The 144,179-nt window shown below is 40.6% G+C and overlaps 6 protein-coding genes and 2 pseudogenes across 10 annotated transcripts in view; 3 read left to right on the top strand and 5 right to left on the bottom strand.

The window, feature by feature from the left end:
* Positions 1-4,269: 4,269 nt before the first annotated feature.
* On the bottom strand, positions 4,270-37,538 carry TMED8 (transmembrane p24 trafficking protein family member 8). 2 transcript variants are annotated; one of them, XM_063092123.1, is made up of 6 exons: positions 37,421-37,538; positions 14,024-14,105; positions 8,209-8,338; positions 6,331-6,457; positions 5,809-6,114; positions 4,270-4,487 (listed from the first exon to the last, which is right to left on the bottom strand). In XM_063092123.1, the coding sequence occupies exons 1-6, from the start codon at positions 37,536-37,538 to the stop codon at positions 4,270-4,272; spliced, it is 981 nt and encodes a 326-aa protein (XP_062948193.1). The 2 variants fall into 2 exon arrangements, with proteins under 2 accessions (XP_062948193.1, XP_062948192.1); XM_063092122.1 differs by having other exon boundaries at positions 6,331-6,469; positions 8,200-8,338.
* LOC134371588 (broad substrate specificity ATP-binding cassette transporter ABCG2-like) lies at positions 19,031-20,872 on the top strand (annotated as a pseudogene).
* Positions 37,539-37,902: 364 nt separating the features above from the next.
* SAMD15 (sterile alpha motif domain containing 15) lies at positions 37,903-48,779 on the top strand. Its single transcript, XM_063088593.1, has 3 exons — positions 37,903-39,807; positions 40,539-40,637; positions 48,543-48,779. The coding sequence occupies exons 1-3, from the start codon at positions 37,903-37,905 to the stop codon at positions 48,777-48,779; spliced, it is 2,241 nt and encodes a 746-aa protein (XP_062944663.1).
* LOC134374138 (small nucleolar RNA U3) lies at positions 43,352-43,506 on the bottom strand (annotated as a pseudogene).
* A 2,169-nt stretch (positions 48,780-50,948) lies between the features above and the next one.
* On the bottom strand, positions 50,949-80,615 carry NOXRED1 (NADP dependent oxidoreductase domain containing 1). The gene is made up of 6 exons (XM_063088470.1): positions 80,461-80,615; positions 71,940-72,136; positions 67,666-67,846; positions 66,923-67,074; positions 66,119-66,341; positions 50,949-51,123 (listed from the first exon to the last, which is right to left on the bottom strand). The coding sequence occupies exons 1-6, from the start codon at positions 80,613-80,615 to the stop codon at positions 50,949-50,951; spliced, it is 1,083 nt and encodes a 360-aa protein (XP_062944540.1).
* Positions 80,616-90,505: 9,890 nt separating this feature from the next.
* Positions 90,506-117,031, bottom strand: VIPAS39 (VPS33B interacting protein, apical-basolateral polarity regulator, spe-39 homolog). 4 transcript variants are annotated; one of them, XM_063089180.1, is made up of 21 exons: positions 116,956-117,030; positions 116,558-116,780; positions 113,888-113,980; positions 113,099-113,204; positions 111,317-111,463; positions 110,163-110,201; positions 109,741-109,805; positions 108,927-108,983; positions 106,527-106,619; positions 106,022-106,055; positions 105,438-105,540; positions 103,916-103,943; positions 101,457-101,530; positions 99,316-99,391; positions 98,732-98,866; positions 98,064-98,105; positions 97,639-97,728; positions 93,490-93,576; positions 92,746-92,835; positions 92,238-92,342; positions 90,506-91,470 (listed from the first exon to the last, which is right to left on the bottom strand). In XM_063089180.1, exons 3-21 carry the CDS (start codon positions 113,978-113,980, stop codon positions 91,450-91,452), a joined length of 1,485 nt encoding a protein of 494 aa, XP_062945250.1. In that variant the 5' UTR covers positions 116,558-116,780; positions 116,956-117,030; the 3' UTR covers positions 90,506-91,449. The 4 variants fall into 4 exon arrangements, with proteins under 4 accessions (XP_062945250.1, XP_062945253.1, XP_062945249.1 ...); XM_063089183.1 differs by lacking the exon at positions 116,558-116,780 and having other exon boundaries at positions 116,956-117,031; XM_063089179.1 differs by having other exon boundaries at positions 116,558-117,028.
* Positions 117,032-117,514: 483 nt separating this feature from the next.
* Positions 117,515-125,772, top strand: AHSA1 (activator of HSP90 ATPase activity 1). The gene is made up of 9 exons (XM_063090488.1): positions 117,515-117,747; positions 119,108-119,298; positions 121,122-121,204; positions 121,606-121,723; positions 122,832-122,920; positions 124,225-124,353; positions 124,833-124,934; positions 125,214-125,265; positions 125,380-125,772. Exons 1-9 carry the CDS (start codon positions 117,668-117,670, stop codon positions 125,550-125,552), a joined length of 1,017 nt encoding a protein of 338 aa, XP_062946558.1. The 5' UTR covers positions 117,515-117,667; the 3' UTR covers positions 125,553-125,772.
* A 4,337-nt stretch (positions 125,773-130,109) lies between these two features.
* Positions 130,110-144,179, bottom strand: part of ISM2 (isthmin 2) — a 16,170-nt gene continuing 2,100 nt past the window's right edge. Inside the window, exons 3-7 of the mRNA XM_063090153.1 lie at positions 135,523-135,765; positions 133,910-134,279; positions 132,254-132,394; positions 131,901-131,984; positions 130,110-130,627 (exon numbers count right to left, since the gene is read on the bottom strand). Of these exons, the coding sequence (XP_062946223.1) occupies positions 130,110-130,627; positions 131,901-131,984; positions 132,254-132,394; positions 133,910-134,279; positions 135,523-135,765 (1,356 nt within the window). The remainder of the gene's footprint in view (positions 130,628-131,900; positions 131,985-132,253; positions 132,395-133,909; positions 134,280-135,522; positions 135,766-144,179) is intronic.

Here is a 144,179-nt window from a genome sequence, read left to right on the forward strand (position 1 = left end):
TGGCTACAGTATGTACCATAACTGGAACTAACTCCTCCCAGCCTCTTTCTAATCCCACTATATTTTTCATGGCACTAGACTCTTTAATCCCAAAGAACACAGAGATGAAATCAACCCTCAAGTCAGGATTACACTTAGCAGAGGAGACCTACTCAAAACTATTTCTAAATTTGATCCTGTTGGAAAAGACAGCAAAGTGGGTCTGGGATTTCTCCAGCAAGCACAGTGAGAATCAGTAAGGCTTCCGGCTTAAAGGACAATTCCAAGTAATAAAATGCAAACTAAAGCATTAAATGAAATTGGAATATGAGCAAAATTCCAGGATATACAGTATTTGATAGCTTTGCTATCCCCCCACCCCATTTTATTCTGTTTTCACTCCTTGCTATCAATTTTAAAAGGCAGTTCTCATGCAGTACAAAACTGTTTAACTCACACCCCTCCCTCATCCTCTACTAAAACAATAGTCTTTTATATAAATATTAGGGTGGTTCAACTCCATACCTTAGAACCACAGACTTTGGGGTTAAAGGCAACCTTTTGCAGAGAAAAAGTCTTAAAAAATAAATATAAAAACACAGACTTTAGGATATAAGTTTCACCTAATTCCCTCAAAGAAGGACTGTGTAGGGCTTATCAAAAACAAACTCAGATATTTTCTATAGATCATAAGTTTTACAATAATATCTAATTCCACTGATTAATATAAGACAATGAGCTTTCAGACTTAACTCTATCATACACATATTATGATGGGATAAGATACACATTTTTAGAAGTCTGAGTTTTCTTTCCTAAATAACAGATTAAAATATTTTTTAAAGTGCATGAATCAATTCATTAAGGAAAAAATAACTAAGAATGATCTAATTTCAAGTTGCTACCTAGTTCCATTATAAAGCTACATGTTATCTGAGGATTGAGTTTTAATTTCAGAGTCCTGAGGATGTGTCATAATGAAACAGAGATAGAAGACAGTCGTTCCAGAGCAGCTTCACAATTGCTCTCACACTGACATGCCAGTTAGAGAGGAAATAGCAGCGATCGCAGCCTGAGGGAGAGGGGAAATACAGCATGAGTTTTGAAAGATGAAGACCAAGAGACATTTTTATGAAGACTACCTCCTGGGGATCCCATGTTGAATGAAACAGGTCTGCTAAAAATCAGGGGCTCTCTGATACAGGAGAGCTGATGTTGTCTGTGCAGGGAGCATTCTCTAACTGGATAGTTGTCAAAAGGAAGAGAATGATAGAATCATCTTTGTTTAAAAATGAGCAGTTTATAATTTTAAAATCTATGTGGGGTGTGTGTGTATGAGTGTTTATACTTCTTTGAAATTTTCTGTTTGCTGAAAATTTTTCATAATAAAATGTTCGGAAAAATTAACACTTTAAACATGTCTTCCTTTCCAAAAGCCCCATCTCTTAACAAAGCAAAACTAAACAAACTGAAGAAATTTAAGAATTCAGCCCCTCTGTAGAGAATTCCAATCTCTCCCCTACTCTGAAGCACTTTCAGTTGTCTGTTAGTATTTACCTGTGCTCTAGAGAACAGGGTGAGAGTGACACCAAATGATTTTCATTTTGTTGTTTAATTCTATAAAGGGACAGGGAGAGATTGAGGAATTAACCATCTCTTAGAATTTGCTGGGTTCTCAGTAATTACCTGTGCCTCAGTACATAATATTTTGTCCCTAAAGTTTAATTATTTCAGAAATTTAATATGAGAATAGTGAATGAATCAGACAGTGAAAATACCTTCTTTTAGCTATTTTGTGTTAATGGAACAAAGAAACCCTGACTGTTAGTGAAAAACCAGTGTGGAATGAAATGTGACAATGCCTGGGACTTCAAAAGTGACCAGACAGTAACAGGCACAGAGAGGCGATGGGAACAAGTCCCTCTGGCTTCTGATGCAACAGAACTAGGATTCCAAAGAAAATAAGCAGAGAGAATCTCACGGCAAAAATAAAAAATAAATAATAAGTGTAATCCCTGGGAACTTACTATGTATGGCCTGACAGCTCCATTTTGAAAGTCAGAAGTTAATAATAAACAGGAAAAATAAGCAAGGCTTTAGCTGGCTGGACAACAGCTCAGTAGAAAAGGATTTTACAAAGATTATATTCAATTAGCTAAGGCATGATTCAACTTCAAAAATGAAAGAGTGGTCACTCAGCTATCTGATGGGGTGACGCACAGCAGGTTTGCTTTTCATTGCCCAAATAGACAGTTACTAAAAAATTTCTTACAAGGTATATAAATTTTGGTCAGTGTAATCCTCTACAAAATGCACTCACAAATATAAAATAATGGAGGTATGATACTGCTCAGCGAACGGGAATGCTATGGCAACCCATGACGTCCTATCCTAGGGCTCTAATCCCAGGGGAACAGAAGGTGCAGGACGTGCTGCCCTTTGTTCCTGACCACGGTGCTAGCGGGGAGTCCTGTCCTTTGAGTTACTGCTCCTGCAGGAAAGAGAGGCTTGGTGTGAGGCATCCACACAACAAGGAATGAGCCAAAGGCACCATTGCGAAGAAGGTGACTCTTCAGAGGAGGTGAAGGACTCTGAAATCCTGGAAGCACAGGATCTCTCTGGTCGCCAGTCAACTCCTCCACACACACTCCCTAGTGAATGGGCAGATTGCCTCACAACCTAGAATTCCTGGTAGGGAGTGCCGGGTGCGCCCTCGACACAGGGGAGGTTGGCATCACGCATCTCTAAGAGGCAAACTCCTCCCAAAGCATCACAGGACAGGCCTACAGGAATGGAGCATTATCACTTCCCAAATTCTCCTAAAATCGTCATCTTTAACTTCACAGAAGAGGTGGCCTCAGTGGCACAGAACAGATGGGAAGCCTTCTGAGAAACAGACGGAAACTGTTTCAAAGGCAATGAAATGTGCTTAAAAAAATAAAGCAATAAATAAATCTAATTATGCCTCAAAATTCAAAGGCAGTAACAGACTTAACACAAGGGATAAGAAACAAGCAGGTACCGACAACTGCTGAGGTCTCATCTCATCTGCTGCTCTTCCTGAGGCCCTGCCACCTGGGTCTCTGGTGACCACTGGCTTCAGCACCACCTGCACTCTGGCACTCCTGGGCCTCAGGGCTGAGCGAGTGGGAAAGGCTGTCACCAGGGAAATGCAAGCTTTGGCCAGGTAAAGAACGAGTACAATCAGCAGCAACAGCGAAGCTTCATTATCACCTTTCCTAAGGGACTTTGAACACCAAACACTTTAAACCCTAAATGCAAGGAACCTAAATCCAGAAACTTTGGAAACCTGACTGGATTTCACTGCATTTGGTTCAAAAGCAAAACTTCTAAATAATACCCCTACTCTAAAAGACACACACAAAAAAGTGGTGGGAAATCTAGGGTGTTTTTTCTTAACCTTCTCTCTCAGATGATACCCTTCGTTCTTTGATTATACAAAAAAAATTTTAATAACACTTGACTTTCAACGATGTGGATTCTGAGATCAATTCAGTACCTATTTTCTACCCTTTCTGTTTCAACCGCCAATGTCCTTAGTAAGGAAAACTAACTCTTGGAACAGGAAGTGATGGAGGCAGTTTTTCTTCCCAGAAGATCTTAGGTTACATTGATTATCACTTTAGATTGCATGAAGGTTCTTGCTGTAATGGCAAAAACACAGACTTAGGAAAGGGAAAACAGGGGAAATCTAACCATTAGGAATAATAATATCCCTCCAAAGGCAGTGAGGTCTCTAGAGACCGAGAATAATTAGCAGGCAGGAACATGGCAGTGGTGAGAAGCTGGACAGAGCTATCTCCATCCAAGAGCCTGGGCTCCTACGTGGACAATGTGCTTTTCCCTCTTCTGGCACCTCAAAAGGTAAAGAGGGGGTACCACTAAATGCATTGGCAATAAAGGCTCTGGGAGAGGAGAGAGCAGCAACCTGAATGATAAACCTAGTACCAAAACAGATCTATTTTTAAAAGACAACACCCTACCTCCTTTTAGGCTTTTGCCTGATAGGTGCCTTCACAGAGGGATTTTGCTGGAGTCTGAAGCAAGAACAGCATGAGCCAGAGACCACAGAACAGGGGCACTACACCACCACCTGCAGAAGCCAAGAAAGGGAAAAAGCTACGGGGGTCACCAGTCAGGCATGCCAGGCAGGGCGAGAGCCTCAGGAGCCTCGCACTGAACTTTTAGCTCTTGCCAATCCAAACAAGAGGCACCAGCTGGCAGCCCAGGTCAGCCAGCAAATACAGCCTGCCCCATCCCAGCAGTCCTTCAGCTAGTGTAGTAGATGTGGAAGTAGAGGGTCTTGTTGCGTAGCAGGGAATAGGAGTTGTCGAACTTGAGCAAGTAGATGCCCTCACCAGGGTAGTCATGGCTGCCAGCCTGCACATCTCGGTGGCTGTCCCGCCGGTACACAGGCATGACCTCCCCATAGCGACCCCGCAGGGAGCTCCTGGAGCCTCTCTCCACATCTCCAACTGGGACAGGTTCTGCATAAGCAAAATAGCAGAGTGTTTGGATATGAAATCAGACGCTGAATAAATCCTGCATGAAGTTGACAAGATGGGCCAGGTAACCCCAGTGGCTTTCACTCAGGAGGGAAGCTATTACCCTCCTATGGGCATTTGGAAATGTCTGGTGATCTTTTTGGTCATCACAGTGACTACTGGGTGATACTGGCATTTAGTATCTAAGGGTCCAGGGTGTTAAAATCAGAACAGTACCTATGAAACAAAGAAGTGTCCTATCCCAAATGCCAATAACATCTCCACTGAGAAAAAATGATTAAGCCTTAAAGGAGCCTTCCTAGCTCCAGAAGTGTCTGGACATTTCCAAGGGAGAGAAAGAGATAATTTTAGGGAATGTCCTAACATCCCTTCCTTCAACAGGTGAAAGGACTGGCTAACAGAGGTAGGAAATGCAGATAAACACACTGTACACAGGGACCCTAAAACTTCCACTTGGCTTCCTGAAAAGCAGCAAATAAGATATGAAGTTCTCCTCTTCCCTAAATATCTTTTTTTTTTTTTTTTTTTTAAAGATGACCGGTAAGGGGATCTTAACCCTTGACTTGGTGTTGTCAGCACCACGCTCTCCCAAGTGAGCCATGGGCCGGCCCTTAAATATCTATAGATTTCTATGCAGACTTGCTTTTCTATAACAAGTTAAGAGATTGATTCAAGGATTATATAAGAAAATCAAGGAATAAGGCTAATGCTTCAAACCTATTCTTACATTACCTGAAAAAAATACGTCAGGGCCATCCTGAGCAGTAGCTACAAATAACAACTGGAATGGAGCACAGAGGCCACTTTCAAAACTGCTTGGGCATGAGGTAAAGAAGTAACCAGCAGGCAGCCAGCTTTGACAGTTTGGAGTGGGGAGAGATGGAACATTTAGCAAATCGTAATCTCTCAGTTTGATCCCAGGACAGGAATAAATATCCAAACTAACAGAGAAATGTAAAATAATCTCGGGTTTACATGGGATCAGAAAAACCCGGTCTCTGTATACAGCAGCACAGACCTACCCTTCTTCCCTGCCCCCCTGTCCATTCCTACCCCAAGGAAATGTTGGGAAATAACTAGGCACTGACTAAAAGGAAAAAAAGCTTTCAACCAAGGCATCAACACCAACCCCACCAGAATGCTCTCTGAGGCTCTGACTTTGGCCTCTACGACTCAGCTTTCAATGCTGGATTCCTCACCTGCATTCTAAGGAAGAGGAGGCTGGTACAATCCAGGGAGGGGTCACTAGAAATTAGGCTGGGCCAGAAAAGAAAGCTGCAAATTATGTTAAAGTTAAACCTACCTTCAATCTCCTCTTCCTCTTCCTCTTCTTCATCCTCGTCCTCACTGGAATCGCTGACTTGCACAGTTATGTCAGTGCTGGTTACAGGGGTCCAGTCAAAATAAACTCCAAAGCCAATGTCATAGTCATCTGTTGCAAACTCCCAGCAGACACGCTTCCCCTCTGGATGGGTAGGGACCCGGATGGTCACCACCTCTCCCCGCTTCACCACCAGACGGCTGTTCTTCTCTTTGCCCAGCTTGCTTTTGAATTCCTTCACCTTGGCAAAGGTCCAGATGCATGGAGGAGCCATCAGAGGTGGGGAGACTGAAAGGACAGGCAGCTTACTACTGAGAAGCCATGAGGACATGCTACCACACCTGGCATTTTGCTTGGCGGGGAGTAACACAAAGACATTCTTTCTACTGACTTCTTTGACTTCCTTTCACAAGTCATTTTCTTTCCTTCCATCTGTGTGCCTGCCTTTCTTTAAGTATCTAATGGAAACAAAAAACCCACCTTCTATACTCCCAAAGGTCTCACCTTTCCTTTGGTCCCCCAGGAGATCTGCAGATTCCAAATCAGCTGAAAGAACATCTATAGCTCCTGTGTGCTCAGACTGGATCATGACCATGTCCCCCGACCTTTGTGGAACTTGGTACTTGGCCATCTGCAAACAGAACTCTGGTTAAAGGACCTGCTAGAGTGCAAGATGCCAATTAACCTCTTTCCAAATGAAGGCTGCCCCACCCCGGCCCTACTACCTCCACTACCGCAACACAAAGCTTCATGTGCTAGTCGACATTTCTTCTCTTCCTTCCAAGTTGCTCATCAATTCCACTCATTTTTCATGCCACCAAAATGCTCCCTAGTTTAGAGATTCTTTCTTGTTCTTTCCTACCTTTTGCAACATTCCTGCTCTAGACCCTTTATAAAATCCTTGCCCACAAACATGCTCATGGCTTTCTACACACTTCTGCAAAAATGGTGTTTCTGGGCCATGCCTTCTGGGCCTTGCCTCAGCCTGCACGGTCCCTCCCTGTGGCTCCTGTCATGACAGCTCCTGCACCTGGGTTTAGCTTGACTCCCACTCTGCCACACATGCTCCTGCTACAATTCCCACTCAAGGGTCCCTTCTGCATCACTGTCAGTCAGTTCATCAAAGCACTGCAGAGACAGAATCTGGTTTCTAGTCTCTCTCTGTGTCTCCACCATGGCACACTGCAGGCTACAGGCTCTCCCACCCTCTATGTCACTAACAGTACTCTATAAATAATTACAATTTCCCCTTAGACCAGCCCCAGGATTTGCATTTGAATGTGTATTTGCTGCCAGCTATCTGATCTGCACAGAAGAGCACAAATGGCATTTGATACTTCAAGCCTTCACTAACCCCCACAGGAGCCTGCAATCTCTCCCTGGTAGGTTTCCCTTTAAGTCACTCAGATCAGTGTTCCCTGTTTCATGCTATTATGCCTTAATTTCCTGCCCCTTCTCCAAACAGTTGGCAGGCAACTTAATAGGAAATCTATATGTACTGCCCACAGGGGAGAGCACACCAGTGAGTCAGTAACCCAGTTAAGAGGATGGAACTGAACTTGCAATAAATAAATAAATCTTAAATTTGTAATCCTCCCATGCTGTATTCTCACAGTATCTGTTTCTGGAAAGCAAACCCTCCAGTTCTTCTCATCTCCATTGCTAAATGAAGTGAATCAGATTTTGTCTAGTGTGCTGAAACGAATCCTTTCTTTTCCAAAAGGCTAGACAGAAGATTTAGCTGTCAACTTATCAGCTGCATAGCCTTAGTAAAGTCACTGACAGCTCTTTGCCTCTGTTTCCTCATTTGTTAAATGGGGACACCATGGTACCTATCTCACAAAGTCATTCTCAGAAGTAATGAAGAGTTGTGGATAAAAATGCTTGTAAATCATAAAGCATTATACAAATGTGATTATAAGGTTTGGTGTTGTCTTTATTGACACAAATGCCAATAGTTATTATAATACATATGCTAATAAGGATACAAACAACCCCTACCTCCCATACTTCATGGCAGGGAGACCACTACTATTAACACCACTTCTATAGAATCTTTACCATAAACAGTAAGTAGATCTACCACATGAAAAAGTGAGACTAAGATGCAGTGCAACGACATAAGACTCCTTAGAGAACACATAAACATTCATTCTAATACTTTATTTTTTGGACAGGTGCTAGTACAACAATGGGCCCTTGGGAGATACAAATACTATTCTCCAAATAATCAAAAAATGAGATGCCCTAAGTGGGGTAAAGATAGAATTCTGGGAGACACTTTCACAGTCGTTTCTAATTCCAATCCATCCATCACATATTTAAATTCTGGTGCCACAAACACCTCCTTTTAGTCAGAGACAGCCAGAATACACTCCCTACCTCGTTGAGGACCTGGGCCTGGTCTGCAGGCAGCAAATCCTGTTCTGCCAAGTCCTGAGCCTCCAAGGCAGTGGCTGCTGCCCGCCGATCTTCTGCAGCATCCTCCCTCACTGTGGGTACCATCTGTGGCCTCCCAGAGGAAGAGAGCATGTCAATTCAAGGGTTCTTTGAAAAGGCGCAATTGTCCTGGAGAAATTCTGAAATAAAACAACATGCAAAGGACACCCCCACCCCCACCCCTACCTTCCCCTGGCATTTAGGTCTACTGTCACTTTAGCCAACATTGGCCCATAGTAAAGTAGTAACAGCGTGTAAAGGCAACTGACTGACAAAGCCAGGTCCCAGGCTCCGAGGACCATGGTAAACACACAGCTCAGTCGTCTGAGATGGCCTGCATGCAGGTGGTCAGCTTTTCCTTGTTGTTATTGTTGTTGTTTCTTTTATTTATTCATTTCAATTGAAAAATAAAAATTGTATACATTTATAGTGCGCAATGTGATATTTTGATATATGCATACATTGTGAAATGATTAAATCAAGCTAATTAACATATCCATCACCTCACGTACTTATTTTTTTGTGGAAAGAATGTTTAAAATCTACTCTCTGAGCCATTTTCCAGTATACAATACATTGCTATTAGCTACCATCACCATGCTGTACGAAGATCTCCAGAACTTATTACTCCTTCCTTAACTGAAACCTTGTCCCCTTTGACCGACGTCTCCCTCTTCCACCCCCCAAGCCCAGCCCCTAGTAACCACCATTCTACTCTCTGCTTCTATGAATTCAACTTTATTCCTCACTCTGGGACCCAGGCCACTTGCTCCACACAGAATTTCAACAGAAGAAGAGTTAGAATCCCAATACAGCTCTACACACAAAGCCACTGGACAGGAGCAAAGGGTGGAGGTCTGCCTCAGCCAGAGACTGGTCGCCACAACAAAGGAAGTGCAAACTGAACAGCAAGGCCATCCCCCCACAGTGATCCCAGCGGCTTTCAATACTTCCATTTTATGCCCCGTCCCAGATCACTGAAAGAGGTGATGACTTTCTTTCCTTCTTTAAGCACATTAATCAACTATCTCAATGACTTAAAACACAACTATGTGAATAGTTTATTTTAAAGAAGCAAGAGAATGATTTATGCTCTCTCCCATTTCCCCTGGCTTCAGAGAGACTAGAAAATGAGTTAAGTGCCAGGGTTGGCACATACCCCAGACCTTTAGAAATCTGTTGTGAATAAAAGGCAACATGGATTTTTTTAGAGCGGCAGCTATCGAAGTATGGTCTGGGGACCCCTGGGGTCTTTAGGACCCTTTAGGGAAGTCTGTGAAGTTAAAACTTTTTCCTAATAATACTAAAATATTATTTCCCTTCTTCATTCTCATTTTCTCAAGAATATGCAGTGGAATTTTGCAGAGACTATATGACGTGATATCACAACAAGAATGAATCCAGAAGCAGAGATGAAAGTCCAACTGTCTTTTATTAAGCCACACATTAAAGAGATTTATATTGTCTGCTCACTACAATATCTTTGTCTTGGAAATTAGCTTTTTTTCAATTAAAATGTTATTTTTACTAACATGTTATGAGTTCATTATTGTTTTTAAACTCAACTATATTCTAATTGTTTAGTTTTAATTTCTAACATAGCAAATATGAGTATTGATAGATATAACCTACATAAACAAAAATTCTTTGGGGTCCTTAATAATTTTTTAAGAGTGTAAAGGTATAAAGGTTTGAGAATCCCTGCTTTAAGGCATCCTTTCCTCAAAGAAACTGAGTAAATGATTGGGAAATGATACTACAAACCACATGGGGAAAACAGAAGAGGGTTTTACTTTAGCGTTTATTAGTTTTCTTTTTCTTTCTTCCCTTTTTAAACATAAACAAGAAAAACCACTCCTGATTGATAAATTACCTCTTTTTCAGATAAAACAGCCATCTTTTGGAATATCCAAGTCACTTCAATCTACCTCAGAATAAACAAGAGGTGGTGTCCAAGTGTGAGCTAACAGTATAATACCTACCAAACTGAGAAGGTATCCTGAGACCGAAGAACAAAGCAGGCAACTCTATATGGTTTACAAGGAGTTTATTATTATTATTGATGGGTGGTTACCTACAGGGAATGGATTGGGGAAAGCAGCTCTACACAGCTGCTTTCTCTGCAGTGGGGAGTGGGAGAGGAATTGAAGTTTATAAGGGACTTAGAGACAAAAGTGGAGCTACGCCAAAGAGAGAAAGGCTGCAGGAGTGTTAAGATTCCTAAGCACCTCGCAGCCACCTATTGCTTATCCTTGGGGTTGCTAGAGTCACCCTCTTTATCTCACACAAGTATAGCATTCTGTTCCTTTCCTTTCCTTGGTTACTAAGCACCCTATGCAGAGGAAAGATTGTAACTTTGATTGAAGCCAGAGCTTCAAAGGCCATGAGGATGGAGTGAGTTCTGACCAGCATTCCTATAGGCGGTTACTATGAAAATCAGAGCTATGGGATACTGTTGATATTTACAGGTTTGCTTGGGTAATCCAGTGTAAACTGTAAATTGGTCTAAGCTATGAGCCTATTTTAATGCTCCTAAACCCAGAAATTCCAACCATTTTTGTTTCTTGACATTGTTTATTGTCTGTCTTCTCTACTAGAATGTAAGCTTGATGTTAGGAACTGAGTCTTACTCTGTATGCACAGCATCTGGAACCAAGCCTGTTAAATGGAACTCTAAGGCCCTTCGCACTCTGACTTCATCTCCTAGAATCCTAGCTTTGCCCAGGTCACTTCAGCCACAATGGCCTCTGGAATCTTTGATAGTCCTCAAATACCAGCACTCTCCCATTTGAGGGTCTTTGCATGTGCTAAATCCTCTGCCTCAAATACTCTTCCCCTTGTTAACTTACAGCTTCCTTCCTTCAAGTTTCTGCTCAACTATCACTTTCTGAGGGGTTTCCCAGATATCTGTACATAAAATGGCTCGTCCCTCCCTGGCCCTATCACTCCTTACACCCTCACCCTGCTTCATTTTTCTTTACTGCACTTATTACTGCCTGACTAAAATGCACCATATTTTGTTGATTGCAAGATGTATATTTGTTTTTTAGATTTTAACACAACTGAAACATGGGATGTCATAAAAACCAATGATGTCTTAAAATTTCTGTGGGCCTGGACAGACACTAAGTCCTTCCACAAGAGATTTGCATTTGCTTCTGCCAGTACTTGGGAATGCTACCAACCTGAGAGAACTTGAAGTTAGGTTCTCTGTTGAAGGGTTCTGTTTAGACAACACTGGCAGAGTGAATTTAGACAACAAACCAATGACTACCAACTTGTGGTTCATATTCTCAGGGGAGATTATTTTCCTCCCCTTACAAAGTGCCAAGTTTGAGACATTCAAATTTCCTTGCTGTCTTTTTCTGTATGGAGAGATTTTTTTTTTCTTTGTTCATCTTTTCATTAAAAGGACAGACTATCATTTACAATACTGGGAAAGTGAGATTATAACAGTTAATCTGAATCATTCATTCACTTCACCTTGCTGTATGTGGCATCTAAAATTTATTTTCTTCTTTCTTTGCCTTTGCACATGCTACTTTGGAAAAATATAGATCTGCTTACATAAAAATACTTTAAACAGGACATGCAACAGCCACATAAATTTAATGTTCACATTAGCATTTTGTGCTCTGGAGAATTAGTAAAGGGTATTTTGGGAAAAATAAATTGCAAATCACTTGATGCCAGTGATAAGCCACATAAAGAAAAAGGCTCTACTTTAAAGGCTTCTGGTTTGTGCTGACCTGGAGCAGGAAGGCCATCCCAAAGGGTGGGGAGACACTGGCCAGCCAGCCAGCCAGCCTCACTGGACAAAATAGAAAAGTTGTGTCATTTCCATTCCCAACAAATACAAAACACAAGCACTAAGCTTCAGGCGTCACACTTCCTGGATTTTTTTCTTCACTCACTAGACTTTAGAAACAAAACTTTAAAATTAAATATCTTTTTGTCTGAGAACATTCTGTGTTTCTCACTCAAAAAATGTATTTACTCTTCGGAGGATAAAACAGTTCTGTGCCAAAATCCATCCCCCAAAGATCCTTCAAATCCACATGTGCAGAAAAGGGAGGGTGGCGGGAAGATGGAAAGTTTTCCTCAGGGGATTTGGTGAGAAAGTGAATTGTCTCAAATCATCAAAGCTTTGAGGAGGCTGTGTCTTCTAAAAGGACTGCTACATGAGGGTGCTTCAAAAAGTTCACGGTGCTGGCTGGTTAGCTCACCAGGGAGAGCATGGTACTGGTAATACCAAGGTCAAGGGTTTGGATCCCTGTACGAGCCAGCCACTAAAAAAACAAACAAAAACCACCCCATACCGGCCAGCTGCCAAAATGAACAAACAAACAAACAAAATGTTCAGGGAAAGTTTTGTATTATCTTTTAATTCAATTTTTCCATGAACTTTTTAAAGTATCCTCACATATAATAACTTAGTAGTTCTAAGCATAGAACTCAAAACTCTCTATTGCTAATTATGAGAATAAGCTATAGCTGTGTGAACCTTAGCAAATCATTGAATTCACTGTTTCTTTCATCTGCCTCATCTTAAAAAAAAAACAAAAACGCAGGTACATTTATTAGGATTGTTATGAGGATTAAATGATATAATACATTTTTAACACCTAGTATAGTATTTAGCAAATGGAAATACTTGATAAAATCACTATTTTGTTGTCATTACTACAGAGAAACATTCAATAAAGTGTAGGTAGCTATTATATTAACTATAATTATGTCAATTATATGAATTATTTCACATACAGAAGCAAGAAGAAACAACTTCTAAATAGAATTCAAGAAGTAACAGACTTTTTAAATACCCTGACATCTCTCTCTACCCCCAGCCACCAATTTGTGTGGGGCATGGAGACCACAGGTTCTATGAGGCAATATTGTACTATAAACTGATCAGTTAGGCTGTAATAACCATGAACTCAAGGTTCTCCAAAATACGGCTTTTCATTAGTTATTCCATTAATGTTTCATGATTCCAATTCATTCTAGGGGTCAGTACAATTCTTCCCTTTCTGCTACACACTCTGCTATCAATGATGGTAGGTGAATGAGATGGACAGAGAAGGAAATTAAGAATGACAACCTAAAGGTGATCATAATGGTCTAATCTGCAAATTACATTTTAAAAAACTGCCTCCCACTCTGATGGAAAATACCAGAAAAAAAATAATTAAAACTGCCTTCGTGTGTGTGTGTGTGTGTGTGTGTGTGTGTGTGCGTGCGCGCGCGCATTTTATGGCTAAAAACCAAACACACAATCTCTAGCAAATCCACCTGGGATCCACTTCAAATGTTTTTCTTTTTTTTTTTTCTCAAAGATGACCGGTAAGGGGATCTTAACCCTTGACTTGGTGTTGTCAGCACCATGCTCAGCCAGTATATGGGATCCGAACCCGGGGCCTTGGTGTTATCAGCACCGCACTCTCCCGAGTGAGCCACAGGCCGGCCCCACTTCAAATGTTTTAACACTTGAAGATGGACGTCAAGAGAAGATTAATAAGGACACTACACTATTTGTTACACTTTTATTCTGTGAGAGTAAAAGAAAAACTTATAACCTGAAATAGATCTGACATTGCCCCTAAGTACACTAAAAATTTGATTAATGAAAAAACTGTCTATGCCCTTACTTCAACTTGTCTTCTCTCTTCAAGTTGCTGCCTAATTCTTTCACCAATATCTTATTTCAGAAGATAAAACTTCTAGAAGCATTTTATCCAAAGAAGTTGCTTGTCCCTACCTGTGGGGTGAGGAATGGGGCTCTGGATCAGAGGCAGAAGCCAATGGAGAGGTAACCTTGGTGTTTTCTAGATCTTCATTCTCTAGAAAATCATGGAAAGAAGGAATTTAATATCTGAGAAGAAACACAATCATAATTATCTTGTATCATTAAAAAACATCTAGCAGTTTCAACCAACTTCCTCTTTCCAAAAATGTTCTGGGCATAAACTTTATACTCTGGGATGCCCAGCACATAAAACATTCAAGTCGTCACATCCAAGTATTCTCAGTCATAACCCATTCATTAAAAAAGAAGCTGTTTTCTAAAACAAGTCCCCATAAAATTAATCCTAATTCAAGAATCATATTTCTCAGAAATATTATCATTGCCATTTTGCTGGTAAGGAAACTAAGGCAAAGACATAGGATTCAAACCCAGGCAGTTGTGCTCTTAGCCATCATTGCTACTTGGTTTTGTGGTTTATTCATTAAGCCTTTCCTTGAGCACACAGATACCATATGGTTCAGTGCATTTAGACAGTCCCTCATTTAACCCCCTCTGGTTAAGACAGCAATAAACTGAAGCTCAAAAATACTCTTCCACTTTTCTATACAAAGTATAACTTAATGAAGTAAACCTCAAACACCGAAAGTTTTTTGTCAGAGTTTGGTAGCAAAATGAAAATGAAAATGACAAGCAAATATTTGTGATCCAACTTAACCTAGTCTCATTTTTTGTATGCAAATGAGATCTAGTTTTCTGTCAATTCAGAATTTCATAGGTAAAAAGACCTTGGAGCTCATGCCACCCGACTTTCCTCCCAACAAAAGAAGTAAGTCTAAGACTCTCGTCAGCTGTTCCCCAGTCCCTGTCACACTGTAAGGAGGCCCATTTCACTGAGGGGTAATGTGAATAGAAAGTCCTCCCCTATGTTGACCTATGTGAAATCTGTTTCCTAATAAATTCTACCCTTTCCACACAAAACCCTGTCAAGTATTTACAGTCTGCTGTCACATTTCCTGCAGGCTCCTTGTCCCCAGGCTGGCCATCTCCACATCAGATGGCCTCTGGCCATGCTGGCCTCATTGAGTGTTCCACTTACTTTGTTCCATTTAAAGTCAGGATCTAAAATGAAGAACTTTCTCATAGTACACTGACAATAACTTCTTAATAAGGACACAATATTTCTTGACATAATACACCAACCAAGCACTAGATTTTTTACCTACAAATTTACCCTGTTGGCCTAAATAAGTCAATCAAGATCTCCAGGGCTTATAAAAATAAACTTTTTCCAAGCCCACATTCTCTTATGCTCTATTTTTGACATAGACTTTTGGAAGATAATTGGCTGTTTAACTTACTCTCAGGATTTTACATAAACATATTATTTATTTCAAGTTAATTTTCTGAAATCATACTAATAATGCTTTCTTGTAAAACTAATTAAAAACATTTAATTAGGTAAGAAAACATTTAGCATCTACCCCTCCAGACTATATTTCCTTTTTAAAAAAATTTTAGTATACAAATACATTATTCACTATAGAAAAATCAAGAAATACAGCTAAGGGAAACACCACCAACAACAACCATAACAAACTAACTATAACTCATTAATCAAAGATAACCACTATTAATATTTTGATGTATACTTTCAGAAATATATTCATACATAAACACATATGTATATATTTTTATATATGTATGTATATGTGTGTGTGTGAATGTGTTTCTGAAAAGACATGCACCAAATGCTAATGAGCATTTTTCATGAACATTTTTCAGGGTTAATAGGCTATATTGCAATTTTAAATGGCTGCATATTATCCCACAGGCTGTCCCATAATTTCATTAACCAATCCCCAATCCTCTACTAGTACAGCTAGAGACTGTCTCAAATCTTGCACTATTGCAGACAATCATGCTGTACTAGAGGTATCTACAACCCTTTCTTAAGAACTTCTCCCATCCACTGCCTTGGAAGGGGCAGTTTCTGTGACAAAGTAAATTATGCCGGCCTTAGCTCATTGGTTTTGAGTGAATACCTGCCCAAAAGTCAGTCTAGTTCTCTTCCCCCAAATATGGAGTTGTTCCCAGAGACCAAAACAGACTGTTGGAAGCCTTAGTCGGGTCAGGGGCTGAGCTTGCCATTTGGGAGAAGCCTTCACAGTCCACGTAAAAGCTGATAACTAAGCAGAGAAGACAATTTTCAAAGAGAGGACAATTCTAGTAAAGGGAAAGACAAACAAAGGGATCATGGGGTCTAAGAGGGAAAAAGACACAGAGAGGCTACCTGGCCACATCGTAACTCCATGAGGTCCAGGTGTGTTCTTCAACTGGACTCCATAAGAGGGCTTAGTACTAACAATGAGTCTCTTCTTATTACTTTTTATTGCAAAATATATCATCACATGAAATATTTCATGAAAAAAAGACACAAAGCTAAAATATTAATAACAATACAAACATCGGTGTGCTCACTTCCTAGGGGAATTATTAGTACTTTAGAACCGCCTGACCAAAGCCCCTTTCCAATCATATCTCCCCTATTCTGAATTTTGAGTAAATTATTCCCTTGTTATTCTTCAGATATTTTAATATTAATTACGGCTGTTTATAAACTTTTATATTTTAGAAAATGTTAAAGATATACAAAATTAGAGAGTAGTAGAACAGGACTCATGTACCCATTACCTATCTTCCCAGTAAGATTTTACTGGGCTTGTTTCATCTGTCCCCTATGTCCCTGCTGCACCTGCACCACCATCACCTCTACCATGCATAGTGGATTATTTCAAGCAAAGCCCAGACATCATGTTTCCCCCATTATATCCACTTAGAATAAATCTCTAAAGAAAAAGACTTTCAACAGAGGTACAACAACATTATCAATCCTACAAAACTGTCAATTCCTTAATATTATCTAATACCTAGCCCATGCTCAAATTTCTCCTGTTGTCTCACAGACTTTCTAGAGCTTTGCTGTCTAATACAGCAGCCACTAGCACATGTGCCTAAATTGAATTAAAATTAAATAAAATTTAAAATTCAATCTGCTAGGGCCAGCCCGTGACTTACTTGGGAGAGTGCGGTGCTGATGACACCAAGGCCATGGGTTCAGATCCCTATATAGGGATGGCCAGTTAGCCCACTTGGGAGAGCATGGTGCTGACAACACCAAGTCAAGGGTTAAGATCCCCTTACCAGCCATCTTTTAAAAAATAAATAAATAAAATAAAATAAAATTCAGTCTGCTGGTCTCACTAGCCACATTTCAAATACTCAACAGTCATGAGTTGCTAGTGGCTACTATACTGGACAGCACAGAAACATCATCATCAAGAAAATTCTTTTGGACAGTGTTGATCTAGAAGCTTCATTAGATTCAGGTTGTTTTATTCTCACAAGAATATTCCAGACATGGTACATGTAATTCCTATTGTATCACACCAGGAAGCACACAATGTATGGTAGTCACAAATTTAATGATGTGAAGATTGATCGTATTCGTGTTTTTAGCCTCATCTGCTATCAAGCTCATTAAACTTTCACTTCATGGCTTTAGGAGCCATTCATGAGCATTGCCTAAAATAGGTCAATAATTTCATCAGAAACTGGGAAATGATTTTCCCAATTCTAGCACCTTCTACACTTATTACTTGGAATTATTCTATAAAAAATAACTTTCATCAACTATTTGGCTACTCTGAAACTTAGCCATAAAACAAAGGCAGGATAAATGGTTGATTCTTCGCCAACTGTCAGAATACCAAGTAGAATCACAGCAACCTCCAAAGGTGACCAATGATTTGGTTTTTGAAGTATTGTTAGATACACATGGATTTTAACAAATTTTATGTTTCAAGTTTTCCTAGCTTTGGCCTTTGGGAGCTCCTTAAAGTTGTTCCTGTGTCCTTTTAACATGATCCCAGTAGTCTTACAACACAAGTTCCAAGCTCATCTTATAAATGCCTTGCCCCAGACCTGGAATCAGCCATTTCTCTAAGGAGTCCCGGTTCTTCTTCATGAGAAATGGTATTTAGAGACCACAATCAGGTAAAAATATTATACACACACATACATGCACACACACATTTAAGTATAACCATGACTGTTATATATGACTATCATGATATAATGATATATATACAATGAATTCATCCAAATACTTCCAATTCAGATTACAGGATTTTTACCCGATTTTAATTCTGTATTTGTATTTCTTGGTCTTTTTGTGAAAAATCTTGGATCCTAATAATATTCACATGAATACGTACTTTCTTTATTCTTCAACATAAATATAATAGTTTTTTTAAAAAATAATAACATTAGAATATGGTTAATAAGTTGGAGGTTAAGATTTATTTGCAGTTCTTTTTTCCTTATGATATATCCCAAAGGACATGTTCTGTCAAATTTTACGGCTTTAAAGTCACTTGAAATGATAATTCTGCATGTGGTCTTGTCACCAACTCTGGTTATGCCACAAAGTTCATTTGTTTCCTTCTGTTTTTGACTTTTAGAGATTCCTTTGGATTTATTCATTATTTATTTATGATAATATAAATCATTTTCATTTTCCCAAAGTCAAATGGCTGTTTTGTGTGTATGTGTGGCTTTTTTTTTTTTTTTTTTGGCTCCAAACCATTGAAAAAAAATTTTTTTAATGAACCATTCAGAGAAGTCTAACCTCTCTTCTCCTTACCTTTTTAATTTGATCTTCCATTATATCTTTTTGAAAATATAAGCAAATATATATGCATATACTTGTATCTGCAAGTCACCTCATTTCTTAGTAAAAAAATACATACTCTTCTGCACCTTGTTCTTAGCAATATAGCCTAAAGGAGCTTCCAAGTTGGTGAATGCATCCACTTGCCAGAAGGGTGGTGCATCCCAACTCCATGGGACAGAAACTCCCGTGGTCAGGCCCTTCCAGACCTTGACCTATATACCAATTCATCTGGCTGTTCATCTGTATCTTTTATAATACATCAGTAAACAAAGGCAGAAACTCTCCAGATGTCTTCCAGTAATGTCCAGTTTTTATCCCAATGTCTCAAATAAATACTAATGGCCCACCCAAGACAACCTCCATCGACCTGGAGTCATTTACTGAAGGAGCTGTATTAAATTTGCATAACATAGGGAGAGTGTGGTGTTGATAAATTGGCATAACATCTGCTGTTCAGTAAAAGTGAAGAGTGGCTTTCTACTTGGTCAAAAAACAGTTAAGAAAGATCAATGAATATCAAGGGGATCATGAAACCTGGCCACAATGTCACCCTGAGACACACAGGTGGAGGCAAATCTTCAATGTTAGACGTCTTAGATGCAAAGAAAGATCCACATGGATTATCTGGAGATGTTCTGATAAATGGAGCACTTCAAGCTGCCAATTTCAAACGGTGTTCAGGTAATGTGGTGCAGGATGATGTTCTGATGGGAACCCTGACAGTGTCCATCACTGTTCTCAATAGCTCTTTGTCTTCCAACTATGACAAATCGTGAAAAAAATGGATTAACACAGTACTTGAAGAGTCAGGTATGGATAAAGTGGTGAACTCCAAGGGTAAACTCGATTCATCTATGGTGTGTCTGGAGGATAAAGAAAAATGACTAGTATAGGAATGGAGCTTACTACTCATCTATCCATCTTGCTCCTAGATCAGCCCACAAGTGGCTAAGACTCAAGCCCAGCAAATGCCGTCCTTTTGCTTCTGAAGAGGATGTCTAAACAGGAATGAACAATCATATTCTCCACTCATCAGCCTCATTATTCCATCTTCAAGCTGTTTAATAGCCTCACCTTATTGATCTCAGAAAGACTAATGTTCCCTGCTCAGAAACTCCTGGGGTAATCTGCATCAGCAGGTTACCACTCTGAGCCCTTTGGGTTCACCTTGTGGACTTCTTCCTGGATGTCATTATTAGAGACTCCTCTGCTGTACTATTAAACAGATAAAGAAGACATTGAAGTCAAGGAGACTGAAGAGCCTTCCAAGTGAGATACGCCACTCATAGAAAAATTATCTGAGTTTTATGTCAACTCCATCTTCCTCAGAGAAACAAAAGCTGAATTAGATCAACTCTCAGCGGGTCAGAAAAAGAGTTGCTCAGTCTTCAAGGAAATCACCTATCTGACCTCCTTCTGTCATCAACTCAGATTTCCAGACATTCATTCAAAAACTTGCCAGATAACCCCCAAGCCTCTATAGCTCAGATAATTGGTACAATCATCCAGGAACTGGTTGTCGGTGCCAATTTCTTGGGACTAAAAAAATGATCCTACTGGAACCCAGAATAGAGCCATGGTACTCTTCTTCCTGACGACCAAGTGTTTCAGCAGTGTGGCAGCCATGGAGATCTTTGTGGTCAAGAAGCAGCAATTTGTACATAAATATATCAGTGGATACTACAGAGTGTCATCTTATTTCTTGGGAATACTGTTATCTGACTTACTACCCATGAGGAGGTTACCAAGCATTATATTTACTTTTGTAATATACTTCTTGTTAGGATTAAGATCAGAGGTAGAGACCTTCATCATCATGTTTACTCTTATGATAGTGATTTATTTTACCAGTTCTATGGCACAGGCCACAGTAGGTCAGAGTGTGGCATTCATAGCAATACTTGTCATGACCATCTCTCTCATATTTATGATGATGTATTCAGAGCTAGTGATGTATCTCAGAACCATTGTGCCTTGGCTCTCATGGCTTCAGTATTTCAGCATTCCTTGATATAATAATGTGGCTCTGCAACATAATGAATTTTGGGGACAAAACTTCTACCCAGGATTAAATGCAACAGCAAAAATTATCTGTAAGTATGCAGTAGGTACCGGCGAAGAATATTTGACACACCAGGACATCAATCACGCACTTTGCAGCCTATGGAAGAATCGCTTGGCCTTGGCATGCATGATTGTTATCTTCCTCACAACTGCCTACCTAAAATTGTTATTACTTTAAAATGTTTTCTTAAATTCCCCTTTAATTTACTATAATTTATCCTCACATAGAAAAAATCAAGAAGCACCCTGATCTATTTTAATTAAAAATGTATTTATATATAACATAGAGATCACTTCATAAAAGATTACATAGATCTTCCTCATTACATTAAAAAATTTTTTATTGTGTATATTTAAGGGGTACAACATGATGTTTTGACATACATATAGATAGTAAAATGGTTAAGATAGTCAAGCAAATTAACATATCTATCATCTCAGAGCTAACCATTTTTTGTGTATGGCAAGAGCCCCTAAATTCAGAATACATTTTTAGCAGAAACCCCAAATACAGTACAATATTATTAATTATAAACCTCATGTCATACATTAGATCTCTAGGCTTGTTAATCCTACAAATCTGCTACTTTGTACGTTTTGACCTACTTCTTCCCACTTCCTCCTACACCACCATCCCCGCCCCTGGTAAGTACTGTTTTATTCTCTATCTCGGTGCATTCAACTATTTTTTTTTTTACATTCCACATGTAAGTGAGATCATGCAGTATTTTTCTTTCTGTGTCTGGCTTATTTCACTTAGCCTAATGTCCTCCAGGTTCATCCATGTTGTGACATCCATGTTGTTCTTTCTCTTTTAAGGTTGAATAATATTCCATTGTCTATATACACCACAGTTTCTTCATCCATTCATGTGTTGACAGACCTTAGGTTTTTTCCATGTGCTGGCTATTGTGGATAATGCTGTAACAAACATGAGAATGCAGATATCTGTATGAGGTGGAAATTTCATTTCCTTTGGGTATATACCCAGAGGAGGGATTACGAGGTCATATGGTAGGTTATATTTTTAATTTCTTTAGGAATCTCCATGCTGTTTTCCACAATGGCTGCACCAATCTACATTCCTACCAACAACGTACATTCCTTTTCTCTACACACTCAGCAACACTTGTTATCTCTTATCTTTTTGATAAGTTTTCCTAACAGGTGTAAGGTGGTATCTTATTGTGGTTTTGATTTGCATTTCCCTGAAGTTTAGTGATATTGAGCACCTTTTCATATACACGTTGGCCATTTTTATGTCTTCTTTGGAAAAATGTCTCTTCAGATCCTTTATCCATTTTTTAACCAGGTTATTTAATTTTCTGCTGTTGAGTTGGATGAGTTCTTTATATATTTTTGATATTGAACACTTAGATATATGGCAAATATTTTTTCCCAATCTGTAGGTTACTTTTTAATTTTGATTATTTTGATTGTTTCCTTTGGCGCGTGGAAGCTTTTTAGCTTGAAGTAGTCCCATTTATTTATTTTTGTTTCTGTAGCCTGAGCTTTTGGTGTGATATCCAAAAAATCATTATCAAGAAGCTCCCCCCACTGCTTTGTTCTAGGAGTTTTATAATTTCAGGTCTTATGTTTAGGTCTTTTAGTACCCTTGTCAAAAATTAGTCCTCTTAGTGCCCTTGTCAAAAATTAGTTGATTATATGTGCTTGGGTTTATTTCTGGGCTCTCAGTTCTAATACACTAGTCAATGTGTCTGTTTTTATGACAGCATCATACTATTTTGATTACTATGAGCTTTGTAATATAATTTGAAATCAGGAAGTGTGATGCCTCTAACTTTTTCTTTTTCATATTTTGGATACTACAAATGTTTGAATAACATTAATTCTTCCAATCCATGAGCACTGGCTATCTTTCCATTTATTTGTGTCTTCTTCAATTTCATCATTGTTTTATAGTTTTCAACATATAGATCTTTCACCTCCTTGGTTAAGATTATTCCTAAGTATTTCATTTTATTTTATCTTATTTTTGATGCTATTTTAAATGGGACTGCTTTCTTGGTTTCCTTTTTGGACAAGTCATTATTTATGTACAGAAATAAAACTCGTTTTTTCATATTAATTTTATATGCTGCAACTTTACTGATTTCTTTTATTAGTTCTAAAAGTTTTTTTGTGGCATCTTTGGGATTTTCTACATATAGGAACATGTTATTGACAAATGGAGACAATTTTATTTCTTTCATTCTGATTTGTATGTCTATCATTTCTTTTTCTTGTCTGATTATTCTTCTAGTACTTCTAGTTTTATGTTGAATAAAAGTGGCAAGAGTGGGTATCCTTGCCTTGTACCAGTTCTTAGAGAAAAAGCTTTCAGTTTTCCCTGTTGATTATGTTAGCCTTGGGTTTTTCATAAATACTCTTTCTTATGTTGAGGAAATTTCCTTCTATACCTAAAGTTGTTATCACCTTGAAATAGACTATTATAACAAGAAGATGTTCTATGTAAGCCTCATGGTAACCACAAAGCAAAAAACTATAGCAGCTAAACAAATGATGAAAAGAAAGGAATCAAAGTGAAGCACTATGAAAAATCACCAAATTACAAGGGAAAACAATAGGAGAGAAGGAAAGGAACAAAGGATCTATAAAACCACGATAAAACAATTAACAAAATGGCAGAAGAAAGTCCTTACCTATCAATAATAACATTAGATATAAATGGATTAAATTCTCCAATCAAAAGACATAAAGTGGCTAAATGGATTTAAAAAACAAGATCCAATATATGCTGCCCACAAGAAACTCACTTTAGCTTTAAGGACACATACAAGCTGAAAGTGTAAAAATGTAAAAAGATATTCCACGCAAATGGTAACCAAAAGAGAGCAGGGGTCACTATACTTAGATCAGACAAAATAGACTTCAAGTCAAAAGCTGTCACAGGTGACAAAGAAGACCATTATTTAATGATAAAGAGGTCAGTCCATCAAGAGGACATAACAACTGTAAATGCAATGTACCCAACATCAGAGCACTTAAATTTATAAAGCAAATATTAATGGATATGAAGGGAGAAATAGATAGCAATACAATAATAGTAGGGGACTTGAATACCCTAGTTTCAACAATGAATAGATCAACCAAATAAAAAAGTACAGTAATAAGGAAATACTGGACTTGAACAATACTTTAGACTGAATGGACCTAACAGACATTGCTATGGGTCAAATGTGTCCCCCAAAAGTTCATGTGTTAGAAACTTAGTGTGAAGAGGGTGGGAAATCCAATTATGGTATTTGAAAGGTAGGGCCTTTGAGAGGTGATTGGATCTTGACAACTGGGCCCTATGGAGTACTAGGTTGATGACTGAATGGACTGTCATGTGTGTGGACTGGTGGCTTTATAAGGAGAGCACACGGAAAAGCTCTTGCTCTTGCCATCCTTGCCATGTGATTGCTTGCATTGCCAAAAGACCCTGTAGAGAGTTCCTACCCAGAAGAAGGCCCTCACCAGATGTGCCAGGTGGACCATAGACTTTCCAGTGTCCAAAACTGTAAGAAATAAATTTTGTTTTTTAATAAATACCCAGTTTGGGGTATTCTGTTATAAGCAATAGAAAATAGATTAATGCAGATATATACAGAACTTTCCATCCAACAGCAGCAGAATACACATTCTTCTCTAGCATGCAGGGAACATTTTCCAGGATAAACCACATGTTAAGCCACAAAACAAATCTTAACAAATTTAAGATTAAAATCATATCAAGTATTGTTTCTAACCACAATGGTATGAAACTAGAAATCAGTAATAGGAGGAATTTTGAGAAAATTCACAAATACATAGAAATTAGACAATATGCTCCTGAACAACCAGTGGGTCAGAGAAGAAATCAAGAGAATTATGCACTAAACATCAGAGGAACACATAACTAATTTATGGGAGAAAGGTGTCAAAGGAGGTTTCCTGAAAGAGATAGCAATTAAACTCTTAAAGAATGAGTAGGCAGTGTTATAATCACCTACTCATTCTTTACGGGTTAAGATCCCCCTAACCATCAGCTACCAAAAACAAAAAAAGAAAGAAAGAAAGAAAAGAAGGAAAGAATAAGTAGGACTTGGCCAATTCAAGTAGAAAAGGGCATTTCAGGCAGAGGAGACTGAATGAGCAAAAGTAAGGACACAACAAATCACCATGCCAGGTCAGCATGGCTGGAAGCCATAGCAAGAGTGCAGAGAAAGGAGCTAACAGACACAGAGGTCACATTGACTTAACTCAATACTTACTGAATTTCTAACAAGTACCTGGCCACATGCTAGGTACTGGACATAATACACTAAAACAGAGTTCTGGCCCTCATGACTTCAGTCTAGTAAGGAAGACTATGTGAAGACCATTTATCTCACAAGTGATGAAGCATTTAAGCTAGGGAATTACATGGTCAAATTTTTATTTTTTGGTACAATTCTATGGCAACCATAGGTAAGATGGATTTTACCAGATCAGACAGGAGGCCTCTGCAGAGTCCACATGAGAGATAGAGAGGACCTAACTAGTAATGATAGTTGAGACAGACTAGACACAATTAGAAAATAATTAAGTGATCAAATTTGTTTTCTGTATGCCCACACTAGCTACTAGCAACCCTTATTTTCTTTACTCAGTATTCACAAACCATCTATGACATATTCTAGAACTTTGCTGAGAATCTATATCAAGTTTGATGGTCTACAGATTGTAGACTCCACTTTTCTTCTCCTTGAGGACAATTGGTACATATGTCCATTTCTAGTCCATGACATCTCTTGAAGATGGTACACAATTACATTTGCAGGTTCTTTCAGTGCCCCAGATGTAACAGTCATCTGTCAACTTTCTGGCTTTCAAATATTCAACTCTTCCTTGCAGGGAACTGATCTGTAAAATAGTACACAATGGAAGCCAAAATATAAGATCTTACTCTTCCCAGTACCAGATATCAGAAGACAAACACGTGACCTAAAATATTCCCATCTGGAATTTGAAACAGGAGTGGCACAAAGGAGACAGAATTCACCTAGCAGCAGCCAAAGAGCCCTGACCAAATTGTTCTTGCTGCATAACCACTAGAGTCTACTCCTCTAGCCTTCTAACAATTTGGTGAGCCTCCATTATCCTTCTAATAAATCCTCTTTCTGCTTAAGGCAGCCAGAATTACCTTTTATTGCTGTAACAAGAATTCTGACCAAAATTCCTAGATAGAATTTGCCTGGGCCCAGAAATATGAATATAAAGTACCTAAATATCCTGTCTTCATTCTGATCATCTTTATTATAGCTAAGACAGCAGTCACTCACTACATGCCAATTACTTTCTAAGCATTTTGCAGGCATCATCTTACCAAATACTCACAGAATCTCACTGAATTACATAACAACTGAAGTTGGTGCTATTACTCCCTTTTAGTTTAAGAAGTTGAGGCTCAGAGAAATCAAGTAACTTACCCAAGATAACCAGAAAATAGGAATGGAAGTGATACAAACTCAGGCGGTACAAGTCTAAAGCCAGCACACTTAATGACTACGTTATACAGTGACTCCTTTTTAAATCTTTTTAATTATGAAATATAACATATACAGAAAAGTACACAGAAATGTATAGCTCAATAAGTTATCAAAAATACCTATATAACCACCACTCAGGCTAAGAAACAGAAGCACTCCAAAAGCTCTACACGCGACCCTCCCAATCATTACCTGAATCTTTCCCCCTCAGGGCAACCATTATCCTAACTATGAAAATCATTTCTTTGCTTTGCTTTAGAGTTGGGCCACCTAAATATGCATTCCTAAACAGTACTGCTTAATTCTGCTGTTTTCTGAATGCTGTATGGAAATGACACAGAATGTCTTCTTTTCGGTATGGCTTATTTCACTCAACATTATTTTGAGTTTGAAAGATTCATCCATATTGTAGGTAGGTTTGCTCATTTTCATTGCTGTACACTATTTCATGAATACATCATAATTTATCAATCTATTGATGATATTTGGGTTATATCTAGTTTTTGGCCATTATGAATATTCTTATACATGTCTCTTGGCTACAGTGCATGCATTTATGTTGGATATCAACGCAGAAATGGAATGGTTAAGTCATAGAAATTTGAATGTTAAAGTTTGGTATATACTGCCAAACTATTTTCTAAAGGATTGCACCAAATATATACTCCTTCTAGCATTGTAGGATCATTCTCAATACTCTGTATCTTCTCTGACATTTGGTAATGTTAATTTTTTTTTAATTTGGGCCATTCTGGTGGGTATGTGCTCATTTAGTTCATATTTCACTGATGGCTTATGTTTCTTGGCCATTTAGAAATCTTTTGTAAAGTGCCTGTCCAAATCTCTTGCCTGTTTTTCTACTGCATTGTCTGTCTTTTCATGACTTGTAGGAATTCTGAATACAAACCTTTGTTAATTACATGTGTTATAATTACCCGCTTCCACTCTGTGACTTACCTTTTCACTCTTATAGTGATGTGCTTTGATGAACTTCAAAGTTCCTTAATGGAGTCAAAAGTTATCAACTTTTCCAACAGGCTTTGTGTGTCTCATTTAAGATGTCTTTCACTATACTGAGATCCAGAAAATATTCTCCTGAATTGTAGAGGATGCATAAAGCATATGTACTTCACAGGCCTGGTTTTCCAAAGCCTTGCAGTTTCAAATATTCACCTTACAAAAAACAAGAAATTTTCCCCAGGCTATTGAATCTCTGTTGTAAGATAAAGAGTTGTAGGCTGGCCCGTGGCTCACTCGGTAGAGTGCGGTGCTAATAACACCAAGGCCACGGGTTCGGATCCTATATAGGGATGGCCGGTTTGCTCACTGGCTGAGCATGGTGCTGACAACACCAAGCCAAGGGTTGAGATCCCCTTACTGGTCATCTTTAAAAAAAAAAAAAAAAGAGTTGTAACAAAGCAAGGCTGCTGGTTCAAAGACAGACAAGTTACTGATTGATATGTAAAGATATCAGGAAATTGCTATAAGAAGAGAATGTTTGCTAAGATCAAGCTTTTGTTGGTGGATCACTTAATTGCCTAATAGAATGTCATCTGGCTTGTTTCACTGAAAGTTACCAGCCTATACTGTTAAACTATAACCCCACCTATGTCTCTTCCTGTAACTTCCTGGACTGGAGAATAAATACAGGAAGGGAACCCCAATTCGTGGTTAATTTCCCAAATGGAAGGAATGCCTCTCTCTTCAGGGTTCCAGGAGATTAACCACTTTGGGGCTTCTCACTGCTCAGAAGAGATGGGCTTTGAGTAATTCTTTGCAGCTCTGTCACCCAGGGTAAGAGGGGTGAAAAATCCGTGGGGGGCAAAGCAACACTGAATTATCTTTTAGGAGCTCATTGTATTGCCTTTCACATCTTGATCTATAATCCACCTAGAGTCAATTTTTTGTGTACATGGTGTGTGGATCAAGTTTATTTTCTTTTTTATCTTTTCTGTTAGGATATTCAATTGTAGCAGCAACATTTACCATCTCTCCTCCACTACTCTACAGTAAAATCTTTGTTACAAATCAAACAACTGTATAAATGTGGCTGTTTCTAGGCTTTCAATTCTATTTCTAGAGCCTGTCTAACTATTCCACAAAAGCTTTAAAGTCTTAATATCTGATAGAGTAAATCTTTCCATGTTATTGTTCTTACTCAAGAGTGTCTTTGCTATTTACGACCTTTCATTTCTACATATATTTTAAAACCAACTTGTCAAATTTCACCCCAAAAACCTGCTGGGACTATTATTTGGATTGCATTTTATTTACAAATCAAGTCAGGAAGAACTGACATCTTTACAATATTGAGTCTTCCACTTGATAAATATGGTACATCCTTCATTTAGATATACTTTAATTTCTCTCAATAATATATTTTAATCCTCTGCATAAGGTTTTGCATAGGTATTTGAATTTCATTCCAACGTATTTGAATTTTTTGTTACTCTATGGTAAATAACATTTTTATATATTTTTTAACTTTGTTGCTGGTATATATAAATGCAATGGAATGTTTTATATTGGCTCTGTATCCAGCAATCCTGTCAAAATTACTTATTAATTCCAATAACTTATCTATAGATAACTTTTGGATTTTCCATGTAAACAGTCATCATCTACAAACAACAGGTTGAACAGATTCCTTTATTATCCTTTTATCTTTTATTTTTCTTTTCTGATTCTACTAGCTAAAATATCCAGTAAAATGATGAATAAAAAGTGAGAGTGGGCACCCATATCTTAGTCCCAATCATAAGAGGAAAACCTTCAAATTTCACCATTAAGTTTAATGTTTGTTCCAACTTTTTTTGTAGATATGCTTTACCAAGTTAAGGAAGTTTCCTTTTATTCCCAGTTTGCTAAGATTTTTTAATCATAATAGATGTTAAATATTATCAAACACTTTTTTTCTGCATCTATTAAACTAATCATAATTTTCTCCTCTAATGCATTAAAATGGTGATTTATGATGACTTTTTATTTTTTTATTTTTTTAAACGATGACCAGTAAAGAGATCCAAACCCATGGCCTTGATGTTATCAGCATCACACTCTCCCAAGTGAGCCATGGGCCAGCTCTATGATGACTTTTTAAAAATGTTAAAACAACTTTGCACTACTGGAAAAACTCAACTTGGTCACATATATATTGCTGGATTCAGTCTGCTGACATTTTGTTTATGATTTTTTGCACCTATATTAATGAGTGAGATGAAATTGCTATTTTTCTTTCATCTAGGATCATTTTGATTCTGCCTGAAGGATTTAGTTATTTCTTTAGTGCAAGTCTGCTGGTGATAAATCCTGTTTTTAATTACCCGAAAATGTTTTTATTTCACCTTCACTTTTGAAGAGTATTTTCACTGAAAAAAAAATTCTCTATCGGTAGTTATTTTCTTTCAGTATTGCAAAGATAATCTAGCTTTCACTGCTCTGTGCAGAAGTCAGATATCAGTCTAATTGTCAGATGTCCATTTGAAGGGAGACTGTCATTTTTCTCTGCCTACTTTGAATATTTCTCTTTGCTTTGGTTTTACAGCAGTTTTAACTGGTAACTCCAAAATCTGATACCCCTACGGATCCATTTTTACTGTTTCTTGTTTCTTTTGATTTTTGTTCATGTTATCTCTTCTTCTCATGTGTCCAGTCATTTTTGATACATGCCAGAAATTGTTCTTGCAAATTTGTTTGTAGAAATAATTTGAGGCCTAGAATGATCCTTCAGAGAGGATGTGCCTTTGCTTCTACTGGACACCTGGGAACACTAGAATCCTGGAGTCACCTTAATCCATTTCATGAACGTAGATGATTCTGAGACTGAGCTGCAGTCCCTGCAATGGCTTACTTCTAGGTCATGGCCTTTCATGGTCCTAACCCAGAGGAAATGAGGTTCCCCAGGTTTCTCCCTACTTAATGGGAGAAACATTAATCTCTGTTACTTTAGTCCAGAGAGGCACTTTTCATGCCCTTGCCACTCAGCCTCCTATTCAGGAATTCAGCATATGCCCTCAGGGAACAAAGAAACCCCAAAATAGACTCTAGACCTTGAATCTCTGTGTTTATACCTCTCACATGGATCACAGCCTGGTAATTCTTCATTATTGTGCTCTCGCTCCAGTATCTTCAAGCAGATGTTTATATTTCATCCATTTTTTTCTAATTGTCCCCAGTGAGAGAACTGGTCCCAAGTACCTAGTCTGCCATTAGTGAAAACAGAAACCCATATTGCCTCTTTACACTTTTCAATTTGAAGATACTTTAATGAACAGAATGAAAACAAAATAGAAGTTTAAAAATTCTGCCCATCTCCGTAACGGCCAGCCACCAAAAAAAAGTCTATCTTCTCTCTTTCATTGATTAATAGTATCAGTTTATCTAAGTAGTTGTTCTATCCTCGTTTGGCTTATCCTGTCACTCAGATCATAATGAAGACTTCAGTAAGGTTGAATTTTTAGACAGAAATGAAATTAGCACAAAAATAATGGAAAAGAGCAGTAGATTTAAAGAATAACATAAAATTAATCCCCAAGGAGATTTACAAACTTTATTTCATAAAAAATTCTTCTGAGAGAAAAAGGTCCAGAAAAGGTCAGTTCCTGATGAGCAGAAAAGCAATACAGACATAAAGAAAGGCTCAAATTTAGGATATAAACACAGAGAAGAATCTTGTGGCATGCTCGTGTGTGTGTGTGTATGTGTGTGTATTTTTTTTTCTAGATAGGTAATATACACTTTGTTCAAAATTCAAAAAGTGTAAAAGTATACAGTGAAAACTTCCTCCCATGTCAGCCCCTACCTACAGAAGAAATCAATGTCATTAGGTTATGTGTAGTCTTCCAAAGATATTTTACGCATATAAAAAAAAAGCACGTGTAATTGTTATACACACACATATATATTCTTTTTCACTGTTTTTTACTGGACACGCTACCATGCACTTTATTTTTTCCACTTATAACTCAGAGATCTTTTCATAACTGTACATGAAAAGCTTCCTCATTCTTTTCTACAGCTGATTTAACTGTAGAAATCAGTTAAATTTCTAATTTAATAATGTATTTACCATAATTTATTTACCCAGTTCTGTACTGATAGACATTCATGTTCTTTCTAATCTTTTACCATTACAAACAATGCTATAACAGCCTTGTGTCTACGTCATTAAACGAAGTATAAATAAATCTATAGCATAAATTCCTGGAAGAAATGGGTCAATGGGGGCATACACTGTAATTTTGATGGATATTGACAAATTGTTCTCCATAACTTCTGTACCAACTTACAATCCAATCAGCAATGCATGAAAGTATTTGTTTCTGCACACCCTTACCCACATAGCAGCAAACTACTTGCTACGTGGCTATGAGTTGTTATGAGTTTCATTTCCCTTATTATGAGTTAGGTTGAGTATTTTTCATATGTTAAGAGCCACTTCTCATAGCATTTTAACAGCTTAACATGTTTAGGAAAAAAGTGAATAAGGATATTGCTTTGATTTTTAAGTTTAAAGAAGTTCCTTAAATTATATAATTACTTCTGGTAAAACAACTTGTAATTGAATTCAGAGAGGCAGGAAGTAAAAAAGGGAGAAAGAAAAACATAAGTTTATTTCCAGAAGTATAAAATGTGAGAGATGGAGTCCTGTTTTAGAGAGAAAAAACAATTAAGAACACAGCCTTTTAGGTTTCTTAAATTTACTTAGTAAAATTTAAACCACTACAAAGTAGCAGTAGCCGATTTTTCTAAAGTATAGCTTTTAGTGTATCAGCCAAATATAAGCCAATTCTGCAAGTATTCCTACAAACACCAAAGAAACCAGGACAGGTTTTGCAAATTTAGATGGTATGTGGGAAAATGTTTTTTATTCTAATATGCATGTATTTATTTTAAGATGTATTAAAAAAAATTGATACATCAAACTAGAAATACCATGCATATTATTTAGAATGAAACAAAAATTTAAACATCAACTTAAAGAAAAAATAGTAACCAAACAATATTCCCTAATGTGCCAAAATCAGTGCCATAGTTACTGAATGGTCAAAATCTTGGCAACAATGAACAGAAAAGAAAAAAATGGAAGCTCAAGAATAATTCAATTTATAATTGGTGGCCACTAAAGCAAAAGTGGGGGAAAAGGAAAAACTTTTTAAAAATAATTTATTTTATATTTGACAAATTTTTTTTTTTTTTTTTTTTTTTTTAAAGATGACTGGTAAGGGGATCTTAACCCTTGACTTGGTGTTGTGAGCACCACGCTCAGCCAGTGAGCGAACCGACCATCCGTATATGGGATCCGAACCTGTGGCCTTGGTGTTCTCAGCACCGCACTCTCCCGAGTGAGCCACGGGCCGGCCCTATATTTGACAAATTTTAACACATGAGTTTTCCTTCTATATTACCAGAGTATGGTTTCAGACATTTTGATCATGCTACAGATTCGAACTTACTGTGTACTTTGTACTTTCCCTACAAAGAAAATCAAAAAGCAGGTTTTTTCCCAAGGTATTTGAATATCAGGTTAGGGTTCTTTAGAACAAGTCCCATAGGACTTACCCTTCACTAAACAGGCTGCAAAGAGATAATTAGCCTGGCCTTTTAGATTCCAGTGCAGAGGAACCAAAAGCAAGCTATGTGGTTACAGAGTCAAGAGACTTACACGAAAACAAATTTTTCTGAGTTTATGTTCCAATCAAATCCAGTGACCATGCAAACTACTTTCTCCTCAGCCCTATATAAGTATGACATGCGTGATCATTCATGTTACACACCTTGAGTTGTACTGTGTGAACTGAATTAAGATATAACTAATGAATTATGTTAACACTGTAAAAACACAACACTGTAAGAAAAACCAATCAAATAGCCACAGGCAGACTAATTTTTAACGTTTTGACATAAAACCACAATAAAAAACTAAAAAACTTAAGGGCTCTTTGTTATAGCCTTCTCACTCATATAAAACATCCAGTATGGTAGCCATCAAATTTTAAATTTTAATGTTAGTTGAAATAGCCACAGACACAGAACATTTCCATCACTGCATAAAGACTTATTGCGTTGCTCTAAGTCCTTCATTGGAATCATAAACAAGTTTACCTGACCTGTTTCCAGTCCTCAATGTCTATATGCATTGATAGCTCTTAGGGTCGTATACACCAAACTAAGCTCCACTGCTGACTTCAGGGTCATAAGAGACTTTGCCCTTTATTTTCCCCAAAGCTCTCTAAACTTAAAGAAAAAAGAAAAAAAATTACCTGCCCATAAGTGATGCAACATGCATGCCTCAGAGAGTCTCATGATACAAGGAATGCTCTCTCTTGAGAACTGAAGAACCCAGGTGCACCAAATGAAAAACTATTAAAAACTATTACAGTTCATAAAGCAATAAGAACACCATGACCACTGGAGAGCTCAGTTTGTAAGAACATAAGCCCTTTCTTCCTTTTCACCAAAACCTTAGCTAACAAACATGAAGGCCCTCAAAAGATATTCTCTGCAAAGAACACTTTTTTTTTTTTTAAGATGACCGGTAAGGGGATCTTAACCCTTGACTTGGTGTTGTCAGCACCACGCTCACACAGTGAGCTAACCGGCCATCCCATATGGGATCCGAACCCGTGGCCTTGGTGTTATCAGCACCACACTCTCCCGAGTGAGCCACGGACCGGCCCCTAAGAACACTTTTTAAAACAAGTTATAGTTATTCTGGATAATGACAAATTCCTGCTTTGAAGGAATAAGGTACATGGAAAAACCAAAACCCTTAATTCAATAACAACTGAATATCCAACGTCATTTCTTGCTGCTGTTTCCTATCAAAGGGTGACAGAAATCTCTTTTAATTTCATTCTTTCTTAGCTCTCTATGGCTTACTCATTGGAAGATTTTCTAGAAGATTCATAGGCAGAAGGATCCAATCAAACTCCTAATTTAAAGCAGGTTTTTGGGTTTACTCCTAAGCCTATAAAACACTGGCCCAAGCCAAATGCAGCATTTCCACACTGCTTTAGAAACCCAGCTTAACTCTAACCCAGGGTTTCTCACGAGCAGCACTACTGATACTGGGCCAAATAATTCTCTGTTGTGGGAACTGTCCAATGCATTGCAGATGTTTAGCAACATCCCTGGCCTAACCAAAAATGTTTCCAGAGATTGCCAGATGTCCCCTGTGGGTACAAAATCGCTCCTGGTTGAGAACCACTGCTCTAAGCCAGGGAACACTCTTGGTTATCTCAGCCCTGACTCCTCGCAGTCATTTGATGCTCCTCCAAACATCTGCGCTGAGGCTTCCTCTCATCATCCAACTCAGCAAATATTTATAGAACCTCAGACACAACATCAAGAGCTCTAGGAGATAACTGGGCAAGGCAGAGTCTGTTCCTACCTTTAAGCAGGTTTCTTGGGGGAAAAGTACATTAAAAACTGTAATAAAAGACACCCAGTTATATAACGTTTTGAATTATTGATTTTTTTTTCCTGTGGAACTCTCATCTCACCAAACCAAAAACACTTGGACGACAAAGGCTATAACCTATCTTCAGCTACCAATACTTGATTAATGGCCAATAAAAACATAATTGTAGGGCCGAGCCCGTGGCGCACTCGGCAGAGTGCGGCACTGGGAGCGCGGCGACGCTCATGCCGCGATTCGGATCCTATATAGGAATGACCGGTGCACTCACCGGCTGAGTGCCGGTCACGAAAACGACAAAAGAAAAAACATAATTGTAAACTTCGCCATAACAAGGTGACAATTTCTTATAGGCAGTAAACTCTCCAGCCCTAACTTGGACAAGTTAAATTTTCTCAGCTGTAGTTTGTTCTTCTGTAAAATGGGAAGAAAATTATTATTGACAGGATTAAACTGGATAATACAAGTAAATCTTTTTCCACATTCTGGCACAGAGTAAGCACTCAATACATGTAAACTATCATTACTATTATTTTATTAGCAACAAATCCTACCTCAAGAGGAAGAGCTTGCTCTAGTCTGCAATAACAAACTCCTATATGACATAAAAAGAAATTAACTATTACTCTGCTTTCTGAGAGCAAGAGAAGGGAAAGTAATCATAATCATTTCTACCAACATCCTGGAAGGAAGAAATTAATGCAGGAACCAATTAGAAGTGAGGAAAAACAAAAAACAAAACCACACTCAGAGACAAACCCACTATCTTCCAGTAGATCCCCAGAGCACTCTTAAGACCTTTCTATTTAAAATACACGGGTTAGGGCCGGCCCCTGGCTCACTTGGGAGAGTGTGGTGCTGGTAACACTAAGACCACAGGTTCGGATCCCTACATAGGGTTGGCCAGTTAGCTCATTTGGGAGAGCGTGGTGCTGATGACAAGTCAAGGGTTAAGATCCCTTTACCGGTCATCTTTTTAAAAAAATTAAAAAATCAAAAAATAAGATACACGGGTATGCAAAATAAAAAAAATAAGATACCGGCCAGCTGCAAAAAAAAACAAAGCAAAACAAACAAACAAAAAAAAATGTGGGTTTTTTGGAAGTAAAAACATGCTTAATTTATAAATTTTGGCACAGGCAGTACACAGGTCTTATACACCTTTCCAAGTGTTTGCTTAGTCTTTCAGAAATTAGAATTTCTATTGCTATAATGTCAAACACATGCCAACAATTTTGAATTCAATACAAAGCATATAAGAGTTTATAAGAAAAAAAGTTTATAAGGCAAAAATTGTTAGATGTTTTAAAGTAAGAGAACATAAAGTCATGGAAAAGAGCTGGGTGGTTCACAGGTGTGTGTGTTTGAGTGAAGCAGCATTTTGAAATGGGAGTTATTTGGGATAGAAGTAGAAGAGGGAAAAAGCCACCATGTTGGAACAGATACATCCAGGAACACCTCCTCTGGCAGCACAGGGAGTGTAGTTGAGCAAAAAGAGACCTTAATCTCAGAATGGATAACACGAGTATAAGGTGTACTGTGGGCTACACACGAGTACCCTAGAGTGGCTCATGTAATCCTCCCAACAATCCTATGAGGCAGGTACTAGTACCCACACTTTACAGATCAGGAAAATGAGACACAGGGAAGTTAAGTGACTTGCCCAAGTTCACTTAACTAGTAAACAAAGGATTCAGACTCCAACGCAGCCACCCTGGCTCCACAGCACTGCTTCAACCACTGTACTTTACAGTGTCTATTTTAATTTCAGAGCTGGAAAATTAGCTTATATTTGCTACTTAATGAGACTAGATCGCTTCCCTCTACCCTTTTGTATTTCTAAGCAGCATCTTTTAGTTGCATCGTGTGTGGTGATCCTACGGAGGCTGAGAGACAAAAGTGTGATAGACAGACTGGTCTTTGGACACTGAGATAATCCACAGGGAGGAACATGTGTGGGTAAAAATGGAGACACCGTCCTGAACAAGAAGAGGGGGCGGAGGGGAGAGGATGAGAGTCTTGGAGAACCAGGAAGATCACCCAAATTCCGATTTCCTACCTTTGCCTTGGCTACCACGTTCATTCGAAAGGCCCCAGAGCCCACCTATTCCAACGCTGCTTTCCACCTCTCGCAGTCTAAGAGACGCAGAGGACGGCAGCGAGTCGAGGGCGCCCGTGTGCAGGGAGGCTGGGGAGAAGTGGCGCTCTGGACAGAGGAGGGAGAGGCTGCCGAGCCGGATGGGGCAAAGAGGCGCGTGGGGAGGTTGGGGCAGGGGGCAGAGTTGAGGGGGCAGAACCAGGGGGCAGCAGGCCAGGGGGTTCGGGAGGACAGCCTCGGTGTGACTGGGATCCGGACCGTGGCCACAGCTGAAGAGGCGCAAGGACAGCGCAACCCTGTCACTACCACCCGGGCTGATCTGAGAAAGGAAACCGGGCAGGAACCACGGCATTTCGAAACAGGGGTAGAAAATAACCACGAGCGCAGCCCAGGGCCGGGGCGATGGCAGCGGTGGGGGAAGGGGTCGCTCCCCAGGAGGAGCGGGACCCCGCGCGCGAAGGGGCTGCGGAGGTGGGTCCGCTCTGCCGAGAAGCCCGGGGCAGAGCGCGGCGGAGGCTCGCGCCGAGGTGCGGGGCCCTGCGGCCGAGAGGCGCCCACCCGCCAGCTCCCCGGCCTTGCGTACCTGCGGCGGCCGCCTGGCTGCCCTCCACTCCCGGGCCGTCCCCGACGCCGCTCGCAGACCCCGGGCAGGCTGCAAGGCTCCAGGAGCCCGGCCCCTCAGCCGCCTGCGGGTCCGACATCTGCAGCCGGCGCCCGGAGCGTCTCCGCCGCCAGCCGCGAGCGTCTCCGGAAACAGCCGAAGGCCGAGCGAGCGTGGCCGCGGCGCGCCGAGAGGAGCCGAGCGGGGCCCGCCGCGGGCCGGAAGAAGCGGCGCGGTGGCCCCGGGGCGGCCGCAGGGGGCTCCAGCCCGCAGAGGCTGGCGACGCGGGCGCGGGGACGCTGACTGAGTGCTTTTGATCACCAGGTTTTAAAGTCAGGGCTTGAAAGAAGAATCAAAACCTGGGGAAGAGTCAGGAAGACACTGCCGGAAATCGTGGTATCCATAGAGACGCTATCGGAAGTTGGGGTTGCTAGGAGGCCCGGGCGCGTCCCCCAAGCTGCCTAATGGCCGAAGTCCCAGATGATTATGATTCCGGCCCCGATGAAAGTGAGGAGCCCGCGCCTAAGACATCTGAACTGCCTGGACTTCGTAACTTGTCTGAAAATACCGAACCAGACACCATGGCAGAGGCAGGCCCAGAGCAACCCACAGAGGTTGACCAAGAGCCCCAGCCAGAGACTGAGGAGGAGGACTTCAAAGAGGGGGGGTCAGAGAGTGCTGAGAATGTACAGCTTAAACCAACCAGGACTTCCGAGGAAGAAGTTCCCGAGGAGAACGAGACAGACCTGTCTAATGAAACTGAACCTAGGATTCCCCAAGAGGTAAAGTCGGAGACATCCGGAGAGATGGGAGGAGAGCTTTTCAAGGATTTGGAGGTCCCTATGGATGCAAAGCGTGAGGAGCCAGACCTAGAGCCATTGGAGGAGGCTGAAGCAGATGCTACAGAGAATGTACTCATAGAGTCAGATACAGAAATACATATGGAGCTACCAACGGAAACCAGATCCGAAGTCCCAGGAGCCACAGTCAGTGGAACAAAATTAGTGTTACTAGAGGAGACTGAGCCGGAGATTCCAGAGGAATCACTTAGGGAAGAATATGAAGACACAGTTCTAGAGCCTCCAGAGCAGCCCCAACCAGATTTTCCAAGTGAAAAACCAAGAAAATCAACTGAAGGGACAGATCTACAGCCAGAGATGACCAAACCAGCGATTCCAGAGGAGACACAAAGAGAGCCAGCTGAGGAGAAAAGGATAGAGTCACCTGAGCAGGATAAACCAGAGTTTCTGGAGCAGAAACCAAGAAAGTCTACTGAGGAGGCAAGTCTAGAGCTTCCTAAACCAGAAGTTCCAGAGCAGATGCAAAGAAAATCAACTGAGGCGAAAGGGACAGAGCCACCACAGCATACTAAACCAGAGTTTCCACACCAGAGACCAAGAAAGTCAACTGAAGGGGAAGTTCCAGCAGAGATCAAATCAGAGTTTCCTGAGGAAGAGTCAAGGAAACCATCTGAGGAAACAAGCCCAGAGACATCAGAAAAGACCAAACCAGAAGTTCCAGAGGAGACCAGTCTAGTTCTACCACAGGAGATCAAACCAGAGGTTCAAGAGGAGACACAAAGAGAGTCAATTGAGGAGAAAGTTCTAGAGCCACCAGAGAACAGTAAACCAGCAGATCAAAAAGAGAAGCAGAGAAAATCAACTGAGGAGACAGGACTAGCACCACCACAGAAGTCCCAATCAGAGGAGACACTAAGAGAGTCAACTGAGGAGAAAGGTCTAGAGCTACCAGAACAGACTAAACCAGACTTTCCAAAGAAGGAACCAAGAACATCAACTGAGGAAATGGATCAAATGCCACCACAGAAGACCAAACCAGAGGTCCAAGAGAAGACACAAACAGAGCCAACTGAGGAGAAAAATATAGAGTTACCAGATGAAACCAAACCAGGAGAGACATATGTAGAATTTTCCAAGGAAGACAAGTCAGAACCAGTCAAATCTAAGTATTTTGTAGACAGGGATGAGCTCGAGCACCCCAAGGATCAAACAAGAATGTTGTCAGTAAAAAAAACTGATGAAGTTAAAAGAGACTATGCATTAGAATCTCTCAGAGGAAGTGAAGTAGAAACAATTAGTACATATGAGATTTCTCAAGAACTCCAAAATCTGCTTAATGATATCAATAAAAAATACACAAACTCACTTCCCTCAGAGTCTCAGACAGAATTAAGAGAGTCCTTTAGTAAAAAGAAAGATGTAGATTTGTCCCAAAAGTTGAAGAAACTGGTACCCGAAGATAAAGAAACCCAACAAAAACAAAGAATTGATCTTCAATTTGAGTATCTTAAATGGAGCCCAGAGGAAGTTGCAGAGTGGATTAGCCAGCTAGGCTTCCCTCAGTACAAGGTATACATAAACTTTTTTTGAAATCACATGCTCTTATCCTTTTACCTCTTATTCCCTCTACCCTGACCTGCGCTCCTGCCTCTTTTTCATCAGAAGGAGTATAGAAAAGTCCTGGACTCTGGTAGAGATAACTTGGATTTTAATTTTGGCCTTGCCACTGATGTATATTTGTATTTTGGGAGAGGAAGGGAGGATCACATTTGTTTGTTTTTCCTATTCATACCAGTCACTACACTTCTCTACAATCTTTGTATAAAGACCAAAAAGTTTATATAAGCCTCTTTTCATAAAAAGCTGTATTTTTAACTAGATTTGGTCCAAGGTAGCCTTTCAGTATTTTGTCGAGTTGTTTTAGTGGTAGTTCCAAAAAAATAGTTTTGTTAAGAAGATAGTGTAAGCCCCTTATTTCACTGATGCCAGCTGTGTTTTAGGCTACCACCAAACAGCACAAGATCTGAAACCTTTTGTACCTCTGGTACTTAGAAATGTAATTGAGACATGAAGAGACACTGGTTGTAGCATGCCGAAAAAAATTTAAGAAGCAGTGTGGAATTTAATTAAGATGGAAAAATGTGATATTACTAGGACAGAAAATAAATTTAAATTTTTTCTGAGCATATAACTAGAGACAACCATGATTTCTTTTCTCCCTCTCTCCTTCCCTCCCTCCTTTCTCCCTTCCTTCCTTCTATTTGCAGTACATTTTCTGAGTGATGTCCTTGTACTGACAGGAGTGTTTTACCACAAATTTCATCAGTGGCCGAAAACTCATCCATGTAAACTGCTCAAACCTCCCTCAGATTGGGATAACAGATTTTGAGGACATGAAGGTGAGTTGTGTCCAAAGCTTCCCTATAGAGCACTGTAACAATGCCACCATCTGTCTCAAACCAACTCCTTTTTTTCCAGCCTGGCCTCCTGTTTCTGTCAACGATGTTATCAGACTCCCAGTCTCCAGGCTCACAGTGAATGCTTCCTCTCTCCCCTTTGATCCCCACAACAATCCCAAGAACTGTCAGTTCCTCCTTTGGCACTTATGTTGTCTGGATGTCTTCATTCCCACTTTTCAGATCTTTATCACCTTGTTCCTAGGACACTGCAGTAGCCTCTTCTTTTAGATGCAAGGGCCTGCTTTTAGACTCTCACCTTCCAACTACTTATACACTATTCAGAAGCCGTCTTTGGATCCCCTCTGTCTACAAGATAGTCTCAGGTCCTTAGTTTAGGATCAAGGCCCCCACCACTCCTCTGAATGAATCTTCTGCCCCAGCCAGCCAGGTCTAACTCACACCCTCACAAACCTGACTAGTGCATTCCTCCTTCTGCGTCTTTGCTCACTTTCCCTTTACCGTATATTAATCATATGAATCTTAATCGTCCTTCAGGACCAGTTTCTCATTTTCTTCTCCCCAATAAGTCTTTCCTGACCTTCCCAGCCCACAGTAACCTCTCCTCCCAAGCTCTCATAACATTTTATGTCTCTTCTAACACCATATGTATTTTGCCTGCTTTGGTGCCTAACTTTGAAACAAGTTACATTAAGCTCTCTGGGCTCCAGAATTTCCTAAAATCTCTCCAGCACCAACAGTCATGATTATGCTTCTTTGTATAACAGTATACTTCATTTGTATTGTTTTACAATTTATAAAGCATCACATGCATAATCTCATTCATAACCTTTCCTTTAGCATCCCAATCCCATCGTAACAGTGGTTCCACTCAGTCCACCCATGCCCATAAATGCTCTACCTCAGTGGTTCCCAAACTTGGATAATCTTCAGAACCAGATGAGATTTTTTTTAAAAAGATAGATTCCTAGGCTCCATCCTCCAGAGATTTTGATTCATTAGGGATAGGATAGGCCCTGGAATGTGTTCCATAGGTGACTCTTCATCAGGCCTTAGAACCATATAATTCCATAAATCATATGGTTTAGAAAATAAGAAAACTACACTTGTTAATACCCAAGTCTCAGGCTGGCTGGTTAGATCAGTTAGTTAGAGCCTGGTGCTGATAACACTAAGATCCAGGGTTCGATCCTTTTACTAGCCAGCCGCCAAAAACAAAACAAAAATAAAACCCAAGTCCTTTTACAAGGACAACAAGATATAAGGTAATCCTTTAAACTATTAAACACGTAGTCCTAACTGAATATTTAATCTCTTGAATTCTGCCAATAGCTATCCTTTCCTGAATGCTTACCATGTGTTGGGCACCATACATGTATTATTTTACCTAATCCCCATTTTACAGCAGAGAAAGGTGAAGCACATTACACAAGATCATTCCGATAAAAAGTTTAAGAGCCAGGATTCAAATCCATTCTGTGTGACTTCCCAATCCATGTTCTACTTTAAACCACTATACTATATTGTCTCTCTAAATGAACATTTTTGCAATCATGAATTTCCATGTACATAATGTAAAAAGGACCACTTACTATATATTGGTATTTCCAACCATACCCTCACGTAGCTACCAAGTACTGCCAGATAAATATCTTATTCTTTTTATGTTCAGATAATACAGCTGTATTTATGAGCTCTAATTTCTATTTCTATTTATAGTGTACTGAATTTTCTAAATAAAAAATAAGGAACAGAATTAGCAAAATAGTAAATTGTAATCAAATTCCTGAAACCTTTATGTTCCCAGAATTTCAGCTTTTTATCATAAGAAAGCATTTTTAAAGAGTCTACCAATTCATTTTTCTCCCTTTGTATTATAATTCCAGAAGTACAATATCAACGTGCAATAATAAAAATTCTAATTATGCCTTTTTCTGGTCTTGCAAGAAACAAGATGTCTTTAAAAATCTTCTGAAATCCTTAAGTAAATGATGAACCCAGTGGTCTATCCTTATATCCCAAGAAGTTTGAATAAGCAAACTTTGGAATACTTGTTATCAAAGTCAACAGACAAATGTGGCCTCTCCTTGAGGTCACTAGAGTAACATGAAGATCAAGACATGCAAAGGTATGTTAGATAAGCTTTGCTTGGCACTTAAGTCCTCATAAAAAAGCTAATTCTACTCTAAGACACAGGTTACTTCTTAGAGATTTTACATAAACTTTAATATAGTGTAGTTACCTTCCTTACTAATATATGTAGCACTTTTAATCCTGCCGTTGTAATTACAGCACCTAGTACTCCACAATTTGTCCCATAACAACACTTAAAACAGTGTAGTTATTTTGTTCATGCTAACTCTCTCATATCACCATTCATAGACTTTGGGAGCATGGGAAGAGGGGAGAAAGCGCAGATTGCTTGCGAATATAGATTTCTGAACATGCTGCTAAGAATTTGAACCACATTTCAACTGTGCGCCCCCTTTACAAGACTTGCAGTTAATTTATGGCCAGTTCCTATTATCTTCAAAGCTCCCTCTTTCTTCCTTAATTTTGGAATTACTCAGGCCTCACCTGCAGAAATAGCTAACCTTTTTTTTGTCCTTAGTGCAATGTACTAAGATGACCAGAGAAGAGTTAAATGTGTGGGTGAGACTGGTGAGGAGTGCGGGAGAACAGAAGCACTAATTTATCCTTTTCAACTGGCCGAGGAGGTGCTTGAAATCACTATCCTGTCTTTCCCATTTGTAGTGCTGCATTAGCTTGGCAAAAAAGGGGAGAGAAAGCCAATCTTTCTAGGGATAATCTAGTAACGAACTATAGAAATGATCCCTGAAAGTATAGTCTTTCTAGGGATAATCTAGACAAAATAGCATCACACTCGCTTCATCTTTCTCTCTTAGAAAATAATTCTCAGAGTATTTTTAATTATTCACTGCATCAAGTGACCAAAGAGCTCTCTGATAAATATTTCAAGAACACAGATGAATTGTTTATTCCTTTTGTATGCATGATTTTATCTTACAAAGTTTAGCCTTAAAGCTTCACAATATCTCAGCAATTTTACTATACTTGCCTTGTTGCAAACTATTTAAATAGCACAAATTCATAACAATATATCAGTAACTGAGTATCACCAGAGAAAAATATTTTTCTTTTTATTTTAAACTTTTAATTTGCAAATACTTTCAGTTTTACAGAACAGTTGCAAAGATAGCGCAGAGGGTTCCTGTATACTCTTAACCAGCTTCCCCTACTGTTAACATCTTATGCAACTATGATACATTTATCAAAACTAAGAAATTAACATCAGTAGAGTACTATTAAATACAGTCTTTATTCAGATTTCTGCAATTTTTCCACCGATGGGTGATTTTTTCCCCCAGATCTAATCTGGGATACCACATTGCACTTAGCCATCATGTTTCATTGGTCTCCAATATGTGACAGTTTCTTGATCTTTCTTTGTCTTTCGTGACCTTGACACTTTTGAGGAGTAGCAAGCAGGTATTTTGTAGATTTCACTGAATTTTAGTTTGTCTGATGTTTCCCACGATTAGACTGAAATTATGGATTAGGGGGGAGACTATCACAGAGGTGATGAGCTCTTATCTCATCATATCTGGGAGTACATGATATCAACGGGATTTACTACTGATCCCTTGGTTAAGGTGCTGTCTGCCTGCTTCTTCAGTATAAAGTTACCGTGTTTCCCTTTTCATATTCTGCTCATTATAAGTGAGTTACTAAGTCCAGCCCACATTCGAGCAGAGGGGAATTAAGCTCCACTTCCTAGAGGTAGGAGTATCAAAGAGTTGATAGACATACAGTAAAAATACCACAGTGGTAGATATAATGGGGAAGACAGTTTGAAGCTATGCAAACCTTCTGTTTCCCCTTAGAGTTTTGCCCACTAATTTTAGTATTCATTAGTGGGACTTGCCTGCCCAGTTATTACTATGTTGTTCTAATGATGATTTTCTATTTCTCTCATTCCTTCTCTGTTTAATTGGAACTCTTCTGTAAGGAACTCTTCTACATTTAATTGTCCATTCTCCCCCTTTTTAAAAAATCCATTTAGCCACTTCTATCAGTACAGACCTATGGATATTTATTTTATTCTTTGGCTTATATAATCCAGTACTATTGGTATTTATTTTGTTGCTCAAATTGTTCCATCTTTGACCATGGGTAGCTCTTTTAAGTTAGCTCCTGTTTGCTTTGACATGCCCCATTATTCTGTTTAGGCATCTCCTCACTTTCTGGCACTACAAATTGCTTCAGGCTCATCTTGTATTTTCCTTGCTTTAGCCTTAGATCAGCTGTGTCTCCAAGGAGCCCTGGTTACTTTTATCAGAGAATGGTATTTAGAAACCAAGATGTGGGCTAGTTATGCTTTTTGCTACTAGAGCGTCAATGCTTCTAGGTACACTCAGCAGAAAGATCTAGGAAATATATGTATATATGCTAACCCATATGTACACAAATATCTGTCTTATTTCTGTGTATATCTACCTGTATATATATATTAAAATAAGCATGAGTTCATATTGCTTATTTTAATCTGGTCCAGCATCACAGAGGTCATTCTAGCCTTCCTGTCCTTCCTTCCTCCACACCTCCTTGCATATTCATAACTTCTTTTTCTGACATGAGAAACTTGGCTCTCCTTAACTATCTATCCCTATGACAAATCAATTTACCAAATAGAGTGCAGTATTTGTGTATAGTCCTTTTTGTCTTTAGCCTTGCAGTACCTAGAAAAAGCACTGTTTTCCAAAGTTAAAGTTATTGAAGTCAGCTCCTCTCTTCCGCATTCCCTTCAATGAGGTTATGTTTTACTTTGTAATATAGTTAGATTCATTTGTCCACAGCTTCTGTTCCATCCTGGCTTCCCCAACATCCTGGCTTTTTAGAAGTTTGCATGTAGTAAACTCACTGTTTGTTGTGTACAGTTCTATGGGTTTTGACAAATGCATAGGGTCACGTATTCAACACCAGAGAATCATACAGAGCAATTCTATCACCCTAAAATTTCCCTCTGTGTTCCCTTTGTAGTCAGCCCATCCCTCCACCCCAATCCCTGACAATCATTGATCTTATTTTCTATCCCTATAGTTTTGCCTCTTCTAAAATATCACATAAATGGAATCAAATGATATGTAGACTTTGGGTTTGGCTTCTTTCCCTTAGCAAATGCATTTAAGGTTAGTCTGGATTGGGCTGGCCGATTAGCTCAGTTGGTTGAGTACGGGTTGATAACACCGAAGTCAAAAGAAAAAAAAAAAAAAAAAAGATTAATCCATGTTGTTACATAAATCAACAGCCAAATTTTAAGGAGACCATACATCTGGGTTAATAATGGTGGTATAGGTGATTATATTTGAACAAGTTTAGTTAAATTATAGGTTCCAATTATGCAAATATGCATAGTTACATACTATAAAGTAACTAAACAGTATACAATAAATTGGTAATGATGAAGCAAAAGCATCAGTAGTTTACAAATAAAAGCAATAACAGCAACCTTAAAAAACTATGATCAACACAAGATACAATGATGATATAGTAATAACAGTGTCATCTTGAAAACTACAGGCATTACAAATATCTGTTCGAGGCCACATGAAATAGGGCTCTTCAGTGATGCCAAACATTGAGTATGGGCCACTGTCCTGGAGTATGGAACTAAGAATGTTTAGAAAACTCTAATAATCTTCATAAATACCTATTTTTAATAATCCTTACTGTTTTAGTCCATTTCCGTTGCTTATAACAGAATACCCGAAACTGGGTGTTTCATAAAGAAATGAAATTTATTTCTTACTATTTTGGAGGTTGGGAAATCCAAAGTCTAGGGAACACATCTGGTGAGGGCTTTCTTCTTGGTGCAGAGTTCTGTGGAGATGCAGGATATCACATGGCGAGAATGGGCTGAGCAAGAGAGAACTAAACTTCTCACTTGCGCTCCTTACGAAGCAATCAGAACCTTGCCTGTTACTCCATGAATGGATCAATCCATTCACAGGGCACAGTCCTCACAATCTAATCACCTCTTAAAGGCCCTACCTTTTAAAATACCATAATAGGATTTCACCCTCTTAACACTGTTACAGTGGAGATCAAGTTTCCAATACATGAGACTTTGGGGGACACATTTGACCCATAGCACTTATTAACTCAAGTAAGTTCCTGGTTAGCTGCTGTAAGCCTTAGGCAAAAATAAAGACTATTGCTTGTTATTTGTTCATCAGAACTGAAGAAAGCACTTGTATTTTTAGATCAATTTATGGCCCATTAGATGACCCTCAAGGTCCACTGATGAACCTCAGACATACATTAAGAATCACTGAATTAGAGGAGGGATGGGTGGATTATATTTCTTGATTCCAACGTGACTCTTCTACATGTAACCAGTAGCTTTATAGCACTTTTGATTTCTGCATTAGGACATGGTGCTGAACAGTACTAGACTCTCTTGGCCCACAGTGGGCATGCAGCTCTTTCTGTTAATAGTAACTGTGTGTATGACTACAGTGTCCCTCTTGGGGGCACCATCTGTAAACCTCAAGGAATTTGTGAAATAAACTCTTCTAGTCAGGGGCATTCCAAGGAGAATTCACCTAGGGTAAGGTGCTGATCAAACAAGGTGCTCAGTTTAGCAGCACTGATTACAAATGAGGGCCACCTGTACTAATTTGGCTGTCAACTCTTAGAAACCTCGGTTGATAAAGACCTCAATTGCTATTCTCTCTGGGAATGCCAGGCAACTATGTAGACTCTGTCCTTTACCCATAAACTGTTCCTGGAGTATAATAAAACCAGTTCAAGTATAATTTGAGAAGAAGAGTATCTCGCCTATCTAAAATGCATTGCTACTGGGAGCTGTGGCCAAAGAAAAAGAAAAAGGTAGCCAAGCCCACCAGGAGGGAAGGTGTTGAAAGGCATCTCCCTCAGTGTGGAAATTTATATTTTTTCCTTCACCATGTCAAGTGGAAAAAAAAATTTTTTTTTTAAATAGGAAAAATAAAATGTATTGCTAATGGGCAGTTTTGCATCAGGTTTAGAATGGGCTGTGGCATGAATTTTACGTTCTCGTAGCTATGACCAGTAACTTTAAATTTTTTTTAAACATCCATTCTACATATCCCTTTGGCTGTGTTCTAGCAGCAATTTCATGGACTACATTCTTATTCAGATGCAGAATATGAATTCAAATAGCAGTGTTATAACTGACCTATGATTAAAACTAGAATTTGAAATAGCAATCACAGGTTAACCTAGGATATCAAGTAGCATGGTGCTCAATGAATACAAATTATGTTTTACAGATGCTGAAAATGTGGCAAAATATATTTTTAAAAAATATACAAGTATAGGTACTAATAAAACAGCTGGAACTTTAATGTCTGCTTTTTATGAGGTGAGATAAAATAAATTTATCTTTTAGTCAAATAAATTAGGTAACTATTTGAGTAGTAATTATTTTTCCTTAGTTGCAAATTAACTGAAACCCTTATAGGCAAGTTATTTATTAACCATCCCAGGGATGTCATGGCTCCTAAACTGAACATATTATCTGCTCTTATGGTTGGTCAGCTTGCAAAAAAAGAAATGTACCCATCTGTGGCCATCTGATAGAAGGGCCTGGAAATATCTTTAAATGGTACTTTTGAAAAGATAAATTATGTGATATTTCTCTTAAGAACTTGGTTTTGGTGAGGTCAGGCTAGTAAGCCTATAAATGTTATTTCATTATTTTATTTTCCCATAGAAATTACTTAAGGTGTTAACATTCTATAGACCTAAGAAACTAAGTAAAACTTCTTTGATTCAGTTGTGTTTTCAGGTTAGTCCCATTAAAAAATTATCCTTGCATTTCAGGTAATTTCTCGGCATACGCGGGAGCTACTGGGAATTGAAGAGCCATTATTCAGACGCACCATCATCCTTCCCTATAGGGACAATATTGGCTTATTTTTAGAGCAAAAAGGTCACACTGGAGTAAAATCTGATTCCTTGACCTTTCCTGAATTTGTCAAAGCAGCAGGATTACAAGATTATGCTCCACAAATAACTGCCCCTGAAGAGAACGAGGCATTACCTTGCACTAACCCATAGGGGAAAGCTATTTTACTTAGCTTGAAAAATCAAACTAAATTACTTGGGGGAACAGATGTGGTCTTTTTTGGTTTTTCTTTTTCTCCTTTTCATTAAGGATTTGAGTTAGAACTGCTGGCTCCATTCCTAGTTCTGTGCCTGACTCACAACACCTTCTCTTAACTTGTGTTTCAATTTAGCACCTCGTTAAACAAAGATAGAAATACATCTTTCTGGATAATTGCAAGAATTCCTGATAAATTCTAATAATGCAGCTGGTAGTAGGAACCTGTTGGGGAAATATAATTTAAAATAAAATCTGTCAACCCAGATAAGCTCCACAAATGCAGAAAAGAAACTATTTTATTATTGAATAAGCATTAAACTATGATGCATATCACAGGCAAGCTGCTAAAGAGACTGCAAAGACAAAGAAATCTCACCCTTTTAGGTAGCCAGGCAGGTACCATCCATGACATACATGTTAATTATCTGCGTCCAAAGGAAGAATGAAACTTCTCATATCGTGACAACAGACAGGAAGTTACTGCTTGGAGCCAGGTGCCTAGGCTTACCTCACACAGAGACAGGGAGACAGGGCACCATCCTCCCCAGTGCTCACATTTCAAATAGATGGCTCCAAAACCCCCAAAAAAGATTTTCCTGAGGGTGTAAAACTGGCAAGAGGCTTATTCAGCTTTAAAAGATTTATGTACATCTCAAAAACACAGAAAAAGGAATTAAAATTAAATGTTTTCTTTGGGCGTCGGAGAAAATTTTTAAAAAAAAAATTTTTTTTTTAGATTTATGTATATCCTTACAAACAACATGACTTATAGAAGTGCCACTGACCATGAAATAGGGTCTAAGTTTTGCTAACAAGACTCTTGTATGTGGTACCTTCCAGACCTTTATAAAATGAAATTCAGGCTAGAGTCTACCCATGAGTGGACTCATCAAAAGAAATTATAAAATACTTCTTGTTGCTTAAATGAGTCCAGTGCTCCTCTAGTTTTATACATTTAACTGTTATTTCTCCTCCCGATCTCACTTCTTAATCCTAAAACCACTATATGGCTCACATAGTCCAGAAGGGCAATGATGTACTTTGTCCACTTCCCTACACCTGAATGAATAGTAAAAGGAATGGGTTCTTTCCTACTGAGAGAAGGAACCGGTGCCTCAAATTAACATTTATGCCAAGTGTTAATACTTGATGATGAACCTAATTTTTTCTCAAAATGAACTAATAAGATTTTACTGGAAACCATTCTGACACCAAACCATTGAATTTGCCTCGCTCATGGTTATACAAAAAAAAAAAGTAAATGATTAATCTAAAGCCATGGTGATTTACGTGTATAGTGAATGGTTTTGCTCAAAAGCACTTTAGCACTTAGCAAACAGTGGTTCTGTTCAGTGACAGAGCGTAGTAAGTAATATCCTTTCCCAGCTTGAAAGGGTCACCACTGTTGTTTTCAATTATGTTATAATTGACAAAAAGTATTTGCAAAACATAAAGGAAATAAATTTGCACCATAGATATAAAATCTGTATTTTGCAAAATTTTTAGCCATTTATCATAAATGCCAGTAATTTTTAAAAATGGTTTTAAATGGCTTAAAAGGGAACGGCTTTAAGTAGATAGTATAGTCATATAGTATCATATAGCTGAAATAAGCATGAAATGAGTTATAATTTAATTAAGATTATTTTACTGTACATTTACTTCTCTATCCAAAATGCTAGGAAAATCAAGCTGTACCATTTGCCAGCTTCATACCGCTACAGAAAAAGTTGCAGTATGTAAATGTCTAATAATGACATTATAACTCCTTGAATTTAGCTTTTATTTTTTTTCATTTTTATTTTTTGAGTTTAGCTTTTAGAAGAGAAATAATTTGTGCTAACAAGGCTTTTCAGGAGAAGCAGCTTACTTAAGTGTGTTAGGTTGTGTAGTTTCATTTGGTTGCTTCTGAAAGGCAGACACGTCCAAGTATAATGATGTATAGGATCTCTTATTTTATTCTACATGTTAAAGAGCTATCAGTTCAATTTTCTAATTCCTAGTGCTTAACGTGTGGCAAACACAATGCAGTCACATGATATCCACTGTCAATTGTAGTAATCAGGGCACAACCACTGTAGAGCAAATCTGTGAGGGAAAAAAATCCTGATTCCTGAGGTTTCTTACTGGGATGGAGAGCCCATGGAAACCACTGGCTGTTCTTTGGTTAGGGAGATGCCAAATGAATTACAGTACAGATGAGTAAGGTGGTCTTGGAGAACAGTACTGGCTGAGAGATGCTGGCTAAAGGGAGTTTCCTTGACTTGCGTAGCAATCAGATCAAACCAGGGGAGAGGCCTGGGGTGAAAAAATAAATAAATACTGTTACTTTTTTATGTCTATTCAATACATCAGATTTAGCTATTAAACACTTCCTTTAAAGAAAGTTTTTCTCCACTTGGAATACCAGACTAACTGAAATTCATAGTTAAACTAGAAATTCAGCAGGAACTATTCAATATGTAAATTTTATTGTACTTATGGTGATTTTTCCACATGTATGCACATTTCTGTAAGTGTGTTTGGAGAGGAATTCATAATTAGAGAATGATTATAATATTGACATTGACATCCTTTTCAATACATTTTCCTTGAATTTAGAAAGGACATACATAAGACGATCATAGACATGAGGCAAAGAAAAGATAACTGCTTTTAAGATATCTGCTTTAGCTGTATAGGGAAAGTAAAAGTTAATATAATAAAAGTGGGCAATGTTAAGTATTAGTCTATAGTATAACTGAAGTTAAAAAGCATTAAGACATAGGGGTTTTTTGTGGGGGGTATGGGGGTCTGAACCCATGACCTTGGTGTTATAAGGCTGTGATCTAACCAACTGAGGTAACCGGTCAGCCCTAGACGTAGGGTTTTTATAATGTTAAAAAGATCCTAAGGCAAGGATATCTCCTCTTACCATTTTTATTCATCATAGTACTGGAAGTTCTAGTCTGATAAAGCAAGAATAGGAAATAAAAGGCATACAGATTAGAAAGGAAGAAATGGGGGCTTCCAGTCCACATTGCAGAATAGACAGTCCCCAGCATCACTCTCTCCCACAAATCAACCAATTTACAACTATAAAAATGCAACAACAGCCAAGCCGGGGCCACTACAGGTCAGGGGAAGAGGAAGAGAGAGCTACAGAGTGCATGAAGGTGGGAGAAACTACGATGAGAGAAAGAAAAAAACCCTCTGACCATTTCATGCCATGGCCACTTTAAGGCTAGAGCTGCTGAGCGCATGGAGCAGGAGCTGGCAAAAGCTGCAGCTGTGCCCTTCGGATGAAGTTGCTTGGAGGCAGCAGGGGAGAAGAGGGTCTTGGTGGCCCCCAGGCCAGCAAGACCACTAATAGGGCTCCTGTGGACCCACATAGGAGTGAGGAGCCAGAACAACTGGATAAAAGGAGCCACTCAGAGGCTGGTGAGTCATTGCATGGGGCCAGCACATGGCCTGTCCCATGGGAAGTTTTTGCAGCCCGGGCAGTGGGGGAGATGGGCCCACTGGTGGAACACTGGGGCACAGCAAGGACAGCTGACTGGCACCCCAATCAGCAAAGGACCACTCAGAGGAGACTGGTCAAGAATATAGAATTGCATGGGGTGCAGTTTGATGAAAAGACTCAGACCCAGATCAGAGTTTCTACATAATCCAGGTGCACCAGGTCTCTGGAGAGGTGGAAGTACCTATGAGGTCAACCATTAAAACCTAAGCTGCTCGAAAAGCCTTCCCTAGAGAAGCAGAAGCAAAGAAGCAAATTAGCTCAACCACACAGCTCAAGTACTGGTCCCCACAGGAAGTTCCCCTATTTTAGAAGTAAGCAAAGGACAAAAAATTAGTTCCGGCCCAGGCACACTGCCAGTGCCTTGGGCCCACCCAGGGACCCGAGGTATGGAGCCAGGGACTGAACCCCTGTCCCACAACCAGGCACGCCACCAGCACCAAGGAGCATGCCAAAGACATCACCTCCATGTGGGTGGCCCACCACAGCCACCGCAGTAACCATGGCTGCCATAAAAGTGGCTAGATGTCACAACCACCACACAGATGGTCCATCAGCCACTGGAGTGCATAGACACAAGGAGAGTCACCAGCAGAGACAAAGAAAAGAAGAGGATGTCTCTCCACAAAGCCAATTCCAGAGTGACAGAAGAAGCATTTGCTCTACAATAATATTGGGGGACTTGAACACACCTCTCAGCATTGGACGGATCATCTAGGCAAAAAAATCAACAGAGTAACCATTACTCTTTGAAAAGGAGTAAAGAAATCTAGAGTAATTAGAGAGGGGAGGAGGGAGAGGGAAGGGGATGGGAAGAGATTGGACAAGGGGCATAAAGAATAAGTACGATTTGTAACAATATATATGCTAGTAATAGTGATTTGATCAACATATGTCAATGCTGAACCCCCAAAATATGAATAATCAATTATGATTCAATTAAAAAAAAAAGAAAGGAAGAAATGGCATTGTTCCTATTTATAGATGACATGATTATCTATAAAATCCCAAGAAATCTTTAAAAAACCAAAAAATTAGAACTAATGAGTTCAGCAAGGTTGCAAGATATGAAATAAACATGCAAAAATCAATTGTATTTATATATATACTAGCAATGAACACATGGACACTAAAATTTAAAATATAATTTCATTTATAATCATTCCATAAAAACGGAATACTTAGGTGTAAATCTAGCAAAACATGCACAGGACTTGCTGATTAAATAAATCAAAGAAGATCTAAATAAGTGGAGAGACATATTGTATTCATAGATGGGAAGACTCAATAAAGATGTCTATTCTCCTCAAATTGATGTATAGATATAATGGTAAAATAAAAATTAGTGACAACACCTAGTAAGGATGCAGAAAAACTGGATCACATATTGCTAGTGAAAATGTAAAATGTTACAACTGCTCTGGAAAACAGTAAATATGCGCCTATCATATGACTCAGTAATTGCACTCCTGGGCATTTATCCCAGAGCAACAAAAATTTATGTTCACACAAAAACCTTAAAATGAATGTTCACAGCAACTTTATTCATAGTAGCCCCAAACTAGAAACCACACAAACACAGATGGCCTTCAACAAGTGAGTGGTTAAACAAACTGTAATACAACCATGCTATGGAATACTCCTCAGCAATAACCACAAATAAACTATTCATACAACATAGTAACTTGGATGAATCTCCAGAGATTTATGCTGAATTTAAAAAGTCAATCCAAAAGGTTGCATGCTATTTTATTTCATTTATATACCTTTTTTTTTTTTTTAAAGATGACAGGTAAGGGGATCTTAACCTTGGACTTGTTGTTGTCAGCACCACACTCTCCCAAGTGAGCCACGAGCTGTCCCTATATACCATTTTTTAAAGGACAAAATTATAGAAATGGAGAACAGATTACTAGTTGCCAGGTTGGAGTGGGCAACATGAAGAATCCTTTGGTGAAAGAACTGTTCTGTATCTTAATTATATGTCAATATCCTGGTTGTGCTATTGTACTATCAATGTCAATATACTGGTTGTGATACTGTACTATAGTTTTGCAATATCTGTATATAGATGTTGTACTATAGTTTATACCATTGGGGAAAACTGGGCAAATGGGTACATGGGATTTTTTTGTATTATTTCTTAGCAACTGCATGTGAACTTACATTTATTTCAAAATAAAAAAAATTATCTCAACTTCCAGTTTCTGGTCTGGCATGTAAGAAACTGGAAGTTGCCACTTTACCCAAACAATAAGTAAAAAGCTGAACAAACTAAAAAGTCAACAACTCTTCTTAGCTCCATCAGGGAGGTGATGGATCTTGGATGTGAGCAGCGCCACCTTGGACAGGACCAGCGCCATTTTACACACACTGAGCACAAAATGGTCGTCAGCCTTTCCGTTAGAGAAACTTCATGGTTTCTGAGAAATGGAAACTCCTCTACTTCCTCATGGGTGCAACCCTCCACCTGATTGCATCTGCCAGCCTTATCTTCCACTCCAGCACCAAACCCCTCCCTGATTACATCAGCCTTCCTTACAGTCTATATAAGCTCTCCAACCCGAGGCCAGCACTCTCCATTTTGAGTGCAGCCTGGCAGATTCTTTTCCTTTAATAAAGCTTGATCAGTCCCGGGTGTTTCAGCTCACTTTCTTTCAGGAGGTGGGGTCACAGGGCAAACCACTGCCCCCCAAACTGGAGAGACCAAAAGGTGAATGCTCAGAATCACAGATTGCTGGAGCAGAAACTCACAAGCACAGATGTCTAAGAGAACCAGTGCTGAGATTGGGAAACCTGAACTATAACTGACAAATTGCTGGAGGCTCAGTGTGAACAAGTCTAAAAATAAAAACTCCAATGGGCCCCAGTCACTGGGGGACCCCCCCACACTTTTGTGATTTTTCTCCTCTAGGAGCTTGACCAGATTCTCACAGTGAATACAGGAGAAAAATACTCTTGTGCTTATAGCACAGGGAGAGGAAGAAGAACCCTTTTGAAATATGCCACAGCATGCGGTTCTTAACAAGGTCTGCCCACAGGAGAAACTACTTAACTAGAGCCTTATCTGTTGGGGTTATCAGAGCCCAACATCTGGGGGAAGGGAAATTTGCAGCTTCAATTTACCTTCCATATGGAAGAAGGGAATACCCCACTCCATCTCACTTTAGCCATCCTGTTCCACCAAAAGAAGAGAAATAAAACCCTAGGAACACTTGTGAAGTTCAGTCTGGGGCCACTAAAAGATTGAGAACTAATCATAGGACTATAGAAGGCTTCCCCTCCCCCAACACCTCACATTACTAAAGGCTTATTTACAGCTGTTTCCTTTTACCTAGTACATCATGTCCAGCTGTCAAGAAAAAATTAAAAGGCATACTAAAATGCAAAAAAACATAATTTGAAAAAACAGAGCAAGCATCAGAACCAGACACAGGGATGTTGGAATTATCAGATTAGAAATTTAAAATAATTATGACTAATATGCAAAGGGCTCAAAAGGATAAACTAGAGAGAATGCAAGAACAGATGGTCAATATAAACAGAGAGATGGAAATTATAAAAACAAAAATATAATGATGATCAAAAACACTAACAGAAATGAAGAATGCCTTTGATGGGCTTATTAGCATACTGAACATGACTGAGGAAAGAATTTCTGAACTTGAAGATATCTTAATAGAAACCTCCACAAATGAAAAGCAAAGAAAATAAAGACTGAAATCACCAAGTGAAAGGTTTGGGTCCCCTTACCGGCCAGCTGCCAGAAAGAAGAAGAAAAGAAAAGAAAACAGAGACTGAAAAATACAAAACAGAATATCCAAGAGCAGGGGAACAACCACAAAAAATGTAACATATACATAATGGGAATACCAGAAGGAGAAGAAAGAGAGATAGGAACAAAAGAAATACTTGAAACAATAAAAACTGAGAATTTCCCCAAATTAATGTCAGACACCACACCACATATCCAGAAAGCTTGGAGAACACCAAGCAGGATAAGTGCCAAAGAAACAAAAAGTACACCTAGACATATTTTCAAACTACAGAAAAATCAAAGGTAAAGAAAAAGTCCTGAAAAGCCCAGAGGAAAAATCCTTACTACCTATGGAGGAAGAAAGAATTATATCTGACTTTTCAGAAACCAAGCAAACAAGAAGAGAGTAGAGTGAAATATTTAAAGTGTCAAGAGAAAAAAACCACCAAACTATTAACAAACCTCAACCAAAACAAATCTCAAACAAAAATTGAGGGAATTTGTTGCCAGTGGACCTGTTTTGCAAGAAAGGTTCAGAGAGTTTCTTCAGGGAGAAGGAAAATGATATAGGTCAGAAATTTGGATCTATATAAAGAAAGGAAGAGCACTGAAGAAGAAATAAGTGAAGGTAAAATAAAAACCTTAATTTTTCTTAATTGATCTAACATAGAACAGTTCAAAATAATAGCAACAATGTATTCAATTATGTAAGCTAATTTGTGTGTGTGTGTGTGTGTGTGTGTGTGTGTGTGTGTGTGTGTGTGTGTGTGTAATGAATGACAGGAATGATACGGGGACAGGAGGGAGTAATTAGAATTATTTTGTTATTATAAGGTAGTCACACTACCCAGGAAGTGGTATAATGTTATTTGGAAGTGGACTTGCAACGAACAAGTGGAATTTGAAATTTAAAATACATTACCATTTACATTAGCACCCCAAGACATGAAATCTTTAGGTATAAATCTAACAAAATATGTATAAGGTCTATAGAAGGAAAACTACAAAACTCTGAGGAAAGAAATCAAAGAACAAAATAAATGTAGAGAGATTTCCTGTTCATGGACATGAAGACAGTATTGTCAAGTTGTCAGTTCTTCCCAACTTGATCTACAGATTTAATGCAATCAAAATCATGGCAAGTTATTTTGTAAATACTGACAAATTGATTTTGAAGTTTACATGCGGAGGCAAAAGACCTGGAATAGCCAACTTGATACTGAAAAAAGAAAAACAAAGTCAGAGGACGGAGTCTACCCAACTTCAAGATATACTATAAAACTACAGTAATCAAGATAGTGTGGTATTGGTGAAAGAACTGATAGATCACTGAAACAGAATAGAGAGCCCAGAAATAGACCCACATAAACATAATTAAATGCTCCTTGACAAATGAGCAAAAGCAATACAATGGAGAAAAAGATAGCTTTTCAACAAATGGTGCTAGACAACTCCACACACAAAAAAATGAATCTAGACACAGACCTTACACCCTTCACAAAAATTAACTCAAAATATATTACAGATCTTAATGTAAAGTGCAAAAATATAAAACTCCTAGAATATAACATAGGAGAAAATCTAGATGATCTTGGTTTAGGCGATAACTCATGGTTGTAGCACCAAAGGCATGATCCATGAAAGAAAGAATTGATAAGCTGGACTTAATTAAAATTAAAAATTTCTGCTCTGTGAAAGACACTGTGAAGAGAAAGAAAAGACCAGCCACAAACCTGGAGAAAATATTTGCAAAAGACATCAGATAAAGATAAACTGTTATCCAAGACAGTTCTTTGTTATCCAACAAAGAGCTCTTAAAATGAAACAAGAACACAAACAACCCAATTGAAAATGGGTCAGAGACTTTAAGAGATACCTCACCGAAAAAAAAAAAGATGATAAATAAGCATATGAGAAGATGTTCGACAACAGATGTCATCAGAGAAATGCAAATTAAAATGGCCCAAATCCAGAAAACTAACAACACCAAATGCTAGTGAGGGTGTGGATCAACAGGAACTTTGGTTTATTGTTAGTGGGAATGCAAATGGTACAGCCACTTTGAACACAGTTTGGCAATATCTTACAAAATAAGTATACTCTTACCATACAATTCGGCAATTATGGTCCTTAGTATTTACCCAAAGGAGTTGAAAACTTAGGACCACACAAAAGCCTGCACATGGATTTTATTGCAGCTTTATTCATAATTGCCAAAACTTAAAAGCAACCAAGATGTCCTTCAGTAGGGGAATGGATAAATAAACTGTGGTACATCCAGTCAATGGAATATTATTCCACACTAAAAAAGAAATGAGCTATCAAGCTATTAAAAGACATAGAGGAAGCTTAAATGCATATTCTTAAGTTAAAAAAGCCAATCTGAAAAGGCTCTATATACTGTATGATTCCAAGTATAAGACTATGGAGACAGTGAAAAGATCAATGGTTGACAGGTGTTAGGTGGTTGAGAGTAATGACTAGGAGGAGCACAAAGAATGTTTAGGCAGTGAAACCATATGATACCATAGTGAAGGATAAATGTCATTATACATTTGTTCAAGCCCACAGAATATGCAACACCAAGAGCGAATCCTAATGTAAACTATAGGTTCTAGGTGATAATGATGTGTCGGTGCAGGTTCATGAGTTGTAACAAATGTACCACTGCAATAGGGGATGTTGCAGCAGGGGGAGGCTACGTATGTGTGGGGACAGGGAAATCTCTGTACTTTCCTCTCAATTTTGTTGTGAACCTAAAGCTCTAAAAAATAACGCCTATTAAAATTATCTCAGAAAAAGAAAGAAGTATAATCCACGAAGAAGATATAAAAATTGTGAACTTTTATTCATCAGATGATATGGCTTTAAATTTTATAAAGCAAAGATGATTAGAAATTTGAAGAGAATTTGAGAAACTATAATCAAAAGGGAAATATGATATGCCTCTCTTTCTAACAGATCATCTGATGAAAAGGAATGTGGAGCATTCCTTTTCCAACTTTAATGTGCATAAGTATCACCTCAGTTTTTGTAAAAATGCGGATTCTGATTCCATAGGTCTGGGGCACCAGATTCTGCATTTCTAACCAAGCTTGCAGATGATGGCTATGGATGCTGGTAGTTTGAGGAGCAAGGATGTAATGGATTTGACTGACACAGGAACTTTGTGCCTTTTCAAAAATGTAGTCATTATTTCAAAGGCCAATAACACATAGCTGAAGAAGTTAGATGAAAATTTTCTTAGCTCTTATTATTTCATAATAATAATGAGATTGAAATTAAATGAGCCATAAATACTCAAGAAGCTAAGAAAAAGAACCACAATATAAGCCAAAAGAAAGGAAGGAACTAATTAAAGATAAAAATGGAAATGCTTATATTAAAAAAGAATAGCTCAATAGAATTAATAAAACCATGAGTTGTTATTTTAAAAGTTCAATAAAGGGCCAGCCCGTGGCTCACTTGGGAGAGTGTGGTGCTGATAACGCCAAGGCCACGGGTTCAGATCCCTATATAGGGATGGCCGGTTAGCTCACTTGGGAGAGCGTGGTGCCGACAACACCAAGTCAAGGGTTAAGATCCCCTTACCAGTCATCTTTTAAAAATAAAATAAAATAAAATAAAAGGTCAATAAAATAGACAAGCTTCTAGCGAATTTAACAAAGAAGGATTTAAAAAACACATACATGATCTCAGAAACGCAAAGTAAGATGTAATCCAATGAGATTATTTTTAAAAGAAAATATAAAAGTACATCTTAATGCCAACAAACTTGAAATCTAGATTAAAAAATGAAATATTTTTCCTCAGAAGATACGAATTACTAAAATTGACTCAAGAATTAGTAAACCTAAATATATCATAAACTAGAGAAATTTAAAAGGTAATCAAATTTCAACTTCCTCCCTCACCCCCAAGATATTTGGGCCAAATGGATCTACAGTTAAGTTCTGTCAGGGAGCTTCCAGGTTTGTGAACGCATGGAGATGCTGGGAGGGTGGCATACCCAGAGAGGGCATGGAGGCTCCTTGTACCCCTCCCCACCGCCCATACCTTGTCCTGGGCATCTGTTCCATTTGGCTGTTCCTGAGTTACTCAGTCACACCAGGAAAACCTGATGGGCTAACCCTGGTTGCCAGAGTTCAGATAGAGTTTGTAAAATCTTACAAGGATAAAAAAATGAAGACTACATCTGCAACATGCATGAGTTTATAATAGATTTTGAATATGGCAGGATGAATTTTCCCATTTTCATCAAGATCTTGGTAAATCAATAATGGGCAGACCCCATGGAATAGATCTGTTCACGTTGAGAAGTTCACTTGCCATGCTGGGAAAGAATGGAATGGAGGAAAGAAGTTACAAAAGCCTTCATGGTGCCAGATCACAGAGTGGAAACTCAGGGTTACTCAAGACCTCCAGAGAACTGTAATCTGGACCTGGTATTCTCTCCTCATTGTTTTGCATCGTTCTTGGAGTAATCACAATCAGCCCAAGAGATTAATGCCTGACTTTCAAATTAAGAGGGCAGGCCCCAGAGTATTGCCCACCTATTTTGCTGAGCTAGATGCCCATATGCCCTGCAAAGTACACAGTAAACATTCAAGTGTTGTTAATAATCTTCAGGAAATCTATAATTTCTTTGTAACTTAAACTGCTCCAAAACATAGTGATAAAGGATTAACACAACCTTGATACCAAATTTGAAAACTACAGACCAATTTCACTTTTGAATATAGATGTAAATGTCTTAAATAAAATGCAAGAAAAACAGATCTGGAAGTGTATTAAGTAGGTTTTTAAGAATGCAAGGAAAAAGCTAGCCAGTTAACTTAGTTGGTTAGGGCACAGCCTTATAACACCAAGGTCATGGATTCTGATCCCTGTACTGGCCAGCCACCAAAAAAAAATAAATAAATAAAAAATAAAACAAACCAAAAAAAGAATGCAAGGAAATTTTGATAGGAAATCTGTTTATGTAGTTCACAACATTAATTAAATATCACAACAGTAATTAAAGGAGGAAAGAAACATGATAATCTTATGCTTAAAAAGAGAAACATAAATTTTGACATTATTACCGATTTTTTAAAAACTTGGTTAGAGTAAAACTAGGACAAGTAAATTAGGACTGGTAAACTAATGGAGGGAAGCTCTTTTTATTCTGATTATGGAAAATTTTAAACAACCAAAAATAGAAGAGTGTAATGAAACTCCACATGCCTGTCACCCAGATTAAATAGTTTTCAATTTATGGCTAATCTTGTTTCACCCATAGCTCCACCTCCATTCCTTTATCCCCATCTATTGGATCATTGCAAAGCAAATCCCAGACACCATATTATTTGACACATAGCTTTTTGAGTATGAATCTCTAAAAATAAAGACTCTATTTTTATAAAATTCACCATAATTCTAATTCCTTAATATCATCAACTGTGTGGCCTCATTTTTAAAAATACTTGGTTATTTGAATCATGATCCAAACAAAGTCTATTAATGCATTTTGGTTAATATGAACTTTTAAGTCTTTTTTTTTTAATCTGTAAGCTTTCCTCCCCCACCCCCCTTTGCAGTTTATTTGTTGAAGAAATTGGGTTGTTTGTCCTATAAATTTCCCACATTCTGGATTTTGCTGATTACATCTCATGGTGTCATTTTACACTTTCCTGTCACTTGAATTCCCTGTAATAAGGTAATTAGATTTAGAGACTTGATCAAATTAAGGTACAATGTTTTGGAGGGAAGAATACTTCATCTGTGGCTATTTATTTTCATCCAGAAACACATTGTGTTTCCTTTTGCAGTGTTAAGACTGAATAGCAAATTCAGCCTTATATAAAGTTCAGCCTTGTTATAAAGTTCCCCCTTAACTTTTCTCCTACTGTTGCCTAGATCCATTATTTCATTAGAGGTTACAAAATGATATTCTATCTTTCCTTCTTCATTTAAGAAGAAACTTTTAAACTTGATAAATAATACCAGAAGCCAAAAGCAAATATCCTCTTTAATGATTTAACATTAAAAACATAGCCTACTTTCAAATTCATTTGTCACAGAAAATATTAGTAGCAATTATCTTTGAATAATGGAATGACTTTTTTTTTTTTTTTGGCAGCTGGCTGGTATGGGAATCTGAACACTTGACCAAAAATGGAATTTGAGGTAAGGGACACTTTCACTTTTTACTGTATACATTTCCGTTGATATGCTTTTTACCAAAAACACATTACTTTAGCTGTTTTTTTAAAAGTTCACATAAAAGAGTATATGTGTGAGAAGGGTTAAGATTATTTTGAAAAATAATAATGAAGGGAACTTGCCCTATCAGATAGATAACAAAACACATCTATACATTATACACTACAGTTGTTATGGCATGGGAATAGAAAAACAGGTCCACAGTTCAGAATAGGGTGCAGGAATATATCCGTGAATATATCACAGATTAGCAAATAAAAATGATATTTCAAATTGGTAGGAAAAGGATTAGCTACCTTATAAATAGTGTTAGGAAAACTGGCTTTCCAAAATGAATAAAAGATATTTAAAATCTCAAATTGATTATCTAAATACTAAAAAATAAAATGCTAGAAAAAGTATAGAATATCTTAGGGTAAGGGGGTTCTTTATAAGGATGACTTGAAACCCTGAAGCCATAAAGTAATTTGACAAGTTTTACTACAAAAATTAGCATCTTCTGAATAGCAAAAGATACCAAAAAGAAATAATAAATAGGAAAACTATTTCCAATACACATAACAGAGGGTTACTATTCCTACTAAAACTTCCTGCAAAACAATAACTGAAATCAAACAGTCCAAAAGAAAAATAGGCAAAGAAGATAAAGTGAGAATGAGAAGGAAGACAAGGGTAACAAGCTTGGAAGCTGGAAAGAATATGGACTAGTAATAGCACTGATCCTACATGGGAAAGCTGAATCCCAAGTCAGCAGTGAGAAAAGCCAGGACACCATCCATCTACATCAGAGCACCCACAACAGACTCAGGAAGTAGGACCAAGTGCATCTAGAAATGGGGATAAGAAGCAGCTGAAAACAGGATGTTTAGTTGAAAACCTTAAAAATAAGAGAGACACCCGGATACCCTACCCAATGCTGTCCCTCTCCCTCCCCAACAGAAAGTTTTTCTCTGGCGAGGGTTAAAAAGAAAGTCTCTGGACAGGAGGACAATAGGTACTGTTGAGGGCAAGGATATCATACTGAAATGAGGGAAAATAAAGGGAAAAAAACATGTATTGGATAAGACATTCTCCCCCACTCCCAGCCCCTGCAGCTTTCTTTCCCCAACTTGGGTACCAAAAAGCTGTCAGCCAGTTATATTTCTTCTAGGCAGGAAGATATACAGGTGTATGTCTTCTAAGCAGGGTCTTCTGAACCACCAAAGAGAAAAAACTTAAAGATACCAATATCCATGGTTTCCAAGGAGACAGCTGACCAAATCATTCTGTAGTAAAGACCACAGTAGCAAACTCAGTTTCCAAGCAACTTTGTCGTAACCAGGATCTTAAATATGAGCAAACAGTCAAGGTTCAACACATATCTGAAGAACGCCTCTAAAATGGATGATACAGTCCAAAACAAATGACCAGAAAACAACTTGGGAGAAACAAACTACCTAAATAAGAAAAAAACCCCAGTAACTTATGTTCTCAAAGTGATAAGAAATGGTATTACGTAATGAAATGATAGCAGGATGCTTCATAAAAAAAGAATATATAGACACTTTTAAAATGCTTTGCAATTGAAAATATGATAGCAAAACAAAATATTATGCTATCAAAATATGGGAGAAAATCTCTCAGAAATCAGAGCAAAAAGACAAAGCTACTGAAAATAGGAAAGATAAAGAAAATCAGAGGATCAGTCTAGGAGGTCCAACATTTGACTAATAAAATTATCAGAAAGAGGTAAAAGAGAAAACAGGGGAGGGGAGGAAATTATCAAAGACATAATTGGGAATATTGGAGAATTTAGATTGCAAAGACCCACTTGAATGTGCTATTTCTTTTATGAGTGGCGGTTACATGGGTATTTGCTTTGTAATAATCCATTAAACTGTATATTTCTGGATTTATGGAATATGTACTTTTTCTGTGTATGTGTTATATTTCACAATTTTTAAAAAAAGTTAAGGGAAAAAAAGGCCCATCAAGTGTTCAACCATGAATTAAGATAGACTCAAATCACAGCACATAAGATTTCAGGATACTGAGGTCAAAAGATCCTATAAGTTTCCAGAGAGGACAGAAACAGGCAAAGGATCAAGAATTAGAACGGCACTGTAACTCTCAATAGCAACTCTAGAAGATGAAAGACAATGGAGCAATCCCTCAAGATTCTGAGGGAAAATTATTTCCAACCTAACGTTATAGCTGGCTATGTTCTCAATAAAATATTAGGTTAGAATAAAAATATTTTCAGACATAAGGAGTCTTTAAAAATTACTTCCAATGCATACTACAGGACATGTTCCACCAAAATGAAGGAATAAACCATGATGGAGGAAGAGGGATCCAGGAAACAAGTGATCCAACATAACAGAGAAGTGAGAAGAATCCCCAGGATAATGGAGAAGAAAAATCCCCAAAATGAAAATCTATCATAGGCCCAGAGAATAAGGTGTCCACTGGTGATTGGAATACAAAAGGTAAGAGAGAAGGAAGAATCAAAGATTACCCGCAGGGTTCTGGTTCAAGTAATTTGGTAAAGCAGCATGTAATCAGACAAGCAACGCTAGAAGAGCAGTGTATGAGCAAATATGCTTTAGGACATGTGGAATTTGGGCGGAGCTGGCGAGTTTACACTTAGGGGCAGCATTGACATCTAGGCTAGAGTCACGTGCTGCCAGCATAAAGATGGCAACCGAAGTCCCCAAAGTGGAAAAGATCACCCAGGAACAAAGTACAGAATAAAAAAAGAAAACAGAGGGCCTGGGATAGAGCCCTGAAAACTCCCAAATTTAAGGGTAGGGCAGAGGAGGAGCTAGCAAAAGAGGGACCAGAGAAACAGGAAGAAAATAGGAGTATGTAAGGGATTATGAAAGCCAAGAGAAGAGATTGTTTCAGGAAGGATAGCTTGTTCAATAGTCATAGTTGAAAAGGATTAAAGTGTCGAGTGAATCTGGTGACATGGAAATCACTGATAATGAGCAACAATTTTGAGTATTAGATGATCAAAAATTAAAAAGACTGTATAGTTATCAAGCTATAGAGAAATGGCACTCATACACTATTGGTGAAAATGTAAATGAGCACCACATTTTGGACAAGCAATTTGGAAATGCCTGTCAAACATAAAATATATACACCCAGATATTCTTCCACATACTTATCCAACAGAAATACCAGTACAAGTGTGCAATGTAAGTACGAGACTGTTTGAAGCAGCCCTTTATGCAAAATATGGGGCAGGGGGAAAAAACTACATCTCTATCAAGTGGAGATAGAGTGAATAAATTTAATTAAATAAATGCAGCCAATAGATGCCTATGCAGCTGCTCATAAATGAAGTGGATATGATTGCACTAACATAGAATAGTATCTGCAATATAGTAAGTGAAAAAGCAGTGTGTGTATATATATATATATGTGTGTGTGTGTGTGTGTGTGTATATATATATATATATAGTTCCCATGTTTCTAACACTATTTACAGAAATAAGTATGCATACACATTATAAATACTTATGATGAGACTTCAAAAATTTCATGGAAATATTTGTATTATTTTTTAATTCTATTTTTCCATGAACTTTTTGAAGTACCCTCATATAATGACAATATACATATATGTTTGTAAATAGGTAAAAAGACAAAAATATAAAAACTGTTAGAGGTAAAATCTATGAATTGAGATTTGGGAGACAAAGGAAGGCTTTCACTTTTTTACCAAAGTTTTGACAAAAATAACACATTTTTGTTTTTAAAGAGAACATGAAAGGACAAAAGGAAAAGTGTCTGCTGAGACAGGAGTATGAGAAAAATTAGAATGGCCAGCTGTCTGACCGCCTTACCTGTTCTGAGACAGGTTCTTGACATAGGCTTTGCTGACAAAATTTGTTAACTGAAATTTTGGGCAAGATGCTGTGTCTTTCTCACAGTCTTCAAAGTGCACAGAGAGAAATAGTTCATTCAGAAACCGCAGCGCTTGTGAGTGGGCCACATTGCTTGCTGTGCAGATGTTTAGGGCTGCATAAAACACTCCCTCCAACCACTTGATATTGAGGATTATTCCCCCTACACATCAATGAAAAAGTAAATATCAGTTAGGCCTATTAAAAATGAGTTGCAGGGAACCAAGACAGTTTAGTATCATGTACCTTGAGATAAGCAAACACTATTCTTTCTTAGGCCAAGAGCCCTATTTCTGCCCTTTATAACACATCATGTGTTTTCCATACGAAAGAACAGATAAGACTCGTACAGACATTGCTAATGGCAAAAGTGCCTCTAGAACGGCCCATGCCAGTAAGAAAGAACTGGTGAAAACTGCAAGGTTAGAACAGGGAAAAGCCATTTTAGTCCCAGACTTTGCATCCTCCTGTTTAAGTAAGCTATCTCCTCTGGTTGTTTCCAGTTTATCCTTAAAGGGTCCAAATAATCAGGCTTCTAAAGGGTCCAAATAATCAGGCTTCTCAGCTCTCCCTAATAAAGGATGCTTTTTAACACTGAAGACTGTTTCTTTACAAAACCTAACACACACACACACACACACACACACACACACACACACACACACACACGGATTTAATAAGATAGCAACAGACCAAAGGGAAGGTAATTTTCAAAAGAATGCCAGAAATATGGTTAAACATTACCAGCAGGACTGTAGGGGCAGGTCGCTTGAAGAATCACAGGATCTTGGAGAGCAGCTGTGATTTTCTTATTGGCCCCCCAGATGTTAACAAAATTCTGAACACAGTGATATTGAGGCCGCAAGATATTGGTGTGGTTCAGTAGTAGTTTCAACCTGGAAGTAAAGCCATCAAGTCAGGGAATGCAATGCCAAGACTGGAATAAGCACAATTTAATCCATTGAGTTCACATCCATCCCCAGCAAGAGACTCCCTGCACAGCACTGCTCAGAGGCAGACTCAGGTTTGGGTCTGCACTGAGCACACTGACTAGTTGAACTGTTCATCTGACCACCTAACAAACACTTATTGAATGTTATCATGTGCCAGGCACTGGGCTAAACACTACGGGTACTCAAATAATATTTGACACATGCTTTCAGTAACTTTTCATGTTGTTGACTGGTAGTTTCTCTTCTCATTGATGCACAAGGGGAATACTATTCAGCTTCGACGAGTGGGTGGCCGTGTTCTTTTGCAGTTCTAAACATTTGTACAACAAAGAAAATGTCCCGCCCCCAAGTGCTGCTGTGGGAAAGTGGGGAAGACATAGCAATGTTAGCTGGGTCCTCTGCAGATCAGACTGCTTCCTCCTTACTATTGGGAATGACCAACACCAAGAAGTAGGGGCTACGGTGGAGATGGGAGGCAGAAGTCAGAAGAGACAAAGCAGTTCTGCTAGTTCTCTTCTCACCCTAAAAAGATACCTGGGTAGTGGAGTGGTAGCTACAAAGCTGTACACAGTGCAGGTCTTCTTAAGGTTGTTTTGAATTTCTAAGCAGATATTAGGCAGCTGAGATGGCAAGCAGCAGAGGAATATCACGTTGGCCCAACCCACCAGATAAGAGTTATGGTAAAAGCATTGGACCCCCAGTTTCTGGAGCTCATCTAAGAGGGATAAAGGAAGACAGAAAGAGCACAGTACAAAGAAGTTTGATTTGAACTATGGGAAGAAGTTGATCATTATTTTATCTCAGTAAATCGACCCAAGTCTTGTTACCACACAAATCAGAAGATATGCCCACATACCATCTAAAAATCATGCAGCAATTCCCTAAGCTCAGTACTAAAGTAGCTGGTGCCACTGCAATGCTTGAGATTATAAAATAATTCATCTTTATCTTACTTTTAGAACAAATGCTGGAATTTTTCAAACTTTTTTTAGGAAGAAAAAAATCTTAAAGAAGACTTCTGCTCCAATTTACTGAAGGTTTATCATGTACCAAATAATGTACAAATATATTCATGATCGAAGGTAATCCTCACAAGGACTTTATGAGACAGAGACTAGAATTATCTTCATATTATAGATGAGGAAACTGAGCCTTCAAGAAGCTATGTGACTTGCCCAAAGTTACACAGCTCACTGGGTTCAGTTGGTTGGAAAGACTAGGAGCATAGAATAGTACAGAACAGAGTCTGAGAGGAGTTTGGAAAGATTCAACAGTTTCTGTAAAGTATACATAACTTAATGTTAATAAGATAATTATAAATGTAGAAATGTGACAACTCACATGGTTGCATAAGAACACTCACTGGCAGTTAATCATTTCATTGGACTTATTGCAACATGGGTTTTCAAAAGTAAGAATTTAAAATGTTCACTCACATCTGATAATATGTTACTGTGGATTAAATGTGCCCCCAAAACTCATTGAAACTTAATCTCAATTGTAACAGTGTTAAGAGGATGGGAAATCCTATTATGGTAACTGAAGGGCAGGGCCTTTAAAGGTTCAGTCAAGGACTGTATCCTTGTGAATGGATTAATCCAGTGATGGTTTAATGGACGGTCATGGGCGTGGTTATGATGGCTTTATAAGGAGAGCAAATGAGAAACTTAACTCTTGCTCAGCCCATTCGTGTGACACCCTGTGTTGCTGTAGAGCCCATAAGAAGGCCCTAACCAGATGTGTTCCCTGGACTTTGGACTTCCTGGTCTCTAAACTGTAAGAAATAAATTTTATCTCTTTATAAATTACCCACTTTCAGGTCTTCTGTTTTAAACAACAGAAAATGGACTAATACATATGTTTCAAGTGTTACTGGAAAACAGAATATGACAGATTTTGGAGAGGTGAGTTCTCATCTTAACCACCAAGAGTACATGACAGATGTGATGCTAAGGTTATCTGGATTCTCATAAACCTGAAAGATAGGACAAAGAAGAAAACAGGCACGTCCATCATTCTTTCATGTGTTTTCATTCTTTTTGTGTGCATAGAAGCTAATGCTAAGCATTGTGAATTCTTGCTTCCTTACACAACACACAGTGATATTTTAAAACTGTAATTTTACTACTAATAAATATATTGCTTCCCAAAGAATATATGTAATGTATTAGTCCATTTCTGTTGCTAATAACACAAATACCTGAAACTGGGTGATTTATAAAGGAAACAAAATTTATTGCTTACAGTTTCTGAGGCTGGGAAGTCCAAAGCCCAGGAAACGTATCTGGTGAAGTCCTTGGTGGTGGCGACAGTGATTCAGGGATCTCACATAGCAGAAATAGTGGAGCAGAGACAGAATTCCATGTGTTCTCCTTTTAAAGCCCTCAGAACCACACCCCTGACCACCATCATTAATCCATTCATTAGGGCATATACCTACAATCTAATCCCTTCTTCCATGCCCCACCTTTCAATTATCATAATAGGGTTTCCCACCCTCTTAACACTGTCACAGTGGGGGCCAAATTTCCAATACCTGGAACTTTGGGGGACATGATTTAAGCTTGAATAAGTTTGGGAAGGCATTCAATCCATGGCATGTACTGTATTAAATATCATATCTACTAGCCCTATTGCTAGGATTAAGAAATATGCCTCAAGTGGTTAAGATTTCTTTTTAAGTTTCCTTAATATAGAAAGAACATTTACAAATCAGTAAGAAAAATACAGGCAACTGCAACAGAAAAAATGGGCAAAAGCAACTAAAAAAGGCAAAAAACCTATGAAAAACATTTAACTCGTTTAGTGATCAATGAAAGACATATTAAAACAAGAAAAATTTAAAAGTCATATTAAAATGGTGATGTTGAAAATGATTCCCAGTATTGACAAGGGTGTAGTGAAATGGGTGTTTTCACAAAAGGCTGGTAAAATTTATACCTGAACAAACTTTTTTGAGGTCAATTTGAAAAAAACATATTAGAAGTTTCTTTAAAAATTAAACATAGCACATGACTTAACCATTTTACTGGCAGGTATTTCTACCCATGAAAAATGAAATCAGTTGCCCACATGAACACTGTGTACAAATGTTTACAGCAGCTTTAGTTGTAACAGCCAAAAACTGGAAACAACACAAATCAACAGATGAATAGATAAACTGAGGAATATTCATGTAATGAAATACTACTCAGGAATAAAAAGGATACTGATACATGAAACAACTTGGATTTATCTAAAATAATTATGCAGAGTGAAAGAAGTCAGACCAAAAGAAGAACAGTTTAATTCCACTTACATAAAATTCTAGAAAATACAAACTAACCTATGATGACAAATCAGATCATTGGTTTTTTGGGTGGGAAGTGCAGGAAAGTAGAGAGAGATTACGAAGGGCAAGAGGCCACTTCTGGGGGCGATGGATACTATTGATGGTTTCCCAGGGGCACACATGTGTCAAAACCTCAACTTGTACACTAACTATGTGCGATTTATTGTATATAAATAATATCTTAATAAAGTTGTACCTATTCTCTGATCTAGTAATTTTATTTTGAAAATTATGTACAAAGAAGTCCAACTAAATAAGGCACAGTTATATAAATTATGGTATGTCCATACTTTGGAATACTATACAACCTTAAAGTCATTTTTTTACATTAAAATGCATCTCTACTGAGGCTGTCCAGTTAGCTCAGTTGGTTAGAGCATGGTGCTGATAATGCAAAGATCCAGGATTTGTTCCTGGTGCCATAAGAACAAAAAAAAAAAAAGAAAGAAAAATAAATAAATAAATAAATAATCTCTATTGATGTAATTAAATTTTAAGTCTTCAGAAGAAAACAGAGAAAGGGAGAATGGTGCTAGGTATCTGGTGCTCCCAGCCACTGTCCTGGCAAGCCCACCCTGCTGGGGAAATGCAGGGGAGTGCTTTCAAAGGCTGTTGGTGGCACTTCTACCTGTAGGATAGCAGAGAGACTTAAAATTATTTTGAAGGATGTTAAATAACGATATGGGAATATGCTCATGACACGTTAAATGAGAAGAGCAGGATATAAACAACTACGTACAGTATCAGCTACTGATATAATTAGAGGAAAAAATGGAAGGAAATGATATAGGTAGTTTTTATTTTCTTCTTACAGAGTAATTTTCCAAATTTTCTACAATATATATTATATTACTTTACATTATTACTGAAGTATAATTTACGTGAAGTGCAACACACAGATGTGAAGTATACAGCATGATCAGTTTTGACAAATGCATATACCCATTTAACTCACACTTCTCTTAAGATACAGAACATTTCCATCTCCCCAGCTCCCTTGGGTCCTTTCTCAGTCTATCTCCCCAGAAGTAATCATTGTTCTGATTTTCTATCACCATAGATTAGTAAATGAAATCATTACAAAACATTTTTTAAAATTCAGTAAATGTTATTTTTTAAAAAAATATAAGGCCTAATGCAAATGTTTAAAATTGTTTAATACCCACCAGACTTAAACTGATCTAATTAGAAGATTTGAACTCTTACGGAAAGCTTACTTGTATCAAAGACCCAGAAAGATAATTCACAACCAAGGGCACAGGGAGGAGAGATAAATATAAAACATTTAAGTGGAGAAGAAAGTAGTTTTAAGGAACAAATCAAAAAGCCAGCTTTCTAGCTTTTCTTAGGGCTAGCAAGCTGAGAACTCAGCATGCTGCACGCAGGGATTCATCTTTGAAGGGCACCCTTTCAAAGTAGCCTCGTCAACACCTAAACAGCACAACCGAGCCTCTTTCTACCACACACTGCTCCTCACCCAGAGCCTCTGGCCTCCTAGTGGAGATCCTCAGGCTCTCAGCAGGGATTGGGACAAGCTGCAGCAGTGCATCAGCCAGCTGCTTCCCAAGGTGGCCCCCTCCAATGATGCCCATCTTTAACTCCTCGTCAGGAGTATCCAAATCAAGTGATCCAGTTGAGGAACATCTGGAACTTTGATTCTCACGTAATGATTTTCTGGAAAATGAACAGACACATGCATAAATACATGCAAACGCTGTAGCTCTTCTTAACTGTCAACCTCTGATGCTCTTTGCTTAAACTTTCTCATATGGAAGTCTGGTGGCACATTAAGAGGCATTTCAATTGTGTACCATTTATCCAGCCTCACTAAATAGTGAAATGTTCTCTTGAGTGAATTTTCCAGAAATTAAAGTATACCTCTTTTCTTTTCTTCTTCTTTTTTTTTTTGGTGTCTGGCTGGTACAGGGATCTGAACCTGTGACCTTGGTGTTACAAGGCTGTGCTCTAGCCAGCTAAACTAACTAGCCAGCCCCCAAAGCATACCTCTTTTCAAGGGACCAAACTTGTTTAAAACATTTTTAAATGAACACTTTTTGGTTACATTGTTACGTTTCCCTGCCTTCTTAAACACAAGGTCTGAATTTTTCATCATTTCATTGACTCAAGACCATCACTGTGAGCACGCACTGCTATACATCATATACTGTAATGTATAACACATTTGGGGCCAGTTCTTTCACCTTTTGTTTGTTTTCTGGGCAGAGAGCTGTCAATTTTTTTTATTGTGTTAAAAAAAACATAAAGCTTACCATTGTAACCGTTTTTAAGTGTACAGGACAGTAGTGTTAATTATATGCATATCGTTGTGCAACAGATCTCTAGAACTTTTTCATCTTGCAAATCTAAAACTCTGTACTCGTTGAACAACTCCTCTTTCCCCCCTCCCTCAGCTGCTGGCAACTACCATTCTACCTCCTCTCTCTGTTTGGATTCATATAACTAGAATCATGCAGCATTTGTCTTTTTGTGACTGGCTTATTTCGCTTAGCATAATGTCCTCAAGCTTCATTCATATTGTAGCATTTGACAGGATTTCCTCCTTTTTTAAGGCTTAAAAATATTCCATTGTATGTATATACCACAATTTTTTTATCCACTTATCCACCACTGGGCATTTAGGTTGCTTCCACCTCTTGGCTGTTGTGAATGATGCTGCAATGAATATAGGTGTGCAAATATCTCTTTGAGATCCTGTTTTCAATTCTTTTGAATATATACCCAGAAGTGGGATTGCTGGATCATATGGCAATTCTGTGTTTAATATTTTGAGGAAACTCCATACTGTTTTGCACCATCTTATATTCTCACCAACAGTGCACAAGGGTTCCAATTTCTCCATGTTCTCACCAACACTTGTTAATTTTTGTTTGTTTGGTTTTTTTTGATAGTGGCCATTATAACAAGTGTGAGTGATATCTCATTGTGGCTTTGATTTGCATTGCCCTGATAATTAGTGACACTAAGCATTTTATCATATACCCATTGGCCATTTCTATATATTCTTTGAAGAAATGTCTATTCAAGTCTCATTTTAAAAATTGGATTATTTGTTTTTCTCTTGTTGAGTTGTAGAAGTTCTCTATATATTCTGGATATCAACCCCTTATCAGATATATGATTTGCAAATATTTTCTCACACTCCACAGGTTGCCTTTTCATCCTTTGCTAGGCAGAAGTTTTTAAGATTGATGTAGTTCCATTTGTCTATTTTTGCTTCTGTTGCCTTGTTTTTGGCATCTTATCCATTGCTAAATCCAACGTCATGTAGCTTTCCCCCTAAAAAACTTTCTAGGTGGGCTGGCTCATGGCTCACTTGGGAGAGTGTGGTGCTGATAACACCAAGGCCGTGGGTTCGGATCCCATATAGGGATGGCCGGTTCGCTCACTTCAGAGAGTGTGGTGCTGACAACACCAAGTCAGGGGTTAAGATCCCCTTACTGGTCATCTTTAAAAAAAAAAAAACCTAGGATTTTTATATTTTCAGGTCTTAAGCCTTGTTAATTTTGAGTTAATGTTTGTATGTGGTGTAATGTGAACATCCAAACTCATTCTTTTGCATGTGGATATCCAATTTTCCCAACAACATTTGTTGAAGAGACTATCCTTTCCCCATTGCATAGCCTTGGCAGCCTTATTGAAAAATCATTTGGCCATATACATGAGATTTTATTTCTGGGCTCTCAATTCTGTTCCATTGGTCTCTATGTCTGTCTGTATGCCAGTACCATGCTGTTTTGATTATTGTGGCTTTGTAATATGTTTGAAATCAAGAAGTGCAAGGCCTCCAGCTTTGTTTTTCTTTCTCAAGATTATTTTGGCTATTCTGGGTCCTTTTAAATTCCGTGTAAGGTTTTGGATGCTTTTTTCTATTTCTACAAAAAATGTCATTGGGATTTTCATAAGGATTGCATTCAATCTGTAGATCACTTTGGCTAATATGGACATTTTAACACTATTAAGTCTTCCAATCCATGAACATGGAATGTCTTTCCATTTGTGTCTTTCTTAATTTCTTTCAGTAATGTTTTGCAGTTTTCAGTGTACAGGTATTTCACCCCCTTGGTTAAGTTTATTACTGAGTATTTTATTCTATTTGATGCTATTGTAAATGGAATTGTTTTCTTAATTTCTTATTAAGATTGTTCATTGTTAGTGTACAGAAATGTAACTGATTTGTGTGATTCTGTATCCTGCAACTTTGCTAAATTTGTTTACTAGTTCTAACATTTTTTGTGTGTGGAATCTTTACAGTTTTTTACATATTAGATCATGTCATCTGTGGACAGAGATCATTTTACTTCTTCCTTTCCAGTTTAGATGTCTTATATTTCTTTTTCTTGCGTAATATCTCTGGCTAAGAATCCCGGTATTATATTGAACAGAAGTGGTGAGAATGGACATCCTTGCCTTGTTTCTGATTTTAGAGGAAAAACTTTCAGTTTTTTACCATTGAGTATGATGTTAGCTGTGGGTTTTTCATATACAGACTTTATTATTTTTTCTTTTATTCTAAGCCTAACGCGTCTGGTGTTCCCAGGCAGTCTCCCATCCAAGTACTGCTTAGCTTCTGAGATCAGACAATATTGGGCATGTTGAGGGTGGTATGGCCATAGTCACATTTATTACGTTGAGTTAATTTCCCTCTATTTCTTGTTTGTTGAGTGTTTTTATCATAAAAAGGTGTTGAATTTTGTCAAATGCTTTTTCTGCACCAACTGAAATGAAAATGTTGGGTTTTATCCTTCATTCTGTTAATGTAGTGTATTATATTAATTGATTTTGGATGCTGAATCATCCTGTGTTCAGGGGTAAATCCCACTTGGTCATGGTGTATAATCCTTTTAATGTGCTTTGCTGTTGATTTCACTTTGCTAGCATTTTACTGGGAACTATTTTATCAATATTCATCAGGGATATTAGTCTATAGTTTTCTTGTAATACCTTTGTCTAGTTTTAGTATCAGTGTAATGATGGCCTCATAAAATGAGTTTGGAAGTGTTCCCTCCTCTTCAATTTTTTGAAGAGTTTAAAAAGGATCGGTGTTTATTCTTCTTTAAATGTAAGGTAGAATTTTACAGTGAAGCCATCTGGTCCTGGGCTTTTCTTTGCTGGGAAGTTTTGTGGTTACTGATGTAATCTCACTAGTTACAGGTCTGATAAATTTTTCTATTTCCTCATGATCCACTCTTGGTAGGTTGTATGTTTCCAAGAATTTTTCCATTTCTTCCAGGTTATCCAATTTATTGGTATATAATTTTTCATAGTAGTTTATCTTTTTCTTTTTTTTGACCAGTAAGGGGATCGCAACCCTCAGCATGGTGTGGTCTGCACCACGCTCAGCCGGTGAGCACACCTGCCATCCCTATATAGGATCCAAACCCACGGCCTCGGCGCTACTAGTGCCGCACTCTCCTGAGTGAGCCACGGGGCCGGCCCTTCATAGTAGTTTCTTATAATCCTTTTCTGTTTCTGTGGCATTGGTTGTAAAGTCTCCCCTTTCATTTCTGATTTTTGTTATTTGATTCTTTTTTTCTTAGTCTAGGTAAGGGTTTGTCAATTATCATGATCTTTTTAAAAAACTAGATTTTCGTTTCATTGATTTTTCTATCGTTTTTCTAGTCTCTATTTTGTTTATTTCTACTCTAATCTTTATTATTTTCTTCCTTTGGGTTGAATTGTTTTTTGTAGTTCCTTGAGGTATAAAGTTAGGTTGTTGGCTTGAGATCTTTCTTTTTTAATGTAGGCATTTATCCCTATAAACTTCCCTCTTAGTACTGCTTTTGCTGAATCTCATAAGTTTTGGTATATTGTGTTTTCATTTTTATTTTTCTTGGGATATTTTCTAATTTTCTTTGTGATTTCTTCTTTGATCAATAGGTTGGTCAAGAATATGTTGTTTAATTTCCACATCTTTATGAACTTTCCAGTTTTCCTTTTGTTATTTAGTTTCATTCCATTGTGGCCAAAAAAGATCATTGATATGATTTCAATCTTCTTAAATTTAAGACTTGTTTTGTGATCTAACATGTGATCTATCCTGGAGAATATTCCATGTGCACTTGAGAAAAATGTGTATTCTGCTGTGTGGGGTGGACTGTTCTGCATTTCCAGTTGGTCTATTGGTTTGTTCAAGTCATCTGTTTCCTAAATGATCTTCTATTATTGTAATGCTATGTATATTATTGAAAGTGGGATATTAAAATCTCCTGCTATTATTGTGTACCTACAATTCTGTAAATATTTGCTTCATATATTTGAATGTTCTGGTGTTAAGTGCATATATATTTATAATTGTTATATCTTCGTGGTAATTATCTTTTTATATGATGTCATTCTTTTTCTCTCATGAGTTTTTTGACTTAAATTCTATTTTTTCTGATACAAGTATGGTCACTCCAGCTCTGTTTTGGTTATCATTTGCATGGAATATCTTTTTCTATCCTTTTGCTTTCAGCTGATATGTGTACTTATATCTAAAGTGAATCTTTGTAGATGGCATAGAAGTTGGACTTTGGTTTTTTATCCATTCAGCCACTCTGTGTCTTTTGGTTGGGGAGTTCAATCCATTTACATTTAAAGTAATTACTGATAGGGAAGGACTTACTATTGCCATTTCGTTAATTTTTCTGTGTATGTCTTCTGGTTATTTGTTCTCCTCTTTTCCTCTGTTGCTGCCTTTCTTGTGTTTTATTCATTTTTTGTAATGACATGCTTTGATTTCTTTCTCATTTTCTTTTGTGTAACTCCTATAGGTATTTTCTTTGTGGTTATCAAAGGGAATTATATAAAAATCTTATAGTGATAACAGCTCATTTTAAACTAACAGCTTAACTTGAATCACATACAAAAGCTCTACTCCTTTACATCTTCCCTCTACTCCTGCTTTTTGTGTTTGATGTCACAAATTACATCCTTTTACATTGTGTATCCATTAACATACTTTTATAGTCATGTTTATTAAAAAATAATAATGCTTTTATGTTTTAAATTCTATCCCACAATTAAAAATTATTTATGCACCACCCATTAGACTACTGTAGGATTTTGGTATTTACCTATATATTTACCTTTAACTGAGAGCTTTATGTTTTTGTATACTTTCATGTTGCTGTCTAATATCTTTTTGTTTCAACTTGAGGACTCCCTTTAGCATTTCTTATAAGACAGGTACAGTGATGATGAACTCCCTCAGCTTTTGATCATCTGGGAAGATCTGTATTTCTCCTTGATTTCTGAAGGATGGTTTTGCTGGATATAGTATTCTCGTTTGGCAGTTTTGTTTTGTTTTTTTCTTTTGGCACCTTGAATATATCAAACCACTCCATCACTCCCTTCTGGCCTATAATGTTTTTGCTGAGAAATCTGCTGATGATCTTATGGAAAGTAACTCAAATGTGACAAGCTGCTTTTTTATTGCTGCTTTCAATATTCTTTGTCTTTTACTTTTGATAGTTGGATTGTAATGTCTCAGTGTGGGCTCTTTGGGTTCATCCAACTTGGAGTCCTTTGAATTTCTTATATTTGGATGTTCATTTTCTTTCTCAGATTTGGGAAGTTTTTGGCCATTATTTCTTCACCTAGGCTGTCTTCCCCTTTCTCTCTCTACTCCTTCTGAGATGTCTCACAAGTCCACTAGATTTTCTTCACTTTTCTTCATTCTTTTTTCTTTTGTTTTTCTGACTTATTAATTTCAAATGACCTGTATTCAAATTCACTGATTCTTCTGCTTCATCAAATCTGATGTTGAACCTCTCCTCTAGTAAATTCTTTCAACTCAGTTTTTGTGCTATTCAGCTCCAGAATTTGGGGGGGGGGGTATAGTTTCTCTTTGTCAATATTCTCACTTTGTCCATGCATCATTTTCTTGGTTTCACTTAGTTGTTTATCTACATTCTCTTGTAGTTCATTGAGCTTTTTTAACATTATTTTGAATTCTTTGTTAGGTAACTTATAGATCTGTTTCTCTAGGGTTAGTTTCTGGAGATTTACTTTGTTCCTTTACTTGGGCCTTGTTTCCTTGTTTATTCATATTCCTTGTTATCTTTTGCTGGGATTTGGGCATTTGAAAAAAGTCACCACCTCCCCAAATCTTTACAGACTAGCTTTGTACAGGGGAAGACTGTCACCAAACAGCCCAGCTAATCTATGGATCTCTCAAACCTTTTCTGGTTATGTGTCTTCTCGGTTTACTTTGAGAGGTTTGCCTTTTTCTTTTGCAGAAGCTCATGATCTCTTGTTCTCTCTGGCAATTATCTGTGGTGCTGCAACTTCTGAGCTGTACTTTGTTCTAATTCAAAGTATGTTGATTCCCCATCAGTGCTCCAAGTCATACAAGACGGAAACCAATCCCTCAGGCAACCCCTGAAAAGCTGTAATGTTGAACATACAATCCACTTTTCTCTTTCCCTTTAAGGGAGAAGCTGCAAGTTGGGCATATTCTCCTGATCACACTGAGTTGTTCTGGCTTGAGGAAAGGGCTATCTCAGGTTGTGTAATGGCTTTTCTTACCCATTTCAACGCAGCTGTTCTGGGCTTTGTATTTGCCTGGGATACTGCAACTTCTTAACTGGTTTCTGAAGTTTTCATAAAGGCTTTTTGGACCTTATATTATTGTTTAGCCAGTGTCTCTGTGGGGTTATGAAACCTGGAGCTTCCTATTCCTCCATCTTGCTGACATTATTCTCAGATGGCTGTCAATTTTCATTGGTATTAGGATAAGTGCACCCTTCTCCTACCATACAGCTACTCTTCCTAGTTTGCTATTTCAGTTTCGCACAGACCTGGGAAACCAGGTAACTTAGCTTTTAAAGAATGTTATGATTTATGTAAGTAAATGGATTATAAAAGCAAAACAGACCTGAGAAATTGAGGGTGAAGGATTTGAGACCACTCTTTCCAGACGTTCACTTAGTTCTGAAAGTGTTTCCTTGGCCCAAGATTAACAAGTCTGACCTCTGAATACATTAGGTATTACTTGTGTTTTAAGAGAACTTAATTTTTTTTTTTTTTTTGTATTTCTGTAAAAACTAGAGTAAAGCTCTGGAGTTTCCAATAAGCACCATAAGCAACATTTTATTTAAGGCTTCGCTTCTGGCTGAAAGGAGAGCATTATCTCTCAGTGTCTGACCCTTCCAAATATAAAATGTCTCCTGGAAGTTTCATATATTGGTTTCTCACCAGCCATCTTGGGTATAATCAGTAGGTTTATGTATCTTAATTAGTAAGCCAATCAGCAAAATCATTGAGCAGCCTGCCTCTTTGGTTATATGCTATATTTATAAACATGTTCAATTCAGATCTGGCCTCACCATCCAGTAATCTACTTTCAGAGAAAAACAAACTGAGAAGTAGAATGAAGTGGTGACTTATGCTCCAGGAGTCACCTGGAGTTACAGAATCCAGGAACCTAATTTTAATTACCTGGCTCACAACTGCCTCCTATTTGTGTCTGAAGCCACATTACAGAAAGATATCAGAAACCATGACTGGAATGAGAGCTTCTCTGCAAATCAATATTCCTGGTTCAAGCAAGTCCCCTGGTATAGAGACTGCAAAGTCCCAGGTAGCTTTCCTGAGGGGGGGCATTCCACTGTTAGCACCACCCCAAAAGAAAGAATTAATCCCATTTGCAACCAATAAATAAGAAATGGCTAGTGATTAGCAGCTGTGGAGGACAAGTTGTTGGTCCCAATGAGTGAGTGAGTGAGTGAATGGATGGATGGATGATCATTTAGTCAGTTCACCTACTGAAATCACTACTAATTCATGCTTTATTATATAACCACAGCCAGGGGACCCTGGTATGGATTTTCCTGGTCCTTTCAGACCAGGAATGATTTTGACTGTGGGTTGGAAATTAAATAGGAGAACAATCCTCCTGCCAAACTTATCCTCCAATATAAAAAGTTTAAGTCATTTGGTTTCTCAGCAGTGAGATTCTTGTTCATTTTCCTGAACAACTTGGAGACCTAGCTTACCTCAAATTACAATATAGTTTGCAGAAGAAGGTTGCATGGGCACAGGCCGTGATCGTCAGTCCCCGAGAACGGTGCTGCAAATACAGCCAGGTACGATCTTCCTCTGAAATCCCATGTTCAAACTGCAGGGACTCAAGATCCTTTAGCATGTCCATTTCCAAGCCACCATCTCCTGCAGTGACAGATACCAATCAATTTGGCTCCCCATCCTAGAAGAAGAGGGGTCTATGCAGGAAGGTGTGTGTATAATGGTGTGTGTGCCCAGGTCACAAGCAGTCAAGATGGTGGGTTTCAGCACCTCTCTCCTTCCAGATTCTGAACGTAGAATTCACTTCTCTGTTTAAGTGCAGGTACTTGAGGATTCCTAGACTGCCCATGAATACTGGATTTATGAAAAACTGAACAGAAACTCAAAGTAATGTTTCTCCACACAGGTTACAGGCTGTTTTTCAACAGATGAATTTACAGGGTTTCACAGGAGTTCTTGGGCCAGAACCTTCCCCCTTCCATTCCCTCCTAGGTTTCAGAAATAGGACTAAACACATAGGACCATGTATCAGAGAAATTCTTCCCTTTCACTAAACTCTGTGTTCCCCATAGGATAGAAAAGAGCCCAAACTAAGTGATCACTGCTCCCCTGTCTAGGGCAAGGACATCTCAATTTTAGAAAATAAACCCAGAGATACATAAACCCATCCACATATCTCTCTCACCAAGCAAACTGATATATGCTCTTCTCAGTACTTCTGTTTCTGGAAGGTAAGAACTACGTGTCTAAGGAGAATTACACAAGAAAGTTGTCATTATGACTCATTAGCTACCAGATTACTTGTCTTTGAGTCTTAAAGGGGCCAGCCGCACCTAGAGGTTTTCCTGACTTGAACACAAGGACACGAGTTCCTTTCACTACTTCTAGGAGTACTACACCACGGCAGTATAAGGACCTCCTTTTCCCAACAGAAGATTCTGGATTCCTAGTTTTTTTGCAGACTGGAATATCACAAAGATCTCAGCACTACTTATTTTTCCAATCCCTTCTTTGTGTGTTCAATACATCAATGATCTATTTTATAGCACCAGTGACACTGAAATCAGAATTCAAAACTACTCAAAGTCTCTATCCTCTTTTGAACTTTTCAAAAAAAAATTTGAGGTGAAATTCACATAATATAAAATTAGCCATTTTAACGTGAACTCAGTGGTACATTCAGAATGTTCTCCAACCAAGGTTTTCAAGATGGCGGTGGCTGCAGCAGCTGGCGCGGAGTAGCTGAGGTGGAAAAGGCGGTCACTGGGCCTCAGGCAGCCAGGAAACTTGTGGACCTTCCTCTTGCCATCTCTTAAGGGAGAACTGCTGCTGCTGGCTGGTCGTGGGGGCTGAATGCCACTTTCCCCCAGCAGGAGAGGCTGCCTCATTTACAGGCAACAGCTTTGAAGAATGGAGCTGGAAAAGAACTGTTTCTTAGCTGCAAAAGCGAGTCTTGAAACAGGGAACACGGCGCCAGGGCTGCTGTGGATGCAGCCAGGATCCCAGAGGCCGGGGCCGCGCTGAAGGCAGCCAGCTGCCCTATTCAGGATTCGAGGTTTCAGGCCGGCATTAAAGAAGATTCCTGGGAGTGCCCGAGCCGCGCCGCGACTGAACAGCCCGAGGCGGCAGCGGCCGAGAACAGGAAAGGCGGCAAACCAGAGACAGAGAGTGAGCGCCCGACCTGGCACAACCCTGTGAGTGACCCCTGGACCAGCCCTGTTCGGGGGGCTGATGCCCACCCGGCTCCCGCCTGCATCACCAGGCCACTCACCGCCCCGGGGCTGCCTCCATTTTCCCAGGTGCTGGCAGCTCCGCCTGGCTCGGCCGTCACTGAGCCTTCCCACTTGCTTGGCCTGGCGCAGGGCTTTCTGGACCCTGCGGGCCGGCCTCCCCTCCTACTCCCTCCGCGGTTCTCTGGCGGGGCTGGTGGCGGGGGGCGTCCCTGGCCAGTGTTGGGAGGGCAAGGAAGTACGGGTGGGCCGACTGACACTCCACCACACCCTGGGCTCCGCCCCCGGTAAACTTCCTGTTACTGGGAGGCAGATACCATCCCTGCGGCCACCAGTTCGGAAAAAAGCCTAACCAATTTCTGGTTGGGAACAGTGTGGTAGGAGACTTCCCAGGTCCGCTTGAACTTGCCGGAGAGCTGGCTGCAGGTGGGCGCTAGATTCGGCCTATGCCGGGGGGATACAAAGGTGAACAAGTCCCAAGAAAGATCTACACAGTGCTACAAAGGCACCCAGAGCGACCGGTCGTCTGTGCCTACCAGAAACCTGACAGACTTCCTGGGTGAGGCAGTGCTGAGCAGGGTCTTGAAGGCCCAGCTGATAGACGAGGGTTACAGAAGACACGCCCCAGCCCAGCACAGTGCGCACAGAGTGGGCAGACGTGCGGCCAGGGAGGCGGAGACTCGACAGAAACCACACACCCTGTGGGGTTGCCACTGCACGATCCAACAGCCTGGGCCAGAGCACACGGAACAGGGAGAAGTCCTGCACAGGAAGTGAAAGCTCAACAGAGATCACACACCCTGTGGTACGTGATCCAGCAGCCCAGCAGAGTCCAAGCTGACCAGAAAGGTGGCTCCCCGGAGAAGCCCAAGACCCGAGGCAACCACACACACAAGGCACTAGAGGCCAACTGAGCAGTCACGGAGGTAGCCATACGAAATTGGCAACCACAGCAACATCCTAGTTAGTCATTAGTCTCAAACCGGTGGACTGTGAAACCCCCAGCCACAATGAATAAACACCAAAAAAAAGATACCAGAAATACAAAAAATCAAGAAAGTACACCACCAAAAGTTAATAAATTTCAAACTCTAGATCCTATAGAACAAGAAGCCACTGAAATAACTGACAAGGAATTTCGAGTGATAATTCTAAGGAAACTGAATGAGATACAAGAAAACTCAGCTAGACATCATGATGAAATGAGGAAAAGTATACAGGATCTGAAAGAGGAAATGTACAAGGAAATCAATGTCCTGAAAAAAAATGTAGCAGAACTTGCTGAACTGAAGAAGTTATTCAGCGAAATAAAAAACACAATGGAGAGTTTAATCAGCAGGCTTGTCGAAGTTGAATAGAGAACCTCTGAACTCGAAGATGGGCTGTTTGAAATAACACAAGCAGACAAAAAGAAAGAAAAAAGAATCAAGGACATTGAAGAAAATCTGAGAGAGATATCAGACAACCTCAAGTGCTCAAATATCCGAGTCATGGGTATTCCAGAAGGGGAGGAAAATGGAGATTCCATTGAAAACATATTCAACAAAATAGTGGCAGAAAACTTCCCAGGTATAGGAAAAGTCACAGATCTTCAGATCCAGGAAGCTCAACGATCTCCAAACGTATTCAACCCAAAAAGGCCTTCCCCAAGACATGTCATAGTCAAATTGGCAAAACTCAGAGACAAAGAGAGAATCTTAAAAGCTGCAAGAGAGAAGCGTCAAATCACCTATAAGGGAGCCCCAATCAGGCTAACATCAGACTTCTCATCACAAACCCTAAAAGCTAGAAAGGAATGGGATGATATTTTCAAAATACTAAAAGACAAAAATTGCCAGCCAAGAATACTCTACCCTGCAAGGCTATCCTTCCGAAATGAAGGGCAAATAGTATATTTCTCAGACAAACAAAAACTGCGGGAGTTCACTACCACACGACCACCCTTACAAGAAATCCTCAAGGGAGTACTGGGTTTGGTTCCTGAAAAATAACTACCACTGCCATAAAAACCCAAGAAAAATCAATACCCACTAGTATAATAAAAATGGCATCCATGAAGAGAAAACAAGCAAACAAAAACGCTATCTCAACCTAAGGAACCAACAAACACAGAAACCAAACAGTAAATCAGAAAGCAAGGAACAAAAGACACCTAAGACAACCAAACAACCAATAAAATGCTAGGAATAAATCAACACCTTTCAATAACAACTCTTAATGTAAAAGGCTTAAATTCCCCAATCAAAAGACACAGACTGGCTGACTGGATCAAAAAGGAGGACCCAACTATATGCTGCCTACAAGAGACCCACCTCAACCATAAAGATTCACACAGACTAAGAGTGAAAGGATGGAAAAAGATTTACCATGCAAACAGAAAAGAAAAACGAGCTGGAGTAGCTATTCTTATATCTGACAAAATAGGCTTTAAACTAAAAACCATAAAAAGAGACAATGAGGGACACTACTTAATGATAAAAGGACTGATCCATCAAGAAGACATAACAATCATAAATATGTACGCACCCAATGTTGGAGCAGCCAGATTTATAAAACAAACTCTATTAGACCTAAAGAAGGAAATAGACACTAATACCATAATAGCAGGGGACCTGAACACCCCACTGTCAATATTAGACAGATCATCTAGGCAAAGAATCAGTAGAGAAACACAAGATCTAAACAATACTCTAGACCAATTGGAATTGGCAGATATCTACAGAACATTCCACCCAACAACCTCAGAATATTCATTCTTCTCATCAGCACATGGATCATTCTCCAGGATAGATCACATATTAGGTCACAAATCAAGTCTCAATAAATTCAAAAAAATTGGAATTATCCCATGTATCTTCTCAGACCACAATGGATTAAAACTAGAAATTAATAACAAACGAAACTCTGGAAACTATACAAACACATGGAAATTAAACAGCATTCTACTTAATGACATATGGGTCCAAGAAGAAATCAAGCAGGAAATCAAAAAATTTATTGAAACTAATGAAAACAATGATACATCATACCAAAACCTGTGGGATACTGCAAAAGCAGTATTGAGGGGGAAATTTATTGCATTAAACACTCACTTCAGAAGAATGGAAAGATGGCAAGTGAACAACCTAACACTTCACCTTAAAGAACTAGAAAAACAAGAACAATCCAAACCTAAAGTTAGCAGACGGAAAGAAATCATTAAGATCAGCGCAGAACTGAATGAAATTGAAAACCAAAAAACAATTCAAAAGATCAACGAATCAAAAAGTTGGTGTTTTGAAAAGATAAATAAAATTGACAAACCATTAACATGGCTAACAAAAAAAGAAGAGAGAAGACTCAAATAACAAAAATTAGAAATGAAAAAGGTGATATTACAACGGATTCATCTGAAATACAAGGAATCATTCGAGACTACTATAAACAACTATACGCCAACAAATTTGAAAATCTGGAGGAAATGGATAAATTTCTGGACACACACAAGCTCCCAAAACTGAACCATGAAGATGTAGAAAATTTGAACAGACCAATAACAATAAAGGAGATTGAAGCTGTTATCAGAAGACTCCCAACAAAGAAAAGCCCAGGACCAGATGGATTCACAGCAGAATTTTACCAAACATTCAAAGAGGAATTGACACCAATTCTTTACAAACTATTCCAAAAGATTGAAATGGACGCAAATCTTCCAAACTCATTCTATGAAGCAAACATCATCCTGATACCAAAACCAGGTAAAGATATAACCCAAAAAGAAAACTACAGGCCGATATCCTTGATGAATATAGAGGCAAAAATCCTCACTAAATTACTAGCAAACAGAATACAGCAACACTTATGTAAAATTATTCACCACGATCAAGTGGGATTCATCCCAGGGATGCAAGGTTGGTTCAACATACGCAAATCAATAAATGTGATACACCATATTAATAAACTCAAACACAAGGACCATATGATCATCTCTATAGATGCTGAAAAAGCATTTGATAAAGTTCAGCACTCATTCATGACAAAGACCCTCTATAAGTTAGGTATAGAGGGAAAGTATCTCAACATAATTAAAGCCATATATGACAAACCCACTGCCAATATCATCCTGAATGGGGAAAAGCTGAAAGCTTTTCCTTTAAGAACAGGAACTAGACAAGGATGCCCACTCTCACCACTCCTATTCAACATAGTGTTGGAAGTACTAGCCAGAGCAATCAGAGAAGAGAAGGAAATAAAGGGCATCCAGATTGGAAAAGATGAAGTCAAACTGTCCCTGTTTGCAGAAGACATGATCCTATATATCGAACAGCCTAAAACCTCTACAAAAAAACTGCTGGAATTGATAAATGATTTCAGCACAGTAGCAGGATACAAAATCAACACACAAAAATCAGTAGCATTTCTTTTCTCCAATAGTGAACATGCAGAACGAGAAATCAAGAAAGCCTGCCCATTTACAATAGCCACCAGAAAAATAAAATACTTAGGAATTGAGTTAACCAAGGAGGTGAAAAATCTCTATAATGAGAACTACAAACCACTGCTGAGAGAAATTAGAGAGGATACAAGAAGATGGAAAGATATCCCATGCTCTTGGATTGGAAGAATCAACATAGTGAAAATGTCCATACTACCCAAAGTGATATACAAATTCAATGCAATCCCCATCAAAATTCCAAAGACATTTTTCTCAGAAATGGAAAAAACTATCCAGACATTTATATGGAACAATAAAAGACCACGCATAGCCAAAGCAATGCTGAGCAAAAAAAATAAAGCTGGAGGCATAACACTACCTGACTTTAAGCTATACTACAAAGCTATAATAACCAAAACAGTATGGTACTGGCATAAAAACAGACACACTGATCAATGGAATAGAATAGAGAATCCAGAAATCAACCCACACACTTACTGCCATCTGATCTTTGACAAAGGCACCAAGGCCATTCACTGGGGAAGGGACTGCCTCTTCAGCAAATGGTGCTGGGATAACTAGATATCCATATGCAGGAGAATGAAACTAGATCCATACCTCTCACCGTATACTAAAATCAACTCAAAATGGATTAAGGATTTAAATATACACCCTGAAACAATAAAACTTCTTAAAGAAAACATAGGAGAAACACTTCAGGAAATAGGACTGGGCACAGACTTCATGAATACGACCCCAAAAGCACGGGCAACCAAAGGAAAAATAAACAAATGGGATTATATCAAACTAAAAAGCTTCTGCACAGCAAAAGAAACAATTAACAGAGTTAAAAGACAACCAACAGAGTGGGAGAAAATATTTGCAAAATATACATCTGACAAAGGATTAATATCCAGAATATATAAGGAACTCAAACAACTTTACAAGAAGAAAACAAGCAACCCAATTAAAAAATGGGCAAAAGAGCTAAGTAGGCATTTCTCTAAGGAAGATATGCAAATGGTCAACAGATATATGAAAAAATGCTCAACATCACTCAGCATCCGGGAAATGGAAATCAAAACCACATTGAGATACCATCTAACCCCAGTTAGGATGGCTAAAATCCAAAAGACTCTGAACGATAAATGCTGGCGAGGTTGCGGAGAAAAAGGAACTCTCATACATTGTTGGTGGGACTGCAAAATGGTGCAGCCTCTATGGAAAATGGTATGGAGGTTCCTCAAACAATTGCAGATAGATCTACCATACGACCCAGCTATCCCACTGTTGGGAATATACCCAGAGGAATGGAAATCATCAAGTTGAAGGTATACCTGTTCCCCAATGTTCATCGCAGCACTCTTTACAATAGCCAAGAGTTGGAACCAGCCCAAATGTCCATCATCGGATGAGTGGATACGGAAACTGTGGTACATCTACACAATGGAATACTACTCAGCTATAAAAACGAATGAAATACTGCCATTTGCAACAACATGGATGGTCCTCGAGAGAATTATATTAAGTGAAACAAGTCAGGCACAGAAAGAGAAATACCACATGTTCTCACTTATTGGTGGGAGCTAAAAATTAATATATAAATTCACACACACACACACACACACACACACACACACACACACACACACACACACACAAAACCGGGGGGGGGGGAGAAGATATAACAACCACAATTACTCGAAGTTGACACGACAAGCAAACAGAAAGGACATTGTTGGGGGGGGGAGGGAGGTTTTGGTGATGGGGAGCAATAATCAGCCACAATGTATATCGACAAAATAAAATTAAAAAAAAAAAAAAATGTTCTCCAACCACTACCTATATCTACTTCCAAAACATTCTTACACTTCCCAAAGGAAACCCCATACACATTAAGCAGTTACTCCCCATCCCTCCTTATCCCCAACCCCTGGGACCACCAATCTGCTTTTTTTGTCTCCATGGATCTACCTGTTCTAGATATTGCACATAAATGGCATCATACAATATGACCTTTTGTGCCTGGCTACTCTAATTCCTCTTATAGGAAGGCTGTTACACCACACTCTCAATTTCTTTAAAAGCAAAGTTTCCAGTACTTGAAGTGAGGAGCGTGGAAGTTCTCTAAGAAACACTTCCTTACATCAAAACAGTGGGTAGGTCATCCTTGTGTGGCAAGTGTTTACCGCCCTGAAGGAAAGAGGAACTCAAAACCTCCCTCTATTAGCACGATCAATGCAGACATGAATTCTAGGCCTATCCTTCACTTAGGTATTCTCAAAAGTGAAGATTCAGTTGTTGCTCTGTAATATGTCAACTTGGCTAGACTGAACTACATTGTCCAGAATTCCCTTCGTGGTATGTTTCTCGTTAGGTTGGACCACAAGTAATATTTTTGTGCAAGATCTGAAAGGTGGACATGAAACAGCAACCAGTTTGTTTCAGCTTGCAAGGTCAGTACAGGTGCTTTTATAGTACAACATGTTGTTGTTTATCTACTGGCTACTTTTTTCTTGAGGCCTGTAACTGCTACACCTTCCCTGGGATCCTCCTTCAGCTGTTTTCTTCTGAGCCAGGTGTTTTTCAGCTCCAAGACAAAGGCCACCAGCTTCTCCTGCAGGACATCCATTTCTTCAAGGTTGGAGGCAGTGAGAATTGACACAGCTCCTAGTCCGTTCTCATGGGTTCTAGCTTGTCCCTGCTCTCCCTCATTTTATATCCATCTTCCCTTCCCCACTGCCTGCCCACTGGATTTCAAGCTCTGCCACCAGACATAAAGACAACAACCTTACACAGACTGTTTATCCAGCTGCCATATTAAGTTCAAATCCCTGTGACAAATTGCATATATAGATTAGATAGATAATGTATATATACTCCTAGTGGTTCTGCTTCTCTGAATGAACCCTGATACACTAGTTAATAAAGTTACCACTGTTTGTTTGAAGATGAGCCAATAACTTTGGCACAATCTAGCCAATTAAACTCCTGTTTCTTCAACAGCAAGAAGGATGACCAAGAAAGGAATATGAGTTCACCTGGAATTGCAAAGGACTGCAAAGTGGAGGAGACGGTCTGATCCCCTTAAAGCAGGGTTTCTCAAGAATAACACTTTGCGGGCCGAGCCCGTGGCGCGCTCAGGAGAGTGCAGCACTGGGAGCGCGGCGACGCTCCCGCCGCGGGTTCGGATCCTATATAGGAATGGCCGGTGCACTCACTGGCTGAGTGCCGGTCACGAAAAAGACAAAAATAAATAAATAAAAATAAACTAGCCTTTAAAAAAAAAAAAAAGAATAACACTTTGGGCAAGGTCATTCTTCGTGTGGGAGGCTGTCCTGTGCATTGTAGGATGTTCAGCAGTATCCCTTGCCTCTACCCACTAGATGCCAGTAGCACTCCCTAATGTGGCAACAAAGTATCTTCAGACACTGCCAAATGTCCCCTGCAAAACCTCCAGTTGAGAACATTGCTTAAAGCATGCTGTGTGCCTCTGTGTGAGCACTTCTCTTTTTCTGCCTACCATTCCACCCACCCCACAGTCACAGCAGCATGAAACGCTACAAGCTGTTAGATTATCATGATCACATTTTACAGCTGAAGATAATAAGTCCTGAAAGAAAGGACTGACCCAACAACACACAGCTTGCTAGTGGTAGAGCTAGAGAAAAAAGTTAGGTCTTCTGTCTCCCAGTTCAGTGCTCTTTCTGTTAACCACATGGCCCTGTTTTGCCATAAGCACTGTTACTCTATAAGCTGACATGTGTTGACAGGCTGCTGAATGCAGGCACTGAGGCAGACTTGTGCTGGTCCCAGACATTGAGCAATTATTTCATCATTCCACACAAAACTGGGAGGGGAAGAAAAGGCACCAAGGAAGAAACAGCTTTATTAGGAGTCTAGGCATGTCCGGAAAACCTAGTTCAGTCACAGAGAAGAGAGGCTAATATTGGTACAGGGCAAGAATCTAGCATTACAGAATAACCTCTCAAAAACCAAGCATGAAAATAAAACCTCCATCTGAATATCCTAACAGCAATGATGCTGAGTTTAGCCCAGGTGAAACTTCTAGAAGCTCCTGGTGAAATAATGAGATTTTTGCATAAAGGGAGAGTTCTCCAAAGTACAGGAAAAGATAAGGGGAAGGTCTCATTACCAAAACAAGGTCACCTAAGTGTGCAGGTGAGAAAGGAGCCGTTTTGGGACAGAGGGATAATGGCTGAAGAAACACAACATCTGGGCAACGTGTGTCATAATGTGTACGACACTGTGTAGTCTGGTATGACTGTGTCTCCAGCAGGTCCTGGGCAACACTGGCACCATTCCGGAGGCCCCTGGAAGATAACCATTTTGTTTCTGTTCTGACTTCATTCAGAGCAGAACTGCCAATGTCCAGCACCAAGTCCCAGATCATAATCAGCTGAGCAAAATGGAGTGGTCACCCTATGACACTGTGCCTCTTAGTCTAGAGACTTCCTTTCTGGAGCTGTCACTTTTCTCAAGAGAGATCTTACCCAAAATGGGCCCGATCTAGAAATCACTCCCACCTTCACATGAGCACCAGGTGGAAGGAATCTTTCTCATAAGTCAGAGCTTTAGATCTTGGCCCTTAGATGATGTCCCTTGGACAGAAGATCAGTCTGAAGCTATCTGTGCCCAGGTGCTCGTTTCTGTCCCAAGAGTAGGAGGCAATGCCTGTAAATGATGGGTCCAAGCGATGTGATACTGTAACTCTCCCAAAGAAGAGCTCTCTCTCTACTTTCACAGGCAGGACAGGCTTTAAGAAATGAGGGCAGCTTCTGGGTAGCTAATGCCACTTAGTTCTTCCATCGAATTTGCTGTGGAAAGAGCAAACAATGAAGGTGTATGATCAGTTTTCACTTAACCCTACAGAGAGGTAAAATGAATACAATAAAACAAGGCTCATAACTAGGGAATAAAAAAAAAAAGGAAAAGAAGAATCAGATGGGAGGGTGTTGAGAATTTGTTTTTAATGTGTGGGGGAGTTCATTTATTCAGTGATGGATTAAACACCTAGTCAGTATTTTACAAGCCTGATTTAAGAGATTTACTGTGGTTCTGCCTTCCTCCTCTGAATCAAGATTCACTAGCTTCTGATGACTCTAGCCAACATACCTAACAGGGAACTAAGTTCCATATTAACAAAAAGCTCATTTCATGCTGAGATGAACCAGCTATGCTCCTTAAATAGCTTAAGTTTATTTCACTACCTCTTATTTCTAACTGGTAGGTCACATCCAACTCCAGGAGACCATATAGCCTGGATATTCTGAATCTGTAACATTTGTTTTTATACTTCCAATAGTCAGTCCCTCCTACCTGCAAGGTATAACAGGTATCAGAGCATTGCAGTTAAGTCTCAGCTCAGGTCCCCAGATTATCCTCTCATCCTACCTCTCAGGAGTAATTTCTGCTGTTCAGAGCAGTGTTTTTGACTTTTTGACCCACAGAAGAGCATTATATCCACATGGCTCAGCTAACTGTAATCCTATCCAGGCCTTGAGAATGTACAGTTGATGCTACTTTGTGAAATGTCTGTCTCCTGTCTCCTGACATTGCTGGAGAGTAGGCTGTAACTGCTCACCGAGCTGCTAAGAAGGGCATCAATCTTCTCCTCCTCTGCAGATCCTTTATCTATCTTACTCCTGTATGCTAGCAACTGCTGACGATCCTTCAGGTCCCGGCAGGTCTGTACACCAAAACAAACAAGACAAACCCTCAATCTGGTTTCTTTTTGTCACTATCACTTTGACCCAAGATACAAGGAGAGGCGAAGAGGCAACAGTGGGATGATAGCGGGGTCAAACACATACACAGCTTCATGTTGGAGAGAAGTCTACTGAGCTTATGTAGCTTGATTCAGTTCTATGAATTCTCCAAGTGCAACAAATTTATAAAAGCACAGAGAAACCAGTCAGAGGGCTGGGAAAATAACACAGGAGTGCTGGTCTCCAAACTAACTCTTGCCAAGACCATTTTGTCCATTCAGTCAAACTTAATGGAAGAACTTCAGGATCTAGGACAGAGAATACTGTAATCCCCTACTCTCCACCAAGGATCTAACTCAGGTTTTTCATTCCTTGGGGACTCACATCAATGACGACATCATGGCATTTGAACTTAGTGGCCAAGTTCAACTTTGTGTCCACATCTTCCACCAGATTGATGTATTCCTGTAATATCTGTGGGAAGAGACACTTCTGATTAACCATCAAACACCAAGGTCTACAAAGTAGGGGGAAAAAAAAGTTCCAAAGAAGGCAAAAGAGTCCAGTATCTAATGTCTATATTTCCCATTATCAACCATAGGACTAGTTCTGCAATGGGAAGTGAGGTGATGCGAGGCTGGTGGTCTGGCCGCTTAGCTTATTTGGTCAGAACATGGTGCTGATAACACCAAGATCCAGGGTTTGATCCCTGCCCTGGCCAGGTGCCAAAAAAAAAAGAAAAAAAAGAAAAAACCACATTCCTCTTTATCCTAGAGCCAGATACACATGCCAGCAATGGCAATGCTCTAGATCTGATCCAGTACTATGCCCGCTGCCCCTTGATGTCCTTCTCAGTGATCTCTCCTTTTGTATCAGTTGAACAGTACATCAGTACTCCACAGGATAAACACATTAAATGCTCCTCAGAGAGGACAGTTTGGGATTATCTCTAACGGGCAAAGAACTTCCTTCTCTGGCCTTTTCTATCTCAAGGGCCAGTGCAGCCATTGTGCTGCCTTTAAGGGAAAACCAGAACAGGCCAGGCATCATGCCATCACTGACCAGAAAGAGGCTAAAAGTTAGGTTTCCTAAAGTATCCTGTACCCAACACTGTTCAGGAGCCATTACCTGGACAGGGGCACTGTTCTTGTGCAAAATTTCCACAACCCGATGGAAGCCAATGGGTGCTCTCTTCTTGGTATAGCCCAGCCAGTTCTGAAAAAGAAAGATGGGGCAGCTGTAGCTAGGTCAGATGTACTCAACACACTCTGAGCTAGTCTTTCTCTGTTTTATGGTTAAACCAGAATAGTGAGGTTGGGGGTGGGGAGGTGGGTAGATGGGGATAAGGGATAGAGAAATGGTGAGATGAATTTTTCAGAAAAAGCAAGGGATTTAAGAGGGCGGGAAAGATTCAGAGGTATGAAGTAAGTTCTTAGATCTACAGGCATTGTGCAGGAAAAAACATTTGTGAAACACTACTAAATGAAATAAGTAACTTTCCTAATATTTACAGTGTGATCTTATCGGTATAGAAAAATATTCTATCTTCTATATCTTTATATGTATATGTAGATGTTTATTTGTAATTTCATAAGGAAAGGTTGGGAAAGCTACCCACTGAACTTTTAACAATGTTTACCTTGAAGGAGTGAGATAGGAGCAGGTAGAAAATGAAAGAGGAACTTCATTCTTTATGTACTTTCATAAAGGGTTTGATTTTGATATAGTCATGTATTGCTTTGGTAGTTAATACAAATAATCAAATAATTAAAAAGGCAGAAAAACAGAAAATTCTCAAACCCATAATGGAAAAATAGATATTTAAAATGTAAACCACTTCATATGGAACCACGAAAGATCCCAAATAGCCAAAGCAATCCTGAGAAAGAACAAAGTTGGAGGTATCATACTTCCTGATTTCAAATTATATCACAAATCTACAGTAATCACAACAGTTTGGTACTGGTATAAAGACAGACATATTGATCAGTGGAACAGAATAAAGAGCCTAGAAATAAACCCAAGCATATACAAACAACTAATTTTCAACAAGGGCACCAAGAGGACACATGGGGAAAGGACAGTCTCTTCAATAAATGGTGCTGGGAAAAATAGATTTCCACGTGTAAAAGAATGAAATTGGACCCTTATCTTACATCACACAAAAAAATCAACTCAAATGGATAAAAGACCTAACTGTAAGACCTAAAACCATAAAACTCCTAGAAGAAAACATAGAGGAAAAGCTCCTTGATATTGGGCTTGGCAATAATTTTTTGGATATCACACCAAAAGCTCAGGCTACGAAAGCAAAAATAAATAAATGGGATGGGACTACATCAAACTAAGGAGTTTCTGCACAGCAAAGGAAACAATCAAATGAAAAGGCACTCCATGGATTGGGAGAAAACATTTGCAAACCACATATCTGATAAGTGGCTAATATCTAAAATGTATAAAGAACTCACACACCTCAACAGCAGAAAAACAACCTGATTAAAAAACGGATACAGGACCTGCATAGACATTTTGCTAGAGAAGACATAAAAATGGCCAACTGGTATATGAAAAGGTACTCAACATCACTAATCATCAGGGAAATGCAAATCAAAACTACTATGAGGGCTGGTCCCGTGGCTCACTCTGGAGAGTGCGGCACTGGTAGCGCCGAGGCTGTGGGTTCGGATCCTATATAGGGATGGCCGGTGCGCTCGCTGGTGGTGCTGGTTGAGTGTGGTGTTGACCACACCGTGATGAGGGTTGCACTCCCCTTACCAGTCAGGAAAAAAAAAGAAGGAAAACTATTATAAGATATAATCTCTCACCTGTTAGGAGGGCTATTATCAAAATGATAAGTGATAACAAGTGCTGGTGAGGGTATGGAGACAAAGAAACTCTTGTACACTGTTGGGAGGAATGCAGATTGGTGCAGTCATTATGGAAAACAGTATGAAGGTTCCTAAAAAAATTAAAAATAGAACTTCCATATGATCCAGCAATCCCTTTTCTGGATATATACTTGAAGGAAATAAAATCAACATATCATAAAGACACCTGCATTCCCCTATTCACTGCACCATTATTCACAATAGCCAAGATATGGAAACAACCTAAGTGTCCACTGACAGACAAACAGATAAAGAAACTATGACATGTATACATATAAAATGGAATATTATTCAGCTTTAAAAGAAGATCTTGCCATTTGCCACAACATGGATAAATCTGGAGGACATTATGCTACGTGAAATAAGTCAGACAGAAAGAAAAATATTGCATGATCTCACTTATATGTGGAATCTAAAAAAAAAAAGTCAAATACATAGAGAATAAAACAGTGGTTACTAGGGATAGGGGAGGGGAGCAGAGGGAGAGAGAATGGGGAGATACAAGTCAAAGTATACAAAGTAGCAGATACATAAAATGAGTAAGTCTAGAAAGCAAATGTAGCGAGGACTATAGTTAATAATATTGTATCATATCTGGGATTTTTTGCTAAATGAGTAGATTTTAGGTGTTCTTGCCAAACAAAAAGATAGATAACTATGTGAGATGATGTACGTTAATTTGCTTCACTATAATAACCATTTTATCATCTATATATATCTCACAACATGTTAAGGTATATAACCTATTATATACCTTAAATATATACAATACAATTTATTTAAAAAATAAGAAAGTGGTGGCCAGTTAGCTCAGTTGGTTAGAGCATGGTGTTACAACATTAAGGTCAGGGATTTGGATCCCCATACTGACCAGCTGCCAAAAACAAAGACAAAAGATAAGTGTTGGTGAAGGTGTGGAGAAAAGGGAACGTTTGTACAAGATTGGTGGGAATGTAAATTGGTATAGCCATTATGGAAAACAGTATGGAGGTTCCTCAAAAAATTTAAAATAGGATTACCATATGATCCAGCAATCCCACTACTGGGTAATATATTCAAAGGAAATGAAATCAGCATCTGGTAGAGATACCTGCAGTTTCATGTTCATTGCAGCATTATTCACAATAGCCAAGATATGGAAACAACTCAAGTGTCCACTGATGGATGAATGGATAAAGAAATCATGGTGTGTGTGTGTGAGATGGAATGATATTCAGCCTTAAAAAAGGAGATGCTGTCATTTGCAACAGTATGGATCAACCTAGAGAACATTATGCTAAGTGAAATGAGACAGACATAGAAAGAAAAATACTGCATGATCTCTCTTATATGTGGGACCTAAAAAAAAGTCTAATACATAGAAACAGAAGGTAGAACAGTGGTTTCTAGGGGCAATGGGAATGAGGAGATGTAGGTCAAAGGGTACATAGCTGCAGTCACGTAGCATAAATAAATCTAACGTACAGCATGATGACTACATAGTAGTTAATAACATTGTATCCTATGCTAGAAATTTGCCAAGATAATGGATTTTAGGTGCTCTTACCTCATTCACAAAAAATGGGTAACTGTGTGAGATGATGGATGTTAATTGGCTTGACTGTAGTAACCACTTCACTATATATATCAAAACATGTTGTAGGGCCGGCCTGTGGCTCACTTGGGAGAGTGCGGTGCTGATAACACCAAGGCCACGGGTTCGCATCCCTATATAGGGCTGGCCAGTTAGCTCACTTGGGATAGCATGGTGCTGACAACACTAAAGACAAGGTTTAAGATCCCCTTACCAGTCATCTTTAAAAATAAATAAAAAAAATAAATTAATATTGGATTTGATTGGATCCTGATAGGAAATAAATACAAACACAAACCAAAACCAGCTATAAAGAACTAATACATATATATATTTTTGGCTGGCTGGTGCATGGGTAGTACCCTGGACCTTGGTATTTATCAGCACCACTCTCTTAACCAACTCAGCTAACCAACCAGTTCTAAAGAACTAATTTAAATATGGACTATATATATGATAACATTATTGTATTAATGTTAAGTTTCTTGAGAGTGATAATATTTTGCTTATGAAGGGTATAAATGCCTAAGTATTTAAGGCAGAAGTGTCACGATGTCTGCAACTTTCAAATGGCTCAGAAAAAAAATGCATGTGTATAGAAAAAGAAATCTAATATAGCAAAAATGCTAATAAATTAGTAAAGTAGGTAAAGACTATTAATGTTCATTATACTATTCTTTTGACTTTTCTCTAAGTTTGAAATTTTGGAAAATAAAATTTGGAGAAAAAATGTAAACCAGTTATTAGAATTTATGATATGACGACCCTTCTTTCTCCCAAGACCTCAGCAGCACAAAATGGTTCCAGGGCACCCACCTTTGTGGTAAAGAGGGCATCTACATCATGCCAGGCTCGAAGCTTGGCGCGAGCAGCCAGGGCTGTCAGCACAAACTGTTTGTCTGGGATCTAGAAAACAGAGACCAAAAGAAATTAAGGGAAGTAGAAATGTATTGGTGGAGGTGCTTAAGAATTTTAGAAGAGATAAGCATAAATATTCCCTGGTATTGCTTCTGCCCCTTAAAATCAACAAATTTCTCAGGTCGTCAGGAAACCCTTCATTCCTGGCCCTGTACTGCTACAGGACATTCAGGTAAAGTCTTCTTTCCCCTCCCACAAACTCATTCCTTTCTATTTTTAACCTTGAATATCAAAGGACTTATGTACAAGGTTACAAAGCAACATCCACCCCAAGTAGTTACCCTGACACTACTTTTACAAAACACTGACCAATTTCTATTTACCTTAAATGTCTTCTTCAGGTTGATGGGACTGCTGAATGTCCCCTAGGATGAAAGTAGAAAAGGAACTTCAGTGATACTGACTCTCCCATATATGACCCAATCTCCCATTTTCTTTCTCACTACACAGACCTTCTACACGTCACTCTGTAACCATTTAAACCCAGAAATTAATTTAAGAGAAAAGCTCCATTGGGTCAAATCAGATATCACCACAACCTGTCATATCAGGAATTGGCTTAGTAAGTATGGTGCTTTTTCCAATTTTCTGCTCACCCAAATAAGGCAGAAGTGTCCACCTTATCATTAAATCCAAACTTCTTTGAAAAAATGTTTTCAAAAAAGTATCCACAGCTATCTGACATGCTGCTGCTCTTCTCCTCTATACCATACCAATCCATGTGAAATGATAGACCTTTGAACAGAAACTGCTGTGGGAACCAGCACCAGAGATAGAACTTGCTATGTTAGTGTGCCAGCTCACTTGGAACCACCATGTAAACCTCTTTTTCCCTCTTGGCTCACCCCCACCGAAAGCCAGTAAAGGTTCCAGGTGGATTTCTGAGAACTATACACACCCACTGTTAATAAAGTACATCAAAATACTAAATTTGAACTATGGTTTTCCTGCACAATGAAAGTTTGAGGTGTCTTTCACATTTTGCCTGTACCTCAGCCTCCGTGTAATGATAAAAGCAGGAGTAGAAAAGTGTTGTCACTAGTGGCATGCTGAGGATGGAAGCTTTGCGGGGGTGCTTTCGGAAGATCTCAGTCTGTCCTGCTAATTCTAGATGTCGATCATTTGCCTGTGGTGGAGAAAGCCAAATGAAAAAAAAGAACAATGTTCATGGAGTAGAGGCAGGAGAAAAACCCTTTACTGCTAAAGCAGTTGTGTTTCCTGCCCTCAGAATGAAGGAAAGGAGAGAAAAAGAAATTTTCTAGGATACCCCAGGAGAGTTTAAAATCCATAAAACGATCATGGATCCAAGTTGTATGGAGAAAGATTAGAGAAGTGGTGATGACATGGGAGATTTGGGCTGAAGAGTTAATACTTCCAGGTTGACAGCAGATGAGAAGAAAAAGGATGCCTGAGAATAATAGAGGATGGGGCTATTGTGTAGAGGGAGAAAATGTAAGGCTTTTAGAGACTGTAACAGGAAATGACGTATATGTGCAGAGCACAGAAATCTCTTAGATGCTGAACGGCACTGAGCCTTGGCACTGAAGCAGAAAATGTAGAGATGAGGAGTCTAACCTCAATAATGATCTGACGTTCCAGGAGCGTGTAATGGTCTTGTACGTGTGCAGAATCTTCTGCTGAAAATGGCAAACTGGTAGAGGGCCAGAAGGTTAGTACCTCTTTCTCTACTCAGAAAGGAAAGAAACCCAACTAAACCAAATCATCACTGTAAGCATAAGAGGCTGACGTTGCTTCACAAGTCTGATCTCAATTCACCTTTAAGAGCATTCCTTAAAGGCAGAGACAGAAAACAGAAAATAGAGTAGACCTTTGGCTTAGATTTATATTTAAGGTTTTGCCAACTCAAGAGGGATCCTGAAAGTCCATAAAATACATAAGAGTCGGGCTGACCCCGTGGTGCACTCGGGAGAGTGTGGCGCTGGGAGCGTCAGCGACGCTCCCGCCGCGGGTTCGGATCCTATATAGGAATGGCTGGTGCGCTCACTGGCTGAGTGCCGGTCACGAAAAAGACAAAAAAAAAAAAAAATACATAAGAGTCATTAGTGATTCTGCAGAGGAATGAATTAGAATCCTCTCATTTTGGGAACTGGAAAGTTTGGCAAATGAGTCACATAGATAGTGAGCTAGCCTAGCCAAATGACCATCATTCACGTCCCAGTGAAGCTCTGTGGTTTGTGTCACTGCTTAACTGTACTTAAGGGGCAGTCAAATTTGTCAGCCATTTTTTGTTGCAGAGTAATAAAGGTAAATTATATGCCACGGTGGTATGTTTATAGATTGGCGAAGATCACAAAGATCTACACAAATGTCATGGGTCCATCTCCAACACTATATTATGTTTTTACACATGATGAAGTTGAGGGACAATGTCTTGCCTAAAAGTCATATGGCAAGTCAGTGGGTAAGGCCAGGAATAGAAGCTAGATTTTAAACTCCCAGTTCATAGATCTATTCTTTAGAAAATGCTTCCTTATTCCTCTACTCCACTCACCCCAGGAAGAATTCTGAAGTCGGATTACACTATCCCAAGTAAGTATGAGCCACAGTGAATTTTTAGAAGAGATAACGGGAGATAGCAAAAGTTTCCGTTACTTCACTATTCTAATTTTTCTGTCTTCCAGAGACCGTATGACATAGCTCAGTATTTGACAACATTAAAATTAAGGATTTTACTCATATAAAAAAATTTCTAAATGTAAAGCTTGGAAATCATGTCACACGAGGAATGGCTGAAATAACTGTGAACAGTGAACTTGGAGAAACAAGGACTATTGGATAGACTCTATACCTGTCTTGAAAGATACAGGGAAATGAGTTTCAGCTTAACATGAGAAAATACTTTCCCATAATAAAGGATGTCCGACAATAAAATGAGCTACTTCCAAGAGCAGTGAACACGCATCACAGGAATAGTAATATGTGGGGCTGGTTTTTGCAAGTTTTTTTTTTTTAAAGATGACTGGTAAGGAGATCTTAACCCTTGACTTGGTGTTGTCAGCACCACACTCACCCAGCGAGCAACTGGCCATTCCTACATGGGATCCGAACCCGTGGCCTTGGTGTTATCAGCACCACACTTTCCCGAGTGAGCCACGGGGCCGGCCTTTGCAAGCATTTATATTCTGGATGAAAGCCTGCACTGTACCACTGCTTCTTGAACTTTGGAGTTTCAAGGACCAATAATATCGAAAAACTACATAAGATCCATAAAGTGTTGCCAACTTTTTATTTTATTACATAAGGTCATTAAAAAAATTACAACCTATTTTACTATCAAAAAAGAGGGGAGAGGTAAGGACAAAATCCCAGAATAAAAGGCAGTCTTTCAAATTAAATAAATTAAGCTTTGCAAAAAACTCTACATTGTCTTTATTTTTCTCACTTTACCACCAATCAGTGAAAGCTCTGTTGGGAGGCTGGCTGGTTGGCTCACTTGGGAGAGCATGGTGCTGATAACACCAAGATCAGGTGTTCGGACCCCACTACCTGCCAGCTGCCAAAATTTAAAAGAAAAAAAAAAAGAAAGAAAGAAATTGTTGGGGACTAGTGTTTGGGAAAACTGAATGAGAGACCTTTAATGATGCTTGTATAGTTCACTGTTAGTCTTTCCCTTCTTGTCTATCCATTCTACCCCCTTTTATTCTCTTCATTTCTTCTGTATAAAGGTACTTATACATTCACCCACCCTTACTTACCCAATGCAGGTCTTAAGAAATTCTTTCCGTTTCTCAGGGTCCTGAATGTTCAAATGCTCTTGATAATGAGATAGCTACAAAAAACAGAGAAAGGCTTTGAGCAATTTTGTTTCTTTAGAAGAGGGAGGTAGCTGAAGGCTTTCCATGCTTAAAAGAAAATAAACTCCTTATTCTCAGAAATTCATTGAGTGTGGATGGTTATGTGTGCATCAGGGGTGGGGTAAGAGCAAAGAGTAATTCAAATCATTTAGTAGGTTTATCTATAACTGCACTGTCCAATTTGGTAGCCACTACTTACACTTGGTTGTTTAAATCTAAATTAGTTAAATTAGAAATTCAGGTCCTTAGTTGCACTAGGCACTCAATAGCTGCATGTGCCTAGTGGCTACCATATCAGACAGCACAAATAAAGAGAATTCCCATCATTGTGGGAAGTTCTATCAGACAGTAGTGATCTATAATGAAGTACCAAGTAGACAGAGTACCTACCTTTACCCTGAAGTTTAGCTTTAGCCTCAGTATTTAACTGAAACTGGCTATTTTTGCTTTAGCCTTAGCTTTTGAAAGGCCAAAGAGCTAAATGCTTATTTCAGTGTTATTTTTGGCATCCTTGACCATGTACACGATCAGTGGTAGTATGATCATGTAAATAGCTAACAACAATATCAGTAATACAAATAGGACACGTCATTCTGATTCACTGTTCGTAGCTAAATATTTATATTCAAATATTATAGGTTCTACATGTAACTCTGAAATAAAATCTCCATATGTGCTTTCTATTTTGAAATTCTAAAAAAGAAAACCTGAAGTATGTCTGTTATTACAAGAGTTAAATGATGCAATAATTAGTGATGATTATGAAAGTTGTAATTTTACATACAATTATTTAAAACTTCACAAGAAATGAAAAATGAACAGATTGACAGTTAATATGAATATAAAGAGAATGAACTAGCTTTAGGAAGAACAGTATATCCTTTTAGATCTAACAGATATATATAACAATGTAAATGATAATATAAGACAGAACAACAGAAATTACATTATATTATAATCTAAACTTGGTAAAATATTTGGTATATAATCATTCCTAAATTAAAGAAAGTAACCTTTAAGAGCTATAGTTAATTTTTTGTTATTCAATTCTATTTCAGGCTTAAGTTTTTCAAAAAAAAGTTCTACTTGGGAAATCTTCATATTCTATGAAAATAAAAGCCACTTTGCCACTTCCAAAGTTTACAAGGTTGGAAAACTCCAAATTTATATACAACAACATGGATGATAAATCATCAATTCAAATATGATTATGAAGAAAAAGTTTTAGATAAAAATGAGTTACTCAAAACATATTTATTCTCGCTAATTAAACTTCAAAACGACAAACTTTACGAGAGTACTATATGAAGAAAATTCCTTATAGTTTTGAACCTATGGAGGTGTTTATAAAAATATAAACAAAGTTTTTCAAAATGATTACTACAGACTGCCAATCACTTTCAGTAGGTTAAGATACAAGATTTTTCAGACTTTCCTGCAGACTGCCAATCACTTTCAGTGGGTGATTTCAATCACTTTTTGAATACTAAGTATAAATTCCTTTTAGAAAACATGTTACTGGTGCTGCTCAGCTAGCTCAGTTGGTTAGAGCACAGACTTGTAACACCAAGGTCATGGATTTGGATCCTTGAACCCACCAGCCACCAAAAGAAAAAAAAAAGGCTTTAGAAAACACGTTACTGAATTATATTCTGCTGTGCAAAGAAGGTTAACAATATTATTAAATGTGCCAGCTGAATGTGTGCATTGATACCCTCACAAACGTGGTATACAGTGGTTAGAAGAACAATCCCACCATTGACAGTGCTGAGAAATTCTTATTCCTGTACTATACTGCCAAACTTTAAAAAATGGACAGCTAAAATTTTAATAATATAATTAAGTTTTTGGCAAAATTTCATATTTATTCTCGTATTCCAGGAATTCATTCTATGATTGTGAAAATCTGCCAAGAATCAGTTTTAACACTTGGCTACTGAGCTCTCAGCCAAAATGTATACTGGGTGTACTAGCAGGTTGACCTATCCTCCCTTCTTGATCTATATCTGGTTCTCTTAACTTTCAATATTTTCTTCAGTGTTAGAAGCCAAAACCCAAAAGCTCCCATAAACTAGGACTTGAAAACAACTAAAAAACAAATTACGAATTAATCAGGTCAGTTTTCATTCCTTTATTTTAAAAAAATTTATTAATAAGCCCAACCAAAAGAGCATATAAAAAGAAACAAAACAATACATCACTTGGATTAAGTTTTCAGGTTTCTCAGATACCTCTCTCTTCTGGATATAATCAATACCAGAGGGAAAGATATAGTTCAATCACTCTGGGATCTTGGAAGCTGGATTTTGGCTTAGATTTCTGTTAAATAATTCCCCAACTGAAACAAAGGCCACACTTACCGCAAGCTCTTCTGTTCTATCTAGGAACCTGGGAAGAAGCAGAAGGGAGTAGGGCATTTTTATCTAGTTATGTGTGGCAGTATAACCTCACAAAATAGGGTGATTGTTCTAGGAGAAACACAATCCAAACTCATTTCCTTCATTTATAAGATGAGCCCTTCTCTTCTTAAACTTTCTACTACCAGCAACCCCTTGAAAACACATGTGGATAGATGTCATTGTTTCTCCGTTCTTTCTAGCTGAAAGAGAAGCAAAGACAAGAAGGCACTGCAGAGTACTAATAGCTTTGTGATGTTAATAGGTCTGACAGAAAGGCTCAGAGTCTCCACAAAACCTACCCTAGCCCACAGTAACCTTGTTTTGTTTTGATTTTGAAAGATTAAAGCACTCTTCTGTCAATACAATCTTTTGTTTTCATGTACAGAATACAATGTGTTTTATCTCCCCAAAAGGCTTAGGTAAAAGCCTTGGCGCACAAGGACGTTGGTCTTCTGATTCCTCTTTACTCTGAACAGACAACCATCATTAACATCACTGCTCTGGCATGGAGGTGACGCTTAATAAAGCCTTGTTCATTGGGAAGTATGATGGGAGGGAGGAAGCAGCCTACTTCCATGAGCATATCTTTTTTTGCAAATTCCTACATAACCATCTGTAATCTTGACCCCAACCAAGTAACCCATTTCCCCACCTTAGTCATTGGGACAGCTCATCACTGTGCTGGAGTCACTGGGTAACAGAGTTACCTTGGGCGACCTGTCAGTCTAAACAGATGTTCCAACCCATTCCCTGACACTGAAGAAAGGACATAACATACATACATTTTAATGCAAGGGTGGAAAATAGTCTCCACTGATTGGAATGAGATAGGGAAGGAAATCATGATAGAAGACCACTCCCACCTCCTCTACCCCTAGCAGAAATGCCTACCTCTCACCTATCAGAATATTACCTAACCTCATAGGCCCAGGTGAAATCCTAATCACTTCCATGAGGCTTTCTTCAGATATCCTGACTGAAGATATCCATCTTCTCTTCCACTATACTTCTCACTGGCATCACTTGGGACCAAGTCATAAAAGATACCTTTATTCTATGTCTTCTATAAGAAAAGGCTTAATAAATATTAATACTACAGACTAAGTACTAACTCACACTAACTCTCTTAATCTTCATAATGACTCTGTGTGGTAGATATCATCATCTCCATTTTACAGATGTGAAAACTAACGCTTGGAGAGGTTTGGTAACTGGCTCAACGTCACTCTATGAACTAAGTTGCAAAACCATTATTCGACCCAGGTGTGCTTGACTCCAGTGCCTGGTTCTTAACTACCCTGCTGTAATTTCATCTTATCACAGGACAGACTGTGGTGTATTTTTAGTTATTCCATCATGTTTCAATGTCTTATCTTCTATGTATTTCCAGAAAAAGGCAAGTGTCTTCTATTTCTTTGTATCCCCCAGAGAGCTTTGAAAAAAGTACTTAATAAACTTCATAGACCAGATGATCAATTCTTACCTGAAGAGGTCTAAAAGCAGTTTTTGATCCCCTATTTCCTTAAGGAAGTGAATGAGATGTCTCAGGGCAACCTGTCGCACCTCCAGCTCTCGGAAGAGGATCTCTGGCAGGATTTAGATAGAGAAGATAAAAGCCTATTACTCAAGTGTGAAATTGGTCTCCCTACTCACACATTCCAAACATTACCTCCTCAAAGCCTAGCAGAAGCTAAGACTGGTTTACCCCTATGTCTCAATCCACCATCTACACACTCTACAGTGTAGGACAACTCAAAGCCATTGAGTAAGCTTTTCAGTTCCCACCAACCCGAACAGCAGGCACTTAGCATGAACTCTGACTTCCTCAAACCAACTCAGCCATCTGTCTGTACAGACAGACAAACAGGGGATTCTGTGGTTAACACAGTTATCACCTTAAAGGATGCCTTCAGAGATGTGATGTGTGCTTTGAAGTCTCAGGCTACCCTAGCTATCTATAAAAGAGACTTGATAGTGGTGAATTCTGGGATGAAAGCCACATGCCATTCTCCCCTCAATTGTGGCAGACACCTTGCTCACTGATGATTCCCCTCAGACCATGCTCACCTTTGCTCAGTGTCCTCTTCAGGAAGATCAGAACCTAGAGAAAAAGAGAAGAATGTGCAACCTTTCAAACGCAAAGCCCTGCCCTGGGCACCACGTGTCTAGGAATCAGGCCAGCAACTCAGGAATCTGCAGGTACAGACAAGAGATGTCTCTGTGTGATGGAAGGAAAGTGTGTCTTGGAGTCTGCATGCTGGTGCTCATACTGGCTGAGAGACACCTCCCTCTAAGAGAGGCTGCTCTCACATCTCTCCTCCCTCATATCATTTTTTATGATTTAGAGTAGCGAACCTTCTATTTCTTGTTTACAATCAAGAGTTCCACACACACTGCATGTCCCATCAGATGAGCCTTAGAGCACAGATTACTGAGAATCCTATCACTCAAAGGGAAATCCAGAATCTTTATTTGACATTCAACCCAAAATGTTAGAGTCTATTTTGTTTAGACTTTCAGAAACTAATGAAAACATTAAACAAACAACAACAACAAAAATCCCACAACTCACTGCAGTGATGACGTTTCCATCATGCATGCTTACTGCCTCTTCTAGGAGTTGTAGCTTGTCCTGTAATGAGCGGAATCTCTCTAGTGAGCAGACCTGGCAGAATAAAAACAGAATTAGTGCATAAGGAAGAGGACAGTTTCCTATATTTCTTTGTCATTGGATACTGAAAATAGCCCACGATGAAAGGAAACGTCCCCAAGGAGAGCCACTTTATACTTACACTATGGTCTGCAGTATCTTATGAGATAGTACATTCTCACCACACCCTCTCTAGTTCCGCCTGCTGCCCTACAAGATGCTAATGTCCAGAAGTCTTGACAAAGTCAATGGACAGTGAGATCACTTGTTCTTTTAGTAAGGTATAATTTACATAAAATAAAATCTGCCCTATTTAAGTGTATAGTTTGTAGCTTTACGAGTATTTACATCCATGTATTCACTACCATAACAAAGATACAGAACATTTCCATCACCCCCAACAGTTCCCTTGTCTACTTTGATGTTAATGCCCTCTTCCCATCCCCATTCCCTGGCAACCACTCATTTGTTTTCAGTCACAATTCTTTCTAGAATTTCATAAAATATCATACATGTGTTGTGGCAAGTATCAATACTTGGTTCCTATTTATAAACAAGAAATTTTCCATTGTGTATTGATATACCATAGTTTATCCATTTACCTGCTGGTGAACATTTCAGTGGTTTCCACTTTTGGGGATTTAATAAAGCTGCTATGAATTTGTGTACAAGTTATTGTATGGATATATGTTTTAATTTACCTTAGACTGTAAATATCTAGAAGTGAAATTGCTGGGTTGTATTATAATTACATGTTTAACTTCATAAGAAACTCCAGACTATTTTCCAAAGTAGTTTTACCATTTTACATTCTCACCAGCAGTGTATGAGAGTCTAGTTCCTTCACATCCTCCCAATGGTTGGTATGATCAGTCTTAAATTTAGTCATTCCAGTGGCTTTATAGTGGTATCTCATGGTTTTAATTCACACTTTATTAATAACTATAATGTTGAACATCTTTTCAAGTGCTTATTGGCCATTGAGTGTCTTCTTTTGTGATGTGTCTGGTCAAATCTTGTGCCAATTTTTTATTAGATGGCCTGTCTTGTTATCACTGAGTTATAAGAGTTCTTTATATATTCTGGGTAAAAGTCCTTTATAATATATGTGTTTTGCAAGTATTTTCTCCCAGCTATGATGGCCTTTTCATGTTTTTAATAGTGCTGCCAAAGAATAAAGTTTTTAATTTTGATAAAGTCCATTTATCAATTTTTTCTTTTATAGTCCATGCTTTTTATGTCCTAGGTAATAAATCTTTGCATAACTCAAGTCACAGAGATTTTTACCTATATTATCTTCTACAAGTTTCACAGTTTTAGCACTTACGTTTAAGTCTACAATCCATTTTGACCCATTAATTACTATGATGTGAATTCCCCCCAAATTGGTGTATAGATTCAATGCAATCCCAATCAAAATTCCAGCAGCTCCTTTGTAAACCTGATACTAAAATCTATATGGAAGTATAAAAGAACCAAAATAGGCAAAACAATTTGGAAGAGAACAAGTTGAAGGTTGAAAGTTTCAACAAAGTTGAAGTTACCTGATTTCAAGATTTACTGCAAAGCTATAATCAAGACTGTGATAGACAAATAAATCAATGAATAAAGAATCCAGAAATAGACCTGTACACATATGGTCAACTGATTTTCAACAAAGGCACCAAAGTAATTTAATGGGGAAAGGACACTCTTTTCAACAAATAGTGCTGGAACAAATGAAGATCAACATGGCGGAAAAAAAAATGAACCTCACCCTTACCTTACAACATATACAAAAATTAACTCACAACGGATCACAGACCTGAACATAAAATATTGCTCTCTTTTTTTTTCTGGTGGCTGGCCAGTAAGAGGATCTGAACCCCTGACCTCAGTGTTATCAGCACCACACTTTAACCAAGTGAACTAACTGGTCAGCCAAAATTAAAATTTCATAGTTTTGTTTGGTTTTCTTTGTTTTGGGGGGATTTTTTGTTTTTGGTGGCTGGCCAATACAGGGATCCAAATCCTTGAGCATGGTATTAAAACACCATGCTGTAACCAAGTGAGCTAACAGGACAGTCCTGCTCTCACTCTTAAATGTACTTTTCCCTCTCATCCATCACTCTTTCCCCACTAATCCATCAAAGCAACACTAAACCCTAGAGAATCAGAAACTTTACAGCTAACTTTTGAGCTTAGTGGAATTATTATCCTCCTGAAAATGACTTCATTTAACAAATGGGAACTGAAGAAAGAGGACAAGAAATCCTCCCTGTGGGAACACACTGCCCAGATTCCAAAAAAGTCCCACAAGAATTGTCTCTCCAGTGGCTTTACCTTGCCCTTCCGAAGGCGTCGCACTGTATCACTGGGGCTCCAGTCATTGCTGTAATCCTGGAATATTAGCAATACGTGAATCTCAGGAAGTTAAGGGATCAGAATTATCAGTGTTATCAGTGTTCCACCTCCTCACCTCAAACTCATAGTTCTTAGTCTCTAAGGGGGAAAGATTTTGTGCAAGGGAATGGATGAATAAAAAATGAAGAACTGCGATGATCCTGTTCTGAGTTTCTGAAGAAACTAAAGCAGGAGCAATACAGGCAAAAGGAGATGGATCAAAGAAGGACAACCAATTGACAAAACCAGTAACCCTATGCCAACTGGCTCAGGATTTCAACCTCTAGATGCAATTAGAGTCATATTTTGGGATCCTAATAATTAATTCCATTGGCCAACAGAAGGAAAGAGAGAAACAATTGAGACATTTTCCTTTTCTGACTTAGAATATAGTTTCTTCCTTGTGAATTAATTTGTTTTATATGTTTCATGGGAATACGACCTTCACCAAGCTTCCAGACTGCAGTGATGATCACTGAGTTTCAAAGTATAGCCTTCAAAAGGCAGCATAATAGGTAAGGAAAGTATTCTAGGACTGCATCAGAAAGTAGAGATTTTTAGTCCAAGTTCTACCCTTTCTTCACTGTGAGAACCCATGCAAGCCCTAATATTTAGAAACCCAGTTTTCTTATCTATAAAAAGGAGTAAAAATAATACCTGCTCAAAGAGTTGGGAAAATCAAGCAAAATAACATATGTCAAGGTATTTTATACTGCGTAAAGTGTCATACTAGTTAGTGTAAGATATAACTCACCCTATACTCCCCCTTGGGTCTCCCCAGCTCTGGAGCATAGCTTTTGGCAGATGTGTCTGACAGAGCTGAAAAAGAACAAGCAGCTGGTTCTGAAGGATACCCTGAGTCCTGCTTCATCATTCCTTTCCTCTACTGCTTCCTTCTTACGCACATTTTTTTGACTGTGGGCTCCCAAGGTATCTTTATGGCCAAAAGTAGATCTCAGTTCTTCCCCAAAGACAGCATCCCTAGAAGTCACCCATTGCCCCTGTAGCCAGAACGATTTCTACATCAGTATCAGAAAATGTCTCTAATAATGATGGTAGATTCAGAATTAAGCTCATCTACTCATTTAATTATCACTGTCCCAATGATTTCCAGTACCATACCCCAGATCAGTAACATCTCCCACAGCAATCAGGAGAAGAGGCTACAATGCCTACCATCTGAAAGGGACTGGAAACTTCCAGGTCGGGTTCTACCTAGAACACCAAGAGAGGGAAGAGGTCAACAATTCAAGTCAGAGCCATCCAGACTTGGTTAAGAACACAGTGTATACAGAACCTTATTATGCAATAGGGGAACTTAAGGCTTAAAAAATCTTGTATTCAAGTTCAGAAATCCGAGGTGCCATTTTAAAAAAGGGCAAGAAGAAAAAATTTCAAGTTGTGGTAAAATATACATAGCACAAAATTTACAATTTCAGCCATTTTTACATGTATAATTCAGTGCTATTAAGTACATTCACATTGTTGTAGAACCATCACCACTATCCATCTCCAGAATTTTTTCATCACCCCAAATTGAGACTAAACAATAACTCTCCACTCTCTCTCCCCCAGCCCTTGGTAACAACCATTCTACTTTCTGTATCTATGAATCTAACTATTCTATGTACCTCACATAAATGGAATCATACAATATCTGTTCTTTATGTCCTTATTTTATTTAGCATAACATCCTTTAAGTTCATCCGTGTTGTAGTATGCATCACAATTTCATTCCTTTTTAAGGCCAAGTAATATTACATTACATGTACATACCACACTTGGTTTATCCATTCATCTGTTAATGAACGGATGTGCGTTGTTTCCAATTTTTGGCTATTGTGAATAATGCTGCTATAAACACCTGTGTACAAATATTTGTTCAAGACCTTGGTTTCAATTCTTTTTGGTATATACCTGGAAGTAAACTTGCTGGATCATATGGTAATTCTATATGTAATTTTTTTGAGGAAATGCCATACTATCTTTCACAGTAGCTGCACCATTTTACATTCCCACCAACAATGCACAAAGGTTCCCACTGCAATGCACAAGAGGTAGGGAAGAATTTTGATCTAGGCAAATTTCTTTAGTACCTGTCACAGGGTTAATGTCAATTTTGTTCATCATGTTCTAGAAATCTAGTCCAACTCTTTTCCCCCAAAATTTCTCTCATTTCTCTGATTCCTAATATCCAGTTGCCAGCTCCAGTGATAATTCTTTATCATTCAATAATCCTTTTCTCTAAAGTAAACGAAAATTATAGCCTGAGTATTTTACTCAAAAAAGAAAAGGAGGACTTCCCTGTCCCTTTAACCATCACTCTTTACCTCTAAAAAAGCTACTCAGGGAGTAGGTAGAAGTAGGTTTGGGTAGTTGTGCATAGGAGGAGAAGCTGTTTCGGCTCTTTAGCTGTTCACGTCCCTCATGTGTAGACCCACTATTACCAGCAGTCTCTCTGATGGACCATGAGATACCTGTGAGACAGTAAGAACTAAATCAGTAATTCTCATCCTAAGTAAATCTTGACATCCAACATTCAACAAACTCTAAAATCTTTCACTAGGCACCCTGGTCCCTTGGCCAACATGCAGCAGGAAGAAAAGACAGAACGAATAGACTAATCAACAGAAAAATGGGCAAAGAACATGAATAAATGGGTCACAGAAAAGGAAATTCAAATGGCTTTTAAACATATGAAAAGATGCTCACTCTTAATAAGAGTATCACAAATTAAAACGATAAAATATCATCGGACCTCTATAACATAGGAAAAAATCAAAAGCTTGATAATACCCTGTGTTGGGAAGACTGTGGAGAAACAGGAACCCTCTTACGTTGGGTGGTAGTACATATACAAATTGGTACAACCCCTGTGGAGGGCGATTTGGTAATATCTATTCAATACAGATGCAAATATCCTAGGCCTGTAATTCCACTCTAAGAATTTATCTTTCATTTACTCATATATGGTCAGAATACAATATCATTGATAGGAAATAAACAACAAAAGATTGGAAACAATCTAGAGTTCATCAATAGAGGACTGATTAAACAAATTATGGTAAATCCATACAATGTAATACTACACTGCTACTTAAAAAAAACAGAGAGAGAATGAGAAAACTCTTTGTATACTGATATGGGAAGATCTGCAATCTATATTATCACATCAAAACAGTAAGATATAAAGTATGCTACTGCTTGTGTAAAAAACAGGGTAAGAATATATATTCCTATGTGCATTTTAAATGCAAAAAGAATCTTTAGATGAATACACAGGAAGCAAGCAACAGTTGTTATTTTGGGGGAGAGCAGGGACTAAGAACTGAGAAGATTCATAACAGTGTGGAAGGGAAACTTTTCACTGTATACATTTAACACATTTTTTATTTTTAAATTGCATTACAGTATTTCCTATTCTAAAAAAACTTTTAATTAGAAATATTTCTTAAAAATATGGGCCGGCCCGTGGCTCACTTGGGAAAGTGCGGTGCTGATAACACCAAGGCCCCGGGTTCGGATCCCATATAGGGATGGCCGGTTTGCTCACTGGCTGAGCGTGGTGCTGACAACACCAAGCCAAGGGTTAAGATCCCCTCACCGGTCATCTTTAAAAAAAAAAAAATAATAAAAAAATAAGATGGATTCTGCAGAGGTGTTAAGTGGTAATTACATAACACTAGGCTGTGAGACTTGATGGCTAAGGAAGTCAGTTCTGCCAACCAGTTATGAGTATTTAATTCAGTAGTTCCCAAATATGATTACATATTACAATCACCTGCAGTGCTTATTAAAAATTGAGAGCCCTCATCCCCCCAAGAACCACTGAATCAGAATCTCTGTGGTAAAGTCCAGGGATCTGTTATTTTAACAAGCATCCTAAATGAGTATGAAGTAGCCAGCCAAGCAAACCTAAAGACCCATATGGGAATTACTGCTGTATTCCCCAAGTGTCTTCTGCTGGGGTTAAATTTCTGGATGTATGATCATCTGAAAATAGCCTAATCTCATTCCCTTTCCTGACTAGCATTGTGGAAACAACAAGAGGAGCCTTCACTAGTAACAAGAGCCCTGAATATCAGTCCCATCCTAGAGCCTCTTCTACTTACTTCCCACTGGTTCCCCACTCCAGCTGACTCGTTCCAGGTCGTCATCATCATCACCATCATCCACAAAGTCTCGAAGGCTATTCACTGCCTGCTTGGATTCCTTTAACTGCACAGGGACAGAAGACAGAGCACTCAAGCAATCATTGCTCCCCACCAAGAACTGGAACTTGAAGATGGCCAACACTTTCACCCTCTGCAATCTCAAGCCAAGCCTATTAGATTTGCAAAGAAAATAAATTGCTTTTCAGCCAACACTGCAGTTCAGAGGCAAAAGAGTTAGGAGGAACCAAAGCCACTTTTGAGTTCTAATCATATTCTTGGCAATGGCTTGCTGTGTAAACCTGAGTAAATTTAAAGCCTCTTTTGAGTTCAAATCATATTTCTGGCAATGACTTGTTGTGTCAACCTGAGTGAATTTATTCACTTCTCCAAAAATGAATTTGTTTCCCAATCTGTAAAATAGATACAATAAAGGTGAATCATCATCTTTAAAAATAATAAATTATATCACATGAATAAAAAACTTGGAGTTCTTAAAAAAAAAAATCTGAAAGAAAAGAATCATGTTAAGAAGGGAAAGTAAGACGGGCAGAGTTGGTTTTTAACAATCCTTCTGGCTCTTTCCTGAAGCATTTTCTCCATAAAGGTTCTTCTGAAGCTCTGACCCAAAACATTTCTGAGCCTAATAGAGACATGGTCAAAAGCCAGGTTACCCAGGACCTAAGGGGATGGAATTTTAGAATGGCCCAGTGGAGGAGGGTGTGACCTTCAGCAACTGTAGAAACCTACCTGTGAGAGCTCATCATCTTCGTCATCAAAGGTGAAAGCCTTGAACTTGGAGCTGTTCCAATACTCCTCCTCATCACCCTTTGTCCAACTCATCTGGAGTGGGAGGAAGACAGAAACACGTCCCTTTCTGGGTCCTCCCCCCAAAAAGAGCTCCAAAAGCTTTAGATTCCTTCATTCCTAACTGCCCCCAGAAATCAGAACGTAGGAAAAATCTAATAAAGCAAATATTGAACCTGCCATATAAAATCAGATCCTTGCATCTCCAACTAATCAGGTCTTACTTTTGACGCTCTAATTACTCACTAGTAATCACTCATTCTTAGAGCATCTGCTTTGTTCAAGGAACTCTCTCAGGAGTTATAAGGGATATAAAAAAGTACAAGACACAGTACAATGTACAATGTACAAAGAAGGTCAGTCAAAGCATGCATAAAACATAAGAATTGCATTCTTGCATTCAACATATATCTATTGGGCCAGCCCGTGGCTCACTAGGGAGAGTGTGGTGCTGATGACACCAAGGCCCCGGGTTCAGATCCCATGTAGAGATGGCCAGTTGGCTCATTGGGTGAGCATGGTGCTGACAACACCAAGTCAAGGGTTAAGATCCCCTTACCGGTCATCTATTAAAAACAAAACAAAACAAAACAAAAAAACATATATCTATTAAGTGCCGCCTCTGAGGCACTGTTCTAGGCTCTGGGACTACTACAGTAAATAAAACTGACAAATATCCTGCTCTCATGTATGCTTTTTAAATTCATGAAAGAATAAGAGCAAAGCAATTAAAAGAAACAGAATTACCTTGCCTGTATCTTCAAATCGTGATTATTTCATTAACGACCACTGACCAAAATTTAGGTAACGAGGGACCAGCCAAGAAAACAAAGTATATAAAAAATTAGTTAAAAGAACACAAGTCCTTCTCATAACTAACTACTCTAAAATTAAAGTTCACCTTGCAAAAAAAAGTTTTGCCCTATCAATGCCAAGTGGATTACAGTGAAAACTGTGATTTAATCCAAGAATAAGGTACCAAAACTTCCACAGCACCAAAAATAACTCCAAAGGCCATGCCATACAGCATCAAATTCTAAAGGATCCTTTTGCTTTTCCTTTACTTATTTATTTTTGGGGCAGCTGGCCAAACCCTTCACCTTGGTGTTATAACACGACACTCTAACCAACTGGGCTGACTGGCCAGCCCTGCTTTTCCTTTTATTTTGACAGCACCTCAAAAGCTTGAGAAACACTCATTATGGTAGCCCTGCTGAGGCTTCTGATGGCCCTTAATATACTCTACTCTCAGTTCCTGACTCTGTTTTCAACTTTGGGGATATAGGAATGGCAAAGGTATGTTGGGTATATTGTCTGGTCCTTTCCCATGGCAGACATCACTAATTGATTTCTGCTGAACCCAGATGTGGCTTAAAAATCTTTTTCTGTATTTAATTCTAGGGAGTCAAAACCAAATAAAAAAGATGGCAGACACATCGGACTCAGGAAACAAAGTGCCTAGCAGAAAGTAAATACTAAATGTTAGTTCCCTTTTGTATCGGATATCTTGCTGACATCTTTCTGTCTTAAGTTTCCTTATCCAGGAAATAGGCATGACCTAACTTGTAGGATTGTTATGAGGATTAAGCCAGTCAATATATGGAAAGTACTTAATGCCTGACACAAAATTAATGCTCAGTATTAACTTTTATCATTAATAAATTATCCTGTTGGGCCGGCCCATGGCTCACTTGGGAGAGTGTGGTGCTGATAACACCAAGGCCCCGGGTTCAGATCCCATATAGGGATGGCCGGTTAGCTCAATGGGTGAGTGTGGTGCTGACAGCACCAAGTCAAGGGTTAAGATCCCCTTACCAGTCATCTTTTAATAAATAAATAAATTATCCTGTTACCTTGGAAAAAGCTAGAAAAATATTTTTAATCAATCCTAAAGATTTAAAAACATTAGTTTACTACAAAAATCCTGAGAATGGCAACAAATACTGAAGATGTGTATAGAATGTATAAATATTTCTGGTGCGCCACTTTTTATAAAGCACTTTGTCATTCACTTGATCCTTAGAACAATCCTGTACAGTACGCCTGGCAGATTCCATTTCCATCTCACTGATTAGGAAAATGAGGCACAAAAGGATTCAGTTTGAAAGCCACTTTATAATCGGTCCTATTCCAAACTACAATCCAGGTTTTCTGGCTCCTAGACCATTTCTACTGTCTTGTATGGTCCTACTACCTATTTTTCATTCTCGGGAAAACTAGGGCAGATCATTCCTTCAATATAATAAATATCTACAGATAGGCATAGAATGTGTCTAACAGACCCAATAATCCACCAGAGGATTTCTGGAATCCTTTTTTCACCATGCAATGGCAGTGGACACTGGACACCAGTTTGTACTTCTAGTGTCAAATGAGAAGCTAGCTTTACTTGTCAAGTAAAAAGATAATGATTTAATGGCTCTAGAAGTTATTAAGCAATCAGGTGCAATATTAAGAGTGACTGAGAAAAGTGACTCAACATGATTTAAAATTTTTCAGAGGCTTGTCCTAATCGTGAACTGTTTACTGAGAGCCCACAAGGTAGGGTGATAAATCTGAAGGGAGAGCAGGAACATGACGTAGGAAAACAGAAGGATCAGCAAAAATACCCACAACCAAGACGCTCCCTGCCTCAGGACACTCCAGAACCAGCTACTGAGAAATCAGTCTCGGTTTCAGTGATCGTCTTCTGAGCCAGGCCGACACAGGGGAAGCTTGTGAACAGAAACCAGGGATGACTCTAAAGGCGAAACGTCCAGGAAGCCACAGCTCTACCGCAGTCGCCGGGCCCGGCGGATCCCGGGTAGAGTCAGCGCGTTCAGAGCCAAATGTCCACCTGTGGACCAAACGTGGGCGCTCACTCGCAGCCCCAACCCCGAGCGTACTTCGGTTCCCAAAAGTCGCCCCGTCGGAAGAAGAGAGTCAAGCGCGGAGGGAGGGGGAAAAAATAAGGATACGGAGTCGCCAGACTCAGCCAGATACGCGGCCCAAGGGGCTTAGGACACCCTCACCTCTTCCACACCGAGCCCTCCCTCTCAGGACAGCGCCAGCCTCCGCCGCCGCTGAGCCAGCTTTTTTAGTCAGGCTGTGCCGCATAGAAAAAGGGCGGAAGCGGGTAGTCGCGCGGAGGCGGGGGCGACGGAAGCGCAAGGAAAAGAAAGAGGCCGCAGGACATGTTGGAAGTTGTAGTTTTTTCTGCCTCCGCCGTCAGGGGCAGTCTCGATGGCCTACAGGGCTTCTTGCCTACAGCCCCCAGAACCCCCAGCTCACTATGCTAGGTCATTTCCTTTACTTTCAGCGCGACCTTCGGCGATTGTCTAGCGGGTACCTTAGCAAGACTACAACTCCCAGGAGGCTCAGCAGGGCCAAGGTAGGGTCTAGCGAAACAATGAGACGTGTTCTTTGTGTCATTACGGGTGAGGAATGGTCGTGTGAGGGGTTAGATTTCGGGCCCCTTGGGGGATAACGTGAGGGAGCCTGAAGGAACTCTAGAACTGGCGAAACCTAGGGAACGGGGAGTTGGAACGGAAGTAGGCAGTGGGAGTGGGGAGGAGCCGGAAGTTAAGGCGGGGAAGCTGGGTTGGGGTGGAGGGAAAAGCAAGCCAGGAGGTGTTGCGGCCGCTTCTAGTAGTTTCCAGGCGCTACTGGGCGGCTGGCACCAAGCGTTCCTGAGGCTGTGGCTGCGGCTGCTCGGGAGCTGGTGGCGGTGCGATTGGAGAGCCGATGGCCAAGTGGGGTGAGGGCGACCCACGCTGGATCGTGGAGGAGCGGGCGGACGCCACCAACGTCAACAACTGGCACTGGTGAGGGCCAGCAGGGCAGGGCGCCGTAGCGCTGCGGTCGAGCCAGGGTTTCAGGGTTCCTGGAACCTCGGCCCGGACAGAGGTGGGGCAGAGGCAGCCCTGCCCGGAGATGGAGGTGGGTCTTTCTTGTGGCAGGAGCCAGTAGCCCCAGGCCTCTGCAAGCCCCCGGCCACCGTCTCAGTGTTTGGGGTGAGAGGGTCGACGTGTGGAGGGCTGTGCCCCAGGAGAGGGGTTTCAGAGAGGTGAGAGTATGACGCCGGAGCTGCTGCATCCAGCCTGAGCCGGGGAGATGCTTCCTACACGTGGCCGGAGGAGTCACTGAGACCTGAACCTCCTTCGATTGTGTTGGGAGATTGTTGTGGAAAGCTCAGGGCCGTGGGGCAGTAATTCCTATTTGGGGATTTACAGTGAAATTTGAAGTCGGTGATAGGGGACCACCGTCTCAGTCCCCCAGGCCAAGATTTGGAACGTGTTCTGCAGGTGCACAGAGTTCAGTGAGGCTGAAGACTGCAGCCTTTCAGCCGGAAGTATTATTAAGTTGGTTGTGTAGTAACTGCAGGTTGCCAGGCAATCACGGTTTTTATATCCCGACCTTTCTTAAGAGCCTGCTCTCCTCCACGAAGTGTTCTAGACGTAATGTTTCCTCATCTTTGAAGTCCACTGAACTTCGTTCATGCTGTTTACTGTATTTTTACTTTGTTGCAGCTCTTTTTGCTGTTACTTTCTCTGCTACTTAATTAATTAAGTAGGAAGGCAGATAGTGATTTTACTTCCCATATCTCAGTCTGTCTAATCTCCTCTTAACATACCCAGAGTACTTGACCTCATTTTTGTTGTTGTTTTGAAGTCCTGGACTTAATGATTTTGTGGCCATTTAGAGGGTATAAAATGCCTACGGCGTTTATAGCACAGTCTGAATCTGACAGGTCAGAAAACTGCTAATGAGGTCAAGGTTATCGTTTATTTCTTACTGGGCCTTTTAGCTGAATACCGTGTTCCATTGTCCTGTCTGCTCCTGACCATTCAGCAACATGTGCACAGTTTTCCACTTGATCAAATGGGGGCGCCATGTTAAAGTGTCGAGTAATTCCCATCACCATCAGGCTGAGAAAGGAGAGCAAAATTTCCCATTTAGTTATACATCATTCTATACAGCAGTTGTCTTTGTTGACAATATGCACCACTTTGTCTTCCTAAAAGAAAAGAGAATGCCATGTTTGGGGACATACTGGAGTAGGACCGAGAGTTTTGTATTCTTTTCAAACTGTTTGTCAGGTCTCCTTTAACCTTGCCTTCACTTGCATAGAGCATTGTATCCTCCATTTGAATGCTGGTCCATAGCTTTGTTTCTGTTTTGCAGGACGGAGAGAGATGCTTCAAACTGGTCCACAGATAAACTGAAAACACTGTTCCTGGCAGTGCAGGTGCAAAATGAGGAAGGCAAGTGTGAGGTGACAGAAGTGAGTAAGCTTGATGGAGAGGCATCCATTAACAATCGCAAAGGCAAACTTATCTTCTTTTATGAGTGGAGCATCAAACTAAACTGGACAGGTAAGTTTAAACTGGACCATCAGGGAAGAAGTTAACTGCATTTTGATTGACCAGTTAAGGTACTAAAGAGAATAGTTTTTGAGCAGTTATGAAGAAAGAACACAAATAGTGCTGCTTTGGAGTCCTACGTAAAGCAGTATTGACTGCTGAAATCTCTCTGCCACTGTGGAACACTGATTGGATTTCCTCTCTGGGTCTCATGCGTCCCCATCAGTGAAATGGCTGGGTCCCTGCATCTTTGGGTCTTGGTCTGTGTTGGGACACATAAGGTGATGTTCCCTCAGACTTGCTACATCTGTCTTGTTAATGATTTAAAAGAAGGAAGGGAGGCTTTTTTGGTCTTCATCTTTTTTTTTTTTTTTACTCTCTCCGGTGTGAATCTAAGAGGTTAGGCCACTGTGCTAATGAAGCTTGTATGTGACTATAACTTGGGGCTGTTTCAATCTATCTGTGATTACATTAGAAAAGAATTGAGGCCATGAGTATGCACCACTTGGATGGTCCTAATAGTTGGGAGGCTGAATTTTAAAAGGCATTCTAACTTAAAGGAGTATGAGATAGCTACTCTCTGTGTATGGGGCAAAGCATGAAGTAAATTTGTGCTTCAATAAATATTTCTCAGGTGAATGGTAATACAGAAAGGTGAAAGTAGATATGTCTGCCCATGATGTTTATTTATTTGTTCTTTTTAGTAAAACTAAAGCCTAGTAGTCTGGAAGGAACCTTAGGTATGATCTTGCCCAGTCCTCTTTTTATAGATTGAGAAACTGAGGCTTAGAGGAGTGAAGGTAAATGTTAATTAATTTTGAAATAGTTGGTTCTGCTATAGCTCACCCTATGTGTTCCTAAAAATCATCACACTATGCAAAAGTTCTCAACGAATACCATAGGACTAATAGGGGAGGTGGGATTAGGGACACAAAACCCAAAAACATCAGTGACACACTTTTTAAAATACAGGAACTACCAGCCAGACACCAATAAATAAATATAGGAACTTAAAATTGGTAGCACCATTTTACAAATGCTGAATAGTAAGAAATACATAAATACTACAGTAAATATGGTGCTTCCCCTGAAAAAGATCTGAAGCTTACTTGTGGAGGTGGACATGAAAAGGGTTGCAGCTTGAGGGCTATTGTGAAGTGGTGATAGGAGGGTCATCTGAAATCAGAAGGAACGTTGGAACACCAGATGTGGATGCATGTGGCTTACAACGCATGGGGTGAACTGAGGTCATTGGCAGATGTTTGAGATGTGTGTGTTCTGTGTATTCCTGTGCAGCTGGGTGTGGTTTTCTGTTCACCTAGAGTTTCTCATTGATGAGATCACATATGAGGGTGCTTCAAAAAATTCATGGAAAAATAGAATTGATAGGTAATACGAATCTTTCCATGAACTTTTTGAAGTATGTTGGTATAAGCAAACATGAAGTTCTCATTATGACTAAATCTTTGCCTAATATTTCACTGGCATTGGAGTAAATTCATATTTTCAAAACAGATACTCTAGCAGAACTATTGACTATTGACCCAAGTGCTCCCTGGCAGAATTCATGCTAGTGCCAAATCTGTGTAGCTCTGGGTCTCACTGTAATAACAGAGTTGGTCTCCAGTAATCTGATGAGAAAAGACATGTCTGCAGTGTGTGCGTGTGGGGTGGGAGGTGGTGTTTGACTGCATCTGGCATGTGTTATTCTCTCAGAATAAAGAGAGTCAGTTCAGCTGTCCAAAAGAAGCATAAGTGGTATAGTATCTAGGACTCCAGAGCAGAGACTGTTCCTGCAAAGGAGGAGACTAATAACATTGCATTACTTTTGACAGGTACCTCTAAGTCAGGAGTACAGTACAAGGGACATGTGGAAATCCCCAACTTGTCTGATGAAAACAGCGTGGATGAAGTGGAGGTTTGTATTTCCTAACTGTTCACCTGAGTCCTTTCATATCCTCTTATTCTCAGATGAGAAAAATGACCTGTCATTCAAGATTAATAACCCAGACCTGGTCCAAGTATTCAGAACCTTAATCTCAGATAATTTTCTAGGTATATGATGCCATTGGAAGTTTCCAGAGCAGCTTGCACTTACTTGATTTCTTTGCCTTAGCTATAACATGGGTTCTAACAATAGCCACCTTTGCCTTGGCAGAGAGGACTCAAGAAGGAACACTAATGGGGATTGTATGAATACCCCACCCCTCACACATTTCCTTTGGAAATGTCAGCAGTTACCTGATTGCTCAGCACCCACATTCCATAATGTGGGTGCCCCTCAAGTTATTTACCACCTACTTCTGATCTTTCACTCAGATTAGTGTGAGCCTTGCCAAAGATGAGCCTGACACAAATCTCGTGGCCTTAATGAAGGAAGAAGGGGTGAAACTTCTAAGAGAAGCAATGGGAATTTACATCAGCACCCTCAAAACAGGTATCCCTTGAGTAGTTATGTATGCCTTGAGGAGGTAGTTTTCCACCTGTCAGACTCTGATTAAGGGGCTTGACAGTCCTTTCTTTGGCAAATGGGTAAAGATTTTGGGGGAGGGGGCCTATTTCATATCTAAGTCAGTCTATAAGATCTGAGTAAAGGAAAGATCTAGAGTACGTTATCTAATATGTTGGCTATTGAGCACTTGAAATGTGGCTAGCCCAAATTGAGATGTGCTGTAAATATAACATACACAATGGATTTTGAAGACTTGGTACCAAAGAAAAAATAAATTACCTAATTTTTTTTATACTGATAATATGTAGAAATGATATATATTAGGTTAAATATCCTATTAAAATTAATTTCACCTGTATTATTTAATTTTAATGTGGCTACTAGAAAACTTAAAATTACATTTGAAGCTTACATTATATTTCTGTTAGACAGAACTGATCTAAAGAGTTGGCATCCCTGGACTCATTACTTGAATACAGTCCTGACTATCTTTGATATGCATTCCCTGGGGATATTTAGATAGTTAGAAAAGAGGTCAGCTTGGCTTTTCCCTGGGCTTCCATTTCTGCCAGTTCGTTTTGATCTTGGTGTTGGAGTACATGTAATGACCATCAAAGGGAAACAGCATAGAAGGGGATGGATTTTTGGGGGGGGGGGGGACCAATGCTCCAGTGCCATAACTAGTTGTGGCTATTCTACAGAGGTAAGGTATAGTGGAGGAAAGGGACTAAACGCATCCATAGGTACAGGATAGATTGCCCTCCCTTGAAGTCATTGAAGTGTCACTGCAATCATTCACTGCCTGCCTTACATAGTAGACCTCACGTGCATTTAACAAGTTGTAATGCTTCCAACTGAGTCAGGGGTTTAAGCTTTATAAAATAATCTCAGCAACCATTCTACAATTCTGTACTATATGCTCAGATACCTGTCTGGCGTAGACCAAAGGTAAAGATATAAAATAGATAAACTCTGCCTTTTCTGGTCGTTACCTCATTCAGGGTTAAAATGGCTTGTTTGCCAAGCTGTAATGAAGCCCCAGATCTCAGCTACTAAGAAATAACTTCCAAGAGCTGGGATTTTATCTTTTCAGAGTTCACCCAGGGCATGATCTTACCTACAGTGAATGGAGAATCAGTAGACCCAACAGGGCAGCCAGCACTGAAAACTGAGGAGCGCAAGGTAAGTGGTATTCTCACATGACGGGTGGGAGGCTGTCTGCAAAGAGGGTTGAGGGACTGCCTCCTCCTTAATTCTGCATCTTAGCTCTTTCTCTCTGACCCTAACTTCTAAGCCAGAGCAGCTTATGATCTGCTCATGGTGCTATTTATTTATTTATTTATTTATTTTATTTTATTTTTGCAGCTGGCTGGTACAGGGATTGAACCCTGGACCTTCATTTTAGTAGCACCATGCTCTAACCAACTGAGCTTCATGGCACTTTTTAGAGAATCCTCAATGTGCCATTGTCTACCCATTTTTAACCTGGTTTTTCATTTATAGTGGATTCCTAGAGCAAATGGAAGCTATCAGGGACTTCAAGGTGTGACTGTTGATTGCATTAAACACCAATTAAGAGGTTATGAAGACAGGATAATCTTTACCTATACAGTCATCTCAGATATCTGAGGGAGATTGGTTCCAGGACCCCTGCAGATACCAAAATCCACGGATGCTCAAATCCCTTAAATATGGCATAGCGTTTGCATATAACCTATGCACATCCTCCCTTATGCTTTACATTATCTGTAGATTATTTATAATATCTAATGTAATGTAAATGCTGTGTAAGTAGTTGTTACACTGTATTGTTTTTTTCTTTGTATTTGTTCTGAATATTTTTGATCTGTGGTTGGTTGGGCCTGTAGGTGCTGAACCTGCAGATAAGGAGGGCTTACTATTATTTCTAACTGGGATGTTGATATTCCAAACTTTGATATTAGAGGTCTCATCACGGTATCAAGGGTTAGACCACTGACTTCACCCGTCAGGAAATTGATCAATCTCACCCATTTGCCTGCCATTTGTGGTGTGAGCAACTATTTTATCTAGAGATGGAACTTTTGTGTGTCGGGCTTGGTACTTGCTTTGGAGCCCTGTTGTTCGTTTGTCAGCGCAGTGAAGCATATTCTGGAAGTGGAGAGAAAACTGCCTCTGGCTATTTAAGCATAAAAATTCTGTTTGAGAATTACACTGAGCTCTTCAGAAATGTCTGATGATTTGACTTGTCCTTTGGTTGATGGGTTTTTTAATGAGTATCAGAGTCTTCCTGCTAGAGTGGTTGTTTTCACTGAGAATTGAGGATGTTTCTGGAGAAGTTCCCCTCATGACTGAAACACCTACACTCACAAATTCCCTCCCACCGTCTGGAATAATTAGACTTGGATGTGAAAATTTTTGTGAAAATCAATCATAGGTCTATCCCTGAAGCCGTGTTGAGTTTCACCATCACTCTAAACGGACCGTTTTCACTGCCACTTTCATAGGCTAAGAGTGCTCCTTCAAAAACCCAGGCCAGGCCTGTTGGTGTCAAAATCCCCACTTGTAAGATCACCCTTCGAGAAACCTTCCTGACGTCACCAGAAGAGCTCTACAGAGTGTTTACCACCCAAGAGGTAAATATAATCTTGTCCTTCGGGCCTTGTGCCGTCTGCCATTCCAGGTGACTTGGGTCATGGGCACATCCCCTTAGCATGCAGAGGTACTAGTGGCTGAACCCTGAGGCTTTCCTGATACAAGTAGGGGCAAGGGGAAAACATGTTTGTTCAACGCACTCATCAAAGTGATTTTTCCTCCCTCTTTTTCTCTTCTGTACTAGTTTTGGGTCATGTAAGTGGGAACCACTGAATCATTCTTGTTAAAAAAGTAAATGGGTCCAAAGTAATGGCATCATGGATTCAGAAAGTTACTGAACTCAAAGCCTGGTCTGTGGTGGAACAGAATAGAGGATGAACCTGGACCTGCTCATTGGGCAGAGTGGCATCTTTGGAAATGAAGGTTGAAGCATGCAGGCTTCAGCTTCCTGCATTTGTCCCTGGGTTCCACTAAGAGCCATGTATCTTCTCCCCACCTTTTTTTTTTTTTTTTCCTACAGCTGGTTCAAGCCTTTACCCATGCTCCTGCAATGTTAGAAGCAGACAAAGGTGGGAGATTTCACATGGTAGATGGCAACGTCTCTGGGGAATTTACTGATCTGGTAAGTACCTTCTGGCCCCAGACCCAGGATATAGCCTCTGTCTGATCAGATGAGTGATGTTTCTCCTTTTCTCACTTCTGTGGGTGAAATTAAAGATTTAATCTCTTTTGTTAATAAAACCATGTTTTGTTTTTCAAAAGATATTGGAATTTGAGGTCTCTTGCAAGTAAATATAATTGCACAGATGATAGATTCTGTATGAAAGATGGATGGCTAATCCTAGCTAGGGTTGGGCACATTGTAGTCTATAGTATAGAATGAGCTCTTTGATTATTTTAGGTCCCTGAGAAACATATTGTGATGAAGTGGAGGTTTAAATCTTGGCCAGAGGGTAAGTAAGCATATTTGGTTTTTGCTATTACCCTCAGAACTTTTTCTTTCCTCCCTACTCAAACTCAGGTGGAAACCCTAGATCTGAAACCTACCCCCTCTGCCTTTTCCCCAGGGCACTTTGCTACCATCACTTTGACCTTCATTGACAAGAATGGAGAGACTGAGGTTTGCATGGAAGGCCGAGGCATCCCTGCTCCTGAGGAGGAGCGGACGCGGCAGGGCTGGCAGCGGTACTACTTTGAGGGCATCAAACAGACCTTTGGCTATGGTGCACGCTTATTTTAGGGCCAGCAGCAGGGGCCTCCAGCCTGCCCAACACTTCAGTCCAGCCCTCTCCTGACTGGGGCTTGTGACTCACAGGATTGCACCATCCCAACCGCTAACTTGGGGCCGGGGTCCCTGCCCTCTATATATACCTTGGGTTTGTGCATGTTTTTGCTGGGTGGGATCAGAGGGCAATTTCTTTTATGTGTACATACGCTAAATAAACATAATTTAAAAAACATCCATGTCTGGAACCTTTGTTTATTTCAAAGTGTATGACTGGTACTAAGTTACTTTGAAGGTTTTTTTTTAAAAAAGATGAATGGTAAGGGGATCTTAACCCTTGACTTGGTGTTGTCAGCACCACACTCTCCCAAATGAGCTAACTGGCCATCCCTATATAGGGATCCGAACCTGTGGCCTTTGTGTTATCAGCACCACACTCTCCCAAGTGAGTCACAGGCCAGCCCCCTTTGAAGGTTTTGAATTCAAGAAAACAGGAGGGGTTAGAAGGCCTAGTCTCGATTTTGGGTACATGTAGGTAGTTAAGTAGTATGAAGGGAGCCTGCTTCCCACTACCAGGCATTCCTGAACTAGTCTCCTTTCATACTGCAGTGGTAAAAAGGTTATACCTGTTTACCAGAAAAAGGGTAGGGTTGGTGCTCTGGGGTAACAATGCTAACAAACACTATGCCACTATTGCTGGTGGAGGTGACATCCTGGGCTTTGCACCTCTTAGAGAAATGATTACCAGAGGGCTGCCCAGTTAGCTCAGTTGATTAGAGTGCACCGAACTCAAGGTCAAGGGTTTGGATCCCCATACTGGCCAGCTGCCAAAAAAGATGATTACCAGGTGCTGGCTTGAGATGTGAAAAGATGGAGATTTCCAACCTGTGGCAGCTTCTGTTTATTGAGAAGTTACTGTGTGGCAGACACTGCACTCAGCAGTTTCATTATGTTAGCTCATTTAATCACTATAGTAGCCCTCTGAAGTAGGTACTAGCATCAGTTGTTTTTCAAGAACTTAAGCCCTGGATTTATTTATTTTTGATATTTTACGTTTATATTTGCTATAGATTAAGTTTGTCTTGGATTTCTCAAATAACATCCCAGATCCAACAATTGAGACTAAGCAGAGTTGGGATTTGGAACAAGGACCATCACTGGAGAGCCTTTCTCAAGTCTAAACCACTATTTGCCTTGTCATTGGGTTCATCTCCACAGAGAAGCTGGTGCATTTCTAGTATATTTCTACTGCTGGATTGAAAATTCCAGGCCTTTTACTACTCCCAGAAAAAGAGCAAGAAATCTGTGTCATTACAGTATTTTTAAATGCCCAGTACGTTTGCAGAGCGCTAATTATGTGCCGAGTGCTGGGTATGCATTCTAGTGGAGTTCAGACTGCCACACTGCTGGAAGAGGAAACGTACCTGAACAGGGAGAGGCACTTTCCTGGACAAGCCCCGTCTTGGCTTCTTGCACCTCAGCGTGAGTCAGTGCCCTCTAAAACCAGACAGTATCTCCTGCGGCTACTTTTATTTCCTTCATCTATTCTTACCTGTTTTATTAGGTGGCAGTGAGGCCTGCAGGCTAGCTAACCCTACCAACATGAGTTGGCCAAAACTTAGTAGTTAGCGCAGAAAATCAGAATTCTGATCTGGAACATTTAGACCCCAAAATCCATTTTGGCTTGAATTACTCAAGATGAGTGATGGACTGAACTAATTTGCATCTAATTTGGCATTATATCTGCTTCCTAGGGGTACAAAAAGACACCTTTTGATAAAGAACCTGGTCTCTAGCTTGAGTCAAATCAATGCGCTCTTCCAAACAGAGAGACCATTAACAAAATAAGAGGCCTTTCATGCCTGGCTGGAAAGGTACGAGTTCCAGAATACTTAGGAAGAAGTCCAAAGTAGAGATTATAAACACCTTAGTAAAAACCAAAGCACTAGGTCAAGTGCCTGACACTGAACCAGGGGCCCTCTTACTTTGTGGGCCTCATCCTGGCTCTGATACTAGCTGCTCCTAAAACCCTCCTTTTACCAGGTTCAGTGACCCCTCCAATTGTGCTGCTCCTCACACACAGGTGTTCCTTAAGCCTGCAGCCACCCGCACAGTGACTCTTTCTCCTTTGCATAGCTTGAATAAATACCATTTCATAGTATTCCCCAGCCCCTTCAAGGCCCCTATCCAGCCCTTTTTCCTTAGTTTTCTTTAGTTTGTTTGGTTTTTCGCAGCTGGCTGGTACAGGGATCCAAACCCTTGACCTTGGTGTTACTGCACTGTGCTCTAACCAACTGAGTAACCAGCCAGCCCCCTTTTTCTTTAGCTTCTCTCACCAGTGGCCAGACATGGTAGCAATTTAGTGTGTTGCTTAGATTACAGATTTAAAATGGGGCTAAATTCAGTTTGGGTAATAGACAACCATCAGGTATAGATTAAATTTGGAAAGAGTATTTAAATGCCAAGGTAAGTTATATTAGAAAAGGAGGGGAATTAGCAGTTCCTGTGAAAAGAGACTCCATGATGTCCCTATCTTGTTATTAAAAACAAGTTTCTACTAAAAAATAATTAAAACATGATTGTGCTTATCTTACTGATTTCTTCAGACGAGAAAGGGAGTGAACATGGCTCCCATCTGGTGACCTGAGATCCTGCCCTTTCTGACCCTATAAAATTCTAATTGTACCGGAGTATTTTTATACTGTTGTTGAGGCCCAGACTAATAAACTTACCTCTAGGTGTGATGGTGATTGGAAACATCTGGTTCTCTGAGCACCAAGTGGCAGCTCCGGACATGCCTTCCTTGGCTATACTTCCCTGACATGTCAGTCCTTCCCGAAATGTCAGGAGTGACAGTGGAATGTCTGGTAAGGGTACCAACTAAGGCAGGGTACAGCCCACTTCTCATTTTGTAGGTGTAGTCCTTTGGGCAACTCTGCCTTGGATCCTTTCACAGCAAAGTACTTGGAGAAGTGGGGCTACTTCCTCATGGAGTAAATGCAGTTTACGTCTCTGACCAAAGTTAAGAGTGAATGTGCCTCTGAGGTCCAGCCAGCCTCTCGTCTGTCTCCCAGGCAGCCCTATACAAGTGTGAATAGGGATAAGCTATGTTTACAGTCTAACCTCTGCATCCCAGCAGATCTGCCTGCCCAGCTGGCTCTGGAAGAGAAAAGGAGCTGGCTGTGTTAAGTAACTACAAACACAACCCATGGCAGCTTGTCTTGGGCAATGTAAGTGGAGGCTCTCTATACCCCTCTGCTCTACTGGGGCCCGAAATTCATCAGACAGAATTTGAAAATAAAGTGCTTTATTGCTGAGGATCCCAGAGAGCCTCAGGGCAGCTGTCTCAGGGCTAAGACTGAAGTCCCCTACGTTTGGAAGCTTTTGTGAGCAAAGACAGTTGGGCCTTCAACATTTCAACCCCACAGAAGGCCAGGAAGTATGGTTTTGAGGCTGAGGGGAAGCGAGGAAGAGGCACAACATGTGCTGGGAGAGCCAATGATGTGCGTCTCTTCCCAGCTCTAAGCTGAGTGCATTCAGTGACTTGACAATGGAAGCTCAAAATGGGCCATTGCTGGGAGTATTTATACCACAGAAATTACCCAAATGCTACAAATCAGGGTTTTTCCCCTTCCCAGAAAGTGGGTTTACCATCACCACAGGTGCATGGCACAGTGTTCTGAGCCAGTTCTGAACCCACCTGAAGCCTGGCTGCTATGATGAGCTGCCACTTCCCCACTGGTGGCAGTGCCAGCTCTCTTCCTACAGTCTAGGCAGAATGGAGGGCACTGAACAAAGGAAAGGGACGAGGACTGGGTGACCCAGTCCCTACCTGGAGCCTCAGCTGCTTCAACCATCTGTCCACCCAGGCCCCACTAATGGCCTTCAGCCTCAGACTAAAGTGACGTCCACCCAAAAGGCAGCTTGGACCTAAGGACAGCCCCCCTGTGCAGTGGTGCACAGCAGGGGGTGGGGCAGAGGGGCATGTGCGCCACCCAGAGGTAAGGAGGGGTGGTCACCCAGGACTGAAAGGCAGCCTGGCATAGGCAGCTGTGGGATGGGATGAGTGGACTGGCTCTTCCTGTCATCCCCCTCAAGCCCTTCCTAGGCTGGCCAGTAGGGGTGGGGTTCTGAGTGACTCACAGCAAGTCCTAAGAATCAGGATGTGTCTGGAGCGCCAGGTTCACACCTTTGTGTGGAGTCAGGACAGAAGAGCCCAGCCCCAAAAGAGGGAGAAAAGTGAGATGCCAGGCTGGGATGGCATCTCTCTGCAGGCAGGAGAGGGAGGACCCCACAGACACACGAGGGCACACACATTCCCAGTGCACTCCCAGGGACCGTGAGGACCGGGCTGCCTCCCTTCACCCTGGGTCCTATACACCCTTCAACCATCTTCCCAACCCCACCACACCACCTGGGGCCTTGACCTGCCTCAGGGTCATAGGCAGAGGGCATACAGCACCAGACTGCCTCACTGGGCAAGATCTGGCACTCACCCAGACAGGACAGGTGTGGAGTGAGGGGGCCTGCCAGGAAAGTTCTCCCTGCAGTCTCTGCCCAGCAGCCCCCTCATTAGTATTCCTTGGCCTCCTGCAACTGGGCCAGGTACTCCTCCTCGGGGGGGTTGTCGGTGCAGGCCCGGCCATTGTTGGGGGGCCTCGCAGCGTGGTAGCGGCTCCAGTCCCCCTTACACAGGATCCAGGGCAGCGTGTCCACCTGGAAGTGTAGCTCAGGTGAGAAGTCAGTGCTGACGAGGTCGGGCGCCCCGGCGCCCTTACCACGGGTCAGCAGCCGGTTGCCCTCGTCATAGCAGCAGTGCTGTGCGGCCAGTGTGCTGCTCTCCACGGACAGCAGGGAGCGTAAGCAGAAGCGTGCTGTGGGCTGGTAAACATCCAGGCGCTCGCGTGGGCCACTGGCGTCCCTCCACCGAAAGCTGCGTCCCTGGTGCTCGTCCTGCAGGCTAACAGCACTGTACACGGCCTCCAGCGGGTATGCACAGGGACAGCTGGGCAGGTCCTGTAGCACCTGGCTCAGGTACTTGGCTAAGAAGTCGCTCTTGCAGTTCAGCCACTTCTCACAGCTGTCCACATCTGCAGAGGGCAGGGAAGTCCAGGGTGGGTGGGAGGAGAGCCAGTCAGGGAGCCAACCAGCCCAATGGTGGGGTGGGGGCTGACCAAGGGCCAATGCACAGGGAGAGAGGTGCAGAGGCGTGGCCTGGCAGGGTCTTGAGGGCAGGAGTGGAGGGACCCATATCAGAGCTGGGGCAGATAAGTGCTACCCCTCATCCCCCAGGCAGCCTGAAGCAAGAGCCTTTGCTCAGAATGGACACTGCTGTGGAGGCCCCCTGCTGTGCCAGGTGTCATCTCTAGGTGCTGAAAGGTACGAAAGATCCTGGGATCTTGGGGAAGGAACTGGGGCAGGTGGAGACAGGATAGCAGTTTTTATTAACCAACTGGTAAAGAATGTTTGAATAGTCCAGCCACTGGCCCATTCTTGTTCTTAACACTGCCTTTCTCAGGCTGTTTGACCTTGGGTGAGTCGCTGCCACTCTGGGCCTCCTGTGGCTCCCTTTGTCTATACCACCCTCCTCGCCTTTCTCTACCTCGGGAAATGTGACCTGATTCTGGCCACACAGAATACATTGCTCCTTCCTCTTTCCACCCCGTCCTCTGGGCCCATTTGGCAGTGTAGTACCCACATAGGTTATGTGTGTCTCTCCCCTAGATCTGAGCTCTTTGAGGGTAGGTACTAGGCCTCAGTCTCCTGGGAATCCCCTGTCCCCGCACAGTGCCAGGTGTATGACGTGGGCTTAGTAAGCTTCTGCTGTGAGGCACAGGCCTCATCCACACAGTGGGGCTACCAACAGCTGCCTGCCTTCCTTGTAAGGTGCAAGTGAGGCCAAGAGACACAGACTGGGAGTGCCCTGGTGAAAGCATGGCCCACTGCCAGCTGCCTAGAAGGAACAGCCCTAGAGTTCCAGACCCTGACCCATTAATGACAGCACCGCATGCCCATACCCAGACAGAGCCTGCCCAAAATCCTCCACACTGACCAGGAAGTGGAAGTCAGAAGATCACCACCCCATCCTGCTGCCAGGGAGGACATGCCCCACTGGGTGATCTCCAAGCTCTGTGACTCCCATCAAGACCTTCTTCCCAGTAGGAATATCAGGGTAGGTAAGGCTGATGGTCCTAGCCCAGAAATGCTAGAGCCCCCCTTCTGGGGAAGAAAGCTGTTCACCTGGAAGATGTACTCTCTGCCTCAAAGGATGGAGGCCAGGTTCCTGCCATGCAATAATGTTCCACCCTCCTAAGAGTGGTTCTTCCCCAAACCCCCAGGGACACGGACTAGCCCCAAACTGACCTGGGCCAAGCATGTCCGTAGCATTGTGGGTCAGGGGCTGCCACCCCTCACTGGGGAAGCCCAAGGTGTCCTCATCCTTTGTGCCTTTGGGAAGAGAGGAGGCCATGCTGGTGGCACCCCAGGGCACATCTGTGCTCCTGATGGGGAAGCCCAGCCTTCACTAGGCTCTCGGTGCCCACAGTAGTTGGGACAGGACTGGGACAAGGCAGGATCACCATGTTTGCGAGCTTCCTGTGTCCCCTCTCCCAATCCCACCCCTCATACATGGGTCACAAACCCACATCCCACAGGGTCCAAGCCCAGAGTCTAAGCCACACCAGCCACTCCTCTACAGGGGCTGGGGCTTATCTCACCAGCACAGAGGGGCAGGTTGCAGGCACGGGACTCGATGGCAGTGCAGGCGTAGCCGCAGGGCCGAGTCCTCCGTTGGCTGCTGTTGCCGCAGCTCCCATTGCAGGGAGACCAGGGGCTCCACTCTTCCTGAGGCTCATAGTCTGCATCAAGGTCAAGGCAGGGAGCCTGGGGTGAGTGCACATAGGTCACAGTGCACATTGGTGCAAATTAGCCATAGGCATCCCTTCCTTAGATGGCTGCAGCCCATGCTAGTGCTCCCAGCCTAGTAGATGGAGCATGGTCTGGATTTTGGCCCCACTCAGTCCCTTAGCTGTGGACTCTTGTGCACTGAACAGCCTGTGCAAATGTATCAGGTGGCCCTACAGAGAGAGCACACTCCCCAGCCACACCCCCATACCAACACAGCAATGAAGAGGAAAAGTTATCTGGGGCTGGAAGTCACCTGACTGCTGTCATAGTGGCTTCAGGCAAGTCCCCCTACATCTCTGACCTATAGTTTTTATGTCAATCAAAACCAAGGGTGACAAAACTTTCCTGGTCCTGGGGATATTAAAGAATGACCTGCTGACCATGTTAGGGACCCACTCATAAAATACACTGGCTGGGCCTGCAGTTCTCAGGCTATGCAGTGCCTGAGATCCAGTGCTGTCTTTGGAACCCCCAAAATACTGACACAGACAGTTCTCTCCTTGCTTCCCAGGCAGGCCAGAGCAAGCTGGCACTGAGAGTTGAAGGATGGGGCTGGCCAGTTAGCTCACTTGGTAGAGCCTGGTGCTGATAACGCCAAGATCAAGGTTCAGATTCCCATACCAGCCAGCCATCAAAAAAAAAAAAAAGTTTAAGGAAAATTAATAGGAGAAAAGCTGAAAGTCATGAAAATTCTGTTAGCTTACATTATTTTGGTGAATTGGGAAGAGGCTGGCCTGACTTAGTCTTAATTATAGGAAACACAGGCCAATGACACGATACCAGGGCTCCCGGGAAAACAGCTGCAATTATGCCTAACACATATCTGCACCCAGAGAAAACCCAAACCTCAATATGCAAAAATAAAAATCATCATCATGGGGGACTGGCAGGCCTTAGGTGATATTTTCTGAATAGTCTGTGCCTTTATGTCTTGTTCTAATAAAAGTAATAAAAATAACCAATAGATCATATGCTGCCACTTTACATGTATTAACTCATTTAATATTCTCTAGAACCAATCCTATGTAATAAAGGTTGTATCATTGCCCATTTTATAGTAGAAGGAACTGAGGAACAGAGAGGTTAAGTAACTTGTCCAAGGTCACTCAGCTGGTAAGCAGCAGAGTCAGGATTCCAACTCACAGTCTGAAAATGAAGTCAGTTGTGATTGATGGGATTTATATATTTCTCAGTTTGTTGGAAACTAATAGATATAAATATACATGTATTAACAAATGTCTTCTGCAGGGCTGTTGTGAGGGTCAAATGTTGTTTGGGAAAAAAAACAACTTTGCAACCTACTGGTCATGTTGCTTTTGAGCTGATGATGGCGTATATACGTGCCTAAGCTCCTGGCTTCCCCAGCTGCTCCCACTCGGGAAGCCCTCAACCCTCTCCTCCACCCCCATTTCCACCCGGGATCTACAGGGGCAACATCCTGGGGATGCCAAGATGGGGGTGCTCACCGTAGCTGTCCGGCTCCTTGAAGGCCCAGTCCCTGGGGGCCAGCCAGCCCTGATCCCTGCCGTCTGTGGCCCTACCAGACCAAGGCTCCTCCTCCTCCTCCTCATCTTCCTCATCGTTGGCCTCCTGGTCCTCACCCTCACTGTACTCTGCAGGGTAATCCTCCTCGTCCTCCTCCTCCTCTTCTCCTGGGGCTCTGTTCTTGAGACCGGTGTCCCCATCTTTGCCCTCCACATAGCCCCAGAAGAGGGGCCAGAAGAGCTCTTTGGTGGCCAGCCAGCTAGGAGAGCTCTGGGGCCAGCGACTGCTGGGTTCAGCCAACAGGTCCATTTCTGCCTCAGTCTGGGGGTCCTCTACCACCTCGATGGTTACCTGCAGGGGGACAGACGCCAGGCCGGTCAACGAGGGAGGGCTCAGAGCTGGACCCCAGGGAGAGGCGAGATGGTGGGGCTGAGGACAGAAGTGAGAGGTCCAACCTTTCCTCCAAACTGGCTGTCTTTTCTTGGCTGACTTCTTGGGCTCTCAGGGCACAGGGACCACACACAGCTTGAGACCTGAATGTGCAGGAGAATCACCTGGACATTCCTGACTCTCAGACCCAGATTGATTTAACTGGTCTGAGGTCGGGCCAGGCACGGTGGTTCTAATACATCCAGGATCGAGACCCACTAGTGGAAGAGGGGCTGGCCTGGAATTCTACACACAGACAGGCTGCCTGACCTCAGGGACCACTAACAGCTTTGAGACTCCATGTCCTCATGGTAGGGCCGGAAAATGACAAATTCCCACAGCAGCCCTCGGTAGGAGCTCTCTTTCACTGCATTATGGGGTAGGAAATAAGTAAGATGAAATCATTTATGGGAAACTGAACTTGAAAAACATTATTTTTGGCTATAATAAAGTAATATGAGTTCACTGAAGAAAATCTGGGAAAAACTGAAGTATAAAGAAGAAAATAAAAATCATCTATCTCTCATCACTGACAGATAACCTTCCAGTTTTTTGTATACATGTATGTGTGTGTGGATAGATAGATAGATGAACACTACACTTTAAAACAATTTTGGAATATTATATTCTATACGTTGGTGGTCTTTTACTCTTTTGATGAAAGTGTTTTGCAGACTGTAGCTGCAGAATGATTATCATTAGAGATTAGGACAGGCAGTGGAGTATGTGAATGGAATTCTGCCAGCCCCTCTGTGGTAGCCCCCTGCCACTAGCCCACCCCTCTTCTGTACCCACCTTCAGGGGCCTGCAGTAAGGGGTTGGGCCTGGCAGGGATCAGGCCTTTTCCAGGAGGCCTCCCCCAAATTTCCTGAATCCCCTGCATTTCCCACTCGTTTAGTCCTCACGACAGCCCTGCCAGATTGATGCTGTCTGTCCCTCGCTATGGTCTAGGGAACAGAGGCTCAGAGACTTGCCCGATGTCTGTAGCTAAAAAGAGGAGGAGCAGGTACTCTTCCCACTATACCACAGAGAGGCCATGGGGAGCATGCCCTTTGACCTCACACAGGAACCCTCACCTCCAAGGAATACAGGATAAGGCCTGAGCTGTTCAGCCTAGCTCCTCTCCAGGTGTCCACTGGGCCAATGTCCCTTCTGTAGCTCTCACCTGGATATTGGGGTTCGGAGTACTCAAGTCTGTGTTGGCCAATACTGGCAGCTTCTGCAGCTCCAGCAGCAAGGGAGTGTCCTCCAGGGTCCCAGGAGGGGCAGCTTTGCCTGGGGCCAGAGTTGCTGGCTCAGGGAGAGTCCAGCGCCTCTGTCGGTGTGGCCCTGCCTGCAGGTGGGCTCTGGGGAGCAGTAGTGCCTCCTTCTCTTCTCTAGGAGAGTCAGGATCTGGGGAGGCTGAGGCCTGAGGGAGAGAGGGGGAAAGTGAGTGACTGAGGTCAGGCTTATCCCATGTGGACCCAGAAAAGGCTGGTCAGGGGGATGCAGGAGCCCTGGGTTCTGACTGATTCACAAACTCACACTGTGACTTAAACCCCTCTGCAGTGTATATGTGGAGCATGAAATCTAAACACTGCCTGCTTTAATGCCTTTGGTGGGTACGTGAGAGTGTAGCCTGTCAGACAGTGGACTGTGTCCACAAAGCACGTTGACGCTGATGCCAACATGAGGCATAAAAAAAAGGAGGATTAACACAATCCAGCCTACTCATTCTACAGATGAAGAAACGAGGCCCAAGAAGGGAAGCGAGTTGTTTAAGACAATGGTTCAAAGTGCTGTTTGCAAACAACTTGCCTCAGAATCTCCTAGGGACCTCACACATCAGGGCAGGAAGGCCCCTGAGGATGGGCCTGGTCCTGCAGGGGAATGGGTGGCAGGCTGGGCCTTTCCCCTCAGCTCACTCCCTGGCCACATGGCCCTGCCCAAGCCGTCCACGTGGGAGCTGTATTCCTTGGCATTTCTGACCACTGTTACCTTCCTCTGCCTGCCCACCTGGGGCCTGGCCCCTTTTCCTTTTCCATGCTGCTTGTGCAGATGTCTGTCAGCCAGTTCTTCCCTCCACCAGCCACTGGCCATGGTGTCCACACCTGGACTGTCCTGTTATGGAACAGACTTCGACAGAGAAGCAGTTGGCACTTAAAGGGTGGAGAGTCAGGTATTTTATTATGCTGGTGGGCCCAGATGAGCTAGTGCTTCAAAATCTGAGTCTTGAGTTTAGGTCTTACAGGGCTTATATAGGCGGACTCTTCCGGGCTCTTTTAAGTTTTGTTTTCTCAGCATTCATGTAGCCAGCACAGCAGTCATTGTGATAAGCAAGCATGTTTACAAAATGGGAGTAGAGTAGTTGATTATCAGTAAAGTTGACACAATAAGCAGGTTCTGTTCTAAAGGCAAAACAAGCTACTGAAAGAATTAATTTTGTATTTTTCCAACATCCTTACTTTGGCTCAGATAGTGAGTGAAAGGCAGATACTGGTTGTCTCTGACTCCTGCCCCAGCATTCATTTGCTTACTCAGTGGGGCACTGGGGGCTTGGCAGCCACCACCGACCTCCAGGCTGCAGCATTGCCTGTGTCTCTGTGCCAGGGCAGGAAGAGCACCCTCCAGGGCTACCCTTACGAGTCCCAGGGGCTGGGAGCCTGTAGATCCCGCCATACTCAGGCCACAGCCTTGACCCTGCTCCCATCTCATACATGGGCCAGTATGGTATGGCTGAAAATACACTGGTCTGGAGAGTCAGATAAGCTCTGCCTCTTACTAACTCCTTCAACTTGACAATTACCTCATCTGCAAAATAATAATTCCTACCTAGAAGGATTGTCAGAACGTTATATATCTAATACTTCCACAGCATTTACTGTGTGCCAGGCACTATTCTACACACGTAAACACTCATTTCATCCTCCCATCAACCCTCAGAGGTGGGTGCTGTCATCCCCATTTTACAGACAATAGAAACTAAGGCTCAGAGAGGGCAAGTAACTTGCCCAAGGTCACACAGACATTTAGTGGTAAAGCTGGTATTTGAACCAGGCCGTCTGAGCCCAGAGACCATGCTATAACCACCATGCTATAAGGTGAAAGTATTGAGCATCCCCTTCACAAATCAGGGGTTTCCCACTCTCACTGACTCTCTTTCCTTGACTAGAAAAAGAGATTCAGAATCTTCTGTCTCTCCCCCTGTGACTTCCCCTTCTGTGGTCCCCAGATCCCTGGCTCCAAGGCTCCTGCACTAAACACCTGGTCCCAGGGCAGCTGTGGCCCATCTCAGCCCGGACCTGGATGCTCTTGCTGAGTCAAAGCACTCTGGCCTAGACAGCAAAGGTGGGTTAATAGAAGGTGGGAGAATGAGTAATGGAACAACTCAACCCCTCTCCTGACCAATCCTGGAGGCCTGGAGCATCCCCAAGTGCCATCTTCCTTGCAGCTGCCACCCACAATTCCACTAGAGCCCTAGCTGTCCCTGGGACTTTGCTCAGCGGTTCCACTCTGTCTGCAGCCTCTGGGGCACAGAGACAGGCAGTCTTGGGGTGGCAGGAGTCTAGGGTCATGCAGAATTTGGCCCATCCAGATGCCCTAGGCTCGTGACACTGGGCTTGCCTGTGGCAGGTGGTACGGTGGTTCTCATCTGGGGAGAGCTGTGGCTGTCACAACTGGAGAGGGCTTCTACCAGCATCTAGTAGGCAGAGGCCAAGAATGCTGCTACATATGCAACAATGCACAGGCAGTTCACAGAATTATCCAGCCCAGAATGCTAACAGGGCTGTAGTTAAGAAACCCCACTCCAGAGTCAAGTGGCCTGGGTCTGAATTCTGCCAGCAGCCTGGCTTCTGACCTAGTGGTCCCTGCAGAAGATGTAACCTCTGTGACCTTCCTCATTTGCGAAATGGGAACAATGAGGGGAAAGAGCCTAGCCAGGCCCTGCTCTCCAGGAGGTGCTCATAATGATCATTTCCAGACCCCTCCCACCCTTTCCTCTCCTTGTGCCCAGTTGGACCACAGGATGAGCAAAGGCCAGAGCCAGTCCTGGCCAAATGTCACAGCCACATATGCCACCTTTCCTCTCTGGAGCTGCTCTTAGAGAGTCCTGCTCTGTGCATCAGCCCCTAGGAACTCCTGGGAGTGGAAAGGGGCGAGGGCAACATCCCGTCTTCATCTTTGTTGCCTCAGTAGCCCACCCTGAGACAAGGATTCAAGCGCAAGTAGTTCCTTCTGAAGGTGATTCCAGGAGACACCAGCAGGGGGTGGGGGGGTGGGACAGGGGGGAGGCAGCTGATAAAGACGCTCTGTGAAGCTAGCAACCACAGTGGGCAGCTGGATCTCAATCCCACCAGGCACCTCTGGCAGCCAGGATGGTGCACGCACCTCAGAGTTACCCCACCAGAGGGAGGGAGCTGGAGTACTTATCTACCCACTAGCCAGTCACTGGTGGAAAGCTGCTGGGGGAAGGGGTGAGGATCAGCTCTCCAGGCACTTCAGACTGGCCAGGTCCAGTGAAAGCCTGCAGGCAACTGGACACTAGCAACAGGAAGTAAGGCCTGGGGGGTCATGGGCAAAGCGCCAGAGCCCTGACATGGAACCAGACTGTGGGCACACCTTACACACCCAGCCTGTTGGGGTTCCTTATTCACTGTCTGTCACTTATTCCAACTAGAGTAGAAGTGCTGTGCAGGAAGGGGCTCTGTCTGCCTTGTCTGCTGTATCCCCAGTGCCTAGTACAGTGCCTGGTACATCGCAGGAGCTCAATAAGTCATTGCTGAGTGAAGAAATGAACACCACCAACCCTGAGGAGTGAGTATGACTATCTTTTTGATAAAAATGAGGAGGTTTTCGGTCAAGATGGTGGAATACAGTCCCCAGCGTCACTCTCTCCCACAAATCAACCAATTTACAACTATAAAAAAGCAACAACAGTCAAGCTGGGGCTGCTAGAGCTCAGAGGAAGAGGAGGAGAGACTTATGGTGTGCATGAAGGCAGGAGAAGTCACGATGAGAGAAAGAAAAAGCTGCTCTGACCATTTCATGCCACGGTAGCTTCCAGGCTGGAGCTGCTGAACACAGAGAGCAGGAGCTGACAAAAGCCACAGCTGTGCCCTTCAGATGGAGTTGCTTGGAGGCAGCAGGGAAGAAGAGGGCCTTGGTGGCCCCCAGGCCAGCAAGACCACTAACAGGGTTCCTGTGGACCCACACAGGAGTGAGGAGCCAGAACAGCTGAAAAAGGGGAGCCATTCAGAGGCCAGTGAGTCATCACAAGGGAACGGCGCACGGTCCATCCTATGGGAAGTGTTTGCAGCACGGGTGGTGGGGGAGATGGGCCCACCAGGAGAACACTGGGGCACAGCAAGGACAGCTGATCTGCCCCTCAATCAGCATAGGACCACTCAGAGGAGATGGTCAGGAATATAGAATTGCATGGGATGCAGTTTGATGAAAAGACTCAGGCCCAGATCATAGTTTCTACACAACCCAGGTGCACCAGGTCTCTGGAGAGCCGGAAGTACATATGAAGTCAACCATTAAACCCTGAGCTGCACAAAAAGCCTTCCCTAGGGAAACAGAAGCAAAGCAGCAATTTAGCTCAACCACAGAGCTCAAGTACTGGTCCCCACAGGAAGTTCCTCCATTTTAGAAGTAAGCAAAGGACAAAAAATTAGTTCTGGCCCAGGCACATTGCCAGCGCCTTGGGGCCCACCCGGGGACTGGAGGTATGGAGCCGGGGACTGGACCCCCCTCCCATAACCAGGCACACCACCAGCGCCAAGGAGAATGCCAAACACATCACCTCCATGTGGGTGGCCCACCACAATAACCACAGCTGCCACGAAAGCAGCTAGATGCCATAACCACCATGCGGATGGTCTGCCAGGCACTGGAGTGCATTGACACAAGGAGAGTCACCAGCAGAGACCAAAGAAAAGAAGAGGATGTCTCTCTCCACAAAGCCCATTTCAGAGTGACAGAAGAAGCATCTGCTCTATGGTATTATTGGGGAACCTGAACATACCTCTCAGCATTGGACAGATCATCTAGACAACAAATCAACAGAGTAACCATTACTCTTCCAGAAGGAGAGAAGAAATCTAGGGTTATCAGTGGTGGGGGGGAGGGAGAGGGGGATAGGGAGAGACTGGACAAGGGGCATAAAGAATAAGTACGATTTTAACAACATATATGCTAGTAATATTGATTTGGTCAACATATGTCAATGTTGAACCCCTAAAATATGTATAATCAATTATGATTCAATTTAAAAAAATGAGGCTATGGGGGCTGCGGGACAGGGGTAAGTTCTCAAAGATTACAAGAACAGAGCTAGGACTCAAATTCAGCTCTGCCTGATTTCGACACCCACACATTGGTGCACACACATGCATGTGGACAGAGGCTCATGACGACAGCCCCTTACATGCGACCATCCTCTGTATTCACAAAGCATGTCCTCTCTCATCATCTTGTCTGGCAGGTAAATGTGGTGGTAATGAGTGCAGGCTGGACTCCATGTGACCTGGGTTCAAATCCCAACTTGTATACTTACTAGCTGTGTGAAACTGGGCAGGTTACTTCATCTGCTTTAGTTTCTCCCTCTATAAATTAGAGAAATGCCAGTGCCTGTCTTACAGGGTTGTTGAGTTAGAAGGGTGCCTTGCAATAAATGTTACCTGCAAAATGGATGACAGATGGTTCTCAGAGGGGAGCGAGAGGAGAGATAAGGAGCACCCCTCTCACCAGGCACTGTGTTAGTTCTTTCCATCTTATTCGGGTCTGAAGGCCCCACCCCACCACTGATGCAGAATTTCTTGGCAGATGAATTCTCACAATGTTCTGAAGCAAATTCTGAGGCTCCAGCCTATTCAAGATCATCTGTCCTATCCCACAAGACCACCTCCCCCATCTGTCAAGTTTACATGTGGAGTTTCACACGTGTACAAATATACAATTCCATTATTTTGGGGGGTATCACTGCCCCGATAGAGAGGAGATACATCCTGAGATACGTCTCCACCAATTCTCTCTCTCTCTCTCTCACACACACACACACACACACACACACACACACATGCACTCACATGCCAGGGTTGGCCAGGCAGCCCCTGACCCACATGTTTCCAGTTCACATAACAGAGTCCTGACACCCGTAAGCCCTTGCTGCACTTCTCGAACCTGCCTCTAGCCTGTCAGCCCTCCTCATAGCTGCCCTTTCTTCCATTCTCTGTGTCTCAGGGGTCAGGAGCCTGTTCCAGATAATGAGATCCAGTTGTCAGGTGCAGGCCAGCCCCAGCTGGAGGGTGGAGGGCATAGTCCCAGCTGCTGAGGCCAGGCCCATCCACGCAGAGCCAGGCTACATACTTGGTTGCCTGCTGTAGCCTCCCAGGAGGTGCTGGAGACCTAGCATCCAGCAGCCACTGCCTCTTCAGCCAGGACTGAGGACTCTGGGCAGAGGAATGGGGCTGGATTCAGCCCTCAGCTACCCCCCTAATCAGTATGTACTATCTAACCCAACCCACCCTGGCACCCAGGGGAGACCTCAAAGCACCTCATCATCACAAGAGTAGCACTAACAGAGCTCACTATCCAAGCCCAGGGCCGGTTTCATGGTGTGCAACTATGTACTGGCACAGGGCTCCAGTTTGTTTAATGCTCTGCTCTTGCCATCTTGAAATATTTAACAGGCCCCACATGTTCAACCTGCATTGGGCCTCACAAACTATGTAGCCTTGGGCTGGCCAGATAGCTCAATTGGTTGGAGAGCTGCCTTGTAACCCCAAACTGGCCAACCAATAAAAAAACAAACTATGTAGCCAGTCCTCCCGAGCACCCTAAATGTACTGACTTGTGAATCCTCACAACTGCCCTTTGCGTAGGTACTAGGATCATCCTTGATTCACAGCAAGGCAGCCAAGGATCAGAGAGGTGAAGTAACTCGCTTGGGATCACACAGCTAGGGGCTGGCAGAGCGGGATTTGAGGCAGGTGGTTTGGCTGGAGAGTCTGCTCTTTACTAACACAGGCAGGGGCTACACCTTCTAGTTTGCTGCCTGCTATTCTGTGGTGCTGAATGTGCTGAATGAACAAAACACTCAAACTGGATGTTTTACTTTTCATATCCATCTCTCCCTTGGATCCACTTAACAACCCTGTGAGATGTGAAGGGGAGGAACTTGCCGAGATTAGCAGACTGTAACCTGCTTGGAGCCACTGAGCAGCCAAACCTCCGGGCCCCATTCCTGTCCTTCCCTCTCTCCTTCAACCAGCTCTCCCATGTTTCCAATGCCTAAGAGAGGGAATGGTCTGGAAGGAGAATGAAGGTCATAGTCAAGGTCCAGGGAAGTGGTCAGTTGCAGGAGGGGGCTAATGGGCAAGGCCACAGGCTTGGGTTCTAGCTTCTCCTCTGACACTCACTCACAGATTGGGCTAAAAAGACCCCAATCCAAGAAAGTCAACCTTCAAGACAATGCCGGCTTCTTGGTGCCTGGTGAGGTGCCTTGGTCTTTTGACCCACCATGTCTCTCCCACAATCCAGACCCTGCTTCCAGGCAACTGGCTGGACAGTGGGCCAGGAATGAAGTGCTGATTAAACATCCCCTACCACGTGCATGACACTGCCCCAGGCTCCTTCCTCTACTTCTTCCCTCTCAGGCCATACCTTCAACAAGTGCTTCCTTCCATGGTGACTAGATCCCTGCTGTGGCAGCACATACTTCCCTGATACTGCCCCATGTGGGAACCCTCAACGCAGGACAGTCCTTGCAGCCTGCAAGAGCTGTCCTTCTCTCTTGCCTAATTCTAACCCCCTCCACCCTCTTGTGGCACCAACTCCTCTTTCCCCTACCCCAAAGTCTTCCTTGCTGGCCTAGGAGGTGGTGGGTGCCAGGGTTAGGAGCCCAAGGGCTCTGGGATTCAGGAAAGCTGGGTTTAGATCCTGGCTCTCACATACTTAACCTTGGGTCACTGCACCCATCAGTTTCCTAAACCCTAAAATAGGGATAAGAAGACAAGGAAAACAAAATGCTAGGCACGGTGGCTATTTGGGTGGTATTCAAATCCTCACTAGAACAGAAGACACCCAAGGCAAGCTGTGTCATTCTCTGCCTGTCCAGCACCCAACAAACTGCCTGGCCCCACCCTCATTTTTTTAACAACGATGTCACTACCCATGTGTACCATGCTTTCTCATCCAGCACTCCAACTGACACAACAGGTTCCTACTCCCTTTTTTACTGTAGGAGTAAACTGAGGCTCAGCAACAGGCCTGCCCAGAGGAGAGGGGGCACATTTTGTTCACAAGGCTAATGATTCTTCTCAAGACTTCAGATGAGCAGGCTGAGGCATGACATGCTGGGATGCACCATAAGGTCCCCAGCATGGCTCTTTACAATGACAGACCTAGCTTCCAGCTAAGCTTCACTTCTCTGTGCCTCATTTTCATCTGGAAAATGGGGAATGCCCATGTCAAAATGATGTAACAATGAAATAACATATTAAATAATTTGTACACTCCAAGGTCAAGGGTTTGGATCCCCCTACCAGCCAGCCACACGAATGAATGAATGAATGAATGAATGAATAAGTAAATTGTACGGACTCTGTAAGGTCCGGAGAATGCTCACTTCCCTTCCGTAATTCCCCATTCTTAGATCCAGTGGGTTTTATGTTCTTCAGCTTCTTCATAAAAGTCTTCGGGCTAACCACTTATTTCTGACATGCCACCCAAGCCACTAAAATAGCAGTCTGCATTCTCTCAAAATGATTCCTTAATTAACAACTTTGAAGTGTAAGGGCACTAACACAAATCACAGACTCCTGGAACGATGTCAGAGCT

Source organism: Cynocephalus volans, chromosome 3 (genome assembly GCF_027409185.1).
Source record: "Cynocephalus volans isolate mCynVol1 chromosome 3, mCynVol1.pri, whole genome shotgun sequence".
Lineage (NCBI taxonomy): Eukaryota > Metazoa > Chordata > Mammalia > Dermoptera > Cynocephalidae > Cynocephalus > Cynocephalus volans.

What these genes read in the sequence shown, in the direction of transcription:
- TMED8 (XM_063092122.1), bottom strand. Translation starts at nt 37,538, where the DNA reads ATGTCGGACCCGCAGGCGGCTGAGGGGCCGGGCTCCTGGAGCCTTGCA. An exon ending in CCCCATTCCTCACCCCACAG is followed by an intron (nt 8,339 to 14,023) that starts GTAGGGACAAGC and finishes TTCCTCTGGGAG; the next exon opens with GCCACAGATGGTACCCACAG. An exon ending in TCCTCAACGAGGTAGGGAGT is followed by an intron (nt 6,470 to 8,199) that starts GTATTCTGGCTG and finishes CTTTAACCAGAG; the next exon opens with TTCTGTTTGCAGATGGCCAA.
- SAMD15 (XM_063088593.1), top strand. Translation starts at nt 37,903, where the DNA reads ATGGCCGAAGTCCCAGATGATTATGATTCCGGCCCCGATGAAAGTGAG. An exon ending in TAGGCTTCCCTCAGTACAAG is followed by an intron (nt 39,808 to 40,538) that starts GTATACATAAAC and finishes TTGTACTGACAG; the next exon opens with GAGTGTTTTACCACAAATTT. An exon ending in CAGATTTTGAGGACATGAAG is followed by an intron (nt 40,638 to 48,542) that starts GTGAGTTGTGTC and finishes CTTGCATTTCAG; the next exon opens with GTAATTTCTCGGCATACGCG.
- NOXRED1 (XM_063088470.1), bottom strand. Translation starts at nt 80,615, where the DNA reads ATGGACATGCTAAAGGATCTTGAGTCCCTGCAGTTTGAACATGGGATT. An exon ending in CTGCCCCTACAGTCCTGCTG is followed by an intron (nt 66,342 to 66,922) that starts GTAATGTTTAAC and finishes ATTGATGTGTAG; the next exon opens with GGGGAATAATCCTCAATATC. An exon ending in AAGAACCTGTCTCAGAACAG is followed by an intron (nt 51,124 to 66,118) that starts GTAAGGCGGTCA and finishes TTTTCACCCCAG; the next exon opens with GCCTCTCCCCTGGTTTGATC.
- VIPAS39 (XM_063089183.1), bottom strand. Translation starts at nt 113,980, where the DNA reads ATGAGTTGGACAAAGGGTGATGAGGAGGAGTATTGGAACAGCTCCAAG. An exon ending in ATGGAAACGTCATCACTGCA is followed by an intron (nt 106,056 to 106,526) that starts GTGAGTTGTGGG and finishes CTTTTTCTCTAG; the next exon opens with GTTCTGATCTTCCTGAAGAG. An exon ending in ATGCCCTCTTTACCACAAAG is followed by an intron (nt 93,577 to 97,638) that starts GTGGGTGCCCTG and finishes TTTCTTTTTCAG; the next exon opens with AACTGGCTGGGCTATACCAA.
- AHSA1 (XM_063090488.1), top strand. Translation starts at nt 117,668, where the DNA reads ATGGCCAAGTGGGGTGAGGGCGACCCACGCTGGATCGTGGAGGAGCGG. An exon ending in GAGTGTTTACCACCCAAGAG is followed by an intron (nt 124,354 to 124,832) that starts GTAAATATAATC and finishes TTTTTCCTACAG; the next exon opens with CTGGTTCAAGCCTTTACCCA. An exon ending in CTGGGGAATTTACTGATCTG is followed by an intron (nt 124,935 to 125,213) that starts GTAAGTACCTTC and finishes TGATTATTTTAG; the next exon opens with GTCCCTGAGAAACATATTGT.